General features: G+C 40.3%; 8 protein-coding genes and 1 non-coding gene across 14 annotated transcripts in view; 4 read left to right on the plus strand and 5 right to left on the minus strand.

The window, feature by feature from the left end:
• Positions 1-2,518: 2,518 nt before the first annotated feature.
• On the minus strand, positions 2,519-15,287 carry vps37ba (VPS37B subunit of ESCRT-I a). The gene is made up of 4 exons (XM_042420454.1): positions 15,087-15,287; positions 10,466-10,637; positions 4,995-5,077; positions 2,519-3,665 (listed from the first exon to the last, which is right to left on the minus strand). Exons 1-4 carry the CDS (start codon positions 15,189-15,191, stop codon positions 3,168-3,170), a joined length of 858 nt encoding a protein of 285 aa, XP_042276388.1. The 5' UTR covers positions 15,192-15,287; the 3' UTR covers positions 2,519-3,167.
• Positions 15,288-16,791: 1,504 nt separating this feature from the next.
• Positions 16,792-23,772, minus strand: abcb9 (ATP-binding cassette, sub-family B (MDR/TAP), member 9). Its single transcript, XM_042420448.1, has 11 exons — positions 22,462-23,772; positions 21,920-22,034; positions 21,190-21,320; positions 20,642-20,847; positions 20,347-20,544; positions 20,091-20,219; positions 19,791-19,979; positions 19,178-19,351; positions 18,795-18,954; positions 17,660-17,796; positions 16,792-17,543 (listed from the first exon to the last, which is right to left on the minus strand). Exons 1-11 carry the CDS (start codon positions 23,135-23,137, stop codon positions 17,229-17,231), a joined length of 2,430 nt encoding a protein of 809 aa, XP_042276382.1. The 5' UTR covers positions 23,138-23,772; the 3' UTR covers positions 16,792-17,228.
• A 3,047-nt stretch (positions 23,773-26,819) lies between these two features.
• On the minus strand, positions 26,820-33,465 carry zgc:113436 (uncharacterized protein LOC503528 homolog). Of its 4 annotated transcripts, none has more exons than XM_042420452.1 (9): positions 33,398-33,465; positions 30,515-30,575; positions 29,915-30,108; positions 29,700-29,811; positions 29,465-29,603; positions 28,931-28,985; positions 28,584-28,841; positions 28,393-28,509; positions 26,820-27,461 (listed from the first exon to the last, which is right to left on the minus strand). In XM_042420452.1, the coding sequence occupies exons 2-9, from the start codon at positions 30,570-30,572 to the stop codon at positions 27,204-27,206; spliced, it is 1,191 nt and encodes a 396-aa protein (XP_042276386.1). In that variant the 5' UTR covers positions 30,573-30,575; positions 33,398-33,465; the 3' UTR covers positions 26,820-27,203. The 4 variants fall into 4 exon arrangements, with proteins under 4 accessions (XP_042276386.1, XP_042276385.1, XP_042276384.1 ...); XM_042420451.1 differs by lacking the exon at positions 33,398-33,465 and adding an exon at positions 31,178-31,277; XM_042420450.1 differs by lacking the exon at positions 33,398-33,465 and adding an exon at positions 30,791-31,077.
• On the plus strand, positions 33,072-37,086 carry ogfod2 (2-oxoglutarate and iron-dependent oxygenase domain containing 2). The gene is made up of 7 exons (XM_042420453.1): positions 33,072-33,328; positions 33,422-33,478; positions 34,898-35,008; positions 35,100-35,199; positions 35,413-35,537; positions 35,975-36,232; positions 36,359-37,086. Exons 1-7 carry the CDS (start codon positions 33,194-33,196, stop codon positions 36,623-36,625), a joined length of 1,053 nt encoding a protein of 350 aa, XP_042276387.1. The 5' UTR covers positions 33,072-33,193; the 3' UTR covers positions 36,626-37,086.
• Positions 37,087-38,574: 1,488 nt separating this feature from the next.
• Positions 38,575-38,646, plus strand: trnac-gca. Its single transcript has one exon. It is a non-coding gene; the product is annotated as a tRNA-Cys (tRNA).
• A 5,687-nt stretch (positions 38,647-44,333) lies between these two features.
• LOC121904562 (2-oxoglutarate and iron-dependent oxygenase domain-containing protein 2-like) lies at positions 44,334-46,128 on the plus strand. The gene is made up of 3 exons (XM_042422367.1): positions 44,334-44,460; positions 45,244-45,368; positions 45,805-46,128. The coding sequence occupies exons 1-3, from the start codon at positions 44,334-44,336 to the stop codon at positions 46,126-46,128; spliced, it is 576 nt and encodes a 191-aa protein (XP_042278301.1).
• Positions 46,129-46,216: 88 nt separating this feature from the next.
• Positions 46,217-81,843, minus strand: slc4a5a (solute carrier family 4 member 5a). Its single transcript, XM_042421375.1, has 26 exons — positions 81,833-81,843; positions 78,615-78,673; positions 74,994-75,206; positions 72,140-72,269; positions 71,043-71,203; positions 68,862-69,014; positions 68,192-68,314; positions 67,250-67,305; positions 65,781-65,938; positions 65,608-65,695; positions 63,622-63,776; positions 63,175-63,303; positions 62,537-62,711; positions 61,075-61,208; positions 58,913-59,184; positions 56,966-57,000; positions 56,367-56,558; positions 54,812-54,925; positions 53,824-53,985; positions 53,360-53,538; positions 53,076-53,148; positions 52,593-52,661; positions 51,984-52,157; positions 50,764-50,937; positions 50,328-50,386; positions 46,217-47,141 (listed from the first exon to the last, which is right to left on the minus strand). Exons 2-26 carry the CDS (start codon positions 78,670-78,672, stop codon positions 46,976-46,978), a joined length of 3,402 nt encoding a protein of 1,133 aa, XP_042277309.1. The 5' UTR covers position 78,673; positions 81,833-81,843; the 3' UTR covers positions 46,217-46,975.
• Positions 81,844-89,100: 7,257 nt separating this feature from the next.
• Positions 89,101-102,901, minus strand: zgc:110329 (uncharacterized protein LOC550500 homolog). Its single transcript, XM_042422253.1, has 8 exons — positions 102,583-102,901; positions 98,702-98,887; positions 97,704-97,778; positions 97,497-97,592; positions 94,706-94,822; positions 92,959-93,009; positions 91,232-91,348; positions 89,101-90,297 (listed from the first exon to the last, which is right to left on the minus strand). The coding sequence occupies exons 1-8, from the start codon at positions 102,667-102,669 to the stop codon at positions 89,962-89,964; spliced, it is 1,065 nt and encodes a 354-aa protein (XP_042278187.1). The 5' UTR covers positions 102,670-102,901; the 3' UTR covers positions 89,101-89,961.
• An 11,120-nt stretch (positions 102,902-114,021) lies between these two features.
• Positions 114,022-120,769, plus strand: part of tacr1a (tachykinin receptor 1a) — a 40,394-nt gene continuing 33,646 nt past the window's right edge. For all 3 annotated transcript variants that reach the window (XR_006098247.1, XM_042422309.1, XM_042422310.1), the window contains exon 1: positions 114,022-114,761. Coding sequence is in view for 2 of the 3 variants with exons in the window: in XM_042422309.1 (XP_042278243.1) it covers positions 114,358-114,761 (404 nt within the window). In the remaining variant the exon portion in view is untranslated. The remainder of the gene's footprint in view (positions 114,762-120,769) is intronic.

Consider the following 120,769-nt stretch of genomic DNA (forward strand, 5'->3'; position numbering starts at 1 on the left):
ACAGTTCATGTTTCATATTTAACCCAGCAAAGTTCATCTGAAAGTTAGACTACATGGACATACAAGGTAAGGTGTAGGTATTTGACCTGTTTTACTTAATATTCATAGCTGAAAGCACCGAAACAATATTTTGCAAATGGATCTACCCAAAGCTTGCAGACGCCCAGCACACACACACACACACACACACACACACACACACACACACTCACACACACACACACACACACACTCACACACACACACTCACACACACACACACACACACACCACAAGGCACGCCCACTCTAAAACAAGGGTCCAGTGTTGGTGTCGCGCCCTTTGACCTGTCTTCATCTTTGCCCAGAAAGTCATGATGATAATTGGATGGAAAATAAATGCAGCCGTTTAATATGAATCTATTTATAATTCAGTGGATTTACTGGTGACATCAGAAGTCACATAATGGGTTAATGGACAAAATTTTACGTCCTTTCGATAGGACGTGAATGCAACATAAAGGACTAATGGGGTGCATTCAAAGCCGTATACTGTTCCACTCATTGTTTAACAACCGAAATGTATCTGCTTTAAAATAAATCACATCCCAGTAGTCAACTTGACTGCAACTGACATAACGCCTGCATTACCATTAATATCTAAAATATAAGTTTAAGAGTTTGAGATGTTATTGCTTTGCAATCACACTGGAGAGAAACTAACACATAGAGACTCAAGTACTTTCCATCTAAAGGTTATAATTTATAATGTTTAGCATGTCTGTGATTTGGAAATGTTAATATTAGATACTAATAGAGGAGATGTGTTTATTAAGATATATTTAATTCAACAACTTATTTCCTACATTGTGAGAGATTGGCCAACATCTTTTCACAACACAAGACACTCTCAAACTGGATTTTCAGGTTTTTCACCAGTTATTGAAAAAATGTTATGAAGCCAGGACACTAGATGGCTGTCTTGTTTCATTTTCAGAAACATACTATTCAGTAGAAAGACGCCAGCGTCTCTGGAGACATGAGGGTGGAAGTGTTAAATGTGTGATAGCAAAGAAACTGGATAAAAATAGATACAAAAATTTGAGATTTATTGAACTTGAAAATAGCATTAAATTCCACTTAAACATTCATTATAAGTAAATACCTACAACATTACACTGAAAATATCACCAACCACATATAAAACCATGGATACAGAGGATCAGTTCAAACAGAAAAAGCAGCTCATCAGCTAAAAAAAAAAAGTATTAAAGAGGAATCTTCAGACTGAACACAAAGAGCAAAGGCCATGCACAAAGAATTATCCATTGTTAGTTGTTAGAAATGCTGGTTCACTGAGACCTTGATGCTTTAGCTTCTGATATTTCTGCAGTTTTGCCTGCTGCCTGATCCATCCTGGGGTCCACCTCTCTGCCTTGAAGGTAAGTATGATCACCAAAGATAAGATATTAATATTTCAGAGCCCTGTTATTTCACCAATTTAAAAAACAGAAACAACAACACATGCAAAAATCTTTGAAATCACCCTTGGCATACCTCAAAACAACGTAGGAAGAATGGAAGAGAAGCATAAGCACCAGTAGGCACACAGCCTGAGGGCGTCTCTTGTCTCTCTGGCCTTCTGCTACCAGCGAGGAAGCGAAGGCCGACAGACCTGACAGTCAGAACATCAAACCTTTAGCAGGAGGAGAAGACCAAATGCTACACCAGTTTACCTTTGAAGGGTTGAGGGAGAGATTCTAACCTCTACAGCTGTTAGGCCAAGTCCAAAAGCTGAGTACAGAGAAACACAGTAGTCAGCAGGACGTGATCAACGTCACTTCAAGTGTAGGCACTCGTGGCTCTTCAACAGTGCACAGCGACAGCAGTCGGGAGGAAAAAAGTGAATTTTCAATCACACCAGAAAAAAACTCCTCCCAAAGCCGGGTTGACTTTGCAAGTTAAGTTCCTCTTGAAGAAATCTGGCTTGCATGTTTACAAAAGGGTGTTTTAGCTCAACACTACACACAGATATGTTGGGAACAATGGTAGATTCTCTCATTAAAAGTTTCACTTACATTAAAAAAACACAGAGTGATGTGGGAAGTCTTTGGTGCTCAGTGTGACAGAAAACTGAACAGAATCATATACATGAGATCCAAAGAACTCTTGGCATCATTTCCAGTCCCAACTGAGGCTGTTAAAGACAATGGACATCATAAAGGAGTGTAGCATCACAACAGGAACCCACAGAAAAACAACACACAGAAGTAGTGTACTGTATGGCTATACATAAATCCTTCATTTCAGGCAAGGCTCTACAGGCCCAGTCATTTATTACAATAGTTCAGCTACTGATCCTCTCTTTCAACTCCCTTTTGACTTCTGCCCTGAGATGGATCAAGAACTAGGCAGGTCTGGACCCTCTTCAGACACCAACCAAAGCCCCCCTTTATGCATGTTAATCAGTCTATCCTGGATATTATTAACATAACTCCATTAGTACTTTACCATAAAAAGATGTCAAATATTTCTATGTACCTTGCGAATTTTCATTAAAAAAAAAAAAAAAAAAAGACAGCATAGATGCAGTTTCGCCTGAATGTATTCTATTCTGATATTTTCAATAAAACTGCACAGTAATTAGGGTCTCTCTTTGCTTGCATATACATTACCATTAATATTAGTATGCTGCAGGTGGAAAATAAGATGACTAATTGAACCCTTTTTGCTCTAGTGTTCCATAAAAGCAGCACCTTAAGGAACATGTCTGCAGGGAGGTGAGAGACTGAAAACTAATGGGCATGCAGAGCTGAGGGCACCGCCTGGAGACAGAAAGTGCTGATAAATGAAAAGTCCCAGTAGCTCAGTGACCCGCAGACTGACGCTTGTTTCACTACAGCCTACGGCGGGCCCTCCCTCTGGAGCGGGAGTCGAGGCCGATCTCGTCGCGTCTTTTTTTTGTTGGTTGCGTTGATGGGAGTGAGAGGTGAGCACGGATCCACAGAGATTATTGGAGATCTGTTTCAGCTGAACGTGACCAGTCCAGCCAGTGCAGCTCTGCCTTCTCCTGTTGTGATTGGTCATATTCCAAGAAGGCAGACGACATAGAAAAGAGTTCTCAGAGGAGGTCAAGTGGTGAAAAGTCCATGACACACACTGTGTCCTCTGAGTGGCAACTGCTTTTATTTACTGCATGATGAAGCCGGGCTGCGGGGCCATGCGAGGTGGGGGCCTCTGTGGCAAAGCAGGCGGGTATTGAGATAAGAAGGGGTTGGGGTAGCCAGAGGGGACGTTGGGGAATTGTTGGCCCGTTCTGGGAGGAATCGGGGGATATGGCGTTGCTGAGTAGAAGACGGGAGACTGGGGGTTAGCACTTGGAGCTGGATTTAGAACCGGGGCAGGCTGGGATGGAGGAGGTGGAGGTTTTCTCCTGGGCTGAGGGACAGGGGACGAGCCACTGCTGTCCTCGCAGAGGAGGGAGGAGGAGCATCTCGCCGCTGCTGACACATCCTGAGATCGGGAGGTAGGGACCGACGCCTGGGGGAGCTGCTGGCCCCTCAGCACCATTTCCTGCAGCTTCTCAATCTTCACCCGTCTCAAATGAGCCAGCTTCCTCTTGCTCTGGTAGGCATCAATGAAGGAATCCAGGGTCATGTCTCCATCCAGGAAGGAATCAGCCATATTCTGTTGAGACAAGTAAAGACATCTTCTGAATCTTATTCAACACCAAGTTGAAACCCAACATGAGTCATGAGGATGGAAATAACAAAGAAACAACATCAGTCACTCAGATAAACTGCTTCACATCTAATTATGAGAAACATAATAACAAATACCTGTCATAACGGGATCAAATGAATATCTCGAATCATTTAAGCACTACACAACTGTGATGTTTATCTGAAGTTATATTTTAAGAACACTTTACAGCCCAGTCCTCTCGTGTGGTCTAATTCATGATCTGAAGCCTTGTTTACCAAAGAACATGTAGAACTAAATCTAAATGTGTATATAGGAACTGTCCATGTGAAAAATAAAGTCAGTACTTTTTAAACACAACTTCATGCAAAGCACAGTGACAAATACCACCTATTCTACATCCCTCTGCTTGTGCATGTGCAGGCTCATTTACATACAGAATGCCAAATACTGGTATTTCCTGCTAGCTTTCCAGCATGCACTGGGCCAAGGATTCATGGACATCAGTCTCTGTGGTGTTGTTGTATTTTACAGTGTTCTACAACTGGTTCCACACTTCATGTGTTGTTATAAAATAGTAATTACGACTGAATGACTATTCTATTGTTGTCCATTAAAATAAATGGTAGTGTTATTAAAGATTGATCCATAACATATATCTCATATAGAACTACAGGTGCTCGGTGATGCAGAGAAACAAGATGAACTAGAAGCATTGAAGGCATCATTTCACTCTGAAAGAAATTATTACATGGTTTTCAAAGTAAAAACAGAAATGCACCTCTTCAGGAGTGGTAGTTTACAATCTTTCAGTTATGCTTACATGGTTGATTGTAGGGTTGGTTTACTTGCGATGACACCTGAGTACCACTAGAGGGGGTAAAGAGCAGCTCAAAATGTACATGTGTAATTGATAAAACCCAATTCTGCCTGTAGAAACGAGGCGACTGAAGCTTGATAAATGAGGTCCCTGCCATCAGTGTCTTTGTTGGTGACACCAGAATTCAGGAAGTTGAAACCAGAGACTAAAACGCAGGTAGTGTCCTAGCAACAAGTGTGAATGCAGCATTACCCAAAGTCATGTCTGAGCGAGCAACTTAGTGGTTTGATTGATTGCTGAAAAACACTGAGAGGACAGGTAGCTGTTACAGTGATCAGAGTTCCTGCTGCCCCCACGCTATCCAACAGATTGAAACAATGGAGCCTCTGTAGCAGAGGACATCATCAACAGGGAGGACAGGTATATGAATCACTGACTGGTGCCACTGAGGGAGTACATGAAGTCATCCATGGAGAGAGCAGTATAATGCTTACCTCTGTCTCCTCTTCTATTTTGGCTCCCTCTGCCTGCAGCAGGGCCAGCAAAATGTCCAGGGAGGTGTTTCCGGACTTGTGGTCTATAAAATAACAAGACATGAGAACAAAACTAATGTTATTATACTGCTGGGCCTGAACTGAGTGAAGGCAGATCCAGAAGAACTGGGTATGCAGTATGTGGTGTCCATGATGCAAAGCTAGTCCATCCCATCCACCATACATGTAAATAAGTGTAGCGTTAGCATGCAAAGTCACACACTAAACATTATCCTTGATGCTCACTGAATGCTACACTCTCTGATGGAATCCAATGTAATAACTTACATGTGAAAATCTGTTCAGACACACTGTGATGTTACATGTGCTATTTTTATTACAAAGATTTCATTGTGATAAAGCTTTAACACACTGTTTTTATGACAAGGACCCTTTTGTCTGTGAACATGAACACCTAAAATGACACGATACTACAATTCATTACCTCCTTTACACAATCTCTCCAACAGTCACAAGGTTCTTGTGTACTGTCTACACACCGCTTGAAGCAACACAGACCCATTCCTTAAATGAATCAAACAGCCAGAGTATTCCCTCAGCTCTGACGCTGAACTGAATGTATTGATAGCAACAGGATTTAATGAGCCTGTCATGCAAAGCTGAGGCAGGATATGTGAAATGTGCCAGTCATGGTCCTGTGACCGGCACGTCCCAACAGCCAGAGCGCCTCTCTCTGTTTGCTGTGAACTCGCAAAGCCCCGTTGTGTCAACTGAAACTGACTTGGTGTCTCTAAGGAGGGAGCTTTTTTTGTTTGTGTTCCCAAGAAGGACTGAAAGTCAACACCGACTGGAGCTGGGATTGCACGCACACACACGCACGCGCACGGGCACACACGCGCGCACACACACACCCAGGAAATATAATCAGCAACACATCATTAGTCACCTACATTCCAACAAGCCTAGACAATATAGTGGCTCTTAACTTATAAGGGACACCTGGTCTAACCTGATATGCTGTTCTAGGCTTCCTTCTTCAACACACTCAAACCAAAACTGTAATTCAGCCCCTACATGTTATTCTCAGAGGAAAAGCCCTCAGAACTTGATGTGGATATGATGCAACACCATGACTCCACTGAAAGCTTCTAAGGTTCTCTCGTACCTTACTGCAATGATTTATAAGAGCCAGTATAAAATAATAAGAACCTCCATCATATCAGGGGAGATTAGAAATGACTTCATATTTGAAATCCTATAAACTCTTCCATCGATAGGTTCACAATTTTTCCAAGTGTGTAAACAACAGTCAGGTGTCCATGTGAACAGTGAAAGAGGTTTTCCTCGCTGTAATCATTCCTCCTGTTCATACTCACTATTAAAATACACTTTCAATCTAAGTGATGGAAGCCAAAGTTCAGCAGTCTGAGTTAGTCATATCAAGTGGATATCTGACACATTTACAGTCGTTTTAGCATCTTTGTGTTTCCTCGGACAGTGTTTCCCTGTTGAGCTGCAGGTGGAAGAATAGTAACAAAAAGAGGAACTTTGGCACTAAAAAGACTGTAACGTTGAAAGATATCTACTTGATTTGACTCATTTGTACGACTGTTTAGCTTCAGATAAACTTGAATACATTTTTGCATCACTTCCATTGTAAGGTCATTATGAAGGGATCTTCTAATGGTCAGTGTGAACAGGAGGAATGATTACAGCAAGAAACAAGTTTCCGTCTTCATTTGGGCTCCTGACTGTTGTTTTAAGACACACTTGAACTATTGTGAATCCGTCTTTTCACTCTTTTACTTGAAATATGGACAAAGTTCAGTTCTCGGGTGTCACTGTTGGTCATCTCTGCTGCATACTGTCACTTATGAATTTCTAAGTAAGGGTTGAAAGGTTTGAAAGGCCAGAGAAAGAGAAGAACGAGAACAGGCTCAGGACAAGCTACCTCCTGCTCTTTTTACAGGTGTTGCAAAATCTGGTCTCCTTTGCAATGTCAGTTAGGGCTCAAGACTACAAGTTGGAAAAAGAAATAAATCTGAGGGTGTGGAGTTAGAAAGAATTAAGGTTATCAGTCCTCATCTCTGCTTGAAGCTAGCAGCTCCAGGCTACATTAGCCGCTACTAGCATAACACACCTGAATCTGTGCAGTGGAGTCTAACGTTAGTTCTTTATGGGTAATGTAGGCACCATCTCTTGACAAGGAAAAAGAAAATACAATATTTCTAGTTTACTGCTTTGATTTCTTTTTTAGTGATCCATTGTGACAATAGCAGTGTAATGCTAAATCAGTGGAGTATTCTTGAAGCAATGAAATCATTCATTGGGGACAAAGAGAACATGCAGTTCCAATAATAAGGCTCTGATGAAATGATCAGTTCTTCTTTATCATAAGACCAGTGACAGGAAGGAGGCGTTTTCAGGCAGGTTAGCAATAAACCATCCATCTGCCTGTTTGACACACCGTGTCAACAGCCTCCACGACTACACACCAGGAGAGGCTTTGTTCAGTGGAAACTATTACCTCGGCTGAGAATGAAATATCACTAAACCTTCAGCAGTTTGACTTGTCAGTGCTCGAATGCTGAAATCACATAATGCTGGAATCACCGTCTGCATGCCAGAACGTTGTAACCGTTTGTTAAGGAGCTTGTCACACTGGCTCAGTAATGTTTAACATGTCAGACTGCATGAGAACAAGACCTTTTACTAAAAGCACAACAAAGCAACAATGAGAGCTAAAGCATTCATATGAAATAAATAAGAACAGGGATGTAACTAATGATTCTTTTCATTATTGATTAATCGTTCAGGCTATGAAATGTCAAAGAGTAGTGAAAAACATCCATCACAGCTTCTCAAAGCCAATGTGATGTCTCTTAATTCCTTTTACTTAATTCTAATTTTCTCCAAGATCAAAAGATATTTCATAAAGTAACATATGACAAAGACAAGCAGCAAATCCAATGTTTGAGAAACTGGAGCTGCTTGTAAAATTCGAGTACTTGTTGGCTAAGAAAAAACCGAAAGCCAAGAAAGTGATTTTATTCTGAAAGTAAAGAGAGGCGAGGCCAAACTGTCAAATTGGCCAATTTACTGGAAATTTGGTCATTTTATCTCTGAATTGTTGGCACTAGATCCCAAAACCTCACGTCGAGGTGCCAAATTTTACTGACAGAGTTTCAATTGAAAAGAAAAGCCTTCAAAGACAGAGGCTTCATTCTTGACACAAAGCTTTTTTCCAGGGTGAACTCTCATTTCTTTCTGTCTAGCTCTCTCTCCCATAACAAGGCAGACTCTCAGGCATATCAGCAGCACTTCTCAACACAAAGCTGTGATTCACTGGCTCGGCGGACAGCCTGCTGAGTGCACAACACACAGTCTGGGCCTGGAGATCATGAGACAGCCATTTAGTAAATGAGTCCACATCGACCTCTGCTGTGAATCTGAGGGGCTGCCTTTCTCCCTGTCCCACCCTCCCGACTTCCCCGCCTGCTGGACCCATCATCCACCACTCCCTCCCACCCACTGTCTCTGTTTTACACCAGCCTGCTCGGCAGCACAATGGCCCACTGTGGGTTGTTGTCCTCAGAGGCAGTGTAGTTGCCATTTTGGCCTCCAGAGCCACATGGACAGTGAGGGGAAAGCAGAGGCCACCCATTTCCTGGAGAAAGGACGCAGCAGGGAGGGTGCTGGTAGTGTAACTGTATGCAAACGAACACACAGCAAGGTACTGTAAGTTGAATCTTTCATCTGGGTCAAATGGCTGTGTGTCTCTCAGCTCTGGGCATCGCTGTCCTTCCACAGCTGCTCAACAGCAAATCCATAACTAGGACGGCGGGAGGGTGGGGGTACACTGGCTAACCTACATTTGACAAAAGCCATCTCTTGCTGACAACAAACTAATCCATGGTGCTGCTGGATCTGTGTATTGACTCCTGTATGACACAAGGACGAGGACTGTTAGAGTGCTGCCTTTAATGAAAACCACTTCCATCTAACTAGATCTAGAAACAATCACAATATGTGTCCACACATTACAACTAATATGTCATTTAAAGTAGGCTGGCAATAAACACTTCATCAATAAGAAAACTGTTCCATAGTTTCACTTAAATGCTTTAAATGCAAACCGCCATGAAAGCACATAATGAATACACAGAGTTCAGTTGTCTCATAAACAGCCAATCATATCCCTCGTTAACGGAGCCAATCAAACAGCCAATCATATCCCTCGTTAACGGAGCCAATCAAACAGCCAATCATATCCCTCGTTAACGGAGCCAATCAAACAGCCAATCATATCCCTTGTTAACGGAGCCAATCAAACAGCCAATCATATCCCTAGTTAACGGAGCCAATCAAACAGCCAATCATATCCCTTGTTAACGGAGCCAATCAAACAGCCAATCATATCCCTTGTTAACGGAGCCAATCAAACAGCCAGTCATTCAGCAGGTGTGTTGTTTGGTTGCACCATCGACGTAACGTCACAGCAGAAACAGCGTGGATGAATATTATTACCTGTGTGCCTTGATGAATTAAGTGGTTAAATTATTAATGGTTGTGGTTATTAAAAATAATGAAACATTTTATCATGGTACATTTTCAGCTACATGGCCCTGATTTAAAGCACATTTTGCTTTAACAAGAGCAGTAATTCTGTTTAAATACTTAAATTCAGCCCATGAAGCAATAAAAACAGAGACATTTGACATGTTACAAAGACTTTGATGACCTGTATGTGTGTTGTATACGAGGTAGCACAAAGCTTTCAGAGTCTAGTCAAACTTTTATCAGCGTAGTAGAGTAGTGAATGGTTGGAAACCAGTGCATCAACAAGTTCACAAGTATTGTCACTCTGTCTGTCAGTAAGGGACATCAGCTCCGTAAACCTTCATAAGATCTAATTCAGATCCAAACTGTGGATCAGCTGCAGCGACTCCTGCAGCAACATGACAACAGGGCTCTTACTGCCTCCAACGGCAACTGTGGGCTTTGGTGAAACAGGTCTGTTGAGCATGTGTGCAGAATAAGAACAAACAATGTGGAGAAAAGAACATTACATAATATCTCAGCTTCCCTGATGATAACCAACAGTATGAAAAGCAGATGACTGCAATCACCCGCATCTTGACATCATCAGTTTTATTACAGTGGTCATTTGATGTAGAGCTGAAACGATTGGTCAATCAGTCAAATAGCAGGTAATTAATCAGCAACTATTTTGATTGTTAAACGTGATGCTTCTCAGATGCACAGATTTGCTCTTTTCCTTTTCTGACATTGTAGGAAATTGACTTTCTTGAGGTTTTGAACTCTTGGTCAGACAAAACAAGCAATGTGAAGACATCACCTGGTGCTCTGGGACATTTTGATGGGATATTTCAAAATTAAAGACACTGAGATAAACTAATCAATCAAAGATGTTTGTCTTTCTTGCATTAGCAGCAGTATACCGGCTGTACCTAGGGTGGACTTGCGAAGCTGATAGGCTTCAAAGCTCTCCTGAAGACAGTTGTAACGCTTGGTGAGCTGTTCCTTCTTGTGCTCCAGTCTGGGCTGCAGAGCCAGATTTTGCTCCGCCAGGGTTCGGTTGTTTACCAGCGTGGTCTCCTTGCTCTGCTGGACCTCCTGCATCTACAACAAAACACACAAAGTCAATTAAGTCTTGATGGAATTATCTTGGCACTTCTTCAACGCAGACGTCATGACAGAGACAAACTGGACTCTAACAAATCTCACCATGTGAGAGAAATTGTTTTTTGAGGAGCATGTTGTAGTGTCGTATACTAACTATGAATCTTAAACTCCCACAATCTTCTTCATATATTTAGAAAGATCAGCACCTTTTCCTTAAAACAAGAAAAGACTACTTTTTCTCACTACTGTTTATCATCTAGTTTCAATAGAGTGATATGCCTTATGACACTGAAACATAAAATAATATTGAAACCATGGAAACCATCAGACACAGTCGATGCCAAACTAGCAGCTGAGAGGTCGTACTTGTAAGTAAATTAGCTTTGAGTTAAATGCTAACATGCTCATGTTTATCATCTTATTGTAATATATAACACTTGCTAATTATCACAAAACACAAAGTACAGCTGAGGCTGATGGGACGTCATTAGTTCTGAAGGCATTTGGTCAGAAATCTAATTCATCATTTTGAGCAGATGGCAGCACCTTCATAGTGATCCATGAGATAGTTACTGAGATATTTCAACATGGTGCTATCACTAAAGGAAAAGCCTGAATCACCAGAGTCATCAGCTGGTTCTGGGAACCATGAATGAATGGTGGTGATAATTCAGCCTCGACCCACATGGCCGTCCCAGAGCTACACCACCAGCCTGGCCTTTTACCTAACTGGCTAAATAACTGAAATATAAATAATATATATATATATATATATATATATATATATATATATATATATATATATATATATATATATATATATATATATATATATATATAAATAAACGCAGCACCTGAGACACTACTGGCTTATCAAGTTGTAATGGCTGCTGTGTTACAACAGTCGTTTTGTTGCAACAGGAAACAACAGGTGTATCTAATTACATGAATCATGGCTCCATTCAGGTGTGCCAGCACCTGAGCCCTGCTATTGTGCGTACGGGCTCACTGTCACCTACATGAAGAAGTAACACCTGTACTGGTGCATTCACATGTACAGGTGTTTATTTAGTGACGGCGGCTTCTGCAGTTCTTTTTAGTGAGCAGGAGATATTGTAGCTGCAAATCTGACGTGAGATTAAACGTTATTACAACTGTTACAACGTACACCAGCAACTTGTTTACTTCAACAGTCTGTCATTTCACAGCGGCAGGAAGGGTACAATCAGATTATGTGAGCTTGACCTATCTATGATTTTACATGGGGAAGTTATGAGACAATGGAGACTCAACTGTACAGTCTATGTGTCATCTGGAGAACCAACTATAATCGAAAAAAATGTTTTAAAAAGAGGTAAAAGGCCGTGTAAAGTTGCTGTAACAAAACCTCACAAATATCACTTAATGCAGGTTTGAAGTGTCTGAACAGTGCATGATCAGACAGAGAAGCTCTCCTGTTCCTTCCAAAATGACTCATTTCACACGTCCAACCAACATATAGCAGGGAACAGATGAAACCATGTAAGGAAACTCTAAATATACACTTTAGCGTAGGTGATTATGGAGTCATTTCTTGGAGTGACTGAGGAAGGCCTTGTTTGGTGGTTGGGTTGAACATTGAAAACAACACTAAATACATCTATCACCACTGCTCTTCACACCATCATATCCTGAGGTGACCAGGCTTCGTTCATCCATCATGGCCCGCTGAAGATGCAGACCTTTAAATAGCATCCGCAACTGCAGGCTTGTTCTGTCAAACCCAACACACAATTGTTTTCTGGGTGAACGCTGGGTGAACGCTGGGTGAACGCTGGGTGAACGCTGGTTGAGAGTTTCTCTGGATGGACCACGGACCTGAATTTGAGAGCTAGTGTAATAACACACAATAAGATAGAGGTCGCTACAAAAAGATAAAACCTCTAAAACTGGTCGCACATTTGCTTCAATAATTCTGAAATGGCAGCTGCATTTCCTTCTTCCTTTCTTTGGTGCACCACAATCACAACCACACACACAAACGTCTCACAGGAACTGAGAGTTGTTACAAAAGTGCGAAACTGAATTATGCAGGTTTGAAAACACCACAATGGCTTGAGGACTCTGAACTAGAAATGTTAATAGATAATATTCAAGAAGGTTAATATTTCAATCATCATAAAGGCATGCAAATGTTTGAATCTAGCCATTAATCAGCCCTTGAGCAACACCGATAAAACTGTGTGGTGAGCAACAGTTGGTGACATTTGATATATACGTGCCAGTCACTAGTTATAAATGATTACAAGTGAACTTGAAGTGCAGCGTGCCAGCTCTGCAAAACCCATTCCTGAGGTAGTTAAGGCCTCAGAAAGATAAGAGTGCAAAGGCGAAGTGGCGCTGCACAGTTTTATTTGAACTTGCTTCTGAGCGTTCAGCACTTAAATGAGCCGAAACATCATGTGGGTACCTTCTAAAACTGGGTCACCAAAGAATCAATTCATATCAGTGGAAACCAGAGAGGTAATTGATCAAAAATGAAAAGATAAAATCCACAATTTAAATACCGTTTTGGATTATTACAGCGAGGCCTGTCGTCAGACCACAAACCACAGACAGTCTGCTACCTACAAGTCTCACTCAGTATAAAGCAGAACACAAAGTGGTACATTTAAGGTCAATTCATGAGAAAAAACAAGATGCACCAAATTTAAACAAAGTCAGGGTGCATTTTGTACAACGACGGGATTATTGCCGACAGCAGAGCACGTGTCCACATGTGAGGAAAGGATTTGTGTTCATACAGTGCAGCTGAACACTCAGTGCTTCACCTGAAGCCTTCTGACACCCACTGCCTTTGTTTTCAGACAGATTCTCCCATGTCCTTCCTATTATCTTATGACTAACTTCAGTCAACAACTGCAGCGTCATTGCAGTAAACAAGTCCCTCCCTCTCTGTAACCTATGGGAAGTGGAAAACGTAACCATGGAGACAATCGGGCAGGGTGTGGATCAAAAACAAGAACTGACAACACAAAAGGCTTGCTCACAGCACAACATTCATACAAATCACTACAATACCTTTACTGTACTCTTCCTGCTTTTGCAAACTGAAATAGATATGCTGCACTGAAACTGACATACAGTAGCTTCTCATGTCTGAGAAGAGAGGCCATTTGTCACATTTTAGGCAATCTGTCCTCACTCTTACGTAAAATTAGCTTACACTGCCAAAGTCAAAGCCACAGCGCCATGACAACAGACAAGAAAAATTCCTGTGTCCTGACAATGTGTGTTAAAGGTTTGTAATTACTGATCGGAGCCCACAGTGTGGTGCTGGGTAAGAAAGGGAGGTGTGAAGTGTATCCTGAGGAGTTTTCACATGACAGCAGAATAAGGAAGTGAGCACGGTGGGAAAATACTTCCAACACCGAGGATCAAATGGGGCTGATTCAGCAGGAGGACACTAGGGTGTTAAATTTAAGCCCACACTGAACTTGACTATTTTGGAAGGAGCAGCAGCATGGGGAATAATCGGTATAAAAATACTTCTAATCTTAGCACTTCCCCGTTACATGCCAAATTTCTGTCTGCGGTATAAACCTTTCTAGGGACTATGGTAATCTCTCCCTGAATGGAAAAACTGAGGCTTATCAGCTGCTTATGATACAGTGCGAAGCAGGTACACAGTAATTAGAAATTGCTGACTCCTTGTGCAACTGGAGCAAGGCCACGAAGTCCGGATGAGCCAAAGGCCTGTGAAGAAACTAAGAAGTGTCCATTAATGTTGGCTTACCTACTGGCTCATACACATAGTCTCATGTAGTGTAATTTAACACATTTTCAGAAATTATAGTTGGTCAATTTCAATTACATCTTTATTCCACAAAACAGCACAGAAGTCCTTAGTTATGATGTTGTGAGTACTACGTATGGCTGTAGTGAGCTGATGGTTGTGTTTAGTATCGTTTCCTCGGTCAGTCATAAATTGGCAGAATAGTGAGTGGAGTTTGGCGTGACGACCAGAGCCCTGATAAGAGTGTGAAGCTAGGCCACTGCTTGAGTTACCGTGTTTTCTGACATGACTCAGCATCAGTGTGGCCGTTAAAATGTATCCTGGTTCAAGTATTTAACTGACTAAACGAGCTCGTGCTGTTTCAGGAGGCGTCTAGTGAAGCAACAATGTCGCAAACTGAGAATCTTCGCGTGTTCAAACTTGAGACAATGCTCGCCCCGGCTCCCTCCCAAGGTTACCGATCCGTCACCCGGTTCTGGGTTTCGAACTGTTTCAAGTTTCGATGACAACACGTATTTATTATCAAAAACCTAAACGTGATCCGAAAGCAACCATTTCCGTCACTGTACGGAGCCTATGCTGGAAAACACAACAAAGGAGTGAGGGGGGGAAAAACAGTGACCGAGAAAAAGCAGTCAGCTAACGTTGCACTACAAAAGGCTTTGACATACCTCGTCCATCTCTTGTATCATTTGTGTGAGTTTCTCGTCGTCCTCCAGGACTTCGTTGAGCTCGGTCATCGTGTAAGCGCTGAACTTGTTGGAAAAACTAGACATTTTAGCTCTTGTTGTGTGTTTCTGTCCCTCTTCTCGCCTCTCAGTTGGTGACAGCTGACTGAGCTTCCCCTACAGGAAGTAAGGCAGGACACAGGCCCGATGGTGCCTTCAGGTGCTGTCGGAAATGTCGCAGCTGCCGGTAAGTCTCATAACATTATGCAGTAAATGTGGAGCTGAGAAGTTCAGCAGAAGAAACTGTGAAAAAGAACCCAAGCGTAATCAGTGCGGGGGAGGCATGAGACTGGAAAGCAGATGGTCCAAAGAGAAAGAAAGAGATGGAAGTCATGAGGATCAGGTCCAAGAGAAGGCTGAGCCATGAGGAAGCAGCCAGGAACGGAAAGATTCAAGAAGTAAAGGAGAACAAATCAGGTGGGAAGCATGATGAATATTGGTTTTGTAAGGATAAGATTATGTTCTTAGCATTTCTGGCCATGGTGATTCACTGTGCCGCTGAGGCAGACAGGAAATTCGAGAGAGTAGAGATAGTTGCTGATGCAGCAAGAAAGTTTTTGGATATCGCTGAAATTACTGGAGGACGTGCCTGGGCTGCTGAGAGAGGCTTTCAGGTCCTCTCACAGCCTAAACTGAGAAGTTATGTTAGAGAATGGGATGAGGGGTTGGGAAGAACTTTATTTATTTTATTTTATATATAATAATTTAGATTAAAAAGAAGAATTGAGTCTTATTTTCAATCCAGTAGAAGGCGGTAACGCAACATTTTGGATGCAAAGCGCCTCTACAAACCAATGAAAAAGAAGAACCTCACAACATGAGCATCAACTGAGGAATACTGAAGATGCAGCGAAGCCTCTCACTAGATTTAACATTAGAAAGTGAAGCTACAAAAAAAAAAAAAAACATCCACAAATGTCATTTGGAACCATATCAGTCAAGATGTTTGAGCAAGTCAGGACCAATATACCAAATCTTTAACAAGCCACCAGTTTCAGCTTATTTCAGTTTAGGCCTTTACATTATCAAGCAAGTAAAGATAAATTTGAGTGCCTGTAGTTACATGAACTCTGCTGACAAGATGTGTATGGCTTCATTGTTTAAGTCATTCAGGTGTGGACGACACTGAGTAAATACATTTTTGAAGAGTCACCAAAGAATTTGACTATGGAAATAAAGTCTCACCCCGCACAAATTTTGGCTTGAAGTATAAGCATACTTGAAGCCAAATTATATGTAAAAATACAAGATAAATTAATAGGAAAGTCACAATATTCTGATACTACAGAATAAACCCACCTAACAGTCACCAGTGTGTCCATGTTTTCATCAGCTAAAATGTGAAGCAGGATTTTACCAGGAGACGGTGAATGCAGCATACGGCATTAATCCAACATTAGTATCCATAAAGGACCACATGCAGTACATTTTTTACAGTGTTGTTTGTATATATTTCATTTACAGTGCTGCTGATTGATCCTCATTGTAGACAATCATAGATGTCTATTAGTGCATTCAAGTTCCACAGACAAAGGCACCTGTCTATTCTTTGTTCACACTGCTTACATGTGGAATTACAAATAATATAAGTGAACATCAAGCATTTCCAAACCTGTCACCATAAAATCAATATGAAAGCAAAACTAAATCCTGAGGAAGACTTTAATAAAATAAGATTGTGTCCGTAGTGTGATGATGAGGTATTAAAAAAATAAACAAACAAACACAATCGTATACAGTACACCAGAGGCAACATTGTGCCTCTTCTTAAAGCTAATATGTCAGTTAGTGTTCATACTGGCCCTTCATTCAAGTTTTACTGAAGATGGAAATGCCAACCCTCTGATATGTTTTGATAGGTTTGACTCTATATTTATAATTTAGTAACGATAATCTGGTTGACAATTTGGTCAGATTGACTATAATCCTGGACTTCTCTACTCTACACAGGTAATTCTTCTCAGACTTTGGATATCTGCACAAAATATCTGCTATGGTTTGGTGGTTTGAATTGAAAAATAATGCTATCAACCCTCAAAAACATCCAGCAGTCCAATAATCGCATTTCCACTCTCTGGTTGGATCTCAGTAGCGAGCGCTGCACTCTGACTCGCTGCTGCCGCTGCTTTGTCTGCTCCGCCGCCGTCCTCCATCAGACTTCCAGTGAAGGTTTTCGGACGGGTTTAGGAGCTCCGCCCCCGTCTCGATGCCCAGGACCTGCCTCTGCACCAGTTTGTAGTAGAGCCCCCCGCTGGCCATCAGCTGACTGTGGGACCCCTGTTCAGCCACCTGGCCCCTGTCGATCACTATGATGTTGTCTGCCTTCTCCACTGTGCTCAGCCGATGTGCGATCACCAGCACCGTGTGCTCCCGTATGATGGTGTTCAAAGCCTGCTGAACCTGCAGCAGACATGAGTTCACAGAATGATCACTCATTCACTAATGTAAGGTGATATTACAGGATTGTATTACGCTTTTAAGGCCTCTTGTATATGTCAGATGTCATTTGGACTTACAATGTGTTCACTCTCTGCATCCAGGGCACTGGTGGCCTCGTCCAGGATAAGAACACGAGGGTTGCGGATGAGAGCTCTGGCGATGGCCACCCTTTGTTTCTGCCCCCCTGACAGCTGGGTGCCCTTCTCTCCGACACCTGAACAACGAGGTGCAATGATTCAACTGCATGGCTTCAGCTTAGTGAAGTCACATGACCCTCGGCTGCATTTTTATTTTATAAAACAATATGATGAAGTGATGTTACCCATCATGTTTCTTTATTTGAATAGTGGACAGTATGAGGGGAACAAAGGTTCTTAGAAGGACTCCAATCAGGGGCGTTGTGATTATATGGCGAGCCCCCGGGCTGCCCTACCCATCATGCTTTGGGCTGATATAAAAGACTTCATACACACTATAATAAGTAGGATGTGACTGTTAAGAACTTTGAAAACTGACAATGAATTTTTCATGTTGTGTCCTTTACCGATACTGTTTATTTTAGCACTTTTCAAATAATGCAATTAGGGCTGCAACTAACGACTATTGTCATTAGATTAATTTGTTGATTATTTTGTCTATAAAATGTAAGAAAATAATGAAAAATGTCAAATGTCAATCACTGTTCCTCAAAGCCAAAGGTGCAACCTCTTGTTTTGTCTTGTTTACTACCAGCAACCAGACAATATTCATGTTTAAGAAGCTGCAACCAGCTTTGCTCTCAATCAACTAATCAATTAATAATTGCAGCTCTAAATGCAATAATTCAGATGTAACTTGGGACTAGATCCCATTAAGCAGCAAAGCATGAGGGCAATAAATTACAATCAGATTCTAGTATTTAATATATTATATTATATTATTATATTAAATATTATATATTATATATATATATATTCAGTATTTAGGCAAGTCAAGCGAGTGTACATGTTGTATAAGAAAAAACACAACTCAAACCTTTCTTAACAGCCAACAGTCTCTTGACCAGGTGTTCTAGTTTACCTGTTTCATTCCTAAAACGTTATCGGCTGATTATATAACAATAATAAGAATAATCAAATTATGAAATTATTAGATTTTATGATGAAACAGATCAAATAAATTCCAGTAATGTAAAGATGATGAAAGAAAGAAATGAAGGTGTATAATAATTACTGGTCTCGTAGCCTTTGGGGAGGCTGGTGATGAAGTCGTGAGCGTTGGCCTTGGTGGCAGCGTGCTGCACGGTTTCCACGGGGACGTCAGTCAGACCGTAGCTGATGTTCTCCTCGATCGTCCGGGCAAACAGCACCGGCTCCTGACCCACCAGAGACACCTGCAATAACAACAGCAGAACAACAAAATAACCTGCTGCAGGCTTCTGCTTCCTGATGCCGCTGATGACCTGCTCGTAACGCTCGTAGGATGTACATATCCTCTGACTGGTCTAAAGATCAATGTCATCCTCCTTCATCTACTAGCATGACCATAGTCACACAATGATGATAAAATACCCCGTCATACCCCGTCCCAACCTTTGACCTCTGACATAGCCTGACCTTGGAGTGGAGGTAGTCATGTTGGAAGGTGTGAACAGGTTTTCCATCCAGCAGCACTTGGCCTTGCTGAGGCAGGTAGAAGTTCTCCAGCAGAGTCACACAGGAGCTCTTTCCACTGCCTGAAGGTCCCACCAGCGCTGTCACCTCTCCAGGCCGCAGAGTGAATGACACTCCCTGCAACACACCAACACTTATTGTACTTATTATAAGTGAAAGTTTGGAAATTATTTTCTTTTTTCTCCCACTATAAAAAGTTCATATATTTAGCAAAAAAAGAAGGAGTTTGGAGGCCGAGGGGCTACTGATAGTTTAGGATTTATGTTACTAAACAGAGATATTTGCACATCATTTGATTTAGAGCTGCAACAACTGACAGAAACTTAATTGCTAACTATTTTTATAATTATCATCACATATGGCCGTTATCCTGTTCAAGTGACACAAAATACAAAACTGTAATGCTGCCTGATTTCCCACAGAAATGTATTCCTGGCAGAGTGCAAAGTCTTATATAGTAGCACAGAATTTAAGAAACAAGGCCCCATATTTCAGCAGTGCAGAGTTCTACAAGGTTTATCAGCTCAGTGTGGCGGGCAGAGCCCTCGGGACAAACCTTGAGAATATCAGTCTCAGGACGTGTCGGGTAGGCAAACGTGACGTCTTTAAATTCCACCAGACCATTGCATGCGTCCGGAGCCTCCGTGCCATCAGCTGGATGTTTGGGTTTCCTGTCCAGGTACTCAAAAACCTTCTCAGCAGCTCCCACTCCCTGCATGAGGCCCGTGTACACTGATGCAATGCTCTGTGCGACGGATCACACGAGAGATCAGTTAACGGGGATAAATCTTGCAAATGTTCTCATGCACACAAAATAGATGAACAGACAAAACAGATGAGATAACAGATGAAATACCTCCAGACATTCTCCCAGCTCGAGCATGTATATGAAAAAAGATATCAAGGCACCGCTACTCATCTGACCAGTAACCACAAGGTAACCGCCATAGTAGAGGATAGCCACCTCTAGAGCAAGCTCTGAGATCTGAAGAACACACACAAACCTTGATGTACTGATGCACACACTGTAACAAACAATGAATTAGTGATATTTTATGAAAAAAAAATAAATGTGGAGCTCTTAATTTGAAGAGGCTGATGCTGATACCTACACAACTGGACCACATGTAGCAGGCATAGGCCAAGGCTTGTTTCTTGTTGAGCTGGAACATGACTAAGAGTTTAGCGTAGTAGGAGTCAGCCTCCCCACACTCATTGGCAAAGCTTCGCACTGTCCTCATGGCTGAAATGGTTTCTTCTGCAACTTTATTGGCCTCTGCGAGGGTTGTTTGCACCTCTTTGGTCAGTTTCTGGAAATAATTTTTTAAAAAAAACACACACACAAAGAAGTTAGTTTAGTTTTATCTACAAATGAAAAAAAGCAACACATAGAGAAAACTACTTTACCTTGTAGTACTCGCCATAAAGTTTAGAGACAAGGGCGATGAAAGGGAATCCCATGATGGTCACCAGTGTCAGCTTCCAGCACATCCCAAACATGAAGATGAAGAAGCCGGCGCCCTTGATGGTGCTCCTCAGGAAGACGTTGACATTCTGGGAGATGAGGTCACTCACCTGCGTGGTGTCCGCTGACAGACGTGAGATGATGTCACCTGCAGGGCGATACAGACAGGATGGATAGATAGATAGTGCTCCTATCTTACCTGCAGAGCTGCAACCATTAGTCCATTAACTAATGAGCTGATTGACAGAGAATAAGTATTTTGATAATCTAATAATTGTGTTAGTCATTTGCAGGTAGCTGGCAGCTTCTTTTTTCTGTGTCATACATGACAGTAACCTGATCGGACCAAAAACACATTAGTATCTTGGGCTCTAAGACGTTATGATGGGCATCTTCCATGATTTTCTGACATTTAATAGACAAAACGTTTAATCGATAATCAAGAATATAAATGTCAGATTAATCAAAAATGAAAGTATTCATTAATTACCTGTATGGTTTTCATCGAAAAAGGCTATTTCCTGTTTCATCAGGTTTCTGAAGAGGTGATTCCTGAGCCGAACGTTTAATCTGGCAAACGTTAGGGTGAAGACTCCTCCACGAACTCCCATTGCAATCGAGCTGAGGAGAAGAAAAACGCTGTCAGAAGCTTTAAAGAGGTTTGGTTTGATGTTCTGGCTTCAGCTCCAGTCTAAGACCTTTATCAAATCTCATCAACAGCTGTTTAATTTATTGGAATGTCTGTAAGTGTTCAAGTTAGATAACTTTTAATAACATGTTTATTTTGTACACATAAAAGTCTTAAAATCAGATTATGCAAGTTATTATTGGACGCTGCATTCTGGATCTGGTTTACATTAGTTTGTCTTGTAGCCAAGCAGGCTTTGCATATACTGTATGTATGCTTCATCTAATATCATCACCCTCCTTTTTACTGATTTCTCCCAATAATAATAATAATAATAATAATAATAATAATAATAATAATAATAATAATAATAATAAGAAGAAGAAGAAGAAGAAGAAGAAGAAGAAGAAGAAGAACATTACAGTCATAGTCTGCAACACTTTCATACAAACAAATGCCGGTGTCTCCTTCCACTGATCTCTAATTACAGCGTCTCTCTTCAGTCAGTCAGTTTTATTTTAAAAATACTGGATCACAGTGATGACATGCACCTCCACCCTCCTCCACCATCAGAGGAAGTGTAGATACTCACCTGGCTAAGGCCAGCACTGACAGTGTGATCACAGGTTTAGCAAAGTACTCCATGCTCTGGTGAACCACGATGCCGTCTATGGCCTTCCCGTAGTAGAGAGGTATGAAGGCTTCACCTGCAGGTACAAAGAGAGACCAAGATATCATGTTAGGACTGTTTAAGTATCTTTGGCAAAAGGGAGCAACTCTAGGAGAAACTGTTTTATCATAAATATCATGGTCAGAATCATTTGTGGCAAAAACTAGTGGTGGATGATAAGACTTAGTTTCTTTTCAGGATAACTTCAGACACTGAATAAAGTGAAGGTCATTTGAAGGTGGGGCATTTTTGGCATTCAGTCTACACTTTATAGAGCGCTATTTGAAGCTAGCTGATAAGCTGTTACAAGGTCATTTTAAAATTTTACGACCTCTGTTCTTCATCAGTAACTTGGTAAACTGTGTAATCTCATATGAGTAACACAACAATCATGCTACCTGAGCAAAGGTTGGTGCAAATACAGTGATAGAAGTGGTCTATATCACCACATCAAGGACACTCACACACAGCAGAGATGATGAGGAAGAGGACAGCTACAGACAACAGCCCGCCATCTTTTCTACAGTAGCTCAGCAGACGTCCCAGCGTAGCTCCTGAGCTGGTCTTCTCCTTCTCCCGTGTTGCTTCCTCTTTCTTATTCTTCCTCTCACACCCCACCTCCCGCTCCTCCTCACCAGCTGTCTCCACCAGCTTCTCGGTGTCCCCAGAAGGTCCTCGTTCACCGCTCCTGCTGCCGCTTTGACTGCTCACCGAGATGGACTCCTTCCCGAGCAGCCTCCAGAGCAGCATGACACCCAGAGAGGAGACACAAGTCCAGCACATCAGGCTCAGGTGCCAGGGCTGCTGGGACAGAGGCCCCAGCTCGCTCAGCATCAGCAGCTTGGCCAGGGTGTATGTGATGACGCTCAGGCAGATTAGGAGAATCAGGGTGGTGAGTTTAGCGACCCTGGGGGGGCCATCCTCTCTGTTCCATGACACCCCTATGGAGGCACCCAGCAGCAGGGAGGCCCGGAGCAGCACGATCCCCCAGAGGTCCAATGATGACTGGAGGATGTTGAAGTGTAGGGCATCCTCTTTGAATATGCTCAAGTGTGATCCATGTGTGTATAGGACAGTGGTGAGGACAACGTCCAGTAGGACATATAACACAGTGCAGCTCACACCTGCTTTGATGCCCATACTGATTATCAGGGTTATGACAAGTACTAACAATGTTCAGCTATCCCAAATAATAATAATAATAATAATAATAATAATAATAACCAGCTTTTCAAAATACACTTATAAGTGGTTAGCAGCTAAATTAAAATGCAAAACATCTGGTAAACACTTACATCAGGCCTTACATGAGAAAGCTGAACCGCAGTAGCTCAAGAAAATCTTTTGGGCATTTTCTGTCACTCCAAATGATTTTTCTTAACTTACTTTTATTTAGAAGGGAACTACTTCCGGTCTCCTGCGGCCTGTGGCTACATGCAATAAATATGAGGAAGTCCTTGTCTAACTAGCTGAATGTAACTGTCACTACGCTGTAAATAATGTCCAGTAATGTTGCAACATCAGTCTCACACAGTCTGAGCCAGCTTTAGTTAGCTGTTAGCTTTCAGCAGGAAGTGAGCTGTGTTGCGTCAGGTTTCAAATGCTGCCATGATATTTAATCCCTTCATGTCCATCCTGTCCGGCGACACGTTCAACAGCTTCCTGCAGTTTCCTCTGATCATAATAAAACACACAGCAGCGTGAAGACTGCGCCGGCTCAGAGGCGGAGTCCTCCTCTCACACTGAGGCCAGTAAACTTGATTATAGTGAACAGACTGAAGCGTCAGGTGGACCCCGGTATCCAAGATCGTCTATGTCTGAGAGGATGCACACTCCGCAGGATCACAACTACCCACATGTGCATGACCAGTCAGATCTGAAAGTAATCACCCTCTTCACATTCTTATACATATATTATATTATATATATATATATATATATATGTACTCTGACTGTGCCAGAGTTAGCTACATAGCTAAATTTCATCAGCAGTCCCCGGGCAGGCAAATCCACAAAATATTTCCAGCATCAAATGTTATTATTCATACAGAGAATAAACATTGTATCATAAAAGCTAAAGACACTTTCCATTTAAAGCATTACATCATACAAAATGTTCACATGATTGGTTCTGTTTCAGCCATAATATCAATTGTGATTTAAAACTGGAGGGTAGAGTATTGTGTGTGGACCTGTGCTGCACTACACTGCTGCCTCTGGTAAATGCTCTTGTTTGCCTGCTGTTATCTGATGTTATCTGATGTTATCTAATGTTATGTGAACATAATAGGCAAACTCTATCAGTGGGGGAGGAGCAAGATTGTGGATAATTTTGTACATTAAGCAGGAGTTTGAGAAGTAGACAAAGGTTGTACTTTGTAATTATATCGCAGTGATGATACCTTGTAGGCTTTTTATCCAATATATGAGCGTTCTTTTGTACATACTGTGCATGGGCCTTTTACTCAGGCAGCCGAGGAGCCACTGAAACTAATGTAACAGGTTGTATATGCATCCATTCATTCAGTGATATTAGAAAGTACCTGGTTGAATTAACAAGCTCTTGTGACTCTTTGAAGTCCTGACTAGATTAAAATTGCCAAACATACTTTTTTAATCATTAAGACTACTACACAGTGGCAGTTTTAATGCGCTGCAAAGGAGGCAGAATGATACCTCTTCTCATTTTTACCCTCTCTCTCTCTGACGCACTACAGCTGTTGCGGAAGTGAACGGTGTGTGGCCCCTCCCACCAGATATTCTCATGTGTTCAAACTATGAGGGTCAAAAAAACAACAACACACATTTATGTTGAACAATGTGTTAGTTATCCTCCATAATGTAAGGAAAAAAAATCTTATTTTAATGAGAAAAAGGTAAAAATGATAGTTTGTCAGTGTAAACTCATAACTACATCCACAAATGTAGATAGATTACCAGCTGAGGACCAAAACAGAATTGAACTAACCAGAGTGAATATTGGATAGATGGATGGCCAGAACCCCGACTCTAAATGACTTAAAGCTGCAAGCAGCGTTGAACAGCAGTCCAAGCGCTTCTGTTACAGGCATGTAGACGTCTCCAGACCTGGACTGACAGGTCTGACTTTACAAACAGGTAAGGTTTGGTGCGGACTGGAGCATGCACAATAAAGTTATAGCAACGTCCTCTGTCATGGCAAAACATCAGATCTCAACGGTGTGAGGATGAGAGTTTTCTGCAGGGTGACACATGTCTGTCTCGCTCACACCTGTGTCAAATTATGCAAGTTTTGGGTCCATTCACTGTAATTTCAATTAGTAAATTGAAAACTCTTGATGAGTTTGTGTGTGAAACAAATTAATTTCCTAATTTTCATCAAGTCTATTTTTTAGAAAAGTACAGACTTTTAACCCACATGACCTGGTGAAAGTGTGATTGACATGTGTACTGTCAGGTGTGTAGAGACAATAAGTAACTGATACTCATATATCTGATTAGAGTGTGTTAGTGAACACACATCTTTCTGAACATTTACTGCTTCCACATAGTTTTAGATACAAACTTCATTTGAACTTAAAATGAGTCACAAGACTTTGACCTACAAATCTTGAATTTACATGTGTTTTCTATCCTTTACTGTTAAAGGCTTCTGTCACAAGCATGTAGATGTCTCCAGACCCGGGCTGACAGGTCTGCCCCCCCCCTTCCCTCCTTCTCCCTCTCAGTTGGAGAGCAGGATTTTCGAGTACTCTTCTTGTGAAATATCCTCATAAATCCCACAACTTTGGTCAAATATTATATTAAAAGTCACATCTGATAGTAGGAAATTTTGTCGCGAATCCATTGATACAGGTTTGAAAGCGGTCAGACTTACAGTTCAGACGTCAGAAGCATCAGTTTGATACAAAGTTCATACCCATAGATTGATTTACATTGTAAGGGTGATGTGGCACTGCAACTCTCAGGGCTATAAAATCTTAACTGTTCGAGTTATTACAAAGTTTTTAATAATTTTTGTTCAGCACAGTGTCATAAGTCATGTAATAAAGTTTGAAGCTGATACCATTAACGCCCTCTGAGGAGAGCCGTTTGTTCGGGGTCCAAAATTGGGGAAAAGTCGTACTTTGATGGGCTTACTGTGGACTTCCTGTTAGATTTAGGTCAGGGGTGTCAGTGTATGATTTGTAGGTCTTGATGAGACAAATAATTGAGTTTTGGTTTGATCTCTCTACGACATTCCTACGGGCCGTGGCGGCCGTTTTACATACATAGGTGGCGCTAGAGAGCATATTTTGGCACTTTGGGGGTTAATTTTTACATTTTATCAAATTTTCATCAGACCGGATGTGCGTGCCAAATTTGGTGAGTTTAACATGTTTAGGGTTTCAGTAGTAATAATAAGAAAGAAACACATGAGTTTTGGAGCTCAGGCCTTAATAATAATAATAATTATTATTATTATGTGACTCTGTGTCTGCAGGAGTTAATATGAACAGGTTGCCAACCCTCTCAGGTGTTAATATGTCTGATGTTGTTTACAACCATCTGCTGCCCCCCAGTGGACAAAAGAAAAAAGAACTCTATTGATGAAAGTCCTGTCCTGAAGTTGCAATTCTACTCCATTATTGCAAATGGCTCTGACCCACTTATTTAACAAATCATTTGCATATTTTAGTTTATAAGCTCATTCAGTCTTCAGTCAGTCTTTTACTCTTGCAATGCCGACAGGAAGACTGAGGTTATTCTACATATTTAAATGAGTAGATACTATAAAGGCTAAACTAGTAGAGAATAACAACTGGAGCATCTTGTAATGACTATAGTATACAGCAAGGCAACACAAATCAAACAATACCTTTATTAGTACTGTAGATTAAAACTCTATTGTGTGACAAAGTAGACACAAATAACTTAACATCATTTTCATGGGAAACAGTGTTTTTTGGTGAAGAAATCGTGAAAAAACAACAACAATTCATCTGCAGTTTCTTTGGCCAGAGGATTCTTAGCGTGAGATTCATCTACAAGTGAAACATCAGATGTCTGGATGACAAGCCTGCATTGTGTTCAACTGACTGACGACGGCAGCACTAATCATCATCACACTCGTTTCACCAACATCTGGATCTCTGTCTTCTGTCTGAGACCGCGGGCAGCTCATGACGACATGTGGTAGTGCTCTTCTGACGTGACGACTTAATTCATTTCAGACGGTTCTGAATCCTCAGTGGACGTCAGACTCGGCCAAGTGATATTCTAACTCAGTCTTTATGTCTTCTGAGCTGCTTTGCTCGGTGGCCAGCACCGTCTCAACAGGGAAAGACAAATATAAACTCTCTTTCAGTTTTTTCGGGGAGGGAGAGTCTCCCGCACCAAACAGGGGATCTGCGATTTTAAAGGTCATGGAGGGCATGTTATGTGCCCTGCGTTTGGCGTTCTTTTTCTTCTCTTGTTTGTAGGCTGCGTTCATATTGGCTAGCACCTGGAAATGACACACACACACATTCAGAGACCAAAATGAACAGACGTCTGGAGAGAAAAAGAACAAAACAAATCCATCTGAGCTGAATCATTTCTCCCCAATAACTAGCATGTGTCACGACGCTGACCAACCAATTAAGGGGACACATGAGGGACACAAAAATGCACAGCAACATGTGCTCTCATGAATGAGCCAAATGGGACTCCATATAAGGTCATTTCCCAAATGATGCACTCAACCAATCAGCAATGAACACAAAGTATTAAGACTTAGTAAAGATTTACTGATCAATATTCATATATTAACAATGGATCAAAGAACTGTGTGTGATGTAAAAGGCATCTCTGCTGTTTAGTACAACAGAGTTGATTGTTTTGGTTTTCCTGCCCATAAATTAGAATTCTTTTTATAGTAACAACTAAGATACCGTATAACTAGAAACCTGCATCATCAGCGGTGACCTCATCCTGCACTAAAGAAGGCAAAACAAATTTAAAGGAATTAGTTCAAGTAGTATTTCAACATTTTTGGAGAGACGCTGTGAGTTAGATGATAAGATTGATACCACTCTAAACATTTAAAGCTACAGCCAGCAGCTGCTTAGCTTAGCTTAGCATTAAGACTGGAAAAGCAGAAAACAGCTAGCTCTGTGTTTACATGAGCTTATCAGTGGGACTGTTTCTTAGCTGAAGCTAGTAATTTCCAGTAGTGTCCGCTGGTTGCCTGGCAACCTCAAGGTGACATCATTGATTGGTAGGCAGATTTTGTTACAGTTGGATGGTACCAGGTTACATTTATCTGTACACTATTCATCCCTTTAAGAAAGAAATGATCCCAGGTGAAAATCCTCTCATCAGTGTGACAATCTGACAAACAAGGTTTGATCTGCAGCATCCGTTTTCATTGTGGAAGGAAAAATAATATGAATTACCAGCTGTTTAACAGAGTTCTGCTGCTCCTGCATTATGGTCACATACGTAGAGGCCTTCTCCTTGGTGGAATACATATCCTGCTCTTGATCATCATAATTCAGCAGGCTGAGTGTAGTCTGGATGAAAAGAAAAATGTAGTAAGAAGAAACCAAACCAGTCAGTTAGAACAGGCTTATTCCTGCCGTCTTACCTCGTTGGGTAAATTAGCTTTCCTGTTAAACATGAGAGAGTAGGGGGTGAACTTGGTCGTGGGGTTGGTGGATGTTCTGAACAGAAACAGCACAGGGTCTAGAAAGTCGTCCCATTCGGCCTGCTTCTCCGTTACCATCTGCACGACGGCTTCCTTCAGTAAAGGACCGGTGCAGTCGTGTAGCGGGTTGAGCTGAGGTTGATCCAGAGGAGAAACCTTCAGCGCGATGCTCCACCTGTCGCACAGCAGCTTGGTCACCTGGAAAACATCTGGATGAGTACTAACAAAACTGACTCTCATCTATTAACTGTTTGTTTACTTCATTAACTCTGTGACTCACATCTCACCTCATCACAGAAGTCACCATTCTGCGTGCACACGACTGTTTTAGGGGCACCGAACCTGATCGAACGGAGAACAGAATGAGAAAAAAATCTAATGTGCAACGTTAACAATGTTATAATACCAGTGGTTAAAGTGAACAAATGTCTCCCTCATGGGTTATGGCCTTACTTTTGGAAAGAGTTGTCAGTGGTTTAAGATTTAGGTTATTTTATTTGAATGGTTTTTAGAAGCCTGAAGAGGCACACGGATCAGGAAGTTAAAGCAAAGTATAACAGTTTATTTTTCTTTCTAATTCCTTTTAATCATCTCGTGGGATCCCGAGGACCACCAGGGAACCACGGAGTTAGACTAAAATGCCAGCAACCGATAGTGGCCTCTTATTTATGATTTAGAGGCAACCATACCATGAATTAAATCAAAAACATTAAAGAATTGGTTTGGGGGGATATGGTAATGAGGACAAAAACTAACATTAAAATATATCAGTAGGTTATTTTGGTCAAACTCTTCCTTCAACCCTTGTGAAATGTTTCTACCTGTATACACATTTGGAAATGCATCTGGCAATGGAGAGAGCATCTGTCTTCTGCACTGGAAACGCTTCAGGCCATTTACTGTAGTAATCAATGAGGACTGTAACATTAGTGTTGCCTTGCTGCGTCTCTGGGAAAGGCCCTGGTGAAGAGAAAACACACAACAAGTCTCAAACTGGGGAAAAAAGCAGTAAAGCAGTAAAATATACAATGTGTTGAAATGAAAAGAAGTAAAAACCTATGATGTCGATCCCGACTATATCCCACGGTGCGTCCACTTTGATGGGCCGAACAGTCCTCGCCAGGTTTTTATTCCTCTCGGTGTGCTGACAGGTCTCACACACTTTTATCTACAACAGCAAACACTCATCAGAATATCAGTTAGACATTATTTTTCTATCATTATGTCTCAGTGATGTTAACTGAATATTCTACACATAAAACTGTCTGTACCCAATCCACTACATCCTTGATGATACCCAGCCAGTAGTACTTGCTCTGGATCCTGTGGACCGTCTTCTTTTGGCCCAAATGATGACCGATGTCATTGAAGTGACAGTCAAGGAAGATCTGCCTCTTCCTCTCGGCATCGATCACCACCTCCCTCTTCTCTTCTTTCTTGGGTCCCACATAGTACAGCTTCCCCTCTTGAATGCAGAGATGGATTCACATGAGCAAGGTTCTTACATTCTCCCAAACAGAAGATCACAACAGATCGATGAATACTTCAGGAGAGAACATCACACCATACTGCACTGAAAACATTTAATGTTGTCAGACAGCTGATGAAACATCACTGCCGACCTGCTGAGAACACTTTAGCTCCATGCTTCAATTTGGCATCACTATCCATTTACAAAACACCAATTACTTACAGAAAACCTTTACTTTTATAACATATTGTCAATGATCCACTTTCAAAAGCATGATTTAACGTTCAGGCCACCATCAGACAGTGTAAGTTCGTGATGCCAACAGAGGGTTAGCTAGAGGAAAGAAAGGCATGTTCAGCGTGTTTCCAGTAGCTTATTAAGGTTTTAAAATAAGTCTTACCGTCAATGATAAACTTCCGGGCGTATCTTTTGAGATTCTTCTTTCTTATAGGGTGCATTGTCTGAGGAAAGCAGCCTTTGGTCACAAAAGTGTAAATGTCACCGAGTTTATTGGTGCTGGATTCAACCACCTCCTCCTCCGCCACTTGCAACGACTCCACACTTAACATCTCCGCAAGGTTTTAACAACCAGTTCAACCGGACAGTGAACATAAAGCAGCTGCTACAGCTGACAGAGACACAAACAACACAATCACAACAAAATGAAGCTGCAAACCGTGCGCCTGTCTGCTCCTTCTTCTTCTTCTGTATTTGCACTTAGACTTGACATCCAAGTTTTTGCATTAGCGCCCCCTTCTTACCAACGCATGACACCTCCTACCACACCAGCCCTCCACCACACTGTGTAAGATTTAGTGGCATCTAGCCGTGAGGTTGCAGATTGAAACCATATATAGATATAAATAAACCCTCCCCCTGCCTCTGATTGTCTAGTACTCATTGCCTTTAGGTTGGTTAGTTTAGGCATGAGAAGTGAGATGGTTAAGGTAAGAACATCAGGATCAGAGCCAATCAGAGGCAGAGCGGGGCGGGTCTTCACAGAATGTGGGTGGGGAAAAAATAATGCCCCCCCCCCCCCCTCCGAATGTGTAGGAGGACCTACGGTGGCCGCGAAACTCGCCAAAATCGTGAAAGGCCCTCTCCAGACCCAGCGTTTGGTTTGTCCGTTCTGGGCTACTGTAGAAACATGGCGGGCTCTGTGGACGAGATCCCGCTCCCATGGATGTATTAAGAGAACTGGATACGGCGTCGGAGGCGGGACCCCGTTCATTCCTATGAAAGTTCCTCAGTGGCGCATGAAGCAAAAAAAAAGAATCGACTTCCGGGTATGAAAGTACCCGGATCTTCCGCATTGTGCGGCCCATAGAGCATGCGCACTAGTGACTTTCGCTGGCCAAGTATGCTACTTCCGGTTTAGCCCTCCGGCTAACTTGAATGGGGATAAAACAATTCAATCATGCGGCTCTTCTAAGCTTTTGAAATGTGATCAGACCAAACAGATTTAATTCTGATAATGAGACGAGTCATTTTGTGGGTTGTGATGCTCAAAAAAATGTGTCTACTGATTGATGGACAATGTAGACTTTCACAATGTAAGTCTATGGGGAAAAGTCTTTTTGGGCCCAATAGCGTCACGTGAAGTTGTAATTACATGGTTTGGCCTCTATGTCAACAATTCTTATTTTCAGGTGATTATACACTAATTAAAACATACTTATGAATATTATATTCCATTTCTGCCAAGTCTGTTCTGCTAGATGCCACTAAATTTTACACACTGCACCTTTAAATAAATGTAAAGGTCATTTGTGTAGATCTATGGGACCTCTGTTTTGAAACTTCTACTCCGAACGTTGGTTTGCATGCTAACATGTTTGCCTTCAACGTTTGATGTTTAATGTCTTCTAGTGGTCACAGTGTTGGTATTACATCTCTAAGAATAATATAATGTCATAATAGATGTCATAATTCTACCACATAATGAAACACAACAGCTCTGAAATAAATGCAACATTTGGGGAAGTTTTGTCCACCTACATTCATGAAAGTCGACAGAATATTTGTCGTCACAGTGCGTATATAAGGACTTAAACTTCAAAAGTTTCCACTGGATTTTTTTACTTTGCTATTGTTTCTGCTTTGATGTTTATAGACTCAACAATTGTTATGACTATTAATAATAATGTGTCACATCTGTCAATTATGTTATTTGTACAAACAAATCAGTAGCTTAACGGCACATTGTTTAAAACAGAGGAGTGTGCTTACACAGTATGACCACTGGAGGGCAGTGTACAGTGATGACGTCACTCTAGCTAGCGTCAAGGAAGACGCAATAGCATATATACACTTCCGGTATACCCTTTCAAAATAAGTCATGCATCATGGCACCACCCCTTGTATCAAATTCGCCCAACATTACGAGTGATGTTGGGTCAAATAATTGAAACAGTGTTGGTCTTTCAAACAAACAAAGTGTCGAAATCACAAATAAAGTATTATTATATAAGACAAACTTGAACTTATTGAAATGAAAGCATGTGAGAAGTTTAGAGGGAAAAATCACTATTTGGTGGAGCTGTTAACAACTCATAGACATGTGAAATGTGACCCCGACTACACACTGCTTTTTGTAAGACGTCAAAAGCCAAAAAGGTTGGAAACCACTGGTTTCATCTTTAACAATGTGTTGTATTTTAAAAGCTTGTTATATTATCCATTGTGTCAAATCTTCATCTGAAAAGTAACTAAAGCTGTCAAATAAATGTAGTGGAGTAGAAAGTACAATATTTCCCTCTGACATGTAGTAGAGTGGAAGTATAAAATAGCATCACATGGGAAGCACAAGTCCCTCAAAATTGTACTTAAGTACAGCACCTGAATAAATGTACTTAATTACTTTCCACAACTGATGTTTTTAATTGTATTTGTTTAGAATGAGTCATAGCCTATTTGAAATCGTAAAGACGAAGCTTTTACTTTGTAAAGAGTGAGGCGGAAGTGTTCATGCTATGGCTGCTAACAGAAGCAGCCGTTTAGCTTGTCAGTCATCAGTCTGAGTGGCGTAATTCTGTTTTTCTGTCTCATTTAAAGTATAATCATCCTCCTGCGGGCAGTAATGGAAAACGAAGAGGACGGAAAGTCACCGTTTTATTTCTGTACCTGTTTCACAACTGACAACATTTTCCTGGAGGACTACAAGCTCCATGTTCGCTTCGTAACAGAGCAGCAGTTCAGACTGGACTATCATACCGTCAGTTTCACTCTTTGTTTTGTTTTGTAGTGTTTCAACTCTGCTGAGCGACCTGTGAGCTTTACTGACCTGAATAAACTGTTCATGTTTCAGCTTCTTGAGAAGCTCGGCTGCGTGACAGACCGACAGTTTGAGGATGTTCTCAACAAGGCAAGAAAGTCTGTGTGTGTGTGTGTGTGTGTGTAAACAGTGGTGGAAAGTAACTAAGTTTATTTAGTTACATTTACTCAAATACTGCACTTAAGCAGAGTTTAGAGGTTCTTGTACTGTACTTGAGTATTTCCATGTGATGCTACTTTCTACATTTCAGAGGGAAATATTGTACTTTCTACTCCACTACATTTATTTGACAGCTTTAGTTACTTTTCAGATGAAGATTTGACACAATGGATAATATAACAAGCTTTTAAAATACAACACATTGTTAAAGATGAAACCAGTGGTTTCCAACCTTTTTGGCTTTTGACGTCTTACAAAAAGCAGTGTGTAGTCGGGGTCACATTTCACATGTCTATGAGTTGTTAACAGCTCCACCAAATAGTGATTTTTCCCTCTAAACTTCTCACATGCTTTCATTTCAATAAATGTTCAAATGATCCAATATTTCAGCAAAAATCAAAGATAAGAGAAAAAGTCCAAAAACTGAAAACAGATTTGTGTATCAGAACTTTGTTTTTTCTTCTTTCCTCTCCCATTAATCATCTCACCACCCCTCAGATTTATCTGCTGACCCTTTGGAGGGGCCCGACCCCTAGGTTGGGAACCACTGGACTAAACTAGCTAACTGTATATAAAGTAGTGTAAACTAGCTCCACCTCCAGCAGCTACAACAGTAACATGCTGCTCTAACACTGATGCTTCACCATTAATAATCTAATGATGTCATATATAATAATATATCAGTCAGAGGGACCAAACCACTACTTTTACTGCAATACTTTAACTACATCAAGCTCATAATACTAATAATATTCCAGTAATATTCCAGTGATACGACACCCACACACATACATTTGAAACATGCATACATACATTTCTGCACACATAATATTCTCACAGTTAAAAGTTTACAGCATGTACCTATACGAGCATGATCTGTGACATCACAGCTGGTCTGGAGCCAATCCTAGTCCAGTACGCCGTTTACAAAAGTTTGATGTGGGAACTTGAAGCTTTCAGTGAACATATATTGAGAACAGACTTCTCCGTGAAGTAGGAGTTATCTTGTGTCCAACTTTTAAAATGAAAAATATTTCTGTATTAATACATTTTCAATGAGGTTGATGTAGTTTAAAGAATTTCTAATGAGGCAGCTGAACTTCTTTTGTGGAAAAACCTTGTTGGAGTATTTACATGTCTGAAACATGCCTCGAGGGTCCATATCTAGTTTTTTAAGCTTGGTTTTTGGAGATAAGTGTAAATATAATGGATTGTGATTCAATGCAATCACAACATAAACATGCTGTTATACTGTAACAGTCTTTGGCTCGTCATTGTTCACTCAGTTTCATTATGCAGACCATCCTCAGTTTACAGGGTCTGCATCAAGTGTCTAACTGCTCTGTTTAGATTTCCCAGGAAGTGGACAGGCGAAGGCGTCTAGCGGTGACGTCTGCAGAGAGAGCCGCTGTTATAAAAGACGTGTACCAGCCGCTCCATCCTCATGTCTACCATCTGCAGGTATTTACTGCAGCAGCCACCACTAATGCTTTCATTAATAATGTATGAGTAACAGCTCGCTGAGACAGATCTGCTCTCTGACTCTCCTCAGGAGTCCGACCTCGCTCCAAAGTTCAAGCAGATTGTTGAGTTGTGTCGCAGCAGCGACGCCAGTGAAGAAGGTCTCTTTGACTTGTTGAAGGAAGAAGCAGGTGAGCTGCAAAGCTGGAATACTGTCAACTGTACAATTATTTATAAGTGTTTCAGAAAATGTGCTTAAACAATTGAGTTGTGAGTCTAGTTGGTAATTTCATGCATTATTTCATCGTGCAAGGATGGAAGTCGTGGATCTGGTGTGTTTATATTGACATCATAGTTACTTAAAATGATGCATTGCATCTTTGATTTATTGCACCGTCTTTAAGCTCCGAGGGTGTATCGCTTCCCTGTGTTTGAGAAGAGCTTCTGCAAGGAGCTGGTGGAGGAGCTGGAGCACTTTGAGCAGTCTTCAGCCCCTAAAGGAAGACCCAACACCATGAACCACTACGGGGTAAAGTTTCCATTTCTACTGGCTGAAACACCCTTAAAACAGCATTTAATCACTGCTCAGTCATTCAGATTTCATCTTCATTGTGCCGTGACATTTGAATGTTTGGCTTTGCCGTGGTCCCATCAGTCATAAAGTATCTGGAAGTCCATGAAGTATGAGAGGTGTATTCCAGGCAGGTACATGCAGGGACTTTGATGATTTTTCCAGGAAAGTCAGGGAATGTCGGGTTATTTCACAGCATTCTTTAAAACATTCATTGCGTTCTGTGATTTTAAGCTGAGCTTCAGTAAAAACCTTAAATTAGGAGGCTATAAAATGTTAAAGCTCTGACTGAAATATGTATAATCATGAGAAGGTCAGAGAATGAAACATGAGGGCCGCATCATCTATAAATCATTTTATTCATGATCTACGTCTCATTTTCTCTCTCGGTCCAGATCCTCCTGAATGAACTGGGCTTTGACGAGGGCTTCATCACGCCTCTTCGCCAGCAGTACCTGCATCCGCTCACCTCCCTGCTCTACCCGGACTGTGGGGGGCGCTGTCTGGACAGCCACAAGGCCTTTGTGGTCAAATATGACATAAATGAAGACGTGGACCTGAGCTACCACTATGACAACGCAGAGGTCACCCTCAATGTTTCCCTGGGCAACGACTTCACTGAGGGCAACCTTTACTTTGGTGATATGAGACAGGTGATCATATGCTGTAATACTGTCATTACTGCTACTACTGTCACTGCTGTTAATAGTATTGGAGGAGAATTAAAATATTTTTTGATTTTACATTATGTAATAAAAATGAGTTTTGTTCCCCTGCAGGTGCCTTTGAGTGAGACCGAGTGCTCAGAGGTTGAACACAGGGTGACGGAGGGTCTCCTCCACCGGGGCCAACACATGCACGGCGCCCTGCCCATCTCCTCCGGCCAGCGCTGGAACCTCATTATCTGGATGAGAGCCTCGCAGGAACGCAACAGTCTCTGCCCCATGTGCAACAGGAGGCCCACGCTGGTGGAAGGAGAGGGCTTCGCTGATGGATTCACCAAACACTCTGCGTCCCTGCTGAACGCTTCGTGTGCGTTGACGTGACAGATCCTGCAGCTGTCAGCCTTTTATTAGTCACCGTGTGTCTGATGTTGGCACCCTCTAGTGGTAGTATCAAAACAGACACTGAAGCAATTCCCACTTAGATTGTAAGAATAAATTTATTTTATTTAATTTATTTTAATGATGCATTTTGACTGTGTTCCACATTGGAATGATCAATCTATCTTTGTTATTTAAACCACCAATAACAGTAACAGTATTATAATTCTGGGTTTCCAACTGTCAATGTTAGTTTCAGTCTGCACTGAGAGTGAATATTTGTGACTCTCCTGTCACATATTTTGCAGAATATACCCGCCTTAATTCAAAAATATCCCAAAGCCCACATCATGCCAAAGATGATTTAGAGAGTAATTAAAATACTTACAGGATGTCATCTTTCTCTCTTTTGTTCATAAACCCAGAAGTCAGTAATACTGATATTAAACTGTCATATTCTCAAATGTCTGATCCAGACTGAAATATCTCTACAACTATGGGATGGATCGCCTTGAACTTTGGTACAAACATTCATGGTTGCCAGAGGATGAATCCTAATAACTTGGTGAAATGTCTCAACAACTACTGGATGGATCACCATAAAGTTTGATACTCACATCCATGTCCTCTTCAGGAGGAATTGTCAACTCTGGTGATGGAACCTCGAGTAGTATAAATCCTTTTATGTACTTTATGGGGTGTGAAGTTAGGAAGAATTGAGGTTAGACCTCTGTGGCTCCTCACCTCTGCTCGAAGTGTATCGACTTGAGGCCACATTAGTATTACATTAGACTACATTATTGTTTAAGTCATTTAAAGATGCAGCCACTGGTTCATGGCCGGGCCCGTGCAGATCCATGCTATATCCAGCTGGCAGCCGGCTGGGGGCACTGGGGGCAGCGACTCTGTGTGGTTTTTACTGGTTTACTGGTTTCTCTGGTTCCAGCTCATCTAATGTGAGCATGTGTTGTTTTCCTCTGTTTTATATTACTGTAAACTAAAATACCTCTGACATTTCACAGACTGAACTATTAATCACTTAATTAAAGCAATCATTCCACAGATGAATCCTAACAGTAAAATAACTTTGCAGTCAGTAAATGTATAAATAAATACTAACAGGTCATCAGTCAGGATAGAAGCAGCCAGCAGGATCACACTACTTTGAGCTTCTATTTTGCAAAAGGAGGCAGCCAGAAGAAAAACTTTCATCAGTGGATTTAGTTGAGCAGTCAGAGGTGGAGGCATCTCTTCCTGCTGAGAGCTGCAGAGCTTCATGTTTCCTGAGAGACGGACAGCATTAATATATGTGAATATAAACTCTGAGAGGCTCTGCTTAGACTCAGCTGTGTTTAAATGAATGAGGCCAACATGCTAACATGCTAACAGTGACAAAGCTAACATGTTGATGTTCAGCAGGTATAATGTTCAGTATGTTAGCATGCTAACTGCAGGAGCTATTTATTAGTATTTGTTTTGAGCTCTGAGCTAAAAAGAGGAAATGTATGTGACACATTAGTCAATTTAAAATCAATATTTCATCACCTACCAAATTAAAAGTGTTCTTGTCACCTAAAATAATCAAAGCACTTGACGCTGTAACAAAGACGAGGGAAGGCAGGTTTGTTTGTTTGCAGTTTATCTTGTAAGTGAATCAAGTGTTTGATCAAATGAACACATGAACACATGAACAAGGGGATGAAGTTTGAGTTATGATTCATAAGTCAAACAGTGAATGGACTCAACACTGTCCCCTGTGGACTAAATCCTGGAGATTATACGTCATATCACACTTGAGACGCTGCTCTGGACGGACAGCTGCTGTTTGGTTGGTTTCCACCTGGACGGGGTATGAAGCTGAGGTCAGGAACAGGGTCTCTGCTCTGTGGAGGACAGACAGGATGATGGGAACTGGAGCAAACTGGAAACTCTGTTGTCTCCTATGAGGAGGTGGGGGTATAGCTCAGTGGTAGAGCATTTGACTGCAGATCAAGAGGTCTCTGGTTCAAATCCATATGCCCCCTAAAGGAAGTCATATGTTGTTTATAAAAGGTGAAACGTTTTCACTCTTCAGTGACGTAGTTTGTCCGTTTACCTCCAGTGATCTGAATGAAGAAAAAAGACATTTTTGAGTGGATGAGGACATTAAATCAATTTAGAAAATGTTAAATAATTGTAACAGAGATTCAGAAGCTCGAGGAACAGCAGATGGAGAGGAAGTTCAACATCCACTGGATCTGATGAGTAATCCAGCAGGAATCAGACACTTTGATGTCATCTTTACGTAAAACGAGAGTACGTAACGTAACAGCTGCTCAACAGCGGCCGCTGTGGCCACATGAAGCAATAACAGGATACTTTTCAGCTATTTTCTCTCAAACACACTGAGGTCAGGTCCTGTCAGTCAGTACAGTTCGGTGGTAAAGCATTTCACTGCAGATCTCTGGTCTCTGGTCTCTGGTTCATGTCCAGATGCCTCCTCAGTGAGATTTACACCGTTTCTCTGCAGACATTGTCAATATTTCATCACCGATGTTAGTTGGTAGCAGTAACAGATGTCTTCTAGCCCACAGACTGTATAATAAACAAGGAATTTTAATGTTTTAGCACCTTCTGGCAGTTGAGGCTCTCCTTTGTAACCTTGTTGAGCTCTATCTTCTCCACCTTTTCCCCTCCTGCTCCTCCAGGCTGCAGCCCTGCAGTCATACCAAGGTGTCAATAAAGGTTTAATGGCCTCTTTCATGGCTCGACTCACACAGCAGAAGCAGCAGCTGAGCTTCAGCGCCGTATGTTCATGATTTATTTTCACCGCTCCGTCGAGTTTCATGAGAGAAGGTTCATCCAGGCTGCAGCTTCATCTTCTCACAGTCACTGATTCTTCATGTGTTAAATTAAAATGAGTCGAGGTGTTAGTTCACTGTTAAATGTAGAGATCAGAAAAATCTGTGACGTCTTGCACATATTTTAATGTGCGGCACATAACACTGCACCTACTGATTATTTTCATTATTGATTAATCTGTTGATTATTTTCTCAATTAATTGATTGTTTGGTCTATAAATTGAAGCCAAGACGACGTCCTCTGATGTCTTGTTTTATCCACAACTCAAAGATCTTCAGTTTACTGTCACAGAGACTAAAGAAACCAGAACATGTTCACATATGAGAAGCTGCAATCACAGAATTTGGAGATTTTTTTCTTAAAAAAAAGACTAAATGATTAATCGTTTATCCAAACAGTTGGTGATTAATTGAATAGCTGGCAGTTAATCATTACAGTCTGTGAAAGGTGCTTCTACAACAGTAATGTGTGGATGTTGTGTTTTATGGTTGAATCATAAGCAAAGTTTGTCTTATGATTTATTTCATTTTCCTGTCATGTCAACTTTACTGAAAGTTTATATTTTCTGTGTGTTAAATATTGATTAACTAGTTAAATAAAAACAAAGAATGATGGACGTGGTGATAGTAAGCCAGTCAGGTACCCTGTTGTTGTTGTTGTTGTTGTTGTTGTTGTTGCTGTTGTTATATTTTGACTGAAGATTCATGACCTGGAGACCCGTTAAAGCTGGATTTCAGTTTCTGATGTCAGAGAAGATTGTTTATAGTTAAGTTTTACTGCAAACCTTGTGCTCTCTATCACAGGGAATGAATACATGTCAACAAACAACAGTCGACTCATATTCAGGAGAAACTGTTACCTGGATGTAACTCAGGTTGTAGAAGTACTTGTGTAGCTCACCATCACTCTGTATCACAAATAATAATGGAGAACGTAAACAACAGTGGAACAATGGTGGAAGAAGTATTCCGATCCTTTACCGCAGTAAAAATACCAATACAGCAATGTACAAATACTCCATTACAAGTAAAAGTACTTCATGAAAAGTCCTACTTATGTAAAAGTACATAAGTATTATGAGCTTGATGTAGTTAAAGTGTTGCAGTAAAAGTACATAAGTATTATGAGCTTGATGTAGTTAAAGTATTGCAGTAAAAGTACATAAGTATTATGAGCTTGATGTAGTTAAAGTATTGCAGTAAAAGTACATAAGTATTATGAGCTTGATGTAGTTAAAGTATTGCAGTAAAAGTACATAAGTATTATGAGCTTGATGTAGTTAAAGTATTGTAGTAAAAGTACATAAGTATTATGAGCTTGATGTAGTTAAAGTATTGCAGTAAAAGTAGTGGTTTGGTCCCTCTGACTGATATATTATTATATATGACATCATTAGATTATTAATGGTGAAGCATCAGTGTTAGAGCAGCATGTTACTGTTGTAGCTGCTGGAGGTGGAGCTAGTTTACACTATTTTATATACAGTTAGCTAGTTTAGTCCAGTGGTTCCCAACCTAGGGGTGGGGCCCCTCCAAAGGGTCAGCAGATAAATCTGAGGGGTGGTGAGATGATTAATGGGAGAGGAAAGAAGAAAAAACAAAGTTCTGATACACAAATCTGTTTTCAGTTTTTGGACTTTTTCTCTAATCTTTGATTTTTGCTGAAATATTGGATCATTTGAACATTTATTGAAATGAAAGCATGTGAGAAGTTTAGAGGGAAAAATCACTATTTGGTGGAGCTATTAACAACTCATAGACATGTGAAATGTGACCCCGACTACACACTGCTTTTTGTAAGACGTCAAAAGCCAAAAAGGTTGGAAACCACTGGTTTCATCTTTAACAATGTGTTGTATTTTAAAAGCTTGTTATATTATCCATTGTGTCAAATCTTCATCTGAAAAGTAACTAAAGCTGTCAAATAAATGTAGTGGAGTAGAAAGTACAATATTTCCCTCTGAAATGTAGAAAGTAGCATCACATGGAAATACTCAAGTAAAGTACAAGTACCTCTAAACTGTGCTTAAGTGCAGTATTTGAGTAAATGTACTGAGTTACTTTCCACCACTGGTAGAGAATATAATTAAAGCACACGATGGCCTGATCACTTGATATATCTGTAAAGTGTTGCAGGGATGCCATCAAGAGGAGAAATCTGATGATGAACTATAAATCATCTCTATATCTACAGCAGAACTTCGAGCATAAATCACCTGGATTTGTTGAGACTTTAACTTCGTAAACTTGTCATGTTTGTCTATATCAGATCTATTTACAGGATTTTTAAGTTTTAAGATTTATGAATGCAAATGCAAACAGCAGAAAAGAAGTCAGGGGTCAGAGGTCAGTCTGACCCCTGTCTCAGTCTCAGTACAACTAGAGTCAGTGAGGTTAAATATACATGCAGTTTGCTTCATGGCCACCAGGTGGAGTCCTACACTTCAGACTCCTTATCCGTGTTCCTTCTACTCCTTCCTCTTTTTCCTCCAACAAACTTCTTCCTCTTCTTCTCCTCCTTCTTCACCTGAATATTCCTTTTGCACTTCCATCTTTTCATCCCTCTTTCCCTCATCTTCTCCATCTTACTTGTCTTTCTCGACCTTTCCTGCTGTTCCCTGCATCTCCTCCTCCTGCTTTCTCTTCTCCCAGTCTTCTCTTTCTGTTTTTTTCTTCCTCCCATCTCTTTTTCCATGTCTCGTCCTTGTCGCTCAGCTTCTCCTTTCTTGTATTGTATTTTCTCTCGTCCTCCTTCATCTCCTCTTGTTCCGCCGTTTATTCTTATCCTCAGTTTTCCTAGTTTTTCATCTGCAATAATGATTTTTATTATTGATTTTCTCAATTACCAGAGAAGTTGTTTGGACTATAAAATGTCAGAACATGGTGAAAAATCTCTATTACTGTTCCCTGAAGCCCAAGATCAATAACCCCGACCCTGATCAACAGGAATCAGAGATTTATTTTTATTATTGACAGTTTGTTTGCTAATTTGAGTGCACGCATTCTGGTTAACATTCTGTCATTAATATGTCTTGCTTGCATTAAATCATACTTTACTACCGGTGAAGATGGCCTCTGATACTGCGGCAGACAGGAAGTGGATGAGGCCAACAGGAAGCACCAGACGGGAGTCTGCCTCTCAGGATCCAGTTAACTTTAATTGCTTTACTTTTCTTGCTTTGACAGTTAGTTGAGCTGTAAATAGTTTCTTGATTTAAATCTTTGTTGAGATGAAGGTTAATGTGTGATATAGAGTTAATTGTTTATTGTGTGTATAAACCTTCCGTCATGTCAGTTTTATTGAGTTCAGTTGCTGTTTGTTTAGTGAACCTCAGTTTGAGTTAAAGGCTCGTTTTTGAAAGTACTTTTTTCTAGTTTTCCTATTTTTGTATTTTGAAAAAATAATTTGTTACGTTGTTAAGTTGTAAATAAATAAAATAGATAAAATAGGACTATATTTTGTTTTACACACCTGGTGTTGTTGAGCCTTGCTGCTTATTTCCCGACAAACACACAACAGATTAATTCTCAGGACATTCATAGAAAACAAGATGAATAATTTTCCGTATTTAATTGCTATGGTTCAGTTGTGTTTGTTTACAATATTCCCTCCTGTGGCAGAGTATTTACATATCATAAAACATGCCTGGAGGGGATCTTCTTTTAAAACCAAATCCATATTTAGTTTTTTCAAGCTTGGTTTTCAGAGAGAAGTTTAAATATGATGCATTGTGATTCTATGCAACCATAACATAAACATGCTGTTATACTGTAACAGTCTTTGGCTCGTCGTTGTTCAGACTGTGCTGTGACGTCTGCAGAGAGAGCCGCTATTATATAAGACGTACCAGCCGCTCCATCCTCATGTCCACCGTCTGCAGGTCTTTACTGCAGCAGCCACCACTGATGCTTTCATTTAAGGGGACCAATTATGCTCATTTCCAGTTCTATATTTTTATTCTGGGACTCCACTACAGTAGCTCTGCATGATTCATAGTTCAAAAAACTTATACTGGCCCTCAGTTCAGCCTCTGTCTCTAACAGGCAGCCTTAGTTCCTGTCTCTTTAAGGCCCGCCTCCTGATGAGCCCGCTCTGCTCCGATTGGCCAAATCCAAAAATGCCACTTCCTGCTGTGAAAATGACCCGGATGAAAACATATTGCGCTCACTCTATGGAGCATGCTCACTAGACTTCCGCCGGCCGAGACGGGTAACCGCCGGTTTCGCCTTCTGACTAACTTGAATGGGGATAAAAAATTAAATCGTGTTTCTCTTCTAGACTTTCAAAATGTGAAATGAACCATTTCATGTTGGTTGTGACCCTCAAAAAAATGCATCTGCTGATTTACAGACATGTCTTTAACATGAAAGTCTACGGGAAAAAGTCATTTTGGGCCCAAAAGCATCACATCATGTTGTAATTACACGGTTTGGCCACCATGTCAAAAACCCTGCGCTGTTCCTGGAGGCTTGATGTTAAGTTAATGCCGATGCAAACCCAACACACCTGATTTATTGCTTCAAATTAAAAGCTTTTAAATGACTTAATGACAGGAGTCAGTGATTTGTTATTTGAAAAACATTCACAGCATGTCAGCTCAACTTGAGTCATGGCTTGGCATGACTACCCCTAAAACAATGGAAAAATACCATAATGTTATTGGAGCGGAGCAGTGAACTCGTGCACTGTGCGTGGAGCAGATGACCATATAAAGAAATCTGTCACGAGCCGACATCAGCTCGGGCTGAAAGTAGAAAAAAACACTGGAAACCATCTACTTCTACATACCTTATCTGACACTTTGGCCATGTTTAATATGAACATCTGGCATTGTAAAAACATATTTATGACTGAAAATAATAATAATGTATGAGTAACAGCTCGCTGAGACAGATCTGCTCTCTGACTCTCCTCAGGAGTCCGACCTCGCTCCAAAGTTCAAGCAGATTGTTGAGTTGTGTCGCAGCAGCGACGCCAGTGAAGAAGGAAGAAGCAGGTGAGCTGCAAAGTGCTTTGATATCCTCTCAGTGGGTGAAGTTCCAATGAGAAGTAGATCACTTTGAATACACAGTGGCCGTTATAAGAGCTGCTTTTCATAGTTTTGTTGACAACAAACAGGATCCGTTATGCCACACAAGGCTGAGTTAGAACAGAAAACAAGAAACTGAAAGCACTCAGATGTTTCCGAGCCTCAGTATCACTGTTTGATATGGAAATAAATTCAGCATATTACACAATTTTCTGACTGCTTTGAATCAGTTTTCACAACAGTTTTCTTGTGGGCAGCTCTGCTACATGATGACTTCACCGCCAGACATTAAATATGTAAGGCAGAAAAAATCTTTCTTTCTCTTTGATTGCTGTCAAAACACTGATTATTATCTTACAGTGCAGCATATTTAACTTATAAAATGAAAGTTTTCAAAATGAATTGCACAGTTTTGCTCATGAAATCACCAACGCAGACTCTCTTTTGATGAAATTAGTTTTCCATTTGAGAGAGCAGTTTTCATTTTGTGTGCTATATGAGATGTGAAGTCGAGTATTACGAGTTTTGTGTTCAGAGCTTTGCTTGTTGAAGCTCAGTTATGAAAGCTGGAATACTGTCAACTGTATTTCAGAAAATGTGCTTAAACAATTGAGTTGTGAGTCTAGTTGGTAATTTCATGCATTATTTCATCGTGCAAGGACGGAAGTCGTGGATCTGGTGTGTTTATATTGACATCATAGTTACTTAAAATGATGCATTGCATCTTTGATTTATTGCACCGTCTTTAAGCTCCGAGGGTGTATCGCTTTCCTGTGTTTGAGAAGAGCTTCTGCAAGGAGCTGGTGGAGGAGCTGGAGCACTTTGAGCAGTCTTCAGCCCCTAAAGGAAGACCCAACACCATGAACCACTACGGGGTAAAGTTTCCATTTCTACTGGCTGAAACACCCTTAAAACAGCATTTAATCACTGCTCAGTCATTCAGATTTCATCTTCATTGTGCCGTGACATTTGAATGTTTGGCTTGCTGTGGTCCCATCAGTCATAAAGTATCTGGAAGTCCATGAAATATGAGAGGTGTATTCCAGGCAGGTACATGCAGGGACTTTGATGATTTTTCCAGGAAAGTCAGGGAATGTCGGGTTATTTCACAGCATTCTTTAAAACATTCATTGCGTTCTGTGATTTTAAGCCGAGCTTCAGTAAAAACCTTAAATTAGGAGGCTATAAAATGTTAAAGCTCTGACTGAAATATGTATAATCATGAGAAGGTCAGAGAATGAAACATGAGGGCCGCATCATCTATAAATCATTTTATTCATGATCTACGTCTCATTTTCTCTCTCGGTCCAGATCCTCCTGAATGAACTGGGCTTTGACGAGGGCTTCATCACACCTCTTCGCCAGCAGTACCTGCATCCGCTCACCTCCCTGCTCTACCCGGACTGTGGGGGGCGCTGTCTGGACAGCCACAAGGCCTTTGTGGTCAAATATGACATAAATGAAGACGTGTACCTGAGCTACCACTATGACAACGCAGAGGTCACCCTCAATGTTTCCCTGGGCAACGACTTCACTGAGGGCAACCTTTACTTTGGTGATATGAGACAGGTGATCATATGCTGTAATACTGTCATTACTGCTAGTACTGTCACTGCCACAGCTGTCGCAGCATAAAAATCACAATGTTCAACACAAAACAACACATATAACATAACACACATAATTTAGAATATTTTTAATTACATAAATTATATCTGTCAATTCAAGAATATCCTATATGTGTGTGTGTGCATTTCTTAATTGTTGTGCTGGAAGTTAATTATATTCTCATACAGAGTCCATGAGAGGAAAAACACAAACATAAACCTGCAACATAAACATCAGGACTTTTGGTTGTTTCTTTTTGTAAAAGGAGAGCTGGATCTCTGGGATCAGAGGCACACTACAGCATCTTCAAACACACCATAAGACAAATATGCAGCAAACAATAACATAATGAAAAGTCATGGCTTTGTACACTTGATTTTACAGTTTCATGTAAATTAGTTCTGTTATTAAATCAAAAGCCTCAAAATCAAACTCTGTACACAGAGGCTGCTGTGAAATGATTTTATGTACTGATTTCAAGTTTAGTTTGGATTTATAGTAATTACAACAACAGTACAATATTAATAGATGCCTATTATGTATAAATATGATCCTATACAGCACATACAGATAAATATTTCCTTTCTCGTTATGGCCATTTACATCATAGACATAAATAAATAAATAAATTCAGTATTTAATATTGTATTCCAAGAAAGATTTCTCATAAATGCACCAGTTTCAAAGCAGATGCAGCTTAAATGTTCTGGTTCAGTCCTATTTCAGTCTGTTCAGGTGTCAGTCTGCACAAAGCTGGCGGTCTGTGCCAGCTCGTACCGTCTGCGGCTCAGCGGCGGCGGCTCTGTGCAGCGTCCTGTAGTCTGCCCACACCTCACTGTGCGCTGCTCTGTCAGCAAGACATCGAGTCTCTGCTTTATAACGTGGTCTCGCTGCTCATGTCCCGGGGCCGGTGGTGGTCGATGTCCGAGTCGTAGTCTGACTCCATCTCGATCTTGACCTGGGGCACGGGGCAGGCTATCCCTCGGCCCATAGGCACGGCCGGAGACGACGGGCAGGAGATCTTCAGGTGGAGGGTGATGCTGAGGAAGGGCAAGCTCCAATTACCATACACACCCACAGCCAAATACACTGAGGGTTTGAGGGTGGAGGCCGGGGAGGGCAAAGGAGCTCAGCCACATGGCATGATGACAACAGCCAGAAACTAGCAGCTCATGACAGCTGATGAGAGACGACTAATTAACTAACTAACGTGTTAGAAAAGCTGCTGCATGGATTGACTGGAAGGAAGACTCGTCTTATGGCTGAGAGTAACTCAAGGATTCAGAGTAAAGCAGTGATGGATGGGAGAAGCTGGGAAGTAGGAACATGTTTGTTGCACTTTGCAAACATTTTTAACAGAACACTGATGATCAATTTCATCACTTGTCTGAAATTAATTTCCAAACTGGAAAATGAGGTTTTGATCATTTAGACTGGAATTTGTCAAATGTTTGTCTTATTTGAACAATAATGGAAGAGACTGGGCTTGTTTTTATCACACTGGAAATTTAGAATCAGGTTCAATTTGTAAAGAGTAACAATGGAGGAAAGTACTTTAACTCAAGTACTTTACTTTACTACAACTTTGAGGTACTTGAGTATTTACATTTCAGAGGTAAATATTGTATTTGTACTCTGGTACTTTGTGCTTAAACATGCAGAACTCTATGTGGAAGCTCAGGTAAGTTTAAGTTAAGTTTCTGGTACTTTGCCAAACTAATAAGTTTGTGAGGCATCATGATCAATGCAGGCAGAAAGAAAAGTACATTGTATATTTTTTTGACAGCAAGTCACAAAACAAATTCATAAATATTTTAATCACTTAAATCAATTCCAAACCATGCCTCTTTCAAAGCAATGCAGACATGATAAGTAATTCCCACAAAGGAAGAAAAGAAACACCGAGGCCATGAAGGTAAATGTTTAGCATGTGCTGAATAAATTATGGCTTCATCAGCTGTTCGGGGGAGGAGAGTTCAGAGAAGCTACAATAGGATCGAGCTACGTTTCACATGCAGGTGTGGCTGATTTGCTAAAGAGATTCAGCACATGGAGGAAAAAGAAACAACCAAAACAATGATGCTTGTTGCATGTGGATGATGATACAGTTGTGTTTGAACTGGTCTACAATAAATCCTCTAATTCTACTGCTCCCAAATGGACCAGATGCACCAGAGACTAAACATAACACACCTCAGGTTTTATTTCTCTATTTAAAGTCCACACACACTGTATGTTAATCTAAACAAAGAGCAAACTATACAGCATGCATTTCCATTCATCACCCTTCAGCTCACAGTCACTGCCTTTCAGAATAAACTAATACACATCAAGGAAGAGTTACAACATGTCCAGTTGTGTGTACAAAGGGCAGCGCAGTGCACATACTGTGAGACATTTAGCACATGACACAGGAAGAGTAGCAGCAAGGATTATACAGTTAACAGCATTACAAAGTTCTGCATTGCCTTAAAGTGCATGGAGAGGAGACTGAATGTAAAAACACCTGAGCCCAAACATGAGGGACGATGAAAACACAGTTAAATGTTCATCGGTTGTTACATTTAATCTGAAAATCTGACAGTGAAGGAAGGAATAAAAGAGTTCTGAAGGGCACTGTGTTTTTAGAGGGCATGTCATAAAACTAAAACAGTACACAACATTCACAACTAGTAGTTTCTTCTTCATGGGGGAAAATATTAGAGGAAACTAAATATAATGCAACGCAACAACAAAATAAGAGCTAAGTTTAAAATCAAATAGTCAAACCAGAATAAAGTTAGTGTTTGTAGCCATCATTTAAATATTGGAGGAGACATTATTGATCTTTAAAGGGTTGATTCATCCAAATCACACAGAACATATATATTTATATATTCTAACCTCCCTGAAGGTCCCCAGATATTTAAAGGAAAATAAAGAATAAGATATTTATTTTGTTCTCACTTAAAGGAGCAGTATGTAAGATTCAGTGACATCTGACGACCCCTCACCCCCCCCTTCCAAGTGTAGAGGAGAACCTACATGTTTGTCCTTTCTGGGCTACTGTAGAAACATGGCGGTGCAACATGGCGGCTCCGTGAAAGAGGACCCGCTACCTATATAGATATAAAGTCTCATTCTAAGGTAACGAAAACACGATTCTTATTTGCAGGTGATTATACACTAATTAAAACATGAATATTATATTCCATTTCTGCTAGACGCCACCAAATCTTACACACTGGTCCTTTAAATTAAACTCTATTTATTTGCTTTTTTCTTGTGAAATACATATTTAAGCTGTTTAGGGCTCTAAAAATCCTCACAATTAATAGTCATAGAAGAAAAAAAGCTCACGTTTCTTGTGACACTGCTTCATTTTAAGAGCCCACAATCCAAAAGAAAATGTGAAAATGGTTAAGGCTCTAACTAGCTGGTTACTGACTGGTTTTGACTGGTTTATCTTTCTATTGCAGCTACTGGACTCACCTGGCTGTTGGTGGGAGGAAGTGGTGATGTGTTGTCCATCTTTATATACAGTATATACAGTAAAAATGACTCTGCATTCTGTCTATACACACTGCTGACCAGTGGAATTTAGTCTGTGGTGCTCAAACCATTTAACAAATAAAAAAGCAATGAGACTTTCCAGTAGCTGATACAGAAAATACATTTTTCTTCCGGCACTCTTTCAGACAGAGCAAAGAGAAGAGTTATATTAAAAGCCTTTATTTAGTCAGACATATTGGTTAAAACATTTGTTTTGACCTCACAGGGTTTCCGTTCACTCTGAATAAATACTGTTTTCATTGGAAGTGCTTTCTATTTCAGAATGACAGAGTGACATATTGAAAAATAAATAATATATATGTTTATATAATGTATAATAAATAAGTTTTAAATGCTGTGAGCAACACAAATGAAATTCTATTATACATCCGTTGTATTGCCGTAGTGAGTCCTCGTCAAACATGACTTGTTGTTTTCTTTTTTTTTTGTTTGTAGTTTGGGTGAACCGACCCTTTAAATGATTATATTTACTGTGCATGTAAATGTTCACATGCACTCACTTACAACAGGTGCTTGTTTATGGCTGCGTGATGGATGGTGTGTGTGTGTGTGTGTGTGTGTGTTAGAGAGCAGCGTGTGTGGCGGCAGGCTGGCAGTAAGCTCCCCAGTGAGACTGTGCAACATCAGGATAGATGAGATCTTTGTAGGGGATGTGCAGTTTGAGGACACAGTACCTGCGATCCAAGTCCGACTCTGAGCTGGGAGAATGGTTTGAGTAGGAGTGGAACTTCTCCTGCAAGCAAACACACACACACAAACACACACACACACACACACACAAACACACACACACACACACACAAACACACACACACACACACACACACAAACACACACACACACACACACACACACACAAACACACACACACACACACACACACACACACAAACACACACACACACAAACACACACACACACACACACACACACACATACACACACACACACACGCACACACACACAAACAAACACACACACACAAACACACACACACACACACACACACACACACACACACACACACACACACACACACACATTAAAGACTCAGATCCCCCTCATGATTCATTATTCCTGCAGGGGGCAGCAGAAGCTCAAGTTTCTCACCTCTTCCTCGCTGTTGTCCGGTTTGGGCCTCTTCTTCTCTTTATCCTTCCCCTTCTTCTTGTCGTCATCCTTCTTCTTCTTCTCTTTCTCCGGCAGCAGGTCGTCCAGCCAGGCCAGGTCATGCTGGGAGAAGACCATGTCCAGCATCTTGCGGACCACCATCAGACCCAGGATCTGAGGGTTAGAGATACACCGACACACAGGCCTCGTTTGTACGTCTTATTAACATTCATGTCATAACCAGGTTATGATCTGCACATGATTTAGCTGCATGGCATTTACAGATGACATTAACATGAATCACTGGTAGATATACACAGTGAAATCAGATCACTTCCTCTCCTCTCCTCATGTTTACACTATTTAAAATTGACATTAAACCTTCATTCATGTCATGTTTCTTGCCGTGCACTAGCATCACTTTTGATAAGAATGTTTCATTTGAAAATGCTGGTTTGTTCAATATAAGAAAGATGATTTCTGGCTCTATAGTGTTTAGCAGCAGAGTTTAGCAGCAGCACATCTCTGTTTGATCCTTGGATGAAGCCTGGATTTTATTCTTATTATCAAATTATATCCAACTTTCTTAACATCCATCATGCATGTTAAAGCAAAAACAGCTGCTTCTCTTCCTCCACACAGACACAACAACACAGGATCCCTCAACAATAGATACTATATCTATAGATCTATCTATAAATATACAGAGATACTCTTTGGACGGGGCAGTAAAGTTTTAGCGCCTGTAAAGGAAATCAAAGACCAAAGGATTGAATTATCATTTTAATGTGCAGAGTTTTGCATGTGTGCATGTTTCTGAGAGAAGGAATGTGTCTTTGGAGGCCAACTCCTCTCTTTTAGGCCCAAATAAGGTACCTTGGAGTAAACAGAACATGTTAAGGGGTCAAAGGCCACATATAGTTTGGGGCTCTTATATGTGGCTCTTATCTAACATACATGTGCATGTAAATGTTTATCATAAGCTTGTATGATTTGACCGATCGATGATCATTTCTTTGTCTCTGAAGACTATAAAAAGGTCAGTTTGACTTTGTATAGCGAGACGGAGGAATGAGTTCTGTCTCCTTGTTGATTAATAATAACTTCATTAATCTTCAGATTCTGTGCTTTTATTTCTGTCTTTGTGTCCAGTGTTTTAGTAGCAATTCCACTACAATCCCCTTAGCATAATATAAATAACAGTCTCTTCTATCACGTACCATAACAGGGAAGATGATAGCCAAGAAGGTGGATTTGAGGACCCAGAGCACAGCCAGACATATGATCTGGATCAGCGTGAACAGGTGTACCCGCCTCAGAGGAACATGGCGGAGGAAGGAGAAGTCGGGCTGGTGCTTGGACGGCATCATGTACAACTTAATCCTGTCCCAGAACTGTGGATGGAAGCAGGTGGCAGAAGTGGAGGAAAAGGTTTGAAAGGCGCAGGTTAATTCCATGCAGACCAGTGCTATGAATGATTAATCCTAAATTATTTGGAGGGGGATTTGTATGCTCTGGAGGAGCACCTGCTCACCCAGCCCTGAGCTTTAGGTTGTTAAAATCATCAAAATGCCACTCTGTTACTCTAGATATCGCTTATAATGAGACATCTCGCCATCAGAAACACAGTCCAGGCACCCACAGGTACACTTTATATATTCAACCCAGGGTTTCACTACCAACCATGTCTGCCTGCCTGCTTGTTAGATTACTTGGCAGATTTAAATAAGCTGATTCCTGCTTGCTGTCAAACTGTAATAAGAAAGATGTCCAGCCCCTATAACTCAATTTATTATGATAAATAAGATCGCCATCTGGCGACATCGTACCTGGATCCCACTGAGGGAAGCTACGCCCATGTAGAGGAAGACACCATACAGCACAGGCATGGGGATGAACTGCACGTGACAGAAAGGACAGAAACTCATATTATTATTATTATTATTGTTGTTATTCATATTATTATTAATATTGCAACAATGCAATGTGTTTAAGTTGCTAAATTGCCTACACTATAGGCAGTGATATGGTGGAAAATAATAACAGACAGAGAACTTTGAGCACTAGAAGGAGAAAAACCACCTAATATGGACAAATTATACTATATTTATAATTATTATATAGTTATATATATTATATTGTCAGGAAAGCATGTGTTCATGTTGTAATCGTGTCAGTCTAAAGTGGTAAAGTAACCTGAACTCAGATGGCTTTGCCCTCCATTACAACCCTGATTACAAGCAACAGGAAAGAGTTCACAGCCATGAATGATTCATGTGACTCATGTCAATCATCCACAGTGTCCTTCATACCTTAAGTATTGGAGCGAGGAAGATGGAGACTCCGGTGAGAACAAACACCAAAATACCGGTCACTCTTTGTTCTCTGTATATTGGACAATGATGAAATGTACACAAGAGACTGTCAAGTCAATTTCACGAGCTCTCTTTCTACTTCAGCTACAGAACAAAGGACTTAGCAAAGTGTTTCTCTCATACTGTCACACTGCTGCTGGCAGCCTGAAGGGATTCTTTTCCCAAGTTGCAGTTTTCTTTTTATTTCTGTGTCTTGTGATTTAATTTATCCTTGGACCAACCTGACCCCGAGGAACTGCGGCTGCTCTCCGGGAGCGCTCGACTCACTCTCCATCTTCAGAGAGTCGATGTGGGCGATGGAGATGACGGTGGCGGCGACGTACCACGGCAGGCCCAAGAAGGAGCAGGCGGCCATCAGGACGCCCACCCAGAACAGATCCAGATGGTAGCCGCAACCTTTCTGTCCGGGACGACAGACACACAGAATCACTTTTACAAGAACAAATATCAGCTCGTAAACCAAGAATAAGCAACAAAATAACAACAAAATAAATTTGTCAAAGTGCAACATATGAGCAGCAGCAACATTTAATAAAAACAATCAGGAGAGATGAACACTAGCCATCAATATATATATATATATATACCACCACATATATATATATAAACAGAATTCAAATGAAAATTGAAGAAGATTTGACTTGTTTTGCTATAATCAATCCATTTCCATCAACAGCACACCTACTTTCAGTTTGTTCTCCTTGCGGTTGACAATGACGGCGCTGATCTGCTGGTCCATGAAGATGAGGATGGTGACGAGGAGGGCGGGGACGAAGCTGGCCACATAAACCCACCACGGATTCTTACCGAACGGCATCACCAGCCAGCCGCGACCCGGCCGAGTCGGCTGGTGGGAAATGACAGGACATTTTATTTAAAACACAGCTCATCTAGTCTGAGAAACCAAGAACATAAAGGAAAGACCAGCAGTACTTTAAAGTTATACCCCGTAATGGTCCTCATCAGTAACCAGTCTGTAATGACCTCTTTATTCAGTGGTTTACATAGTGAGTAGCAGGTCCACCACTGCACTGGATTCAAATGAACTTCACATTCTCAAAGGACTCACAGCAAACAATTAAGCGAGTTATCCAACGTTCCTGTTTGTAATATGATCTCACTGATATCAGCCTCAGCATTTACTGTTCACTCTGCTGCAGCCGTATCACAGCTGTATTAAATTACTGATATAATTACTGCTAATGCAAACTAAACATTTCCCACTGCTGCGGCTTCATTTTAAAAGCATTCAACTGGTGAAACACATCTTTCATTGTAAAGCAGTCACAGGAGGATGCCAGACATTTTGACAGCTGATCGCTTTTAAATATTGAAGAGAGAAACAGAACAATGATCAACTGCAGCGAGCTGCAGGCGGCTGCACACCTCCATCTTCTCAGGAAGGGAACCGACTTCTTTAATTGTGCCCAACGCAGTGCAGCGTGTTTGCTGATGGCATGATGTGAAAAGGACTTCTTTATTAAATGTTAGTTTGGTGGCTGCGTTGTTTTTCATGGACCGTTTACTGTCGTATTAAACCAGCAGCCATGAGGACTGATGTGTCAGGGACTATAACTATAACTATTTGCATTAATTCATCCTGTCAATAACTCTGTTTCCAATAGCTGTCTTATTTCTGAATGAAACTGTAGTTTGAGAGTTACTGGCTCTACCTTAAACTCTGTTGGGACGATTAACTTTGGCGTTTTGAGGCCTATCAGCATGTCAAGCCCCACGAACGTCATGATGGACATGAAGATGGAGAAGTCACTGATGAGTTTCCTCAGCTGGTGGAGACAGAGAGACAAAGTGTCAGAACAGCTCAGAGGAGAAACAGACATTTCTTTGCAGAAGTGAAAGCAGAGACGAGGTCTGATATGAGGCAAATCATAAATATTGAAAAAGCTGCGCTGTGCCCGGCTTCGCTTGAGTCAACAATAATCCTTGTGTCTGGAAAAAGAAGGGATCAGTTTTTTGTATGTTTGACTATCCAAATCCTGTTAGAGATCAGACAGTAGACAGATGTGAGCAGCACGGTGGTGTTGGGCCCGAGGGGATCGTAACAACACAGCTATACAATCAACAGCAGGTCGCTGTGCTGATAAAACCACATGAATTATCAATAAACCAGACGTCTGCAGCTAATTTCTGCTTGTTACATCTTGTTTTGGTTTCAGTTTCTCAAAGGAAAAAGAATATTGCACCACATGTTATAATCTGTCCCTTCTTATATCAGAATTCATGCATTGTGTTCACTATTTGCATTTAAATGAATCTTAAAGGTACCATAAGGAGGTTATGACCACTGATATGGAACAATGTTTTTTATATGTATGGTTTCACTGATCAACAGTCTGTGGCAGTGATGGCAAAAAAACAAGTAATGCAGTAAGTTAGAAAACTCCTCACAGTCACCAGTTTATAAAGCCTGTCATAAGAATCATGTACAGTAAAACACAAACCTGTTTGACTTATAATATATTTTATTATAATATTAAAACATGATATTATATTATAACTTAATCTAAAGGAAACAAATTCCACTAAAAATAAGTAGCTAAAATAAACTTAATGCATCAATGATCTGTTCATCGTATCATCATTATCATCATTATATTTACTGATACATCCGTCAGCATGGCGACGGAGACAGATCAGCTGCCTCAGGGTCTTAATGCAGCCGTTATAACACCTGACAGTGGAACGTCTCCTCCCTTCTTATTTCTGCCACAATACAACATTGCTCTGATTACATATCGTTGGCAGCTGTATTCATATTTTCTAATTGTTTTGGGAGGCCCTGAACCCTCTGAGACTGCTAGTTCTGTTTCTGTGTGCTAATTTCCAAAAGCAGAACTCAAAGCTTCGTGGTTCTTCTTACTCTTGGGTGATATTTTATGAAATGAAACGCGCCCACAAACGGAGCGGAGCAGGTAGCCAATTATTCTAATGATCTAATCTCATGAACAGGTGTCATTTATCAAGTTGAAACAAGCAATTTGATGCAGTTAAGAGAGTTTGGTAAATCAGGAACACTCACATGAACAAGCCTCACAGAAAAAGTAAGAGAGATTTAAGATGAACCAGTGAATGTAAACTAACTAAAGGAAACTCAACAGGCCGCCTTTAATTTCCCTTTTAATCATCACGCTTCGATTGGAGCCTGTTCTCTGAGTATTTTTAAAGATAAGACACATAGACAGATCGATCAATAGGTAGTTTTGTCACCTTGGTGGGGAAGTAGCGGCTGAACTTGAACTTCTTGAGGGAGACAGTCATAGAGTAGGTGCCGAAGAAGAGGATGAAGGACATAAGGGCCAGATCGGGGACGTACTTGCAGGAGTTTCCCACCAGAGATCCTCCGTACTTCAGACACTCCTTCTTACTCAGCTGGCTCCAGTCCAGAGCTGTCACATTCAACTGGGATGGTGGGTGGCAGTGGTGGAGAGACAGGAGAGGATGAAGAAGAGTGAAGTATGTTGACAAAGACATGGAGGTAAAAGTGAACAGAGACAGTGAAAATATTCAGCACAGATGTGAAGTTATGATCCACGGAGGAGAGTGAGCGAGGATGATGGGACAGATGGTGAGAAACAAACAAAGGACAGAAAAAGGAGAGCGAAGCGACTTCATCGTCAGACAGAGTTGAAACATGGGTTCGCTGTAAACAAACCAGTGCTGCCGTTTGGGCTTCAAACAGCCCCTGTTGTAATTCATTCTGGGGAAAAGCTGAAATGTCACCAACCCTTTAAACTTTCAGCTTAAAATACAATGCACCAAAATAGAGTCAAAAAAAAAAAGAAAATTGAATTAAAACAAGCACTTACCCCAGAGACACTAGAGCTGTTATCTGGCATTGGAACTAAACCATTGAAGATCATTGCAGCCACTGTTTATAGACGGGAGAGGGACAGACAGACAGGGAGGTTAATGAGACAGAAAATGAAGAGGGGGGTTGGGAGGAAAACAGAAGGGAACGAAAAAGAAACATAAAACATTATGAGAATCCAGCTCCTGGACATTGCAGAAAGCACTCTGCAGACGAACAAAGAGGTACTCACCGAGAGACGGCAGCCAAATAGTTTGTGCATGGCGAAAACAAACAAGAGACAAATCAGTTACAGAAATCAATGTCAACACAAATTACTGCAATTTTCAAAAGTAGTAAACACATTAGTGAACATTTGAGAATTAGTGTGATGATGGAAGGGAATTTAAATTGGATTTTATTAAACCAGAAGCTACTTCAAGCAGGTAATCATCATACACCAATAAAACCAAAGAACTATGATACTTTCACGATGAATTGATGTTGTTTTCCTTTCAACTTAAAGGTACCCTATGACATATTTCACTACTGTTGGCGTTATGGACCAATGGTCTCTGTTTTATTGGTAGCATTGCTGAGAACACGCGTGTGCTGGGGAACGATTCACATCATGCTGTTGTTTGTACGCAGTAACGTGCAGTGAAGAAGAAGAAGACTGCGAGCTAGCAAACAAGGATGTAAACTATGCAGGAGTTAACATAGTTTAAAAAATCCACTTTGTACATGTTTTTTGAAAAGGAAATGCACTCAATACTTGAGGAACATACTGCATTTAACACTTAATATAACTTTTGTTTGTTTACAGGAAATCTCCACAGGTCATCTTTAACTGAGTGACATTACATGTTGACACCCTGAAATGGCAGCAAGAGACACTCGTTCCACATACACGACTCTAACAAGTCACATTAACATTATCGATGGTTTATAATAAAACACACCAAAAGAATAAGAAAGACAAAACATTTAACATCGAGAGCTCCAAATTCATCTGGTCTGAATCCCGACTGTTACACATGAGATCGTTTTACTTCACGTCTAAAGGACAAACCTGCAGTTTCACATGTTCAGCCAATCAACTAAAACATTATGAACCACCGTTTATGAACACACCTGCAGGTGTTTATTGGTTTCCATTCATTTCACTATGAACATTAACTTACTTGTTGAGATGATTAATCTTAAAGTCCCTTCATGTCTAAAACAGCTGCAAAGTCAAATATAAACAGAAATATCTTTAAATATTATTTGTAATGAACAATAAAAAAATCTAAAATAATTCTGATCATCAGGACTTTGAACACAACAACTGTAATCAGACTTTTAATCAGATGTGGCTGAATCCTGACTGGTGTTCATGTAAGACGCAGTCGCTCATAATGAGAAGCTGACTGAGAAAATATGTTTTCAGGGCTTTTAACAATAACTTTATTTAATTCATAAATTCATTTATTTTGTCAATGTTATCATGTTTACTTCATCTGTGAGCAAGAATCACTGTCAAAGCTTTAACATCGACTTCTGAACAACATGTTGATAATAGAATGCAAAGGACAAGCAGTGATCATCATGAACATCATGAAAACAATAACATGAATTAAAAATAGGCTGTTCCACACACAAGCGTCCTTAAACGCACCAAAACAGAGATTTCATAAAGAAGCTTCTGCTTGCAGCTGCTCGTCCACAGTTTAAAGAAAACAATGCAGCTGATGTTACGGATCAGTTGTATAGTGAAATGAGCTGAAACCAATAGCAGGAAATCAATCATTATAACTATGGTATGCTTCAGAAAATGATTGGTGGTGATGTGAATGTGATCACTACTTAATTGCCATCAGCATTAGTGAGAAACTGCTCGTCACGTCAGTCTACTGAACTCTAAACGAGCCGCCTCCTTGTGGAGAATCCTCCCGTATCTCCCTGAGCCAAGGCGTGAACTCACTCGGGTCCGGCGCCAGGCACTCGCACTTGTACGCAGTGACGTAGTCGGGCTTGAAGTTGGTGTTGATTGGGTAGTATTTGAAGGAGCCCACCATCTTCTTGATGGCGTCAGAGATGAAGATGAAGGAGATGAGGCTGGAGAAGCCCTCCTCCGTGAAGCGTGTCATGTATTTGATGATGTAACTGGCGTCGGTGGCCACCAGGAGGAAACACTGCAGGCAGGAGTGGATGCCGATCCACAGACGCAGCTCCATGTAGTCGATGCCGTTGTTCCTTTGGGAGGGAGAGGTCAAAGGTCATATCCGGTATGTATTCATATGTTATCTGTATTCATAACAAGAACATACGCAGGACTGTGGTGCTCTGGGTCAGACATCCACTCACACTCCTGAGGAGATTCATCTTTCATTGTAATATTTTATGACAATTTCAGTGATTTTATGATATTTTATTATTGTAAATTTAACTTATTCAACTCCACTCATCTTATGGTCTGTGTGATGTCATCAACATCATCTGTCAGTTAGTTTATACACAGTATATATGAATATCTCTGCAGGTTTCTGGTGACTCAACCAACAGTTTGTGTCATTTGTGCACTGAGCTGCAGGTTTTATCACTATCAGTGTCCTGATCACATTTAATCATCCAATCTTTATTGCAGCATTAGTGAAGCACTTTATTCATGTTTTAAAGCTGAGTAGCTCTGCATTAAGAAAATATAACATACTTGTTTTCCTATAATATTTTCTATTAGTGTCGTTTAGTATTTCTGCTAATTAACTGAAACTACTGACTGTGTTTTTACATATTTTGTGGTTCTGCAGTTCACTGTGTGGTGACTGTTTTAATTAGGAGCACAGCGGTAAATAATGAGTATTAATCAGAATGTCTGGATTCATTCGGGGGGGGGGGGGGGGGGGGGGGGGGGGTGAATTACGATAAGAAACGTTCCTCCAGCAGGTGGTGCTCTATGCAGCAGCGAGGAAGATGAATTACTCAGCAGTTTGACAGGTCGTTAGATTCAGTCGTGTCTTTAAACCTCAAAGTTTCTGCCTTGAGATCAAAGATCTGAACCAGATACAGTTCCTGAATATATGATGTTCTGAACAGACAGGTTTCTTTATTGATTAGTCTAAATCTCTTGCATGTTATCCTCGCTGGCTTAAATCTCTTTATTAACAATATTGATCACATAAATTCTCACAATAACGATGTAATTATTTATAAGACACTGCTGTTTGGAGCAAATATTTAAATATTCCTTCTATTATTTCTGTTTGTTCTCCTCTTCCGGCACATACTGGGAGCACTGGTCTGATGGAGTGGACTGATCAGATTTTACTGGTCACTGACTCTCAGAGATCTACTGTGATTCTTCAGCTCATGATTCTTTGATGCCATCGCAGGACCTGGAGGTAACTTTTACTTCTGAAGATTTGCAACGATTTTTCCTGATGAACACATTTTAAAATGTTCTAACAGGACTTCTCTTCCATCTGTCTGCTTCCAGGAAATAAAGGTACGTTTCTGTTCTGGTCATGTGATCACATCCAGATATTTTGTGATGCAAGATGTTACTGATACAGTTTACAAAGTCTTCTTCCTTTTATCTGTTAAACCACATTTCTGTCTGTTGTTCCTGCGATCGACATGCAGATATCTGGAGAAACTGACCTTTGACCTCAGTCATGAATCAAAGTCTGGAAACCTTTGTATTCTTTCCTGTTTGCTTGTTCCTAGAAGGCAAAGCTGACTGTTTCATGTACATGTGTTATTTATTTATCTCCTATTATATTGCTGTATAAATTATATATATTTATTTACATTTCTAGTGCAGTGTTTGTTGTTGTATGATGGTTGGGGGGGGGGGGGATTTTCTGTTATTGTTGTTGTTGCTGCTGTTAATTGGTGTGTATGTTTTAGTTAAAACTTGAAAATAAATAAAATAAAATAAAAATAAATAAAAGTGATTTTTGATGGCTACATATAAAGCACTTTAAACCTCTGAGTGTGACTAGAGTCAATAACAGAATCAAGTCTGTAGACCAGGATATTCATTTCATGATGGGATTATCTAATAATCCTCTAATTGGTATTAACGAGGGTGTCCTCTCATGATGTCTGCCTACTGCAGTGTCATTTGGCTCTGAAGAGGCTCACTTGCTGAATTCAAACAGGAGCTTTTCAAAGATGAGGATGGGTCCAGTGGAGCTGAGGATGATAAGGGGCTGGCCGCTGAAGAGACAGAACACAGAGCCAGCCAGAGCCGTACCCAGGAAGCTCTCCATCACACCCTGGAAGAGGACGACACTTAATATACACTCAGAGTTCACAGTTTCCCCGAAAATACGGCTGGAAATAAAGAATTAAAGACAGGAAATGATGCTGCAGCGTCGATCACGTCTGTAAATCAAACCAAAGAGAAACAACGAATACAGCAGAAATGTGTGTGTGTGTGTGTGTGTGTGTGTGTGTGTGTGTGTTTGTGTGTGTGAGTGTGTGTGTGTGTGTGTGAGTGTGTGTGTGAGTGTGTGTGTGAGTGTGTGTGTGAGTGTGTGTGCGAGTGTGTACATACTCATGCATGTGTTAGTGCAAAGGTTCTGATAATAGAGAAAGACGTGATCTGATGTAAAACCCTGATGACCTAAAATAGTGCAACGTCACGGTGAAGCAGACTTGCAGAGTCACTTCCAGACACTCGCTCACTGGAACCAATTCACATCAAAGAGACTTCACTGTTTTATGACTGAACAGAAAAATGAAATGAATCACGATGTCTTGTAGTTTTTCCGACATGCAAACAACAGACTGACATGCTGAAATAGATATTATTGATTCAAGATTATTGATTGAGGACAAATGAAATTAAAAACAGGAAAGCAGTGTCACTTATATGACAAACTATCTGTGCAAAGGTAAAGACTGACGATACATCTCACCTAACCTGATCAACATGACACACAGATTACAGCAGCTTCCTGCGCTGACACCAGCTGATTTTAATCTAGTGCTGCGTTTATATTTGGCTTATAGTGCTCTGTTTTTAAACACATGTTAAAGCAAATGTGACTTGGCAACCGTATTGATCGAATGACATTTTTTATGCCTTTGATACTTGAAAAGTAGAAAGATGAGTTGAGAAAGAGACAGAGAATGACAGGCAGGTTAACAGCCCTCCCTATCGGCGGAGAAATATACATGTATTGGAAATATCAGGTGAATTAAAACCACTGTTGTGACATCTCAAAGCAGCTGTTGTAGATGTATTTCTTTGTTTTAGATTAAGCATAAATTACCAGATCTGTATTTCTTTAAAGTGCATTTTCGCAAAGAAATCATTTATTCTGGACAAAATCTGTCACAAGATGTTTGAATCCAAAACAAACCTTTAAAGCTTTTTAAATCAAATATTCTTTATATTTGCATACTGGATAACTATGGAACCTTCTAACTATATAAACAAATAAATACATACTGTACATAAAAATGCAATGCACTGATGAAGAACTCATTCATACTTTTAGCTGTAACATCTTCTGGAAACACTACAGTAGTGAATAAACCTCAGTTACATGCAGTAAATGGACTAAAATAACCAACTTGTGCTGCTTCCTGAGTTTACCTGGTAGTTGTCCGTGGCGTCTCCCAGCAGGCCTCCGAAGGTGATGGCGTTGGTGATGCAGCCCAAGTAGATGAAAAGCACAGCAGAGATGGACTGAATGTGGAAACCCTCGTAGAAATCACTAGGCACCCACGGCAATTTCCTCTTTATGTCCAGGTACAGACCACCACAGAAGCTGTTGTACATGGACACACACAGTGGTTAGGATGTGTCACCTATTCCACTTCTCAGCATGATACATATTACTTTCTCTAAAGCAGCAGAGTGGAGAGTTTCCCTCGACTGGATGTGATACTTTAACAATGATTTCAAGTGCCATCCAAACACGTCTGTGAGCAGGAGACTGTTTGACATTTGACAAGTTTCTTTTCTACATCATGAAAAAGGTTCTTTTGACAATTTAAAGATAGATTTTTCCTTTCTATAAATCAACTCTCAGTTCCTGCGTCTGATCAGGATCCTCAGCTGAAGAGCTCATTAAGGAGAATCTGCATCTTTTGGGGAGTTGAATAATTGCACAAATAATTTTCCTACTTTGCCAAATATTGATTAACTCATATTCAAATTTCCTTTCAATATGCGGGTTAAGTTTGATCCAAAGCTCTCCGTGGTCTGCCATGTGGCTCGTGACTACCTACCGTCCAGTGAATGCCAGCTCCTCTCCGAGCTCGTGTTGCGCTGGCATCTCTTCATCCTCAGCCAGGCCTCCTCCTCCTCCAGCTGTACCGTTCATCTGCCCGAGTTCATTTAAAGAAAACACTGACTTCCTGTAGAAAGGATACATACAGCACAGATGGGAGTAAATATGGGGCATATCAATTCATTAATTTGTGTGTGTTAAAGGAATAATCCTTTAAAGTGTGAGAGCTGCAAGCTCTGGCTGATGCTTGCTGACATTAAGCTCTTACCTCTGAGTTTCATGCAGGACAGAATTATTTTGCTGTGCAGCTAAATCTTTGACAAAAGAAGTTGTTTTTGGTGAAGGTTTAACTTCATCGGGTGGTTGAGACTAAACATATTGCTCATTGTGCCACAGCTGAGGGCTTAATGTGCATCACACATGAGGTGGATGGTAAAACTCCAACCTTTTGTCAGCCGAGGGGACTTTCTTGGGCGGCTCAATGCGGATTTTGGGATCCCATTCCCCAGGCGGAAGCACAATCACCTCGTCCAAAAACTCATCTATGCCTGCGATAAGGTCCTCTCGATCTCTGGCCTTGTAGGCGACATCGCTGAAGAGCTAGGAGAGGGAGAGAGAGTAAACTCGGCTCGTATCGTGGTGATATTGATCAGTATGTACTGTTCTGCGTCTGATAAGAAGGATTCGGCTCTTTCCCCTCCTCTCTGATGACTTCTGGAGACTTGTTAAACATGAGTTTAACGTTTAAATTGTGGAAGATATATCAACACTTTGACCTCAGTTGGATTACATTCAAAAACAACTGCCAGTCAGTAACTAATCATGCTCTAGAAACACTGAGAGTCAAGTGCACAGGAGCATAATTCAGAAAAACACAAAGGGTTGTTTGTAACTGGCAGTGATTTGGGCTTTGGTCCAGTCTGGTTTTGTAAATGGTTGCTGTTGGACACAGACCTCAGGTCCTTGGACCAGTAAAACACAACACAGACTGAACATCACAGTGAAACTTCTAAAAGTTTAAAGCAGCAGGAATCTGCAGCCTGCAGAGGATATAAGAGTAGTATGTAGAACCATCATTGATTTTCTCCCTCCAACACAAACAGCTTTACTCAATTTTGGTCTGTAGAACAATCACTGAATGTAAACTATTGGAGGCTTTTCTCATATGCTGCCAAGCTTGTAGATTCATTTAAATCTATCTTATGTTACAGGCTGCCTGACTCTATGTTTAATAGTGAACACTTAAAGGACCAGGGTGTAGCATTTAGTGGCATCTAGCAGTGAGGTTGCAGATCCAACTGAATAATAATAATATTATATTATATTATAATAATAACAAAGTAAGCACAAGAAGAATAAGAGTGAGCCTTTTGTCATAAAATAGAGGAGAAAACATTGGCATGAAGCTGTGCTAAAACAACCCTGCTAGCAGGCTAGCTCTGTCAGGCGCAGAGAGCTAAATGCTAATGTCAACATGCTAATATGCACAATCACAATGCTAACATGCTGAGGTTTAGCAGGTATAATCTTTGCCATCTTAGTTTAGCATGCTGAGTAGCACTAAGTATAAAAATACAACTGAGACTGATGGGAGTGCCGTTATTCCTGCAGGTATTTGGTTACTGAAAAATTAAAATGTTGACCTAATGATGGCACTGGATGAAACGTTATTACAATTTATCCTGCGGAGATCATGAGTAATCCATCTAATAGATGACATGTGACCCTTAACCACAAATATCAATCTCATGGTGGCGCTACAGGGAAAGTCAGAGGATCACGGAGGTCTTTAGGATTTATTTACTATGAATGTCCGTTCAGTTAACTGACTGACGTCCAATGAGCCATGAGCGCGGCTGATCAGGTGCTACTTGCACTGCCAGACCAAAACATATTCGTGATGTTTTTTATTTTTTTATTTAATTATTAAACCGCCAGAATATAATGGAGGTGAACTAAAGGTTACTAACCACCAACATTACTGTCAGTGTTTGATCGTGGCTGGTGAACATCCTGTTTCTGGTGCTTGCTTGAACTTAAGCAAGTTCAATTTAAAATAACAGCCTATTATTTCTTTGCTACATGCATCTGCTACTAAATAGCACATTTGGCTTTGGGCTCGGTGATATAGGAAGCAATAACAACTGAAATGGTATTCAGGAGCAAGAATAACACTCCCATTAGCAAGCAATGGGTGACCAATTATCCCAATAGAAAGCCTGCTCCTAACTGATGCTTAACAATCAGCATCACTTCCAGATGTAATTAAAACACAATAGCAGGGTATCTCAGTGGATCAGCGGTATAAAGCACATGCCAGATCAATTTTAGCTTCAACTCCAGTCTTTCTCTTCCCATGGGTTTACTGAGTCAGTGTCACTGCGCCCTGTCTAATAAAAATGATTTTTAAAACACAATGACGGGCACTTACATCATCCACCATTAGCGTTGCTATGGCTCGCCCGATCTCATTATACGACTTGGCCTTTCCTTGAGGTCCCAAGAGAATAAACAGGAATCTGTAAAATGATTAGACAAATGTGAGGTATGTGCAGGGATGGCAGGTGAGGCTGACAAAGCATCAGACACTGCAGATCATTTCACCTGGTGGGTACGGGGACTTCAGTCAGACCTCCTAGTGTTGTAGCTTGGGCCAGGCGGACAAACGCTACGAAGGGTTTGTTGAGGAAATCCACTTCACCCACCAACACATTGGACGCCTCTGCGTCTCTCGGGATCTTCTTCATGAATTTATTTTTCAGCTGCAGAAAGTGGAGGATCAGAAAGAGACACAGCAGAGTTTATCCCATTCCTATAAATATTTCATTGTTTTGGTTAATTCATGTGTTAGCCTATATCTATATATATATCTATATATATATATCTATTATCTTTGCTGCTGCGATGACTTGATCTCCCTACAGAGGTCATTAAAGATTCTTCTTCTCATCATTTGCTACTAACAGCCTCCCTCAACGTGGCAGGATAGTCTGGAAGGACATCATTCAGTCCGAAGACGTTTGCAAGATAACAAGACTGTGTTGTTCTATTAGCAATAAACCTCAAGAAACACCAACCAGGGAGGCAAAACAAATGTAGGCTGACACAGCTGTAACTAAAAGAGGGATAGCAAGCTAACCTGACCTGTCTGATTGCATGTAAAGGTGTGGCAGGAAACTGGACGGCAGCACAATAACACTCAATAATAGAGAGCCTTGCCAATAACCCACAGCCTGAGTGTGCGGCTACATGTGAGAGCCTAGCACGCGGACCGCACAATGAGATCCATGTTTCCCCGGTGCCAGCTCAATATTGACAGACAATGTGGCACACACACACAAACACACACACAGTAACAAACTATCACTTGTTCATTGTCACATGTGACCTACTGTAGGCCTGTAAATACAATCTGAACACTGAGGCAGCCTCTCATAACTAGGGTACTTAGAACTGGACAACCAGTACTCGTCCTCATAGCCGCACAAACAAATAAAGGTCATAGTCCACATCCCAAAGTCCCACATAAATTGTCATTCATTTATTTTTACACAGTATTCATCAAAGTGAATGACACTTAATCCTGACCTGTCCGTTTGAAAGCCCAGTAGCCTAATCCGAGCGATGAGCGCACGCCCTTGCATCGGTGCAATCATGTGTCTCCGGGTTTAAACCACATTATTGCATCAGCCCAACAAATGAGTGAGTTATGTATTTGCACGCTTCCTTTATCACTAGCTGTCAACCTTCACTAGCAACCGCAATGAGAGATTGATGACACTTGAGACAGAGCTGGCTCTCACCACTCTGGTGAAACATCAATTCAACACAACACAACGTCTTACTGAGACATGAGCTGGTAATCTCACCAATGATGGAAAGCAACAAAGTGGAAAATGAGAATACACTCCAGAGATATGCTTCCATACAAATATATATATATATATATATATATTTGCTATTATGAAATGTAGAAAGATGAATCTGGCCATTGCTGTAAAGTCAGCTTTATCCTCATTCAGTATCAGTATGTAATTATGTAAAAGTATGTGAAGAAGATCAGAGTGAGTTACCTGGTCTGAACTGGGAGTATCTGCAATATCATTCATACTCCTGCTCTGAGCGTGACCTGCAGGCCAGAAAACAGCAACAATAACAGTTCATTACATGACAGATATTTCTACTCCGACATCGTTATGTAGAATTTAATGAAAGTGTAAAATAAGCAACTAATAAGCAACATTATGGTGTTATGTTCAAATGTGTAACAATAAATACATGTATGACAAATGAAGAGTGAGGTAAAGCAATAAAGCAAAAAAGATAGAAAGTTGTTTTTTTTACTACTTCTCCCTTTTTTTCATCTTTACAACGTTGGCAGTGATGTTTAACAGATTGTATGAATTATCAGTTAGGGAGTGATTCTTCCAGATGAAAATTTGAAAACCCATCAAAAAAGCAATAGGAGTGAAATTGGTCTTTGTAATGTGAAACACAGGTTACTGCACGAATCACTCGCTCAGTATCAAGATGCTAGTTGAAGATGAGAAAGAGGGAAAATCAGAAGGTAACAGTTTAATTTGTGGAGATTGAATGAATGATTGAGAGACCTCCACAGATGTGTCTTACGGAAGACGTTTCATTTTCATGAGCTCTTATCTAACAGATTACTGCAGTGAGCTCTCAAACTTCAACAACCATCATTCTTCAAAGTTAAAATAGCTTGTGTGTGTTGGGATGGATGTGGTTTATATCTCTATCTGTTATATCTCACAGAGAAAGTTTACATATTGGTCTCATTGTGAGTCATTGTGTCCAGAATGTCAATAAAAGCAAAAAACAAAATATGTATTTAGTCTGGATGTGTAAAGTGATGTCTGAGCCTGTTTCAGACACTTTACCTCCCTAAAAATACTCATGAAAACATATTTTATTAAGAGAACAGTGTGAGAGAGAGACATGTTTACGGCTGGGAGTTGTAACACCAAACTGTGAACTCATCGACCGTCACTTACGCAGGCGGCCGTAGCTGGTAGGCTGCTGTTTCATTCGGAGGTCTTCTGTGGATCGGTTGAAGTTGGCCATCTGCCCCGGTCCTGGCCCCGGACCCGGTCCACATCGAGGCCCCGCAGTCCGATCTGGCGAGCAGGACGAAGCAGAAAACAGACACAAACAGCAGCAGAGCGGTCAGAGGTGGTGCTTGATGACTCATCTAGCAGTATGTGCTGTGCACGAATGAAACGAGGAAATGCTACAGCGGTAATTAGCTCATCAAACATTAATGTATCCCCTGTGGAGGATATGAGCCTTGTTGACTCCAGGAGTGCATTCAGTCATTTACCAAGTGAGTCAAATATATGCATAATAAATATATCAGAGGCTGCAAAATTATACATGACGACATAAAGGACCAATCGTAAAGAAAAATGGCTCCATCTCAATATTACAGTGTCATTTCACGTGATGGTATGTTATAATATATGCTGTCCAACCTTGCATGTTGTATTATTAATCATGTGTAGCCAGTTGCAAATGCCTCTAATTTTACATATAATTTTCAAGCTCTGTCTGATGACTGATTCACATTATGATTATTATTATCATCAGTACAGAAGGTCGCACTACCTTTTTCTTTTAGATAGAATTAGATGATGATTTTCAGTGGCTACAGATATGAACACTCACTGGTAGAGGAGCTGGACTTGCCCATGTCGGCGAGCGAGCGGTGGATCGGCTTCTTGGTCTGGTGTCGATGTTTCCTCAGCAGGACGAAGCTGATCTTTTCCCTGAGGTCAGGAGAGATCATGCCTTCCTCGATCTGTCTCTCAATGATGTCGTCTAGAAAAATACACAGTTTTATTTGTAAAGATGTGTTCAGTCCAGTTTAGAGCACACAGCAGGGTCAGAGCTCCCACTCCCAGTTTCCCAGTTCAGAAACTAAATATGATGCAGAGTCACGTCGAGATAGTGAGCGCTCTTTGGAAAACTCTTAAATTGTGTTTGTGCTTTAACTCTGTATGTACAACATCCTGTGATGTTTCCAGACTACAAGTTAAAGTCAACAAGAGACTATAGTGAGCAGCAGTAAAGCACTGTTTGGTGTTCAGTGTAAAGAATGACTGCTGGCTACTGCAATGGAAACTGTTCTCTCTGATCAGTTGACAGACACACTACATGCTCATTTGATATTTATAAGCCAAACTTACTTCATTTAGAGAATTTAGAGAACTCCCTGCAGGAACAGTGAATAGCCGAGTATTCCTCTACATAGTGATAACAGCTCAATTTAACAAACAAACAACTAAATTAGATTTTGCTCTACAGGAGCATGGCTGACTGGATACAAACTGTTCTGTCTCCTGTGTTTTCAATTATGATCGGTTGAAAGAAACACTACATGCTAATTTGATATTTATAAGCCAAATTTATCAATTATGTGCAGTTAACATATTTTGCTCCATATTTTAAGGTGAAACGTAATAATGTGATGCAGTGTAAACAGATGACTGGTGAACCAACTAACTTTGCACTTTAAAAAAAACACAATTCTGTAACTAGAATGTCTTAATTTGTCTGGCGAGAGCTGTCAGCTGTTATCAATTTGTGTTTTTTCTCATTTTTTTCCATGAAAATCAGCATCTGAGCCAAACAAACCCAACTGTTGATACTGTGTAAAATGCTCATAAACATCTGGGACCACTGTGGCCATTCTTACTTTCCAGCATAAATAATTTAGTGATTTTAGTCTGAAAGGATCTTAACCATAGTGACTAACTAACCAATCACTGGAGCAACTGGTGGGAAATTGTGGTTTACGCTGTTAATCAATAATATTCTGGTATGTATATATGCTGTATACTGCACTGTGTGGAGCAACACTTAAAACTACCAGCAGTAGTTTAGCAGCTGAAACTGTAAATGCTGTCATTGATTCTTTTTCAATTGATTGTCTAATTGATTTATTGACTACTCCATACTAATGCATCTGCAGCTTCCGTTTTGGCGTGAGGTGAGTAGTACGGGGAGAGTGGTGAAGGCCTGCAATGGCAATCGTGTAAATAGTGAATGTTCAAAAATGGAGGTTAACTATAGTGACCCAGTAGCCTAAACTGCTTTTACTAAAGTCAGCTGGTTTGTCAGCTAGTTGTAAAAGGAGCCATGAAATCTTAACGTCCATGCTAGCTGGCTAAATGCAGCTATCAACAATGTGTCTCAACAATGTGTCTCAAAATGGTCATGAGTTAATACTATTTTAAATTACTTTTTGGGTACAAATTAGATTATTGGTTCAATTAACACTGCAATGCTAACCGATGACACACAACTCCATGACAGCCATGACAACGACAGCGCACATTAGCAACATATCTATCAGGCTCTGTGGTGTAAAATCTCTCGAAAGTCAAACTATTTAACTATTTAATTTTTTAACAATGCTTCAATACTTTCATTTGTAACTAAAGTGTTGTGTCATCTTTCAAATTTGTGCTCAATAAACTATTAATAGAAAGTGTCTGCGTAGATGCAGTTGCAGCTAATAAAATTAATCAGTGCAGGTGTGTCAGTTAGGAGGCACTGCACATTCTTGCTAATTGGTAAAACTAAATCAAACTTGTAATTAATTTTATGAGGTACAGGTGTTTAACTGATATCATACTGCATTCTCAGGGTTTTGTAGGGAGCTCCATGATTTCCTGTGCAGTTCACCACTGGTTTGGTTAGCTAACAAGATGCTACCTACAAGTTAACATTATATATACATGGAATTACTTCAAGCCAAATCCTCCAAAAAATCCAGAGAGTTGCAACTGAATTTTGATTCCTGACTCACACTATTAGAAATACAATCAGTCCTGAACATCTCACCGACGATCTGAGGCAGTGAGTAGCCTTCCAGGTCCAGCAGAACCGTTCCTGTCTGGAGACACGTCCTGAGCTCGAAAAGACTGTGCAGGGACAGCGTGGACACGTGTGGTTTACTCCACCTCTCTCCTCCCTCCTCCACCTTCTCCTCGAACTTCACCCACCTGAAGGCAGGAAGAACCCAGAGAGAAAGAACAGGTGGTGAATACACAAATGTCAAGCTTTCTTTGAGCAAACCACTCAACTCTGCTGGTGATGCCCACTGCTCATTAAATGTCTGTGGTTGGACCTGGAAGCTCCCAGGCACGACGCCATCTGAATGTGAAGCAGGTGTTTGTGAAAAGATGCAGAGATGTCAGTTGAGTTCACCCACAGAGGAAACCCGTGCTGTTCAGTGTGTGGCTTGTATGGCATCACACGTCCAAGAATCTCTTTTATGACTTTTTCCAGCACCAAATAGTGTGTGAACTCTACTGTTCTGAACTCATTGTGATCTCTCCTACACTACATAGCTGTAATCTAGGGGTGAATTTGCTTGAGCCAGATTTAATTTCAAACGGTTATACAACAGAGGATTAAAAATTATTCCTACACCTGAATTTACAAACGCATCGTTTTCTGGTGTTTTTGGTGTTTTTGGTCTTTACTTCCAGTTTTCACACAGAAAAAGATGGCATCTCTTCTGGAAACATCACATTTCTTCTAATCTATCAAACAAGATGAGTTTGTGAATACTTTTGGAATGAGATATTAGCCATGCAGTTGAAGAATCATGCATCATTTTATATCTACAATCGACCCGCTTCACAGTAGACATTTTGATTTGTCATAGCAGGAAAAGCGCAGGTGGAACTAAGCTCCATTGCATTTAATCATCTTATTAATCCATGCCAGAGTCACCATGCACAACACCTAAATGGTATACTGGTATACTGGTTTAACCAGGCTGATCAATTCTCATGTGGATATTTTCCAAATTAAAATTTTGAAACAAAAGCAAAACAACATAATAAATAATAGCAACTCTATTTCTGAGGACTAGGAGTGTGACTGATTGTGCCTGAATTGATGTGTGTGAGTTTGTGAGTGTAGTCGTGCACCTGGCAGACTCCTTCCACTCCAGCTCGTCCCCTTCTCGCTGCAGAGTGTCCATCTCAGTGAAAAGTGTCGGCGTGGGCATGTCATCATCTTCACTCAGGATGTAACGTAGCCTCTCTGCTGCTGGAGACACTTGATGAAATGAAAGAATATTTTTTATATTTTTACAACTTTCAAATTACATGATTTGGTTTTAACAGGCTTCCAGGATTATAAAACTTGCAACATAATGTTATAAAGAAGATGTTTTAAAGTCCAACTGAAATAATATTTACTCTTTTTGCAGTCAGAAATAATGTGCATGTGTTTTTAAATGAATTAATAGTTTTTTATGATTAAAAGGAAGAAAAAGGGTCTTTGGGGAAAATAAAGAAAGGCTCCTTTTGCCGCAGCCAGCTGGAGGGGCGTGTCGGTATCTGTGTTTGATTGACAGTAGCGGGCAGAGTGCTGCTGTAGCTACATGTCCTGGACAGACAGTGTGTTGATAGGAATGGTATTGAAGAGTAAGAACCACACCAGCATCTAACGGGTCTGAAGTGACATTTGCAGATATGTTTACATGCTGCTGCAGCAGAGCAGCTAATTAGCTACCTATCCTGCTAACTGACGTTAGCGGTGCACTTTTCCTTTGTGGTTCATTCAACAAACTATGGCGCAGGACGAGATGTGTTCATGTTTGTAAGTTAGATAAGAAGGAGACATTAGCAGGGAAGCTAATGTGGGTTGATCAGGGTCCATGGCTCTTGTGTTGTGTAACAGGATTCTACCACGTTACTGCTTTACGGCTGTATGGGAACGAGGTCTCTAGCTACCGTATGTTGGGGGATAACTATCTGTATTCTGATGAATTAATACAAAACTAGGGGGCGCCATCATGAAACCATGAAATATAAAATATTTTTTTTCTCCTTTAGTTTCAGAATAAATTACAGAGCAGAGATGTATGCTGAAGCTGAATGCTGAGCTTTAATACATTTTTATCTGTTTGTCACAGTAACAGCTTGGCTTCACTGCTTTAATAATAATTATAATAATTAGTGACCTGGGGCTCAGCGCTGTAGCCTACAGCATCTCCACCATACAAACAGGATGTCCCCTTTCCTGCGCTGGGCGTTAAAATCAAACTGACCTTTCACCTAAACAACATTTATCATTTATGAATGTAGAAAGCCATCACTGATACTCATCAACAGACGTGGAATTTGTAATTATAAATCCTTTAACTGACATCTTGTTTAACCAGCTGTAGGCTGTTGTGTATCGTTCCATGTGCTGTATTTCCTCTGCTGTACCAGCAGTAATGATTGCAGTATTGAAGCCTACATCCAGATTACTACCTGATTATAGGTATTCAATCATGTGCCTTCTGTACGTACAATCCATTTCAGTGTTGTATTATCTGTATGGAGGCTAACATGGACTCGGGCTTCATAGATGTGCTGCAGGGTAATGACTTGTCAGCTGGCCACATTGCTGCAGACCTATGGACTGAGCTGTATGCTAATTACTGTAAACAGGGTGTGTCTTTTAATGCCACCAGTGATCAATGATATTGAAGGGCTGTATTGACAGAAACCCAGAGTGGATTCCACTTATGTGTTGTTTTTTTCTGAATGGGAAAGCAAAGTTGAAATCAGCCATGCAAAATCAGAGTTCCCATTAAAATTAAACATTTGTGACCATTTACATCTTGTAGTTTACAAACTCCTCCCAGCCCTGTGGATATTTATTAATTACTGTGGTTGCTAAACAGACAAGAACCCAAAAGAATGATGATCATCAGAGTCTATTTTCCTCCCTGTACTCTCTGAGTTGCTGGGCACCATTTTCTCCTGCTGTAATCCTCCCGCTGGCACTGGCAACATATGCATTATTGATATTCACGTATGTGTATGTGCAGATAGTCCAGACATGGTTCATTCCTCTGCTGCCTTACTACTGATTGCACTACACTAATTCATCAAGGTGGAAAACCTTCTCAGCCAAAGTCTGTGAGAGTCAAAGCAGCAGTGTTGTGTCGGTCTTCTCATTACTCCGACCTGAAACAGAAACACTCTCAGCCTGTGTCTCAGGCTCCTGCTGTTCACTGTTAAAACTGCTGGAGGGAAGCAAAATTAAATGCAAAAACTGTAATACATGACACAGTCTGACTCATGTCTGGGTCAGTTTTTTGGATTTTTATTTTTATTGTATTTTTTTTTTAAAATATTTGAATCAAGAGCCACCCTGGCAGCTGTGCACAGCAGACATTTCCTATAAAGCGCACTTCACTTGAGCTTTCTCTACTTATTTCCCTTTGCAGTCTTACTTCCCTGCAGTCATAGCACACTAATTAGAATGAGAGGCACAAGTGTGTTAGAGGCTGTTCACAGTGTTTTTCCTCAACAGACATAAAGCAAGCTGAGAAATTATCATTATTTATTTTCTAACCCTTGTTCCTAGTTTTTCCTTTATTTTACAGTCATAAAACTGTGTATAAATGGAGTAAATTCCTCCATACAGTTAGCACAACATGTATTACAGAAGTAATGTTGGACACAAACCAGATCTATGATCAACCTCTACCATGGTCTCTTCATAAATAGTTCAACATTCTGGGAAATACACTTATTCACTTTCTTACAAAGAGTTAGATGAGAAGATCAATACCACTCTCGACTCAGACACCACTTTAACATTTGGTTTCACAAAAGCACCTCGGTAGAGGTCAGTAACTGAGAGAGAGCCAGCAGCCAATCAACATGTCAGCCCAGAAATCCAACACAAAGGAAACAGGAAGGGAGATGCTGATACTGGTTGGAGGCTGCCGTCAAAGTGGTTTAAGGAAGTTCACAGTTCTTCTGGCCACTGACTTACTTGTACGGTTGATGTCTTGTAGACTCTGGTCATTTGAATCCATGAGTCCTTCCTCCATGTCTATGTCTCTGTACTGGTCGTGCTCAGGGTGTCTGTGGTGGCTATAGCGTCTATCTCTGTCCACGTCGCTGGCCTCACGACTAGAACGCCTTCGCCTGCGTTTGCGTCGATATCCTCGAGGCACTGGAACGCCGATGTAGATGGACTGATGGTCTGTGGAAACATTTGGATGGTTCCTGAATCGTAACATGAGTATATATTCATGTATCCCACTTTACAAACGGTGGCTCATTTAAATGCAAAACTGACACTCAAGTGTTGGTTTCTGTGGAAGAAAACTCTGGCAATTTACTTGAGGAACAAGTTTAAATAAGATCGCAGTTTTTCCAAAACAAGTGACTTAATGTGTTTAATGAATGTTCGATGACTGACAGCCAATAACATTGGCAGATTGTTAAATGAGATCTTTCATTAATCCCTCATACAGAGGAGTGTTTTCATGAATGTTAAAGCACTTTAACAAACTGAATAAATTATATTTCACAGCCCATGTCTGCTTTTTGACAACAGCAGGGTTCTCTGTTGGCACAGTCGCGAATAAAAGCAAATCAAGTCTATTCAGAATCATTCAGTCCTGTAGCTTTCCTGTGATTTAATGTTTGGCGTGTGTAATCCCTATTTTACAACAAAAACCTGGATGATGTGAGTTTCATCATCTGCTGGCAATTAAGGCGTCGCTGTAAAACTAATTGCACACAAAAGTCCATGTGGAATAACTAAACAAAAGGGAAACAGAAAGCAATATTAGATGTTTGGGAACAGAACAAAACCTGCTAACCTGCTGCACACTGTGAAGCTAGAACACACCCACATGCACCCCCCCACACACACGTTCACTAAGATACACACACACACACACACACGTTCACTAAGATATACACACACACACACACACGTTCACTAAGATACACACACACACACACACACGTTCACTAATATATACTCACACACACACACACACACACACACACACACACATGTTCACTAAGATATACTCACACACACACGTTCACTAATATATACTCACACACACACACACACACACGTTCACTAATATATACTCACACACACACACACGTTCACTAAGATACACACACACACACACACGTTCACTAATATATACTCACACACACACACGTTCACTAAGATACACACACACACACGTTCACTAAGATACACACACACACACACACATTCACTAAGATACACACACACACGTTCACTAATATATACTCACACACACACATACGTTCACTAAGATATACACACACACACACGTTCACTAAGATATACACACACACGTTCACTAAGATATACACACACACGTTCACTAAGATACACACACACACACGTTCACTAAGATACACACACACACACGTTCACTAAGATACACACACACACGTTCACTAATATATACTCACACACACACATACGTTCACTAAGATACACACACACACGTTCACTAAGATACACACACACACGTTCACTAAGATATACACACACACGCGTTCACTAAGATATACACACACACGCGTTCACTAAGATACACACACACACACACACACACACGTTCACTAAGATATACACACACACGTTCACTAGGATATACACACACACACGTTCACTAAGATATACTCACAAACACACACGTTCACTAAGATACACACACACACACGTTCACTAAGATATACACACACACGTTCACTAATATACACTCACACACACACACACACACACACACGTTCACTAAGATACACACACACACACGTTCACTAATATATACTCACACACACACACGTTCACTAAGATACACACACACACACGTTCACTAAGATATACACACACACACGTTCACTAAGATACACACACACACACACACACACACACACACGTTCACCAAGATATACACACACACACGTTCACTAAGATATACACACACACACGTTCACTAAGATACACACACACACACCTTCACCAAGATATACACACACACACGTTCACTAAGATATACACACACACACGTTCACTAAGATACACACACACACACACGTTCACTAAGATATACACACACACACGTTCACTAAGATATACACACACACACACGTTCACTAAGATATACACACACACACGTTCACTAAGATATACTCACACACACACACGTTCACTAAGATACACACACACACGTTCACTAAGATACACACACACACACACGTTCACTAAGATATACACACACACACGTTCACCAAGATACACACACACACACACACGTTCACTAAGATACACACATACACACGTTCACTAAGATATACACGCACACACATGTTCACTAAGATATACACACACACGTTCACTAAGATACACACACACACACACACGTTCACTAAGATGTACACACACGTTCACTAAGATATACACACACACACGTTCACTAAGATATACACACACATGTTCACTAAGATACACACACACACACGTTCACTAAGATATACACACACATGTTCACTAAGATACACACACACACACGTTCACTAAGATATACACACACACGTTCACTAAGATACACACACACACACACGTTCACTAAGATACACACACACACACACGTTCACTAAAATATACACACACACACGTTCACTAAGATATACACACACACGTTCACTAAAATATACACACACACACACGTTCACTAAGATATACACACACACGTTCACTAAGATATACACACACACACGTTCACTAAGATATACACACACATGTTCACTAAGATACACACACACACACGTTCACTAAGATATACACACACACGTTCACTAAGATACACACACACACACGTTCACTAAGATACACACACACACACACGTTCACTAAAATATACTCACACACACGTTCACTAAGATATACACACACACGTTCACTGAAATATACACACACACACACACGTTCACTAAGATATACACGCACACACATGTTCACTAAGATATACACACACACGTTCACTAAGATATACTTACACACACACACACGTTCACTAAGATACACACACACACACACACACGTTCACTAAGATATACACACACACGTTCACTAAGATATACTTACACACACACACACGTTCACTAAGATATACACACATACACACGTTCACTAAGATATACACACACACGTTCACTAAAATATACACACACACACATTCACTAAGATACACACACACGTTCACTAAGATATACACACGCGTTCACTAAGATACACACACACACGTTCACTAAAATATACACACACACACACGTTCACTAAGATATACACACACGTTCACTAAGATACACACACACGTTCACTAAGATACAGCAAGCACAAAAACTCTCTCGTCACTCTTCGCTCCTCACTTGCAGCCCTTTAATGAGATTCACCCACACAAACTCTCATCACAAATTAGAAACTATAAATTAGTGTGATGAATCTACTGTCGCATAGAAAGAGACAAAGCGAGTGTGATGACTTAATTTCCTGTTTCTCTTAGCAGAAAGCCAGTCTATACAACAATAGGCACACTAACACACTCACCCTCCTCCTCCTCATAGCGAAGGTGAGAGACGCCCATCCCTCTGTCTCCATGGTCCATCCTGGTTAAGAGGAAAAGAGGCAGTTCAGGAATATGTAGCAGAGTGTGTGTGTCGTCTTATGTCCTTGTTGTGTCCGTTTATATGTAATTTTATATTTTTATTAGTGTTGTCATTTGTGTACACACATGTGCATATGTGATTCAGTGATTAATTTATGTATGTATGTGTGTGTGTGTGTGTGTGTTTGTGTCATTGCACACACACACATATATATATATACACTATGTGACTTCAGCAGCAGCGGCGGAAGGTTTTGTTCACTGACCTGCATGTTGGGTTACAGTGCAGATCAATGGGAAAATAATTAAAAGGGAGGCCAAGTCGATGGAAACGTGCATAATTAAAACAAATGTGAGGGTAAAGTACTGCACGTGGCACCAATTCACACATTGAACGCCACCAGCGAAGTTTAAGGCCACCCTGTTTCCGCTGGGGAGAAGTTAGAGTATATACACTCGCAGTAACATGTACGGTCATTGCAAGCTGGATGCAACTTTCAATTTGAATTTGCCTCAATGTTTTTGAAAAGGAAATTTGCTCAATTATTATAAAACAGGCAATGAAGCAAACAAGGCCTGTGACATGATGTAAGACTTGGCTACATTTTTATTTTTTTTATCCAAATTAACATAATCATTGCAACATGTGGTAAAAATGTAGACATCACTGGTCAGACTGTGTAAAAACCGGTATCACTGGCTCTGATATGTATGTTCAAACTCTGAACTGACTTCTGTACTGAGGTCACATTCAGGATTCACTAGCAGGATCAGATACAGCACAGCAGGGGAAGCATCAGCCATCAGCAGCATTTTTTACATTCAGTTCCATCATTGATTCACACAAAAATATAGATAAGAGGTGGACAAAGCACAGATCAGCGCAAAATCAAGCTGCCATGACACTGGATCATATTGTTCATTTCAGATGCATGTTAGAAAAAACAAATGAAAACAAGTTGGCCTTAAGTTAGCATTGCTAGCCTAAAATATTTAAAGCTGCATCAATCAATTTTTGGCTGCCGGAGGAATTTTGCCATTCATGGCTAACATGTTAGCATCACACGTCCAGCAAACACTGAGCAGCATTAGCATTCATTCAGAGAACGTTGTGTTTCTGGTGATGAATGTAAGTCCAGTATTCTGTTGCTCCTTTAGTCTCGTTGTAAGTTTTGTTTCGCTTGCTAACGTCGACTTCCTGACCAACTAGTTGCTTATTTTGTCTGCCGTTCAGGTTGCGCTCAGTTTTCTTGTTAGTGCTGCATATTTACTGTAGTAGTCCAGAAACAAACCCACATTCATCACTTCTGCATTACAGACTTTTTGACTTGTCATAGCAGGAAAAGTACAGGTGTAACTTCTATAATTGATGTCTCAGTGAAGCAGCTTCAGACATGGAACAGCCTTCATTAGGAAACTTCTCGTTCCCTCCGACTGTGCGAATCATCTGCATCCATGCGTGTAGACGCAGTAATTCCCAGCGAGAGGAGGGAAAGAGACACTGGAGCCAGAGTGTTGCATTATCATAGTGAGTTAAATGGTTGGTTTGTAATGTTGGATCAAATGAAGCAACAGATAAAATTAAAGAGTATGGGCACAACACCTGGACCCTGGAACTGAGTCTACACTGTATAAGTGCTCCCGCTTTCTATTCAAGTGACGTGTGTTTACTGCAGAATGCAGAAGTTATTAATGTTGAGAATTATACCTGAGCTTTTCTGTGTAGCTGAGACTCTACACAGCAAACCATCAAACTTCAGCACATTATGAAAGTATTATTATCATAAGTACACTGAAGGACAAACTTAAAGCTGCACTAATCAATGTTTTTATAGTAGCAACGAATCAAATTACTTTTTTAATTTATTTTACAGATTGGACATACACAATACACAAATGTCAAAAAAACAACAACCCACAGAACAACATATGTGCACAAAAGCAAACAAAGGAATATGAGGGAAAAGTGGAAGCATCAATAAATAATTAATGTAGCTGTTTTTTTGTTTTTTTAAACAAAAGATCCATAAAAATCTTCTTGTTGTAGCTCATCATATTATACACCATTACACATAATATCCCACAATCCCTCTGGGCTCAGATCAAGATGCCTCCTTGTGGAAGCAGCTCCTTCCACCCCGATTAAGTCTATAAACTCCTCCAACCAACAGGTTGGAGTTCTTATCTTCCAATTCATAACAATCCTTACAGATCACCCATCTATTTAGTCTCCTAGTAAACAGATTATAGGACATTTAGGTGCATCAACCTGGAGGATGTCTGTGAGGGTGTTTGTGTATCAGTGCCTCTTTTACTGCAGCTATGCCAACATCTCATTTTATTATATTTTACTGGGGTGATATACTGCACGCTCTTTGCAAAATGTTTTTTGAATGATTCTGTATCAGATATATTTCACTATTATTGAAGTATTCCATATTCTTTGCCATTGGCACCCTTTTATGCATTTTAAATGTAATTATAGTATATTTGCTGATAAGGCAAGAAGGAGACATCATTTAGGTTTTACTGTTCCTTTAGATCACTACATGAGACTGTTTTACTATCACTGATTACATCTCCCAGACTCTTGATGTCAGACCTCTGCCACCTGGCATTGACTAATGGTTTGCCTCCTGCTGACAATAAAGGATTGTGCAAAATGGAAGATAGACTAATCAAATGACTATTTTTAATGTGAAAGGTGTCATTTATTGTGACAAACCCACACAGATGTATCAGCTCTGCGGTGCTTTTAAGCTTCTTTCAGCTCATTGTTTTGGTTTTATGGCCCTGAAGCAGTTAGTGGAGACCAGTGCAGAGAGGAAAGCTGAGTGAATATTGAACTTAACGTTTGTCATGTAGAAAGAAACATGACTCTTTGTCTGCTGGATGTGTGAATAGGAATTTAATTGCTAACATGTAAAATGTATCTGTGTTGCGTTTACAACTTGTTGCACTAAAAATCAATGAATGCAGGTTTAAAAGAATGAAATGGCAATAAATAATAAATAAATACATTGTTGACAATAACAAAAATGTTAAGCAAACCATGAAGAAGTGTGGTTGGTTTTACACAAATCTATATGTTTAATTGTGCAACATAGAAGAAAGTGAAGTTTTAATTCAAACATCAGTCAGTACTGATTTACTGTCATACCTGAGGCCTTCAGTCTCATCGTTTAGGGCATCAACTCCTGCAAAACTGAACTTTGGATGTAAATTCAAGACAAATTTTAACTAGTTTATAGATAAAAGTGATAGAAGCACAAAATCATTCAAAATCAATTGTGTATTTGTTTCTAATACTGTTATATTAATATTAAAATAGTGTTTTAGATGTTGCAAGGTTAATTTCTCTCTGAGCATGTCTGGTTTCTACATACCGTAAGTCAAAGCAGTGTTTCTTTTAACTTGACTCTTTGTGTATAATATCTCATTTTGGCATGTCACTCCTGAAATACAATCCACCCCGGAGGGATGAGAGGTGTAAATTGGCTGGTGGAGGATGAGTTTAGCCCAGCAGAGCCCGGCTGAGCTGCTGCTGTGAATGTTTGTAGTTCTGGCTTCCTGCCTCTGTAATTAGTGCTGTCACATCAGTGTCCTTCACACCCAGTGGGCAGATGGAGCGAGAGCTACAGACTGCCTCCCTCACGAGCTGATCGATGGGTTTGCCCTGCCTCCAAACCCCCCACACACTAACACACACACACACACACACACACACACACACACACACACACACATACACACACACATAAACATGCTCACGTGCACATGGGATAATGTGTTCATGTGCTCTGCCAGTATGCATGCAAATGTATACAAGCCTCTGGCAAACACTAACAGGCAGCAATGTGCAGCACATAGTACAGATATGCAAAAAAGCAAAACAGGTCATTCTGTCTGGTGAGAAAAGTATAAACAACATTTAATATCTACATATACATCAGAAATAGCACTTCAAGTTTTAACTAGCTGCACGAAGCCTCAAACTTTTGAGGGACTGGTGTGTGTGTGTGTGTGTGTGTGTGTGTGTGTGTGTGTGTGTGTGTGTGTGTGTGTGTGTGTGTGTGTGTGATAGAGCGAGATTAGAGCTGTTAGGATAAGTGGAGCTCATTAGCGCTTCAGTAAGTTTAAAGAAATTACTGTACGTCTCATCAATTCCTCTGAAAGTTTTTAAATGCTTGTAAGATAAATTTTTTTTTTGCTCCATAAAGACGATGGTGTCGTATGAATCTGTGAACTTGTTTGAGTGTTTTTCTGAAACCGAGTAAGAAAATGTTTTACAGGTCAATGATCACATGTTACTGTGTGACATGTTAAACTCTCTGCCTTCCACTCAATCCACAGACTTTAAACTCAAAACTAGCTCACCATCCTTAATATGACTCAATACTGCAGTTTCTGAAGATATTAAATATTGACAGATGAAAACACACTTTGAACAGTTTTAAACACTTGACACAAAATATCAGATGCAACAGTTTTTGTCGATACTGGTTTTCATCAGTGGAACGTACGTCTGCTGCTGATATTTGAGAATCCACAACTCTCCTAATTGGCTCCATGTCTCTGAGTGTTTTCACACCCATCACTGTGTTGCTGTCATTTACATATGCTAGGCCTTAAGCTAAGGAGGTAAAACTGAAAAACTAAATGTTATCTATGACTCAACAAGCTGAGAAAATGAAATGGCAGCGTTTAAAGTTCAGACCGGAGAGCACAGAGATACGGAGCGAGGAACCAATGATGCAGAGAGGAAAACAAAAACAAAACAACAGCAGAAGACAGAAAGTCAAACTCACCTGGATTAGTTGTCAGCTGGAACGAGTGGAAGGAGAAAAGGCCTTTGCTGCTTGTAGGGTCGCATCAATGAAAACATGCCAGTCAAGCTCTAACAAACTATCGAATGGGACAAACGCAGCAAAGAGGAAAAAGCTTCTTTCTATTCGTCTCTGACTGTCTGTCTGACTGGAGCTCGCTCTGTCTCTCTCTCTCTCATGACTGGTTCAATAACGGGCAAACTAGGACTGGGCACAGAGCTCCAGGCAGGAAGTTGTTTCAAAATATGCTTGACACCAACCACCAATAGAAAGTCTCGCAATATACTGAACCAGCAGGTCAATATATAGCATTGTGGAAAAATTGATAAAGGATAGGAAGCTACAGGATGCTGCTTGTGAAAACATTCTGCGGGTTAAAATGGATTTGGAGGTGGAGAGAAGAGACTTTATCTGATTAGACTAAGCAATGATAGTTTAGATATTATTTGTGATATCCTAACAAGACCAAGAGTCTACAGCCATGCTAGCAGCATAATGTTTACCATGTTCACCATCTTAGATTAGTGTGTTAGCATGCTAACATTTGCTAATCAGCACTAAACACAAAGTACAGCTGAGGCTGATGATAACGTCGTTAGCCTTGTAGATATTTGGTCTTAAAACAAAGAAGTGGACAAATTTAAATGTTGACCTGGTGAAAAGTTATTACAATTCATCCTGAGGAGCACATGACATTTACATTTACATTGTTTTACATTTACATTGTTTTAACATTGTTTTAACAATTGTTTGGACATTTATTTTGTCCAGAGCGATGTACAAATGAGGTACAATCCAAGCCAGAGCAGATCAAGGAGAAGCCCTCAAGAATAATCAACATTCAGTTCCACGTTCCACCTCACACAAGTGCCACAAGGCTTACAGGTGCATGAAATAATATGGAAGTGTGCAGCAGAAGGATTGAGAGATGGAGAAAAAGCATATTAGGTGAGTAAGTACTTTCAGAGGAGGAAGGTTGATTGAGCAAATTGAGTTTGGTAATTTGTTCCATCGATGGACCACATAAGAGAACAGTTTGGATTAAGATTTCATGTCTTCTAGTGACAGCAGGACTCCTCGTTGTTCATTTGCAGGTCGTAGTGAACAAGAAGGTAGGTGAGTAACCTGTTTGTGAGCACTGTAGGCGTCATGGTGCTACAGGAAAAGTCAGGGGATCACTAATCTAACCATCTTATACCGTACACACCAACATTGTCATCTATGGAGCCACATCACTAGCATGACTAAAAAGTATATGATGACCTTCCTGGCTTGGTGATGCTGGTGTATACTGGGTGTAGACAAATCCCCTTCATGTCTGCATTCACAGTCTACATTAAAGTTTATATACAGAGAAAGACACGAAGCTTTCAGTCCACCAAGTCTGCCATCCTCTGGATCTTTCACTGCCTTTATTTCAAGGTTTAAGGAATTATCATTAAGCATGTCATATATTCTTATTGTCAGGATAAATACCACCATCAGACATGTGAGTGCTACTACACATGTTCCAGGTTCTTTTTATTGAAAAAAGGATTTCTAGAGGGTTGAACATAGAGGTGGATCAATAATGGTACTGTAGCCTTCTACTGGGAGCCACCAAGTCTGATGATTGTTATTCATAAGAACCATAATGGCCAAGGAATATAAGCATTCCCTCCTCTTGCACTTACTCTCCTATCACCCTTCATTTCTCAATGAATGAGGTCCACTACCAAGCAAACAATATTTCCCAGAATATTTCAAACAGTCTGAAGGTAACCGGTAGATTTACTCTTGTGATGTTCATGTCTTGAGATTTTAGCAGATAAAACCCAAACTAGCTGCATGGCTAAGTATCAGGGAGGTAAAATACCATTATTGATCTTCCTCATCAATGAGCACCCTGAAGGCCACATGGTGACGTCCTGCACTTAGGCAACAAACTCATCACGGCTCCAAAATAAGGAAATCATGCTTGTAAAACAACACACAGCAGATTGAAAGGATCACCAGTCCCTTGATCAGTCTTGGTTTTTAACAGATTAGAAGAACTCTGATGTTCTGTTGCTTAAAGATGCTTAAAAGATGTATGACGTGGTGGAAACGGGTTTTTCAGCTGCACTCTGAGATGATTTCTCCAGCGAGGATTAAATTGTGTCTCTGATCTCATCCACACAGAGTCCTTAATGACTGTTAAATGAGCAGCCATTCATCAACTCTCAACCCTCATGCTTTGTGTCCCCTATTGTAGAAACACAAGGAATATGAGAAAAGATCAATTTATCTCTAAATTTATTAAGAGTGGAAGTAGTGATTCTGCATATTCTGGGTTTAACTGCCTTGCTCACGGGAACTTGGGCAATCTTGGTTCTTGGTGGGCTCGGGGCTTTGAGATTCTTAATAAAGGAGGATGATGCCTTTATTATTGCAATCATCCATAAATTTCATTGCAGAATTAATGATGATGTGTTCTGACTACGGGTTAGTTCCACAATCACAAATATTCTAATAGTTTTAGATATATTCTCATGATCTCACACTCATCTTTGACTGATAACTCCCAGCCTCCTCTGCAGGTTGTTGTCAGTAACGGAGATGGAGGTGTGCAGGGCACGCTGACGGAAAGTAATTAACAGCAGTTCATCACAAAGTAACCGAACACAGAAGACTGATGATTCACAGTGACTATCTGAGAGTCGGGTCCCTTTAAGTTCTCAATGATAAATGACATCCACACTCTGTTTCCAAAAACTCAACGTCTCCTAACAATAAATCAATCAACGCTTATATGAGTTAACTGTGTCCATGATAATCCTCCCGCTTCTCCTCACATTGTAGAAAGTCACAGAGCGGAGACGACCAGAGATGAGTTATTAAAGCAGGTCTGTTAAAACCTAATGGAGCGAGACTTTAGATATGAAGAGGTGCAGATTTAAAGAGTGGTGAATCTATGAGGAGGTTAAGCAGGAGGATGAGACAACGGGGAAACATGATGAGAGTCATCCTGTGCAAGATATGTGCAGCCTTGATAAAAGTATTAAATATGTCTGTTAGCCCACAGCCCTGCAACCCTGCAGCCCTGCAGTCCTGCAGCCCGCAGCCCTGCAGCCCTGCAGCCCGCAGCCCGCAGCCTTTAGTGTGAAACTGACTGCAGGTCCTCAGTCAAGCTTCTCCTGAAACTGAAGTCAGATACGAAGGTAATTCAATCAAAGATGCTCACGACCGTGGACACTTGTCTTCTTGTCTGTCCTACAAAATGTAAAGAGCGAGAATTGGAGTTACGTCAGACATTAGTGTGTTCTTTACCCTAAAAAAAACAAACAACAGTTGTTAAAAAACTTGATATCTTGAAGGAAACAACGACTGAAATTATAGAAATGTTTCAAACCTTTAATGTGTGAGTGTCTGACAGCCTTCATTAACTGACTGCATGTGTTCTTCACCATCAGTGTGACCTCTAGCAGCCATGAAGAGTCACTGCAGCGTTCACGTAGCAACAAACTGACATTTACTCAAAAGTACTTCACTTTAATAGCATTTTGAATTACTTGTACTTTACTTTGTTATTTCAATTTTCTGCCATTTTCACTACAAGCTACATACAACATATATAATTGGTTTATAAACTATCATGTGTTGTTATATGTTGAACTATTCAACAGGATATGAAGCAGTTTTAATAATTACACACAGATTACAGATTTGTGCACCAGTTATAAATATCCAATGACATAATATACAATAATATATCTATTAAATGACTGTTCTGATGCATTTTACCATTTTAATACATTAAGCACATTTTTCTGGTAATAAATTGTTACTTTTACTTAAAGATCTCCTCCACATGTCCTGAGACATGAAAATACTTAGATATGTATTATCAAATAAAATATAATCATAATTTGTAGCATGGGGGTTTTCCACAAAAAAAAGTTTAATTAAAAATTAAAAATTCTTAAAATGATATCTTCTCCATCTCCATCATGAAATAATCAATTTATATGCAAACATTTCAGAGTTTTCCTGCTGGACACCAGATGTCTCCTGCTCCTACTCGACCACCATTAGCTTCCAAATCCTGCTTGTAGGTAAACATGTCAGCAAACTCTACACATACACAGTTCTGCACAGAGAAGCTCAAACATTCAATTGAAAGAAGAAGAAGAAGAAAAACATGTTTGTTTGGGACTGTAAGGTTTTGGTGGTCAGTGGCAGAGATGCAGACGTATCGCAGCATTAATGAACTCACAGTTTCATCTCAGTAGCACTAGTAGTGAGGATGACAATGATGGGAAAATCTCTGTAGTGATAAAAACCAACATTATTGAGCCCGTCTGTGGCTCTGCTGTTCACCAGCACACGGCTGTATGTTGTTGACAGGATGTGCTGCTGGCTGCTGCTCCGTGTAATTTCAGCAATTTTCCAAGAATCCTGGAAATTGTATGTGAGCTCAAAACATCTGCTCTTTGCAACAAGTGATGATGATACAAAGCCTCCAAACAACTGAGCCTGTTCCTCTGCTGATTGTGACAACAACATTCACGTCCATATTACCATCATCATCCCACACTCAGGACATTCAGTGCTTTTTTTTTTTAGTTGACGCAATTCATCTCCTTCCCATAATTATTCCACCTGCTGTCTGTTGATGATGATGTGAGGGAGGAAGAGAGGTGAGGAGTGAATAAGGAGAGATGACCTGCAGGAGGAGAGAGAGCTGTTCATTCATGTTCTTCTTAATGTAGCTGGTGTCTCTCAACCAGAGAGAGAGAAACAGCCTTTATAAAAACAAATAAATAAATTGCAGGTGCACTTAAAAAACCCAAAACTATTCTACAGTTTGCAACCTTGTCGACCAATATTTCTTTAAATATTTTGTCCATTTTTAAGAGCTACAGTCACTAGTTGTGTTTACATTCATATCCATCATGCAGCATCAGGAACATCCAGCCAGACTCATAGAGAACTATCTACCCACAGAGCCCCGATCTCAACATCATGGAGTCAGTCTGGGATCATCAAACATCAGCAGAAATCAACAGAAGAAGTGTGGAAACTTCTCTGAGATGCAGGAACAACGACGTACCGAGAAGCTGAAACACTGACGGCAGGAGAACCGAGGAAACTGCTGCTGCTCACAATAAACACTGATTTCAGTTTCTGCTGTTTACTCAACTTTGAATGATGTTAATTGATAAAAACATTCATGGCGTTGTTGTTGAAACATCCTCACTAAACTCTTAGAGCCTAAATCTTCTGCTCAGGACTGAACCAGTTCTTAATACTTCTGTACTTTTATTTAAGTAAATAAATATCAGTGTTTGTCTGCAGTTTTCTTTTCATGCTTGAACATTTGATGCTTTGATGCTAAAACAATCTTCTACATTAATTTATTTAATACAGTATATAATGATATTAAATACCATATATTGTTATATATTAAATGTACCATTTCATTGTTTTCAGTGATTCAGTTCCAGTGTTATTAGCAGGAATGAAGCGTGAACTAGAAACCGATAATAATAATCCTCTCCTGAGGCAGGTTGTGTCTGTTTCTGTTGTTGATGTTCTTCATCATGTTTATATGCAGCAAATAAAAAGCAACCAGACAAACAAATCAGTAGACAAATTCAGCTTTATTGACAAGAACAGTAGTGCTGATACAAGGCAGGAGCTAGGGGGAAGCTCAAAACAGTGCATAACTCAGATACAAAAAATCCTCATAGAATAGCTTTTCACTGGATTTGTAGTCTGGATTAATCCCTTTAATCATTCCTTTAAAAGATGGAAGGAATAAAAAGTTTCATTTACAAATGGAATAGACTGAAGCCCCCCTTATGAGAGCCTAACATGTAAACTGAGTTCTGTTTTTTTTTTTTTTTATAACTTACTTCATATACAGTACAAAACATGCATCCCATGTTATTCCACAACTATCAGTCTTACAATGTACACTGATTGCACAAAATCAAATTCAAATCATATCAATCAAGAAATAATACACAAACTGTACACATCCGTCACAGACGCTACACGCAAGACATACTTGGCTATTCCTATTTCTCAGACACTGAAAAACTTTTCAAGCTACCATTAATTTATACACCAAATAGTAACTGTCCTCTGACTACGGGGCTGTTTCCACAACAGCCTGAGGTAAGCTTTAGCACATGAGACATCGCTCAGTTTCAAAGGCTAAAAAAATTAAATTAAATGTGATAAAATGGCAAAAATCCTTGAATATCAACCGTCACAAACAAGACAAAAGAAACATTTGTTTTAAAAAGCCAATGTTGCAGGTTGTTCCCTTCACATTTTTGTGTAAACAAATTCATCAACAAAGTGCCAAAGTAGCTCTGATCCCTTCAGCTGAGAGGTTCAACCATCACGTAGTGCAACACAACTCCAACAAATGTAATGATTACAATGACCCAAAAAAAGGCAAAAACCCAAAAGGCAAGAAAGGGCAGAAAGACTCTCAGTGTTCCCTTTTCTGCTTGCGGCCGACGTCCACCTCGTCCAGCCCGGTTGCCGATCTGGACTGCTGCAGTTCTCGGAGCTGAGCGTGCGTGCGAGGCTGCTGCTTCTTCAGCTTCTCCAGATGGACGTCGATGGGGTCGAGTTCGGGCTCGGAGGCGGGAACGGGCAGGTAGCCGCCGTCCCTCGGCAGGCACATGCACCAACCGGCGCCGGCCAGGTCCAGGTCGCTGTACGCAAACTCGGCTTTCTTCAGCTTGAAGTCGACCATGTCGGCGGACTCGCTCATGTCCACCAGCAGGTTCCAGAAGACGCAGCTCAGGATGATGCCCAGCAGCTGCAGGGACACAGGAAGATGTGTTCATACAGACTGTCAGGGTGATGAAGTCAGGAGGAGTCACAGACCTCACTAGAGATGTAGCTGATGATTATTAATCAATTGATTGTTGAATGATTCATTATTGTCTAAAATCTTCCAATTGCTTCTGTTATCTCACTAAACATTAATAAGCTCAAACCTTTTCTAATTAACCCCCCCCCCCCCCCGATGTTTAATGTTTTCATCTTTATACGTCACCGCTCCGCCTCCTCTAACTCCGCCTCCTCTAACTCCGCCCCTCTAACCCCGCCCCCTCTAACTCCGCCCACCATCCTGACAGCCAATGAAATACACTCTCCCAGTCTGACGCTGCACTGTGGAAAAACCACATCAAAGTTATATTTTGATCGCAACAGTAACTGAAGATCAGAAACAGTCCAACGTGCCGACACAACCACGACTCAGGTGTGTTAACGATGTTTAAATTAGGCAAAAGGTCAAACCTTGAGTTTCTCTCCCCAGTAACAGTGGTGCGAGAGCACTATTAACTGTAAGAATAGCTGTTTTTCTTGCAGTTCGTATGAATTTATTGTGGAGCAGCAGTTCTGGAGAGAAGCGATGCGACGGATGCAGCTGTTTTAGAAAAGTAATTATTATAATTAGGTCTCTGTGAGGGCAGCTGTCACAAGTCTAAATGTATGCAGGAAGAGTTTGAGACATTTTAATGTGTAGGAGGCAAATTCAGAGCTAATGAAACAGTCGACAACTGAACCACTGAAGCAAGTTTTAGAAAACTCATTTTTTGTATTAAGTGGCAGAGCTCGATCTTTCTAAAGAAGACGCAGGATCTTTAGGATGAAAATTAGAAATGTGAATGAGCTTTCAGAAAGAGTTGAAAAGGTCTTTAAACATAGTTCAGCTCAGTAAATTGGTGCCTTGAGTTTTAAATTACCTGTGGCAGCCCGATGGCACAGCAGAGAGCGATGGTTATTCCAATGTTGTCACTCATCCAGAGGTTGACTGCATGGATGCAGCCTCGTACATGGATCAGCTCATGCAGGGTTTCACGCTGATACACAGACCAGAGGACGACAACAAGAGCAAAGTTTACATTTTAAACTCAAACTGAACAGAAAGTTGAACCAGTGAAACTCTGAACTGTGTGTCTGAGTCAGTAATGAGTTCACATACAGTCTAATGCAAACACTGTGGAGATGACAAAGAGCTTCAACTGTGATAATAATAAGAACCTGTATGAAGCATTAGATCAATTATAAACATATCCTACAAGACATTATGCTGTCAAATAGACACACTGACTGTGTGACTCATGAAAATACACACATTAAGTGTTTTGATGTTTTCATTCTTAAAGGACTTAAAACATCTCGCTGTCATCATTCTGTTCATAGCGGCCTTTAAGAGAATCTCCTCTAAACTTTAAATACAGTTCTGTTCAGAACGAGGACGGTGGATTTTACACTGGAAGCTGGTTTGATCCAGTATGAACTGGATCACAGCAGGTAAACCAGTATGAACCGGATCACAGCAGGTAAACCAGTATGAACCGGATCACAGCAGGTAAACCAGTATGAACCGGATCACAGCAGGTAAACCAGTATGAACCGGATCACAGCAGGTAAACCAGTATGAACTGGATCACAGCAGGTGAAACCTCGTTCAGTCTTCATATGACACCTGGACTGTTGTTTTCAGACACACCTTAAAAATAGTGAACAAATAATAACAAATGTTTAATGTATCTGACGTGTTGAAAGCATTTCTTCATCAAACATCTGCAAAGCAGATTTAAAAACATATTTTGACTCCTGTATTGTTGATGTTGATGTTAGCGAGCTAACAGTCTCCCTTCATCAGCACGTTACTGCTGCGTTACTGTCGATCAGCTGACCGCCGTCTGACTGGCGGAACGACGTTAGCGGTCAAACCTCCACACGCTGCCTTTCATTTATGACAAATATTAAATGTTGAACTGTAACAACTTTACTGTAACATTTATAAACAATATAGAAACATTTAATTAATGGTTTTTAACACACTATAATAAAGTTATAAGCGATATAAGTTTTTATTATGTTCAGGACTTAATTATAACTTTTCCTGTAAAAACATTGAATATTATTACTACTGTGTTTTACTGTATTAATTAACATTAATGATCTGTGTTTGTCCACAGGAGGCGTCTATAATAATTACAATATATTGTTATAAACTATTTACTATATGGATGAAAAATGTTAAACAGTGTTACTCATTTATAATTGAAACTTCATACTGAGTATCTTTGTGGTGATTAATATACAGAACTGTCATTACTGTCTGGATTTTGTTTTCTCATCATTTTCCACCTCAGTAGTTTAATATGAGACAGTTTTATAATGAATCATCAGAAACATTCACATCTGGTTACTTTATCTAGAAATGAACATTTGCTATATTATGATATAAAACACAGTGACAGATGAGTTTATCCATATTGCTCACACTTATAACAAAAATAAGAACTTATTATAACAAAAACAGTAAGTTAGTGACAGCAGGCATCTTCCAATCACAGCGTCCAACATGTTGACATTTTCTAAATTTAATCTGATTTAATCAGTCAACACGCACAGCGACGGATTCAATCTGTCTGCCGTAAGCAGTCTCTCCTCTTACCTGTTGATCCAGAGTCTTATAACCACACAGAGTGTTGATGACTTCTCCCACCTGTGGACAGATTCAGAGAGTTAGACTGAGCCAAGGTGACCAGACACAACACAGGGGGGGTGTACCTGTCCCCGGACAACCGGAGCGTGAACTTAAGTGTTTGCAGAATGACTGCTGCCCTGACAGGTATGAACTGATAACAGCAGAAACCAACGTTCAGCCTCTCTAATCAACTCCTCCATCTCTGGGAGAGAGAGAGAGAGAGAGAGGGAGAGAGAGAGAATTGGTGACTCTGTCATTAATTTCTCCAGCAGAGCTCTGCTGCTCCCAGAGACGGTATCAGTGCTGTGAGGCGAGGGACAGGAGTGATACCAGACATATGGAGGCCGGGGGGGGGGGGGGGGGGGGGGGGGTCTCCAGGGACCAACGTTTCATTTAGAGAGAAATCTCCTGAAGGACGTTTACCTTTGAATCACAACACGTCTCCTGTTAGCGGGACGAGGAGCTGTCTTCTGTCTCTGTTGTGTAGATAATACATACTGGTGCATAAAGCAGGCGAGTTCACTGACTCAGGGAGGGTCTTTGGGTTTATACTTTCTATCAGCAGGGTCAGCTGCAAGTTCATCAGCTAGTATTGATAACATGTGATCAGGAAAGAGTATGGCCAACCTGATCACCTGTTGTCAACACTAGCTCTGATAATGACCTTCCAAGAGAACCAACATGTATAAATGTTTATGATATATTACAGCTGTTTGTTTCAGTCTAGTTGGTGTGTTGGATGACTGCTCTGCTTCATACAGGCTGTCTGACCCTTTAAGCATCATTTTTCCACCACTGTCACTCAGTCAGACCAGAGGCAGGCGGGGGGGCTGGGAGGGAACCGCTGAGTTTACTGATGAGGGTTAAAGTTAGTTATTCTAGAGTCTCGCTGTGTTTTCTAACCTCGACCTGGAGGCTGATGGTTGTTTAAGAAACTGCAGTCTGTTACGCAACCATTTGTTAAAATACAACAGACATACACAGGTGTTATTAATAACATGAATCGTGGTTCAGGGTCTTTGTATTATACATGCAGGCTCACTGGGACACCAACACCTGCTCATGTTATTAGTAACACTTGAGTTTCCTGCTGTGAAATAGTTTACAATAGTTTACAGAGTCTCTCAATGATGAAAACATTCAACAAGCAGGAAGGAGACACAATAAACTCTAAACATGATCAGTAGCATTACAAATAAATATGAACCTCTGCTACATGATGTCATAATTATTGTTTACTACAAAAAGACAATCTTGTTTTAAAAAATATTTGAATGACCTTGATTCTTAATGAATACTACATACAGAGTTTATGTGACAGCTTGCTTGTACTATGAGTGTGAGAGTGTGTGTGTGTGTGTGTGTGTGTGTGTGTGTGTGTGTGTGTGTGTGTGAGTGTGTGTGAGTGTGTGTGTGTGTGTGAGTGTATGTGAGTGAGTGAGTGTGTGTGTGTGTGAGTGTGTGTGAGTGTGTGTGTGTGTGAGTGTGTGTGAGTGTGTGAGAGTGTGTATGAGTGAGTGTGTGTGTGTGTGTGAGTGTGTGTGAGTGTGTGTGTGTGTGTGTGTGTGTGTGTGTGTGTGTGTGTGTGTGAGTGTGTGTGAGTGTGTGAGAGTGTGTATGAGTGAGTGTGTGTGTGTGTGTGAGTGTGTGTGAGTGTGTGTGTGTGTGTGTGTGTGTGTGTGTGTGAGTGTGTGTGTGTGTTACTGGCACTCACCTTGCGGCGAACACAGCAGGTATATGGAACCCCGCAGGCTAGTGGACCAGTTCCATTGCAGAAATGGTACTGGTTGACTCCCCAGTCCTTATACTCATCCCCTCCACAACATGAGAACTACAGAACAAAACAATAAAGACGAGATGAGTTTAAATGACCCCCCCGACCCCCCCGACACAGACAAATTACCTTCCTGTACATTCAATTCCTCCAGAAAACCAGAGTTGATGTTTGCTACAGACAACATGTGCAGCACACGTAAAGAATTTCTGACAATCAATTAAAAGGTTCTGATTTAAAAGTGTCCGTTGTACTGAGACCTTTCCTGTCTCAGCTGCATGCTGTCCTACTGACTGTGCAGATAAGATGTTTTTACAAGAGGAGGAAGAACAAATAGGCACATGGCAGGAAGCAGGATTTATTGCCCTCTCTAGTGATTTATTGCCCTCTCTCCCTTTATAAAAAGGCTCCAAACTGGGAAACTGGCAGTTAAAGAACAAGAGATGATTTTCTGAGCTCATGGTCGAAGGTTAAATACTCATCATCTGTTTTCAAGTCCAATAATCAGACCAGTCAGACCAAACACTGATGTCATTCTACTGCTCTGATGAAATATTTCCTAGAAACCAACTTCGTTCATTGTTTTTTGAAGTGAAGAGACAGACAGGAAACAAGGGAGAGAGAGAGAGATGCGTCTCCAGCTGGAAGCAAACCAGTGACGCTGTGGTTATGTGTCATATGTGACATTGCAGCTCTGTTCAGTCCATCCTGAAGGTTTCTAATGGAAACACCTGCAACATCATCTTTATACTGTTCGAAAAACACCTGGAGATTTACAACAGGAGGGCCGAGAGAGTTGTGTCCTTTAGAGAAGCCACATGTATACTATACTATACATGTATAGTATAGTATACATGTATAGTATACTATACATGTATACTATACATGTATAGTATAGTATACATGTATAGTATAGTATACATGTATAGTATAGTATACATGTATACTATACTATACATGTATACTATACATGTATAGTATACATGTATAGTATACTATACTACTATACTATACTATAAAGACATGTAGAGTCCTGTAAGTGTAGCAGAATAATAAACTCTACAGTGTGTTTATGTTATGACATTACAACGTGTGGGTTTTGTTAAATGATGAGTTTTGTTACGTCAGACTGTGTTTCAACATGCAGAGAGGAATAAACACCACATGTTTAATAAGGCAGATGAAGTTTTCCCACAGTCTCTCCAATAATCAACTAACACAGATGATTATTAAAAACCTAGAAGAACAATAACTTGTAATGTTCTGAATAATGAACAACGAGCATCTCTCACACTAATAACTTCACACCGACGGGAATCTCTGAACGTCAAGACTGGATTCAGAATTCTCAATTTAAAATAAATTCTTGGTTCAGTAAACAGAAAAGTCCACTGGTCTGCAACCAGACACATAACTGGTCTACAACCAGACACATAACTGGTCTACAACCAGACACATAACTGGTCTGCAACCTGACACATAACTGGTCTGCAACCTGACACATAACTGGTCTACAACCTGACACATAACTGGTCTACAACCTGACACATAACTGGTCTGCAACCAGACACATAACTGGTCTGCAACCAGACACATAACTGGTCTACAACCTGACACATAACTGGTCTGCAACCAGACACATAACTGGTCTACAACCTGACACATAACTGGTCTACAACCTGACACATAACTGGTCTGCAACCTGACACATAACTGGTCTACAACCTGACACATAACTGGTCTACAACCAGACACATAACTGGTCTACAACCTGACACATACTGGTCTACAACCTGACACATACTGGTCTACAACCTGACACATAACTGGTCTACAACCTGACACATACTGGTCTACAACCTGACACATACTGGTCTACAACCTGACACATAACTGGTCTACAACCTGACACATAACTGGTCTACAACCAGACACATAACTGGTCTACAACCTGACACATAACTGGTCTACAACCTGACACATAACTGGTCTACAACCAGACACATAACTGGTCTGCAACCAGACACATAACTGGTCTACAACCTGACACATACTGGTCTACAACCTGACACATAACTGGTCTACAACCTGACACATAACTGGTCTACAACCAGACACATAACTGGTCTGCAACCTGACACATAACTGGTCTGCAACCTGACACATAACTGGTCTACAACCTGACACATAACTGGTCTACAACCTGACACATAACTGGTCTACAACCTGACACATACTGGTCTACAACCTGACACATAACTGGTCTACAACCAGACACATAACTGGTCTACAACCAGACACATAACTGGTCTACAACCTGACACATAACTGGTCTGCAACCTGACACATAACTGGTCTACAACCTGACACATAACTGGTCTACAACCAGACACATAACTGGTCTACAACCTGACACATAACTGGTCTACAACCTGACACATAACTGGTCTGGATGAATGTAACTGTCTGACAAACAGAAGTTAACTGCATTCACAATTATCTGCTTGTATGAGAATGAAAATAAAATGATCATTTACTGATCAGCATCACTGGTTAAATATCTTTATCGACGTGTTGGTGCTGCTCTGCCGTCGCACTGAAACTCCACCAACATGACGTTATTAACATAAAACATCTTTGAATCCATTCAGAATTATTATGCTGCAATAATATCAAAAAATATAAATAAATAATCTGTTTTAAATAGACCCATAGTAATACATTGTTCTACCTTTTGTTGCACGTAATCCAAGATGTTTTTGAAGTCCAGGTCATCATAGTAGTGTTTAATTCCTTCTCGTATGCTGCTCTGAAACAAGGCAGACGTCTGGAAAAGCAGCAGCACAGAGGAGAGTGATGACAGTCAGAGAGTACGATGAAGAGGTGAGCTGACTGTGCCCCCCCCCCCCCCCCCCCCTAAAAAAAACAAAACCTTTACCTTCTTTTCAAAGATGAGGGCCGTAGTGAGGGCGACCGCCTGGAGAAGCAGCAACACACAGAGAACACAGAGGAACTGTGGAGGGAGGAAGACGTCATCATCATCAGTGCAGCATAAACATCATGACTTCCTCATCCTCCTCTTCATCAAAGCATAAGCAGAGACATCACCAACTGCCTTTTTAAAGCTAATGCTAACTTTTAAACCCCTCTTCAAATTCAGGTTATTTAGCTACAGCTAATTAGATAGTTGCATAGCAACCACAATAATATATGGCTGCTCCCTCTGAGCTCTTTCTCCATTAAAACCAACAACTGTGCAAGATACAATGCATCCTCAGTGATCAATGATTTAAATGTTTTATGAGCTGCTGAACAAACTTTTAACACGTTTTTCTGTGTCTATATTTACATACAGATACACACATATACATATACATATACACACATATACACACATATATACACATATACATATACACACATATACATACACACACATACACACACACATATATACACATATACACACATATATACACATATACACACATATATACACATATACATATACACACATATACATATACACACATATATACACATATACATACACACACATATACACATATATACACACATATACATATACATATACACACATATATACACATATACATACACACACATACACACATATACACACACATATACACACACATATACACACATACAGATATATACACATATATACACACATACACATATATACACACATACACATATATACACATATACACACATATACACACACACACATATATATACACACATATACACATATATATACACATATACACATATATATATTTATAGTATGTGGGTATCCCTGGATGTAACTCATTTTAAAATCCAAAATGTTTTACATAACAACACACACACAAAGATTTCACGTGTAAGAAAGTTTGAAACACGCACTAACACACACTGGCTCCTCACCATGTGCAGCAGGGTCTTGTTGTCCCTGAGGGATCCCACCATGCCCACCACGGACACGGTGAACATCACCAGGCCCAGCAGGATGAGCACCACAGCGGGAGCCAGGAAGAGACCCTCCAGGGTGCGATTCTTCTGCCTCTCCACCTCGGCATAAACCCCCACGCACAGCACACAGAGACCCATCAGCTGAGGGGGGAGACACGGGTCAGGACATGAAAACGTTTTCTGAACTATATGTTGATTGTCATAGAGGGCTTCTGGGATGTAGAGTTTGTGTGAAGGCAGGATCTGAACAAACAAACAGTGGTAACCTTCAATAAAAAAGACTGAAATGCAGTTGTTAAGAAAAGGATGTTTTTAATGTGACTGTTTCTCCATCCTTGTTAATGATGTCATGTTAGTGAGAACTCTGTTGGAGAAAAGTTTTCAATCTCATGAAAATATTCTGGGAAAATAAACAATAACAATAAATGTAAGATGCTTCTCAGCCGTCACCTGCAGCAGACAAACAACCGTTTGACATTGAAGCTTTTATTTTAAATCGACAAAACTCATTTTCATAAATCAAAATGAAAAGGTTCAGTGTTTGATTTATATTATTATATACTCTGAGACATTATTTATACTATCATTGAAATCCAGACTAAAGAAATGACTTTAAGTGGTTTTGTTGCCTCTCAACATCCACTTACTGGAATTATGTCCTTTGTTCTTTCATGTCAAGAGATTCAGACGTGATAAACAGCTGATTGGATAAACAGCTGATTGGATGACAACAGGCCAACAACAGATGGTGGCAGTAATGACAGTGTTGTTGTTCTGTCACTTTGACTGAAATGTAAAATTAAAAACAGGATTCGCTGCTGCAAATGTGATTTAAGTTGCCACTTGACGTCTGGATGTCTATGTTGCTGCGTCTGCTTTGATGACTTTTGGTTTCTGTTTGACTCGTTTCTGACCTGCTGTCATCTGAGTTTCAATCTAACCTGAAATGTAAACATCATTCTTTCATCAAATCAATCACAGTCACATGTGACTGTTACACATGTCCTACATGGCAGGAAATGCTCTTTTTTATCTTCAGATGTTTGGGGTCTGCACTACTAATGACCTGATTTTACTGTTAGTACTGTTTCCTGTCTAATTCAAGCACTGATTCACATCACATGACTGAAATAAGTCTTTCAGTCACTCTGTGGGTAAAACTCATGCTGTTAGTAACTCCAAGGACATTCAGCTCTTGTATTTCTCTGTTGAATAAAACAAAAACTCTTAAAAAGTATTTTCTACAGTTTATTAAAGGTGTTTTTGTTCCTCGTGTGCTGAAGCTGTCTGAGCGCTCACATCCTGTTGGGTGAAGGCTGCAAAATGTGAAAGGATAATTAGAGGCACCGAAAATTGAAAAATGGGGGTAAATTGTGGCTTTGGTGTTATATGACAGCATCATCACAAACATGATCAACAGCAGGATCCAGCCAGTCCACAGCCTCGCTGTACACTAACAGATGCTGTATTACTGCTTCACAGACTATTCTACATTAATAACTCTGCAGACACGCAGACACTCACAAACTGTCAATAGTCAAACACAGTTGCACAACTGTTTACATTCAACTAAAGGAAGTGCAGTGTTTGCCTCCCTGATATTGATTTTCAGTTGAAACTGAAGCGATCTGCCTTAAGAGAAGTTTCATCTGCTTCACAACCTCCATAAAACACCAGCAGATACGTTTGGCTTGGTTCCCACTTTCAATGTCAGCCTTCTTACCTTCACTGCTGCAGTAATGAAGATAAGAATGAGGAACAGACTTTATAGAAATGGATCCCATATTGTCTGGAAATAAAAAGACAAAACTGTGGACTGCACGTACCAGTCATCACAGTCCACTGGTGAGACACAAGGACACCAGCAGAAGCCTGCGTTACAGTAAACATGGCTTTAGAAATATATGTATATATGATCAAAATGTAGCTACTTATTGTAACTCAACAAAATCAATGAACCAGATCTATTACATATATAAAGCTGGATAAGGTAAAGCAGTCTCACTTGACACCTGCAGCTTTATTTCTGTCAGAAGTTAAATGACATTAAACAACAGTAAAGAAAGCTTGAATGACGTTGACACTGTTATCTGAGACACACTGTCCTACATCACAGCAGCAGGAGGAGAGACAGCATCATATGAAAGACACTCTGGAGTGTCTAATGGAATCAAACTACTGATGTTTTGGAGTCATATTCAATAATGTGCTTCAGGGTTTATATATCTGACAAACACAGACAGTCAGACAGATTGGTGCTGGTGCAAATTGAACATTATCCTCACACTGTTTCTAGTGATGGAAGTGGTGCATGATGGGTGAGATGGAGGGTAGCGTGAAGCGAGATAAAACACGGGGGGGGGGGGTATGTAAGTGGGGTGATGAAGGCTCAGGATGACTCATCTTTACTTCTTAATGGCCTGGGAAGAAATTCACTTACTCTCCCAGTATTAAGCCCAACCGTTTATTTAACTGTCTGGTGGCAAAAACAAACCAAACTAAACCAACTTCATTAACATGTCTGGACTAGTCAGTGTAAAACAGAGTAATATATGCTCAATGTCACCCTTTCTCAAATATGTGCCTCACCTGGCTCGTATATCCTATTCAAATGGTCTTTACACACTTTTTCTTATTTGGATAAAATGTAACTTGCTGGAGTCTAAAGTCTCAGCAGCGAGGCAGTGGTGAGGCAGTGGTGAGGCAGTGGTGAGCAGTTAAACTTTACTGAAATAAAGACCTGTTTGCTGACTCATCTTTATGTCAAATTAACCAGACTTTTGTGAACATTGCCAGGGCCAGCCTTTTTTTTTTAAATGGAGTGTCGAATAATATTCTCTCTGTACAAGAAAACTTTCACTGTGTGCTCATCAGATAAAATATCTGACAACATACATGTAGGATAAGGTTCCAGGTAGGCAGGCATGAAAGAGATTACTGTATGAATTAAAAATATTTAATATACTGTAGGTATGTGATTGATTTAATTCAGTAAATTGACCTGAATTGGTTGAGTGAGAAACTAACTAACAAAAGCGCCTTTCAGCCTTCTCTTATTTTCTGTCGGCAAAACTGTTTACCCACATTATCATCCCTTTAACTGGATCCAACGCCCTGCACCACCGTGCTGTTTGTTATCCAGTGAGCGTTTTGTATTGTTACGGTACCACACGTAAAGAAAATAGTACCAGTGTGTTGTTTTAATTCTAGACTGCCCACAAACCTTGTGTTTATCACAAATTAAAAGTGTAAATAGGCTGCATGGTGTCTGAAATGGTGATAGCTGCTTAGTAAGCTAACCATTCATTAGCTAGCTAACGTTAGTGTCCAGAGAATTCCCAACCAAATCCCATTTACAAATATAGTAACTTAATATTGCATTGTCCGACAATAAATGAACATAGTTTCACACTTCAAATAATTAAGCTATAGTCTTATGGCAGATGCGGAATGTCTACTATCCATCGGAGAGCAATTAATATCAATAAAGACTCAGTCTCACTGTAACGCTGTTTCGGTGGGAGGTCGCTGAGATTTGAGATTTTTAGGTTTTAAAATTGAAACTGTAATCCAACGAGTCGTGGTTGTTTTTATTGGTATATGCCGAATTACACAGTAATATGTGCAGATTCGCAATATACCTGAAGTTATGTTCTAAAAACTATGTACATGCCTGGAGCAGATGAGACGTTTAAACGCAAATGTTTTGAATGAAGTTTGGAGAAATGTCTCACTGATGCTTTTTTGGGTGGTTCAGTACAATTAGCAGACACAGCTCAGACGAACTTATTAATGCACATTAAATGCTGATGGAAACACATGTGTCAGGCACTTACCGAAAAGAGCATTGAGTAGATATTTAAGGTGAATTTGATGAAGTAGTAGAAGTGGTTGGTTTTCCTCAGTTCAGAGTAGGGCGGCATGGCTGCTAGCGTTGGTCAAGCTAGCTAACAAGCTAGCTAGCTATCCTCCGCTTAGTTCAGGCAATATCAAAATAATTTTAATGATAAATAAAATATTCTCGGTTAAATGTAAAAACGCGTTTACGAGAGCTAACTAAATTTTAAATATATAATAACTCTCATTTCTCACACAGTATTGTGAGGAGCCACCGAAACAAAACCACTTCCGTGCGGCCGGCTAGTCCACGCTTTGTTTTGACTACATTCTTAAAGGGGCAGTGCACAAAACCTCTTCACTTTATTGGACTTAGCTACAACAATTGTAAAATTATTTTGTGTTTCTTTTCAAATATCATGCTTGTTACAGTTATTTGTATCAAGATTAATTATTTAATGATTAATTAATTAATTATTCAAAGAAGCCTGTATTGTTACATGAAGCTCAAAAGTGCTTGATCAGTCTGTGGAGGCAGAACAGGGACGGACAGAGAGGATCTTCACCTGGTGGCTTGTTAAAAGTAATACAACAAGACTAATACTAACAATACATTTTTTCACATGAACTGAACTCAACTCAAAATATACTTAAGAAAGAAAGAAAAACATGCTTTTAAAAGTAGAAGTAAATAAATAAGTTACTCAGAGGACCTGTAATGCATTAACTCGGCTAATCCCAGCTCTTGCCCCATGTTGCATCAGTTGTTGCCACCACTTGTTGGATATACTTGGCTTATGACACTTCTGATGCATTCATTAATAGGTTTACAAGGTTGCAAAGCTGGCCATGTGTTATTATCAGCAGAAGTGTTTATTCTGCTGAGATTGACATCTTTAGAATATGATTTGTGTTTTTATTTAATTAGAATAAAACAATTAGAATCAGCCTGTATAATCCCAGTCCTGGACAGAGCTATTGTGCATTGTTTCACATTTCAGGTGCTATGCAACCTCATATGCCGTGAGTCACATCCGTCATCAGGTTACATTTAATCAATTATTTGAGTCTTTCAGCCAGTTATACCCTCCTTCTCTGTGAAAATGAGTTATGTCTCCTTGAGCAACATAAGGCTGTACTGTAGCTGACCCTGACCTCTGACCTCATAGTGGAGAAGAGCAATCAAAAAGACAATTTCTCTACAAGGATCAAGAAAATATGTTGTCAAATTACTACATAGCGCCTGCTGGGATAGCATCCAGTTACCCCATGACCATGAACAGGAATAAATGATCAAGCTTTGCTCAGTAAGATCCACACAGCCAAACCTTGTCTCTCCAAAGCCTTCAGCATATTTATTGATCTTTGTTGAGGGAATTAAATCTGTCACCCCTGTGCAGAATCTGAGGGTCATTAAGGTGTCAGCACTTCGTCAATGTAAACAATCAGAGTGTCACATCTTTCACAAATAATTGAGTTAAAAATTTCAGTGGGAGGTAGCGAAAACATTTAGGCCGAGCCACTGAAAGCCAATCAGTCTAAAGGTCAGAAATAACATTTGGAATTCAGAAATGTTTTCATGTCCCTCAAATCCCTCAGGATCATTGGCCGGGCTGGGAGACAGTCTGCATGGACAGAATTGAGTTTATATTCAGAAACGCAGCTCATTTCTTCTGTTAAGTCATCTGAATCCTGCACTTCCTCTGCCAGCCTTCATTACACACCCCCAACCACACACACATATGCATGCATGCACGCACACACACACACACACACACACACACACGCACACATGCACACACACACACACACACACACACACACACACACACACACACACACACACACACACACACTCCCAACCACACACACATACGCACGCACGCACACACACATGCACGCACACATGCACGCACACACACATACGCACGCACGCACGCACACACACATGCACGCACACACACATACGCACGCACGCACACACACACACATGCACGCACACATGCACGCACACACACACACACACACATGCACACACACATGCACACATGCACATTTTGGGACGTATACAATTTTTACTTCATTTGTAATTGTTTAACTTTGTTAATATACATACAGTACATGTAGTTCTATACAACACTTGCATTTGACAAGAATGGTATATTCCCTTAATTTGACATAGTGTATTATTTTATTCCCATTACAGACGGCTTAAATACAGTGATTAGTTGCGTAAAACCAATTCTAGATTGTGCCTCTTTTAATGACTTCTTTCTGTCGTAGCAGGAGCTTCTGTGAAATAACTTTTCCTCACCTGTGATGAGATGAGATGGGAGTAGCTGGCTGCAATTGTGGAAAGTGCCAAAAAAATTGCAGTTGAGAGGAACAATTTCCAGCCCAGAATGACACATAGTCAGTTGAATATTTAACAGACCACAGGACAGGTACTGCTGATGTACTGAATATTATTACTACATCTTTATTCATTTATTCAGCATCAATAATTGTCATTATATACACATTACACAGTATATACTACAGTACAGTGTTATAAAAATGCTCCCTGGCCATCTGGAGGCTCTATCAGCAGCCTGCAGTGTGGACTTCATGATGCTCCTCTTTGATGCCCAGCAGTGTGAACGATCAGCAGAGTGAGCGGCCAACAAAACCTCGACATCCCACCTTTGTAGGTATGAATCTCCATCCCTGCTTCTGACACTTCTCTAACAGCTCCTGGTACCCGGACACATCCAGGTCCACACACAGCTGCCAGTTGGTTGTTTTAGTGAGTAGACCTGTGGACACCCCGGACTGTGACTCAGCTTGCATCGTGCATTCAGGTTGGATGGACTCTGCAGCATGTCACACACAGACTAGATCATTGAATTTGATGAGGTGGGGCTCTGCCTGTCAACTGTCAAGTGACCTTCTGCTTCAGCACACTCTCTCACCTGGTCCACGCTCCCTGCTGCTGCAGGAAGAAGGTGAAGTTTAATTGTCTCCTGTGAGAGAAAATCAGAATCAGAAACAGGTTTATTGAAACAGGCTGAAGTAGATTTGCACATTCAAGGATTTTGCTTTGGTGTCGTGGTGCATAACAATCAAAATATATACAAAAGAGAAAAATACAAGTAAAAATATACAAGTCAAGTAATCATAAATAATATAAAACAGAAATAGAAATTTACTATATAAAATTTGTAAAATATGATCATTTTAAAACATTAAGATCAAGAGATTAGAATACATAAAACATAACCAGGAATGTGCAAATGTCCATAGTATGTAGTAGTAGTGAGACTATATGCATATGCATGTGCAATTGTGCAAATAATAACACAGGATTTGCATTAAGACAACACATCATTTAGATGTTGACGGGTTCACAGATGTGCAAATAACAAAATTGTCCTGGAATAAAGGAATCGTTGCTCCAATGAGAGACATATTAAATAAAGACACACTTAATAAAACCTGGTGATCATCCTGGTGATGCATTGATATCTGCCTGATATCTACCTCCTCCTGAACTAAACGGCATCTGTCCTTTCCCTGAGCCTTGTTTTGGGAACTTGCTTTGCCCTTCCAGAGTCTCACTGTTGTCACCGTCCCCACTAGCGTCCTGTGCTTCAGCTGACCTCCACTGCTTCTTGTGCTCTCCAACTCCACCTCACTTCAACCGTTCTGCCTGCAGCCATCACTTTGGTCGCTGGACTCCTGGTACTGCAATCAGGAGAATATGAAGTCTTTATTCAGGCTGTTTAAGGGGAAGCTTCAGTATGTTCCTCAGAATAACTGTGAATGTAAAGTCCTCTGTAAAGACTCTAATATGGGGTTACACTCCTCAGACAAGGCTTCTGTACTTTCTCAGCTCCCCTGACTATACATTGCACTATAACAGCATTAGTTGCATACATCAGTAAAAATAATAAAATGGGTGTGAGTTTGCACATGCATTTTTATGTACAAATAAAACTGCTTTGGTCCGTTGTTTTTGTGGATATGTGTGTGTACAATAAGACTGATCTACTTCCTGTCACTGACATTCCTTTGAGGCAACATGACAGCAGCAATTATTCCTGTTTTCCTCCTGTTGCTGATACCAATATTAGATTTGTCCTCTATTAATTTCAATTTGATAATATGTAATAATAATATACTGTAAACAGCACAGGTGCTGCCAGTCTGAATACAGCAGCTTGTTCACACACATAGAGCAGCGATGAAACCTTCAACCACAGCCTTTCCTTCAGTGGCCAATATAGAGGTGGACAGAATGTATTATGAAATACTCTACCTCTACATTGTTCAGTTGAAAGCTAATGTCAACTGACAACTCAAAGAGAATAGATACTTAAATAAGTAGTGAAGCAATGAGCTCTGTCAGTCGTCAGAGGGTGCAGGGATCTCACAGGTCAAATACAGCATTTCTTCTCTGAATGTCCATAAGATTCAACACTGGCTGTCTCCTGCGTGAACGCCCTTCTACCAGTGAGAGTTCGATCTTAGTTGTACCAGCATCTATAAATATTTGTTCTTCTTCAAATTCAACTTCACGTCTTTATGAATTGAAGAATTAATGATGGTTTTGGTGTGAGCTTGTTACGACTCTGTGAACTATACACATACAGCTTCCTGATGACCAGTGCTTTTAAAACTACTTCCCATTTCTGACCTAAGCACTCCGTACATTACCTCATGATTCAGTGACACTGTTCCCTCATGAGAAGAAGTCATTTTTTACCTGTTATCCAGCAACAGGATCTCACAGACGTCTACTATCTGCCTGGAAAGACATTATCTTTGCCCCAATGCATACGGTACATCCATATATACTCTGTATGGACAGACTTACCAGGCAAACATTTCACAAAAATGCCTTTGAAAATGCAGGGAACACTTTGTGACAGAACCACAAAGTAATGTATTGTATATAAATAACACCAATTCTGTTTTCATTGCACTGGCTCCCTGTCTCCTACAAAGACCTGCTACTCACATACAAATCCATCAACCCTAACCCTAACCCTCCCTCCCTACAGGAGCTGATCACACCACAAACCTCTGATGTGCCAGCAGCTTGCTGCTCTGGGCCCCCAGCTCTGCACCATGGAGGATTGAGCCAATTTAGCCATTGGGACTTGAAATATGTCTGTTTTGGCTGATCAGAGTATGTTGCTTGAATCATGATAACTGTGGTCAAAGGTTTGAGAGGCGTGAAGATAGTTGAGATGACAACAAGAAGGGACTTTTATCTGTAGAATAACTTGCTAAAGCCTAAATATCTAATGCTAGTTCCAGAAACAAGACGAATCAAAACAATATGCAATGTTTACCTCTGCAGAGAGTAATGTTAGGCAAGGTGAGAGTGAGGTTCATATAAATACAAAGTGTACAATTTACAGCCTGATGTTTCTCAGTGATGAAATGCACAGTTGAGTGACTGACACCCATTTTAAAGCTCATTATGACTTATAACCACAAAGATGTTTCTGGCATACGTTGCCTTTTTGCTGCTCCTGCAGTATTCTGCCCCTTTTACTGTGAAACAATATCACCTCTCTGATGTTATTGTATTCACTCATACGTACTCATACAATGCCCCTTTCCATCACAACAGTTGGTGGTTAGAAGGAGCCCACAGTGGAACAGAGGAAGAAGATAACTAAACAAACTGTTGTGTTGTGTTCAGGTCATGAAGGAATGCTGATACTAAATGAACAGTGCATATGACTGTCTGGTGTATTCTCATAGTCTGGTCTAGAAGAATAGTTTCAATATCTGATGACAGAAGGAACAACACGGCTTTCAATTCCAGCAACCGTGGTGCTTCCTGATTGGGCTGGATTATATCATCAGGAGAGGTGAAGTAAACAACTTTTCATCATAATCAGCCTCGTTTGCATCTCCTGAGACCAACTTGTTTTTCTGCTGATTGGATCTAGCAAACCAATTAAGAATGACTGGCAGATTTTAATGATAACTTAACACCAACAAAGCGCTTGATATACCTGCTTTTTATCAATATTATTGTATTTTCAGTGTGTGTGTATGTAAGAAAATGCTTTGTGTTGATTGAACCCATGTTGAACCACTGAATATTATTATATATGTTGGTTAGCACAGCGTCTGCAAAAGTCCATTTCATGTCATTATAAATGGAGGAGTTATACTTCAAACCACATTTTAGATTATTTGTCAGTGTTAATTTTAACTTCTTAATTGTAATGTTATTTGTGACTGCGATGTGCGTTAAAACATTTTTGAACCATTTTTAATTTCACACCAGTTTTGATATCTCAGTTTAACTGATTGAAACCAAATTACACTGAGCAGTAATAACTACGACTCTGAGAATCAATTCAACATCCTATTTCCTGCACTGACAAACTGCATAAGTCCAAGACTGACACAGTTTAATTGAAACGAGTCACACTGACCTTGTTGAAAATATGTCTGTGTTTGCAGTTCATACATACAGCAGATGAAAACGTATCGTAAGCGTTATATTGATTCAGAGAGGACATCGTGTATGGCTTAATTAAAGATGAGAGGGGTCAACAAATACATCGCCTGATTCAAGTGTGACATCAGCAGATGGTCAGAAAAGAAAAAAATAAGTATGTGGGCCTTAAACTTATTTTAAAAGAAATATTATAAGCAGTGAGTGATCATTTTATTATATTTATATCTCTAAGATGTCTAAAATGAACAGAATGTCTCCTATAGTGGTTCCAGTTAGTCGCCAATGAATGAAGCCACTTTTCTTTAAAAACATTAGGAATAGTTGTTTTCTATGTTGTCAGTCATTCTGTAAGAAAAGTTTATTTTAACTAGTTGCTGTCTCATTTAGGGACAAAAGGGGTAAAACTGTTCATCCCGTAACATCTTGCAATAACAGGAAGAGTTTGCCATTTTGGGAAATGCACTTATTCGTTTTCTTGCCATGAGTTAGATGAGAAAATCGATACCACTCTCATAACTGTCCGTACAATATGTTGCTGGAGCCAGCAGCCAGTTAGCATAGCTCGGCACAAAGACTGAAATGCTGGGAAACTGCTAACCTGGTTCTGGTTCCAGAAGCAATGAAATCCGTCTACCAGCACCTCTAAAGCTCACTAATAAACATGATGATATCTTGTTGTTCAATCCATTCACCATTGTGTAAAAACACTAATTTGTGGGGTTACAGATCATTATTTGTGGGACTATTCCTTTAAATCTGGGAAGGTTGTTGCACCCCCAGTTTGGTCCAGTTTGTCATGTCTCTCAGTAAAAGAGCCTTGGCCCTTTAAAAGGTCTGAACTCCTTTAATAAGTTTGACCTCTTTACTTATTAGCTGGGGAGCAACAATTGTATCATGAACAGCAAATTTACTGGACAGGAAGTCTCGCTCAGCACTGGCTCTGTAAAAATCAGGGCTTACTGGAAATGTTTAGGCAGAATACTTTGGATTGAACAACAGCTCAAACAACAATTTGCCACCAAAAGTCCACAATCATACTAACGGCTTTGTTAACATACTGATGATTAGCAGGCGCAACATTTACCACATTCACCAATTGAAGTTTTGCATGTTAGCATGCTAATATTTGCTAATTAGCACTAAACAAATTATACAGTTGACGCTGGTGGAATTGTCATTAGTTCAGCAGATATTTGGTCATTACCCAAATTACTGGACACATTTGACCTGATGATGGCGCTAGATGGAAAGTTGACGGATCATCAAAGTTATTACAATTCATCCTGATGAGGACAAGAATGGTATTCTAGACCTTTCACTTAGAATCACAAATGCTACTACTGTACTGTACTGTATAGAAAGTCAGGTGATCACCAAACTGATTAGGATTCATTGTCTGCAAACCATGAATGTCTGGGCAAAATTTGTGCTAATCATCTTGCAGTGTAGATGTAGAGGATGAGATGGAAAGTCAGGGTGGCCCCAGAGTTTTTAGGATTCTTCTTCATGAATATCTGCAACAAATTTCATGGCAATCCGTTGACCAGTTGTCACGACATTCTACTCTGAACCACAAATGTCAACCTGGTGGAGGTGTTAGGAGCCAGGGGATCACTAAAGTCAGCAGAATTAATCTTCTGGGGACCAAGAATGTCTGTATAAAAATTTATTGGCAATCTATCCAATAGTTTTTGAGATATTTCAGTTTGGACCAAAGTGGTGAAGCAACTGACAGGCCGACATCACCATCCATAGAGTCATGGTGCTTGAGAGGCTAAAAACAGATGAAGAGATGTGCTGAGAAGGTTTATATTCTATTTTATACAATTACAAGTAATCAACAAAGTCTCATGGTACAGGGATAGCATAGAAGTAGAGGTTATTGTGACCTGGTCATGCCATGATTTAGAACTAGAGCTGTGAAGTACATCTGTGATGCAGCTGGAAATGGAGCGAAATGAGGAGGATTATGTGACCTGTGTGTGCTAGAAGCTGGGGTCATTTACTCTCTTTGGCTTTTCCTTACAAGCCGTTCAGTCTCCACCATGGTGCTCTTGACAGTTGTGATGGAGAGGACAGTCCAGAGTGGATCGAAGCTTCTCCCAAGAGAAAAGCAGTGTCCTTGTGCAGGAGGAGCAGAGCTGCCATGGCTGAACAGTGGACACCATTTATAATTGAATTATCGTTGGGGGAGATAAGGTTTTATGGTTACTACATCGCTGAAGTCAAAGGGGAACTGTTGACCTGGGAAGGACAGTGACATAAAGGGAAAAGCAGACATTTGAGGAACATTACAGGAGGATGGGATGCATCCACCAGCAAGTTCTTCACATCTACAACACAATCCCCAACATGGTGCACTGGGCAACACATATTTCTATTTTTGATTCGATTTTGTTCATTTTCCTGTTTGAATCAGCAAAAAGGGTTTTAAATCCTGTGTGCAAAATCAAAAGGAGACAAAAAGACAAAAATTATAAAGCAATCTGGCCAAAATTTGTCAAGACATCTGTCTCTGGACCAAAGTGTTGGACAGACAGGGGGGGGGGGCTAAACTGATGTTTAATCACAGCATTCACATGTAAGATTTCTATCTCTTTTCTCAAGTGAGCCCTTGTCAAGATGGCAATAACACAAAAGGGTCTCACAAGAGGTACATGAGGTTCTGGGAACACTTGGCATTAACATAAGAACAAGCCTGAATGAAAGCAATAGCCTGCAGTGCAATAAATATGAGAGCTGTGAAGCAAGAGGTAGAATACTGGAGTGTCAAAAATGTGAATTGCATGATTTTCTGCGCTTTGAGAATTTGACGCAGTAAATTATGGCCTCAGTGCTTAAAAAAGAAACGTCGCTCTGTTCTTTGCCCATTTTATTCCAGTAGAGGACTATAGAGTGTGTCTGTGATGCTCTGTGTGGGATTACAGTGAGGCTGTAGTGCTTCCAGTAGTCAACTTCTACTTTTTAGCATTTTTTAGCTGACATTAACTATATAACTGATTTATATATTCATTCATTGAGGATATTGTTCTGGTGAGCCTGAGCTTTCCTGTCAGCTTAGAACTGGCATATAAAACTCTGCTTTAAATGAAGTGTGGAGGCTGGAAGGCACAAGGTGTTCAAGGAAACTGATTCAGAGAGTTTGATACAGAAATACAGTCAACGTCAGTGATTAACTACATATAAAAATCTGCATTGTGATTAAACAAAAACCTGTGAACTGCAGGCTCTCTGTAGAATTCTGAATTGACAGAAGTTATATGATGTATGACACTAAACTAATTTGTTTTTATGCTTCACAGACCAATGGATAAAAATAATTGAAATTCTTGTCTTCACATCCTGCACCAACAATAAAAGATTGTGTAGCCGACTCAGATAGAACGAGGATGGAAGCAAATCAGTATCTGTGAATCAAATTCTGAAAAATGATTTAGGCTACAACATTTTTACATTTCTGATTTTCTAAAATAGAATCTGCTGTGGTGATTACGGCGTACCACATGATCAGAAGTCGATTTGGATGCACGTAGAAATATTCACACACATAGTGTGTATTTGTCATAATTAGTCAGCTTTAAAGGTGCATTTTACCTTTGACCAGAGCCAGACTAGCTGTTTCCAGTCTTTCTGCTGGATCTTCTCATCTAACTCTCCGCCAGAAAGCAAATAAGTATATTTTCCAAAACGTCAAACTAACCCAAGTGCAGCTCTGTAATTTATGATGTAATAACACGATGTTTGAGAAATGCAATGCTTTGGACCACAAATCAAGCTGCCTTTTACGCCTCTAATGAACTTATCTTACACTTTTAAAAATATGACTGTGGGTTAAAAAGATTTACTGAACCTGTGAGGTTTACAACATCAAAACTTGTGGCTAAATGAGCTCCTCTGCTCCATAATCACACAGTAAAGAGGGTTTGAGTCGAGCTTTATTCAGCTATTCACTCTCAAGACTTGCAGTGCTGTCAAGCGTTCAGTGGCAAACCTGGAAGTGGCCTTTTTAATGAACTCATTCATCCCCTCACATTGCTCTTTTGAGTAGTCCCCTGCAAAAAAATGCCCCCTGAAGCAAAGCTCTGGTGAAATATATAAAGTTACTGTATACAATAAAAGACTTCAGCTTCCAGAGGATCATATCCTGGACTGGCCTCTCTTATAAAGGACTGTAGTGGTTTTCTAGTCCTGTTTACTGTGAACATGGTGAAAAAGTGTCATTAAATGTTTTCAGGTATATTATATCAGAGTCAGGACATTTTTAAGAAATTTTTAAGCATGTTATTAATTTTTTTTCTCATGAATCAAGTTATGACAATGTTATTAAGAGTATTTCAATAACACGTGACACTGGAGACTTGATCTCCACATACAAGTCCAGATACCACAAGAGGGGGGCAGTGAGTGGGAGGGCAGGGGCATTCAGACAGGGTGGCACCTCACCACATTACACACCACATTCAGGAGAGAAAATTATATCAATGATTGTATTGTATTTATTGGGACAATGTCAGTTTTAAACATAAATGTTAACATTTGATGCTATCTCTAATACCACTACACAACAACAAATATTATTACATCTTCATATTATTATTATTATTATTATTATTATTATTATTATTATTATTATTATTATTGTGCCGGTCTGAAATGATTCATTCATTCTCTTGCGTCTGTGCTGTTTGTTATTGGCTACAAAGGAATTATAAGCATATTAAATCAGATGAGAGGTATTTAGGCATGATAATCCCGTTGGCTTCTCTGTGCGCTCTGAGTCAAATGGAATGAATAACGTACCTGAGCTCATCCATAATCATAATTACAGCCTGCCGATTGGACGGGTGCGCAGCGGCACGCGCCATAAGCTGGTGTGCAGCGGCTCGGTTTGAGCAGAGGAGCAGAGCGGGAGGAGAGCTCAGAGCCGCTGAGGGAGAGAGGACGCAGCAGACCTCTCTGATTTATATGACCAGCTAGTGCAACACAGACTCTGGTGCTGCAATGCGCGTAAAAGGCGCGTTTGCGTTTTTACGCACCGTGAAAAGTTTTTAAGCGGTGGATAGATTGTTATTGAAATATCCACGTAAAATATCTACATCTCCTGAATTCACTTTTTCCAAGACAGAGGGGTCTTCAAGTGGACATTTCACCGACTACAGTTATGCCCGCTGCAAAGTGAGGCTGCGGCAGTGACGCTTTCACAAACTTTCCATTGTCCACTTTGCATTTGGAACTTTCCAACTGTTGTAAATTGAATTAGTTTTTAATTCCAGTGGGTTTAGTGTGACTTTCATTCCTAGACGGCAGAATGGATCCTTTATTCGATACCACCGATGGGCCAAACTGGACCACCAGCTACAACAACACCAATAACGGTACGGTGTACTGGAACCAGTTTGTGCAGCCAGTCTGGAGAATAGTGCTCTGGGCCATTGCATACAGTTGTATAGTGATCGTGTCCGTGGTAGGTAATGTTACAGTGATCTGGATTATTATGGCGCATAAACGCATGAGGACCGTCACCAACTATTTCCTGCTGAACCTGGCGTTCGCCGAAGCCTCCATGTCCGCCTTCAACACGGTGATCAACTTCACCTACGCTGTGCACAACGAGTGGTACTTCGGACTGGTCTACTGCCGCTTCCACAACTTCTTTCCCATCGCGGCTGTGTTTGCCAGCATCTACTCAATGACTGCCATCGCTCTGGACAGGTAAGCTGCGGCTCTCACGCTCTCATGAGAGATCATCCTGTCCTGAACACCTCACATATTTGGATCATGTAGTCTAATCCATTACATTTGCCTTTCAATTAATGTGAAGGAATTTTTAAGACATTTTAATTTAAAATCAGTGCAAACAGCATAAAGTGATGATTGATCACTGCTCTTAACATTTTTCCAAAATATGCAAAAGCAAAAGCTTTGAAATAATATGAAAATGTTATAGTGCTACTAAAGAAGTCAGTTAATTGGTTATTTTAAAAAAAACCACCTCACAGCTGAATTCCTCACTGGCTTCTGATGAGGTCCTATTGTAAATGTTTTGTTGATTTTGGTGCATTGATAAACTGCAGCTGATGGATATGAGGCTGCAATGTTATTTTGCTCGCCTGGTTTAAGATACTTGTGGCTTAAAAAGTTGTCCAAAACTCTTTAAGACATCTTAATGTTGTTTGTTAGGGTTTCATAATTTCCATTACTTAACCATAAAAGTTCAAAAATGCCCTCCCATACATATGGTAGTGTGGAGCTCCCTCTTATTTTCATATAATGGCTGGAATGAACTACCATGAATACTGTCATAGTTAATTATTCAATGCCTTCTGGATCACGTCTGAGTAAAACATAAAGCTTTCACTAAAAGCAGCCAGTGATTGTATAACACTGCAGGCTGTGTGAGGTTTTATCTTCCTGTGGCAGACTTTACACTTCTGCCTGTGAATGATTTATATATTCTTTAATATCTTTGGTTTCTCATCCTCTTAATGAACATTCATGTGTGTAGGAAGCCACTTCATCAGTCGGGCGGCTCCTTATGACAACGAGGCTGAATGGAAATTAGATGCATAAAAAGCTGCGCTCTGCTGCATGTGCATGTGCATGTGCATGTGTGGTCTGCATATTGTGCATCTATCTGTGAATGTGTGTCTTGTTACATTTTTCTATCTCTCTACTGTGTTTGCTTCAGACAGCCTCCTCCTACTGTATCTACACATGAAGCTTTTTCTGTTCTGCCCGAAGCTTCTCATGTCTGCTTTTATATCTAATGTACATGGCAGGTGATGATGACCTGTAATTCCTCTGCAAGTCCTCCTTTCAGCGAGAAAACCATGAACTAGACCTTTTTCAAAATACAATTAAATCTTTACATCTCAGGAAAGTGAGAATGAAAAGGCAGATTAAGATAGAAACAGGCCACACACACACACACACACACCATACACTCCCAGTCTGCTCATTGCTGGTTTCCCATTCAGGTAATAATTCACAGATGTAGAAATGTGGTTATATTCCTGTGACCTCCCTCCATGCAACAAAGAGATGTTATTAAAATGCTGTAGAGAAGCAGTAAATTCACACAGACAGCATCATATCTTTATGGCTGTGCTAGGAAATGTATTTCAGCATTTCTGAAAGTGTCGAGGATGATGGTGGTGGAGGTGAGAAGGAGAGTCGCCCACTGTGACCCATCACATGCAGCCATCTCCCACTGCTGTTTAGGCTCCACTTTATATTTTACTCCTTTTATTTTGATTCAGTAGTTCCTGCATGAGCTGAAGAATTTCTATTAGTTATTAGATATGAAATAATTTTTATCAAATAGAGCAAATCTGCAGGATCTCATCGGGGGGGAGGGGGGGGGGGGTCGGAACGCAGTGTTGCAGCTGATAAGACATTTTTTCATCTCCATCATTGTTTCAGTCACTCCTGTGGTGTTCTCGTACTGCACAACCCCGTAGATCACCAGTACAGCTGAACGCTGATGCCAGTGTGCTGGCTGAAGCTGATTGTGTGGAAGTAATTGAGAAAAACCTACTTTTAGATATTTTAGATATAGAAAGCTCTACTGCATAGACTGGATGGAGCTGAGATATTTCTGGATATTGCAAATAGTCACACTATGGCACCAATAATTAAGATGATCATAACATTCAGTATTAGTGGTTAACACTTATCTCAGGAGCTGGTTGCACCGCTGCTGTTCGTAAATTCAGACTTAGCTTAATTATAAGTGTTTACGAAGTGGAGATTTACACATTACCGAACTGAAAGCTGGTTTCAACAAACAAACTAGTTCTTATATAGTCATTTCCTAATATTTACACCCGCTAACTGCCTGGTGGAACTGTTGCGTAGCTAACTGAACCAATGGACACAACTAACGTTAGCTTACTAATATATAGCCCGTTTCAATGGAGAGGAAATATGGTTGAGCTCACAAAATAACACAAAGTACTTCAAATTTCAACATTTTATACCAATAACGTTAGCTTAAATGACTTAACAGGCTAATTAACGTCTGTTAGGTTTGCATAATTGGATATTTCTCACTTGTTCTAGACTACATGAACACTACTAACTTACATACATTTAAAGGACTCGGGATTGGAAGTTCAGTTAATGTTTTGCTTTGCTCCTTTAAACTGTTATTTTTGATACTACACTGACTTCCTGTGTACATAGTTGATTACTTTTGATTAGATGGAGCTACAGATGTTTCCTGGCAAGTGATTTACACATTAATTAAGTCTTTAGTAGCAAAGACATTTATGATTCAGATTTAACTAGCCATTAGTCACTAAGAACTTCAGAAAGTCACACAAACTGGGATTTATGAGTAGCTGGTGCAACTTAGTGTTTGTATGGGTTTCCTCCAGGTGAACCACTCTCCCATGGTCCACAGACATGCAACTCGGATGACATGGAAACTTTAAATTGCATGAATATATTTGCATATATACAGAATGTAGTGGCCCTGCAATAGAGTGGTGCCTTTTCTCCAGGGATAGGCTCCAGCTCAGTCACACCTGAACGGGACCGAGGGAGTATAGAGAATGGATTGATGGATATTGTTTAATAGTTCCAATTTATCAATGTGCTCAGTGCAGAAACAGTGTGGAGGGTGTGACTGAAATTCATTATTTCATTATTGTCTCATTTAGCAAGGGTAATTTCGCCTCCATTTAGTTCCGGTCTTCTCGGCTGCCACTGATAGATACTGCTGGGTTTTTGTATGAATCACTGATGATCACTCATGTTCAGTCTTTAGCAATGCTTGAACTGATCAATTCATGGTTTGCTCTGAGAAGACAGTTTGAAATTACAGACATTGATCGTTCAGAATGAGGTGGTGGGGAGGCTTAAGTGTGCGTCTTCAAGTGGCCATTTGTGTAAAGTAATTCTTAATTAGGCATATTGGACATGATTGGTTACACATATATGTAAATTAGCATATGTCACATACAGTATATGCAGGAAAGGAAATGAGCATAACATTATCTGAAATACAGCACTAATGTTGGGTCCAGCTAATAGTCCCCCCCTCTCCCCCCCCCATATCTACCATAACCTTTAAATGCACTGCAATTTTCTATGCTGTCATTATGGAGGACCGGGAGCTAGAGTTGAATTTCCTGCTGTTGAATCGGTACTGCAGTTTGATAACTGAACACCTTATAAGGTTTTCATTAGTTTATCTCTAGTGTGATAAAGCAGCAACAATCCTGGAAAAGACACAAGCAAGACTGTGATTTTTTGTGGCCATCAAGGAGACCTAGACTCTCCTCAAATGAAAAGGGTAAAAATTTAAAAAACATCTTCTTTGAAGATATTTTGTGAAGCTTATATGTCAGCAGCATTTGTGGCACATGGTATTTAATTTTGAAGGTTCTTTGATGGAGCTCAACTCTGTGAAGAGCTGCAGTTTTGACACAACATTAAACAAAAGGATATTACAAAGTTTACAACTACGGACACTTGCCTGAGTTTACATCAGCATGTTACTGGCATAATCATAGTTACAGAAACCAGCACCACACTACAGCACTAACCCTGCTCTGGAGAAACCTGCTCAACATGACAGCCCTAACTAAACTTTCATTCATACCGACAGCTAAAGCTGCACTAATTAATATTTTTATATTAACAATGATTCAAAACAATTGTTGGAATTTGAAAGGTATCACTCAAAGTGACAAACCCACAGAGAATTATCACCCGACTCCCCACTGTGCATTACCTTCCCAGCACAAAATAGCAGACAGACAATGTTAGCGACTAGCTAGTGAATATAGTGGAGCGTTTAGCCAGTAGCATGTATATTTAACAAGTTTCTCAAGACTTGGAGCTAAAAGAAGAGTGAATATTGGATCTACATTCGTCTGGTGTCCAGAGACGCGAATGCTAATGTAAATAGGTAACTGTTTGCTAACACGTTATTAACTTTATTAGTTGGTAATATGTCAATATGGTGGTTACAGTTTATTGTGCTTCCCCCAAGTGGGCAAAAAAAACCCAATTAATGCACGTTGACATTAACAGGCTTTCAGGTTTACAGGATTTCATTGATACCAACTGATAACACAATCTTAGCAAAATAGACATAACAGAAAAATCAGTCCTATCATACTGAAATAGCTGCTGACAGCAGCTCTACTCCAATGGAGCCGCTGACCTGCATTTTAGGGCCCATGTTGTTAGGTGGTGTATTTTCTATTTCACACGAAAACCTGCCAGTTGCTTTGAAGCTCACACTGGTCTGCACATTGCTTTGTATGTGAACTCAAAGTAAGAAATATGCCAATTATACACATCAAATCAACATATTTGCAGCTACAAAGCAGCACTGAATACATTTCAATGATCTAAACCCCCCCCCCCCCCCCCCCCCCCCCCCCCCCCCCAAAGCATGTAGGAGAACCTATGTGGCCGTGGAAAATACGAAAGGCCGACTAGAGCCGGTGTTTGGTTTGTCCATTCTGGGCTACTATAGAAACATGGCGGTGCAACATGGCGGCTCCGTGGAAGAGGATCTGCTCCCTATGTAGATATAAAGGCTCATTCTAAGGTAACAAAAACACAACGATTCTTATTTTCAGGTGATTATACACTAATTAAAACATACTTATGAATATTATAATCCATTTCTGCCAAGTCTGTTCTGCACCTTTAACAGTGATATGATACAACCAAGACACAAATTTAGTTACTACTTTCTAACTAAGCATCATTTATGAGGGGTTTATAAGTTGAAACTACTGACTAATTAATAAATTACTAAATTATATCATTATATAAACATTTGTAAATACTAATTATAGATCAGTTATAAGCCACTCATAGGAACAACTTATGGTGTGAAAAATCCCTCTCTCAATTTCCAACAAGCCACCATGTCTGCAGTTACAGTTGTTAATAAGTAATTCATAAAGGGCAATACATTATAAATGCTGCAGGTGATGTTAAATTGATTAATGAAGGGTCACAGGTTTCTTCTGTCTAATAAACTAACAGCAAAAGTTAGTTTTACTAATAATCTATCAGGTCTGCAGTTGCAAATGAAATGGATTTTGGTCCGGGTGCCCTGCATCTCTTTACTAGAAGGTCAAATAGAGGGTCCACTTGATGAATTAAAGAGCTAAACAGACAAAATAAGTGTCATGCTGGAAAATAAACACTAGCCACAACCGTACCCAGAAGGTGTTCTTATTAAGGTTTATAACCACAATCAATGACAGTGTTGGCATGTAGAGTGACAGAAGTGTAACGATTCTCAAAGAAGGCTTGGCTCAGTCACTAAAAGGCACATTAGCTGGGCTAGGAGGTTTATGTGTAGCAATGTCATCATAAAAATAATGCAGAAACCTGCTGCCATGACCCGGCCACACCTCCTCTCCGGCTCTCTCACCTCCGTCCTTCAATTTCCATTTCCTCTCCACTTCTGCCCCCCCCCCTCCTCCATCTGCCGTCCCCAGAGGGATCATCATCATCAGAAGTTATTCTGGCCCGTGCCACCCTTCTCTTTCTGGCTCTCTGTCTTGTGATTCATGCTCTGTGCATGAAAAGTGTGATGAAAGTGTTTTCTCACCACAAAAGAGTTATGTTTCATGACTAGAAACAATCGGGTGACATAGATTCTATTTTTTGAAAGGCAAGATGGAGATCAAAATATAAAAAAGAATATTAATATTATATATAACCATTAACAAATCTCAGTATTA

This window comes from Thunnus maccoyii, chromosome 9 (assembly GCF_910596095.1).
Source record: "Thunnus maccoyii chromosome 9, fThuMac1.1, whole genome shotgun sequence".
In the NCBI taxonomy this organism is placed as follows: Eukaryota; Metazoa; Chordata; class Actinopteri; order Scombriformes; family Scombridae; genus Thunnus; species Thunnus maccoyii.

Coding starts and splice junctions, on each gene's coding strand:
- vps37ba (XM_042420454.1), bottom strand. CDS start 15,191: ATGTCTAGTTTTTCCAACAAGTTCAGCGCTTACACGATGACCGAGCTC. Junction 10,638..15,086: donor TGATACAAGAGATGGACGAG/GTATGTCAAAGC, acceptor GTTTTGTTGTAG/ATGCAGGAGGTCCAGCAGAG. Junction 3,666..4,994: donor AAATAGAAGAGGAGACAGAG/GTAAGCATTATA, acceptor TTGTCTCAACAG/AATATGGCTGATTCCTTCCT.
- abcb9 (XM_042420448.1), bottom strand. CDS start 23,137: ATGGGCATCAAAGCAGGTGTGAGCTGCACTGTGTTATATGTCCTACTG. Junction 18,955..19,177: donor ATGACTACCTCCACTCCAAG/GTCAGGCTATGT, acceptor TTGTTATTGCAG/GTGTCTCTGGTGGGTCAGGA. Junction 17,797..18,794: donor CCCCAAAGGCTACGAGACCA/GTAATTATTATA, acceptor CTCGTTGTTCAG/GTGTCGGAGAGAAGGGCACC.
- zgc:113436 (XM_042420449.1), bottom strand. CDS start 30,683: ATGTTAAGTGTGGAGTCGTTGCAAGTGGCGGAGGAGGAGGTGGTTGAA. Junction 29,604..29,699: donor AGTCGGGATCGACATCATAG/GTTTTTACTTCT, acceptor TCTCTTCACCAG/GGCCTTTCCCAGAGACGCAG. Junction 27,462..28,392: donor AGAACTCTGTTAAACAGCTG/GTAATTCATATT, acceptor TGTCATTTCCAG/GTGCTAGCCAATATGAACGC.
- ogfod2 (XM_042420453.1), top strand. CDS start 33,194: ATGGAAAACGAAGAGGACGGAAAGTCACCGTTTTATTTCTGTACCTGT. Junction 35,009..35,099: donor CTCATGTCTACCATCTGCAG/GTATTTACTGCA, acceptor GACTCTCCTCAG/GAGTCCGACCTCGCTCCAAA. Junction 35,200..35,412: donor CTTGTTGAAGGAAGAAGCAG/GTGAGCTGCAAA, acceptor ACCGTCTTTAAG/CTCCGAGGGTGTATCGCTTC.
- LOC121904562 (XM_042422367.1), top strand. CDS start 44,334: ATGAGTAACAGCTCGCTGAGACAGATCTGCTCTCTGACTCTCCTCAGG. Junction 44,461..45,243: donor AGTGAAGAAGGAAGAAGCAG/GTGAGCTGCAAA, acceptor ACCGTCTTTAAG/CTCCGAGGGTGTATCGCTTT. Junction 45,369..45,804: donor ACACCATGAACCACTACGGG/GTAAAGTTTCCA, acceptor CTCTCGGTCCAG/ATCCTCCTGAATGAACTGGG.
- slc4a5a (XM_042421375.1), bottom strand. CDS start 78,672: ATGGACCATGGAGACAGAGGGATGGGCGTCTCTCACCTTCGCTATGAG. Junction 69,015..71,042: donor CTCACTGCCTCAGATCGTCG/GTGAGATGTTCA, acceptor GTATTTTTCTAG/ACGACATCATTGAGAGACAG. Junction 62,712..63,174: donor GAGCTGGCATTCACTGGACG/GTAGGTAGTCAC, acceptor CATGTACAACAG/CTTCTGTGGTGGTCTGTACC.
- zgc:110329 (XM_042422253.1), bottom strand. CDS start 102,669: ATGCCGCCCTACTCTGAACTGAGGAAAACCAACCACTTCTACTACTTC. Junction 97,779..98,701: donor ACAAGACCCTGCTGCACATG/GTGAGGAGCCAG, acceptor CTCCCTCCACAG/TTCCTCTGTGTTCTCTGTGT. Junction 93,010..94,705: donor CCTGCTGTGTTCGCCGCAAG/GTGAGTGCCAGT, acceptor ATCTGTCCACAG/GTGGGAGAAGTCATCAACAC.